Source organism: Anopheles marshallii, chromosome 2 (genome assembly GCF_943734725.1).
Source record: "Anopheles marshallii chromosome 2, idAnoMarsDA_429_01, whole genome shotgun sequence".
NCBI classification, from domain to species: Eukaryota; Metazoa; Arthropoda; class Insecta; order Diptera; family Culicidae; genus Anopheles; species Anopheles marshallii.
In genome coordinates this window covers 49,469,151-49,609,950 of record NC_071326.1, presented here as the reverse complement: position 1 = coordinate 49,609,950, position 140,800 = coordinate 49,469,151, and the positions used below count along the sequence as shown (strand labels likewise).

The window sequence follows — 140,800 nt, the reverse complement described above, 5'->3', positions numbered from 1 at the left end:
AATTGAAATTTGAAATGTTGAACAACTCTCATAATAATAAATAACCCAAAGTTTCTGAGTAAGATTAATGTTGCTGTTATTACAACAATTCGGTGTCGTTCAGTGAACCAAGGATTTATTTTAGCTCTAACTTATTGGATTCTAATAAAAACAAATCCAGCTGTGCATTGCAAACAAACAGCGAGAGTTTCTTGGTAATAAACTTTATTGTGCAGAGGGCTTCCGAAATCTGGAACCTTGCAGGCACGAGCATTCGTGAATTTTTATACCTGAAATTGTGGAAAAAAAGTTATCCGCAGTCAAAATGAAACAAAAATGGTTTAATTTCATAAGTTTCTTGCTATTTTCCAGGCAGCTTGACGTCACGTCTCGCAGGTTAAATTCAATTGTTGACAGACCGTGAATGTTTTCAATTAAAATAGACAAGAGTACAAGACCTGGGACAACAACGTTTGTATTCAAACTTTAGCTTTACTTTGAACTTTATATTTCGGCTCGCCACTCACGAGTAAAAGGGTACTACGAGAAGGATGCTTCAAGAGCGATGCCCTACATATGTCCCCTGGAAACCCCTGGGAACAAAATCATTCGCAGTGCAATAAACGTAAGCGAGGAAAAAGGAAGCATCAAAAGTTCCGGTAGCGTGGCGACTAAGTTGGGATGGTTTTTCGTTGCCATCCATGCAGGGGCTCGAATAAACGAGTAGCGAAAAATACGAAAAACAAGCTCAACAACAGCTTAGCGACGCGTCCACTGGCCCAGCGGGCAGCTGCTTGGTATAACAATAAAATCCGCTTAAATACCGTTAAACCCCAAGATGGGCTTATTGTTTTAGTGCCTATCACAGTCCACCAGTTGGTGGTTTGAATTTGCAAAAAAAAAAAAAACCCTAGACAATCCGGGTTGCTTTGGCCATTGACAGGGCCGTGCTAAGTGATGCCGTCGAATGTTTCCCCGACGCAGTATGCCACTTCACCGGACAGCAATTAAGCACAAGCCAAAAAGAAGATTTGGCTCGTCGTAGTGACGGAAGACGGAAGTGCGGGTATTGAGCGCATCATACCTTCGTATAGAAATGGAAACATATCTACGGTTGGAAACTGTGGAACTGTGGCAGCCAGCAGCACTAAATGCTGATATGGAACAGTAGGACAAGTGGTATAAATTCATATGTGGGAAATTGTGTTGTTCCTTCGCAGTCCCCACAGTATGTGGATTTTGATGAGGCGGAAGGGTTGATTTGATTTTGTGTTTTTTTTTTCATTTTGATTAAGTTTCTTTCCAAACAGTGAGACTGGTAAACTAGGTCGTTGTGTTGCGTTGGTCATCCAACATTTCCAATGGGCATGCTGGGCGATACAGGATTTTAAGAATTTACTCGAATTGACGACAGCGGAGAATTTCCCTGAGTAGATTCAAACAGAACTAGCAGCATTTACTAGCAGCAGCAACCAGCTAAAATAGAAGCTGACTCTTTTCCCACAATGCTGACTGTCGCTTTTGCAACTCTTCAGCATGGCAAGCGTTTCGCGATGGTTTTGTTCGCATTTGGAACGCTTTTCTTGAAGCGTTGCCAAAGTGTCAATCAGCTTTGCGGGCAAAGAGTCAGCTTCTATTTGAGCTGGATGATTCAGGTTGTATGTGGTCCCTTGCTAGTTCCGTTTGAATCTATTCAGTGATAAGCTCCGCCGTCAGCAAGTAATCTCGCAAACCCTGCAAGTGTCACCATAATGTTTTAATGTTTTTATTTTTTGCTTTGCCTTTGAACAACCTTGTGCCAAGTAGTGCGTTTAACCGAGGTCGTTATTTTGCTTTCGTTTGAGGCAAGCAAATATCTGTCAAAATGGATGGTACGGTGGTTCTAGTGTTCAGAGACAACACCATTGAACACCGATCGATTCGCATATGGACCAGTCTTCCATTACAAAGGCTAAATATCTGGTTGAATGGTAGATATAAGTTGAGTGAGCCTATATACACAGCTAGGGCTTCTATTATTTCAGTAGGTTATTATGATACAAATAAAAAAGCAAAAACCAGTGTCTGCTTACATTTTTTCAATCCATCACACTGAAATGTGCGATGACCATATGCTGTATCTTAATGTGATCATACTCATCGAGTGTGAAATGGCTTGCGGAACGGAACTAGCGAAGGTTTGTATTTCCCTGATTTACCACGGTCACACACTTCACACCGGTCACGTGTCTAACGTGGATGGTTACGAGGTTGCACACATAGCGTCATACTCTCACCACTACCTCCCAAATATGTTGGGCGTGAGTCGCAACGCTTACGCACGGAAAACCCCGAAGGCGTTTCGGTGACGCCTGTGAGAGCATCCGCTTGGACTTTGTGCCCTTCCGCAGGGGGAAAGAAGCCGTCCGGTTCGCAATGGTTCGTTTGAACCGGATCCGGATCCATCGTTTGCTGCACGGTGAATGTGCATTTCGATTTCTACGATGTGTACTTCACGCGAGATGGAGGCAAAAATATCACAACAGCAATGCCCTTGGTTCCCAGCGCACCAAAAGATCATGATCTTCTGTATGAATGAATCCGACCTTACGAAACGCGCAAACGGGATCCCGGAGGCAGTGGATGTTGTCAGTTGGTGCTGAACGTTGGGTCACTAATGGTAACGAAAAGGGCACGTTTAAAAGCAATAAAAAAAACCAAATGCAGTAACGAGCTAAATCCGTTTTCTTCCACTCGTTGCGTTCTGATTTTTTGCTAAAGGACAAACAGCAAGCGCACTAATGCGTGGCACAGTACAGCGTGAAGAAGGTTACCGTGGTAACGCAAACAAAGCAGAAAAAAAAAGATCTGCACATCACCGAGTGACCAACTTCCGAAATGGCTTCGTTACCGCTTTCCGGTGTAGTGTACATTCTGCTCTACCTTGTCGGTAGCAACGCTTTCATGGGTCGCGAGCGTGAACGGGAACGCGCTAAATGGTGTATTTACAGGGTTTTACACTTTAGTTTTGACTGGCAGCACACATTTTTTAACGCGTCCCACTTGATTTCTTGTTACCGGCATCTTGTCACAATGTTTAATTGCAAGCACCGGATTGTTGATCAAAAGCATTTAATTTCATCAGCACCAGATTCTAGCAGCTTGTAAGCAGCGAGTTTATAGCCTCTAAGTTGAAAGAGTGATTTAAAATACTGTTTACTGGTTGTTAGCGATATTTATTATTATTGGAATTATTATTGGAAACCCTTTTTTGCAGAATGTAATTTATAAATTAAATTCTCCATATGGTATGCGAAGATTTTGTTAAAATTTGTACGCAATAGTAAAACCACTGAGCTGAACGTGAAGCGTGACACGTTTTTCAAACTTCTACTAAATATTTTAGCTAACGTGTGCTTTTAAAAATGAACTGGTTTTTGAGGAGCAATTTCAACAAAAAAATAATAACGATAAAGTATCAAACCATAAAATAATGGTCAAAATCTATAACCTTTGGAATACGTTCTATATAGACAGTGGTGTTTGAGTTTCTGTTTGATGAAATAGTATTTATTTAATAAAATCCATTGTGGTTCCAATGACAATGATAATGAAAAAAATATCACTAACAAACCATTAACAGTTAATTTAAAACAATCTATCATCTCGAGGGTTATGAACTCTCGGATTATAAGCTTAAAAATTAAAAAAAAAAACACCGCAAAAAATCGATTGCTTTCGTGTCAAAAAATGTGGACTGGCAGTCAAAACTTAATTGTAAAACGCTGTGTTATTTATGTTCTTTCCTGGCCGTCACGCGGAGACTGCGAAAGCTCCAGTACTTAAGTTTATGCCACATTTAGTGTGATTTTTTTTTTCAGATATCTCAAAATGACTACCTTCAGATTTATGAGCCCGTCGTGTGATTTTCTCTTTAGGAGAAAACTTTACAATTCATAATTAATAAACGGAATTGCAAACATTAATTTGCAAATAAGGTAATGCTTGGAATGCTCCGTTAAAAGACAAAAAATGTAAAGAAGGCAGCAGCATTGCTAGGAAATACAAATGTATGAGCTGATATTGTTAAGCTGAGAAATTTTTATCCATAATAAACCCATTTTGGTAGGTGATGATTTTTTTTCCGTTAGAACGGCCTGGCCGTATCGACTTATTTTACCATATAGCCGGATAGTCAGTCCTTGCTACGGGGGATTGGCCCGGATGAGATTTTGGTCCGGTCCGTTCGTGTGAAGACCGGCGCCGCTACCATCATGCCACCGGACCGCCCGAGGTTGGTGATGACTGTATTACATAATTTCCATAATGAACTCAATAAATGAGGAAAAAAAACGAATCATACTTTTATTAAAGATGTGTCATCGCATGAAATTTGAAATGGCAAATGAGAGCAACTGCTGCTGCTCAATGAACTCCCGGAAGTAGTCGAATAAGCTGGAACACTACGGGGATAAAACTTTCCCCAGTTCCTGACACCTGGTGACACACTCGCAGCCTATTTATAAATTTACGATCGAGACGAAAGTTTGTCGTACGTCTACGTAGCATCGTTGATGTTTTTCTTGTCCATTTTGTGAGTTGCTTTCCGAAAGTTCCATAAAACAGGATGCTGTTGATCCTGATTGAACAGTTTTTTTGGTGTTGAGTTTTATCTTCAAGAGTCCTTGTCATCGTGTGCTGATTAGGTTTACATCCGTTTATCTGCTGTTTGGCGTTGAGTGAAAGTTTCAAGCATGTCTCGTACGTTTAGGAATTTGAGAAAATTCCGAACAACGATAACGGACTGATTAACTGTTGCGTTATGACCATCGATACAGAATCTGGTTCGGTTATGATTTCTTGGTAGTGGACCCCTTCCCAGTATCGGGGCACTGAGAGATGCTGAATTTGCATCTTATCCTGGAGAAGACTTATATTCAAAATAAACTTGGTAAGGAAAATATTAACTTTCGCTCACATTCAGAGAAGTGTAATTTATTCCGCAAATTAAACGGGACCCAATTTAATAGAGGTCGAACCCTTGAAGAACTTTGAGGTTCTGTTAGATAGAAAAAACGTAATTGATGTTTTGAAATTTAATTGCTTAAAATTAAGCTGTATATTTGACTCATTTCTGATAAGTAAAACAAAGAACGAATCATTAAGGTTTTTATTTTCGTTTAAAATTTTGGTATAACATTGGCATAACCATTTGTATCTCAAGCAGAAGTACAAATTGATCAGCTGAGCGTAACGTACCTTGCAATCGATACCGAGTCAAAACGAAGCAAGGAAGTAAAAAATAATCCCAGTATCGCGTCAAACTGCACCTACCAGCACGACACGCAAATACGCTTATTCCTGTTCATGCTTATCCCGAGTAAAAGTACGTATTTCGCCCTTGTAGGGTCTCACTCGCAAGCAGTCAATCGTGAAAAAGGTGAAAATATATTGACGGCCGTTTACTTTCTCCTGACCTTGATCAACGCTAATACTCGCCAAGGTATGCAAAGTCACGAACGATTTCATGTTGGCCGAACCGGAAATGACTCGGGGCTGCTAACTGGAGGAAATCAGGAAAGGAAGGTGCAGAGAATAAGGATTTCGTTTTCGGCTGTATCTACAACCAATCTGACCCGAATTTGGTTCCTTTCCGCCACTGAACGTGATGGCGGGTGGAAAATTGCTTCGATTTATTTTATTTCAAACACCATCGCATCAGTAACGCTTCCTCGAAGGGTCATCATTAGTGTACGTGTGAAAGGAACAACAACTGCTCACAATGGTACACCGTACACTGGTACTAACGTTGAAACAACCCTTAACGCATTCGTAAGGAACGGGGAAAAGAAGAAAAAAATCTAAAATCGACATTCGACAGTAATGATGGGTAACGAGTTTGGAAAAAGGAAACATGGTAACCTTAAACCGGTCCGAGGTAGGAAAAAAGGATTTCGTTCGTTCGTGATGCTTTCTCTGCTTTCTTCTCTCGCGCGACTGATAACCAAAGTTGAAATGTAACTCGACGCACTGATAGCAGGTCGGAGCATTTTCAAGGGTGCCTGAGAGCATTGGGTCATCGATAGCGCCATTCTTTGTCTCAGAGATAGTATGTTTTTTGTTTTTGTTTTTGCAACCCTTACAAACAAAAATCACACATGCTCTTTGGTATACATCCCAAGGAACAATTTTGTATTCGCTACTACCAGTTTCACTGCGTTATACACCGGCTGACTCCACATACTGAGCGGCTCTTGGTAAGATAGGTATAATACCTATCTTTTTCGTACATTGTACTGCTTCTTGTACCTTGTCGCTCTTCTGGGACTGTTTTTTCCGCTTTGATGAACACTTTATTCTAGGATTATTCTAGATTAACCTAGGATATCGTTTAAAAATGGTAAGTAAATCAAATATAATCGATCAAGGAATGTTTAATATACTGTCCATTCAAAAGTTCACAGGAAACTCATCGCAACAGCTCATCGCACAACCGTTGTCACCGCTGTCGCGGGAGAATGAGAGCCAGGCACCCGCACGGCCCCTCCTCGTTCCTTCCTCCTTCCTTTCACACCCCCTGCTCCAATGGGCCGAACAATCCTGCTATTCGGTCCACTATTTGGCCCAAAATTGGGCAATCTTTCGCTTCGTGCCAACTTCGGAACTGCTTCCTGGGATGAACGACACGAGTGCAGTTCGTACTGGTACCGAAAGATTTTCTCACTCACAATGGGATTGAATGGAACAAAACAAAAACGTTTTTCGTCATATGTTGTTTTGTACATAAGTACGTAGCTAACGCATACAATATAATAAAATTAGTTACTTTTTATACAACACAATGCCGTTTTATGTCTTGATTGTAGAAATTTCTTTTGCATACGAACTTTGGTCGTGAGACATGAGCTTATGACGAGCAAAATGATATCGTTGTGAGTTAGGTATAGTGAGTGAAGCATAGTGTCTGTTGTGTCTCAATGTATCCACTGTGATAGTGGCAGTGCAAAAAATGAAGCGCCATACAGGGTTGCTTAAGATGTTTTGTCTGTTAATCAGGATTCATTTTAGAAAACAAATTCTAAAAGCGTAGTGTTTTATATCCTGCTTTGTTCTCTATCCATACTTAAAAATTAATAATGCAATCACCATTAAAGCTAAAAGACGAGACTAACTTCCACCCATATGCTTTCTATGGTTTTTGCGTATTGTATTCGACTCGCTCGAAATAGTCCTTCTTGGTACAGCACTGTTATACAAATCACTTGAATCAGTTACATTTTTAAAGTTGGTTACAAGTTTACACCCTCTTTGTTATGTATTTTGTTTTGTAATTTGTTTTAGTTTAATATTAACATAAATTACCCTTATCCAACGTTACACCGTTTTGATGAAATTTGGTCTTCACCGACACAGGGGTTTCTTACACAATTAAGACGGTTCATTGTCAGGTCATTGCGTTCTATTTATAAGTACAAATAATGGAAATAGTACAAAGGACGATATTATTTACGAGTAGGCTTCTTAGTAAAATTTATTCCCTTTTTTAAATTGTATATTTTCAGTATTCAGGGAACGAATACTTCTTTGCACATTACGAGGCACAGTCATAATTGATAATTATTCGTTGTATTCAACACTTAGAATTAAATTTAGCCAATTTTCTTTTTTCAAGTAAAGTAAAATGCTGCACTACATTTGGAAAAATTCACAGAAAAAGTCGTTAAATAAAAAAAAAAATTCACATACAAAATTACACGAACTGTCCAAAATTTTGAGATACGTGTATCTCGAATTAGCGTAATTCGAGTTTTGCGTAACTCGGGAAATGATTGTACTCGCCAGATTAGTGTTAATTTTTGAACAAACGAGACTTGAACAAATCGAAACAAAACAAACAAACATGAACAAAACTTGTACTTTTACCACAACCACACTGTGAAAGAAGTTCAAACAAATTTCAGAGAAGAGGTTTTAGAACATATCGACGCACCCTGTAACGCAGTTGAGGTGCGCGAAGAAACAGCTCACCACGGTATGAGAATGAGCTTCTCACTACAGTCTCTCACATCGCAACGACGAAGTTTCACGTTATCCAAGTAGCTGAACGAGAGAGCAAACTCGGTTATTTATTTTTGAACCGCGTAGTCGAACGCACGCACGTGCGAGCGTCAGTTTGAAATCGAAGCCGGGAGTTTCGCCGAAACAGTAGTTACGAAGAAATCTTAAACGTAAGTGCAACACAAAACAGCATAAGACACGTACTGGGATCGTTTATTTTTTTTAAATTTGATTGCTTTAAATACGTTGTTGAATACGTGAGTGAGTGTAAGCTTAAGCCCAGTGCCGGAAATGTTGACGATGTTTTGTACGGTGCGAAAACATTTTCCAGTATGAAAGTGCACCGAAAGTTAAGGATCACCAGAGAAATAGTTACTTGCAGTTACATACGGTTTTCGGTGCAACAGCGCTGAAAAATGGTCCAAAAATAACGGCGTAACGTTCAGTGCTACGGTGTGCATGGGTATTGTGTGATTGTGTTGATCCGAGCAGCGCACGATGCAATTGGTGGATATAAAAGATGGTGGAAAGCGCATTTCGGTGAATGCGTCCGTTGTTGCGTGCATCTGCAATGGAACGGTGATTTTGTGTGGGTTTTTTTTCTTTTGTTGTTGTTGTTTTCTTGTGGCATGACGTTGTGGGGACGGGATTTTCGATGGTGAACCAAGCGACACGCTTGATCAGTGGCTGATGGCCAATCATACATATTTGAGCGTGTGTGTGTGTGTGTGTGTGTGTATGGCGGCGTGTGAGTGTATATATTGTTTGATAGAGAAACAGACGCCGCAGGGTGAAATGAAACGAAAAACAGGTTTCCAACAAGAGAGAAAGTTGCGAAAGCAACCGCAGAAATCAAACAAGCGAACCGTCGCGAACGTTGGCCTACTCGAATTGTCGCTATGTGTTTGGTGCGTTTGCTGTTTCCCTTCAAGGTGACTACGACAGTTGGCCAAAAAAAAGAAAACAGAAATACAAGTTCAAAAATTTCATTGAAGTTTCAAAAGTTACTTACTCATCCTAGCTTCATGTACTATGCGATGTGAAAGGCAAGTTTCCTTGCCAGTAAACCAAATAACAGTTAAATAACCGAAAGCATGTGGGCGACCGACTGTTTGGTCTTGCCGTTGCCAGGAGCAAGTTATGCGTTAAGTTCTATGAATGGAGCACGTTAAGTGGCGTTAGGATGAAATTCGTTCATCCGCAACGTGCCTTCGGTGAAAGGCCCGAATTCACGTTCGATGTTGTATAGCGAATTTTCTAACCAAAAAATCCACCCGTCAGCAAACGACCAACGATAGTCGTTCTTGCAATGGGGGTCTTCATCTCATGTACGATGGGCATCCTATTCGGTGGGGAGTGTCTGTTTTACCCGGAACGACCGAAAAGGTCCGTAATCATTGGGTAGAGTGTTTGGTTGTGCGCCTTCCCGGACCGGGCAAGCTGGCAACTGTTTCCAGCCTTTCCGAAATGATGCTGCTGAAAAAGGTTTAAGTAACAAAGGGAACCGAAAAGTCGGTGAAGCTGTGGTTTGTGATATCTTGTGTCGACGTAGCTTGTGTTCGTTGCATGGCTGCGTAGTATGCAATTTATGTTGCAGTTTTTTCGTTGTCTTTTTGCTGCCACAGATTGCGGCAAACTGTAAATTCATGCATTCATTTTATCAGTGCAGAATAATTGACTTCTGATATTGGTGGTCATTCAATACGGTTGTGGTTACAGTACAAATTGCAATGTTACATTTCAAATGCTGACAATGGTTATTTCAAACATGTTACATGCTTTGGTAGGGCGCTGCAATTAAAATAGACATTTCATCTTCATCAAAGCTCAATGGATCAAAAGGCTTGATGAATTGCTATCGATTTGTTTCTGCTTGCATCAGCATTGTAATGCGCTTTATCGCATATCGATACAAATGTTGCTTTTCCACTGCGTAAGCTCAGCATCAGTTTTGATCGCTTACCAACACTTTTACCAATGCCCATTAGATGCGCCAACACGGCGCGGACCGGTGCCACACCAGGCGGACGACTCTTTCACTTTCTTTTACGCTTGATTGGCTGCAATTTCTTCACAACATACAGGCTGCTCATTTGCTTTCAAATCATAACCTCCCGTCGAACGCCCCATCGGTTTTCGCAGTTGATGGTGACTACGAAGCTTAAAAACAGTGAGATGAATCGTGGCTTGGTTTGAGGTTTTTGATGGGTTTTTTTTCTTAATCAGCAAAGTGTAATCATCATTATGGTACCGGTGTCCTATCGGCAACCATCGGCCAACGCCATGCAGCGCCATGAAGCCCTCGAATGGAAACTTCCCACCCCGCCCATACCAACGCACGCGGCCTCGTTAAAGGTTGATCATCATCGAACCGTCTCCGCCGTCATTATCGGTGCTCATCTTCTGCTCCCGGTATCATGGGTGAGGCCATATTCCGTGCTTTTTTGTTTCACACCGTTTGCCGTATCTTTCTAAACCATCGGCATTTCGTTATGCAAAGTTAAGAGTGCGCGGCCTGTTTGCCTATCGCTCCCTCCCCTCCCCCCTCCATACCCATTTGCCTGCAGATTGAATATTGATCAGTTTGGAAAAGCCAAAATTTAAAACCGAAACACCAACCACGGGGGAAAAAAAACAAACGTTCGTACTGATCGCGGAAAAAGGCGGAAAATCTTGCACACAAAAAAAAAGCAAATAAACCCACGAAAGGCTCTGTGCACTGTAAAACGATGATGCATAAATAAACTGTGAGAAGCAAAACGAGGTTGTGATGTATCAGCGGCGTGCGATTTTGCTGAAATTGCAGAAATAATGAAATCGAAAACCCAATCGCGAAGGCAACCGAAAACATGAAATGAAAATTTACAACGAAAGAGAAAGGGCTTCGAAGAGCATGATGCCACAGTGATGGATTGAGATGCTGGGAGTTCCATCTTGATAGAAAGAAGCTGTGCGTGTGCGTGTGTGTGTGCAGAAGACAAAAAAGGTTCCAGATTCCTGCAAACGAATTACCGTGGAAGGGCGCATTGAACCACAGGCAAAAAGAAAATAAGGCAAACTTAGCTTACTGAAGCTGAAATGCAAAAAGAAGAACGCATCTCAGACATCGCGGAGCCTTGAAAATCGATGAATTGATTATTGATTATGATTAAAAAGTGAATTTCATAGTTTCACTGTTCCATGGTGAGCAACTTTTTTATTGTGGTGTAATCGTTAATCGTTCCGGATCGACGAATAAATTTTCCGATGAAGTTAAAATAACCGCGTAAAATAAACCATGCTGCCAATAATAACGCGAGGGTTTAAATTAAAATATTCCACACGGCTGGAGATCACCCGCACCAAACGTTGCCCGACTAAAAACAAACTTGTTTCCATCTCATTTAATCACGAGCGAACGCTTATCAATCGGTTCCGGATTCAATGGGTGTGTACGTGTGTGTGTGTGTGGCTGTGCAACCTCGTTTGGTTCCACTTTTCGTGTTTATGTTTCGTTTGCATGTTTTTCTGCTTCCATATTGAAACGTCGAAGTGAGAGTTTCCAGCGTGTTTGTTCCTACCCATGTGAGCCCATCGCGACATGATTTGTGTTCCTTTTCCCCCGTTTATTTTCCCTTCCAGTTAGTGTTGCGTGTGAACTAGTGCTGCAGATAAGAAAGTTGTGAATTGGTAGTGTAAAGAGGTGAGAAAAGCAGAATAAAATTCATGAAATAGCAAAAAGAAAGCACAAACCGTACCGGAACGCAAACGGTGCAAATACAAAAAAGCACAAGGAAAAAAGACGCAAATCAAACAACCGAGCGGCTTATTAGCAGGGAGACTACAAAGCAACGAACGAACGAACCATCGTGTCGATTCCGGAACTACGCGGGCAATCCGGAACCAGCGGAACCAGCTCCCTCTTCTGTATCACAAGCGAAAGGAATAAAATCCAATCAATACGACAGATATTAGCGGTGTGGCTTTGTCCCAAGCAAAACAGTGCGCCGTCCCGCCAGCACACAGCAGAGAAAGGTAAGTGTTGCATTGAATATTCGTTCGGAAGGTTGACTCGTTGGGGTATGGTGATTAAATTTTGTCCTTTGTCTCTCAATTTCCTCCGCATTAACCACAAAATGGCTTACATTCTTCGACACGATATCAGTGTGACATCGTTTTGTAGACCAGGAAAGTGGGTCGATCCGGTCACTTTTCCGCTTTTTCCGCAGCCGACATAATCAGAGACATCACAATATGCGAAGGAGCAAACAGAAAGGAATGCAAGAGCTTCTAGCGTTCATTAAGTCAGGAGAGTATTTTTTACCCAACAATTTAACGGACCATACCAAAGGTTAGTGGGTTACTAAGTTTATGTCTAGCACACAGTCAGTCCATTACTGGAAGGAGGAGCAGATGACATACGAACCATCAATGGCCGGAATCATACTCTAAGCCAGTTTTTTTGTATGCGTTTTGACGTTTCCAGGCTTAACCGCTTACAGCTCGCCATACAAATGACAAGCCAAGTTAAGCCTATGAAAAATAGGATAAGATTGGTTTCCTAATGAAAGCAGCTGATCAAGGCTCGACAAATGTCAAAATAAAGAATTTTGCCAGCTGGTCTGAACAAGGTAAGGTCATGTTTCCCTTGTGCGAAAATGTAAACTCAATTTTTGAACTAAACAACTGAAAAAAGGATAATTTTTAGTAATCATACTTATATATATTTTTTTTAAATGAATTGAATTGAAAATAACATTTCTTTAATCGATCGATTGAAGGAAGTCAAAATCTAGGCACGCCATTTTTGGTTTTCTTTGACTTCATTTACACGTGGCGCGATAGTCAGTATTGCGTGCGGGGAATTGGTCCGGATGGGATTTTGGCACGGTCCTGTCTTGTGAAGACTTATACACCACAGATCCGGCCCGAACAATGGTTTTAACCCTCCAAAATATTCTCTCCATTCTATAGAGTATCTAATGAATTGAATTTAATTCGATCTGATTGGTTAGCATTCACAGGAATACAGACGCGATAATTTTTACATTGTAAAGCTGTGCTACATTATCCTTTTGCTATTCGTATGGCATGGCGTACCAACACGTATCGGTCCGGCCACCTGGATACGGTCGATGGAAAATCAGTTTGAATGGGAGCTCGGAAAAATTCGATTATCGTTCACCACGGGTAAAAATGTCGCCTTCATAAAAAAGGGTCGCCTATTGCGATTGTAGCATCCGCAAACTGATCCACTTAGATTCACTATTTGTACAACGTTACCTCTCACCCCGATCCTTGGCATGCACGATTCTGGAACACCTTTTGTTATGCGCAACCCTCCCGATAAGCTTCGAAGTTCGAACCTTCACCCTGAGCGCAACGAAGAGCATCCGATAGCAGATCGTCTTGAGAATGGAGTCGCATTTCTTTCACTTTTGTAAGATGAAATAAGAAGAAACAGGCAATCTTGCACCAAATTCGGCCTCTTCGCAGTGTAGTTCCTGTGGCGGAAAAATACAGTCATTCTGACGCTGGCATTTTCTTTTGCTACAATCTTTTCTCAAAAAAAAAAATGCCCCGATGGACCCATCCGGTTTGGATTGTGAAGCAGCTCCGGTTGACTGGTTTGGAATTGGCATCTCGGCAAAAAAAAAACCCCCGTACTCCGGATGCCGTCGATGCGAGAAGGCTGTAAGAACAAACAAATTCCTGCTCTTCTTTGCTACCATCACGAACGCATTTGCGCCATTCCGTTATCAGATGCTGACGGGGTCGCGTTTCCCTTTTGCCGTGAACAAAACATCCTGGGACCACTTTAGACTTTTCTTGCTTGTTCCGTTTATTTATTTTTTGTCGTTGTGCTGAGTACACACTCGGCTTCCGTGCCGCTGCTGCTGATAACGGTTGGTTCTGGTTAGAGCGCGTCGACCAGAGCGGAAAAATCGCCCCCCGAAGGGCGACTGTCTTCCGGAGCGCCAGTCCAGCGGAAAAGCTGCAGTAATTTTGACGTTACAAGTCCCGCGAGGCCATTTTCATTTCACAAACTGCTCCAGTAGGAAACGCACAAATGATGAACAAATCAGGGAAGTGGCAAGTTGAGAGAGAGCTAATGTGGAAAAGTGTGGAGAGCATTATGCTGAAATAACTGCCGAATGGTACCGAAAAGGTCTGGAGGAATATTTATGCTCATTGAAGTTTGTTAAGTTACGAATTGTTCTCTAATAAGGGATTGTGAAGGAAGTCAATATAGTGACTACCATTTTGTTTATAAGAATTAGAATATGAAATTTGTTCAATTAAAGTTTTTTTTTTCGATTTCGATATAAATATAATTACAAACTGCATGTGTTCGAATATGTTTCGGATGACACCAGTTAGTAAGACGGCGTTTTACCCTTTTTTTGGCCTGACCGATGACTACAAGGTTCAATTAATTCAATAAAGAAACTGCCAGGGACGATCAAATTTATCAAATCAACGAAATATATTTTTTTCCTCTGCTTGCTCCTGGCTTGGGTTGACTCACCCAAACAAAGACTCCCAATCCCAGCAAATAATGGTGGTCCTTCGCAATGTTTGAGTTTTGGAATGGACACACAAAATGACTGTCCCCACGATCGTTCCAAAGGGCAATGAATGACTTTTGGGGCCAGCTCGTAAGTCACCTATTATTACAAACTCTACCATTAGTCAGGGCACGGTATGCGGACAAAGTAGAACAAGGCAAGTCAGGAAATGAAATACGGAAACCGTTTGGGAGAGTGTTTTGTTTTCGAAACAATAACAAATCCGCTAAGGAAACAAAACGAAATAATGAAAAATAGCGGAAAGACGGCAGTTGCCGTATGGCAGGCGTAGCGCATTGTACACTTGGACTTCTGTGTATATTGATGAGGAGATGTGCTATATTAAAAACAATAACAAAAAATCAGCTTGATGTCCCAAGCCTGAGTTGGATGCCGCAGCAAGGACCTTTTTGTTGCTGTAGGAGTTGTTTACCTGCGTAGTATTTTCCCAACCTAATGAAGCATTCAGTTGACCATTTATTATCACCCAAGGCTTACCCGACTTGGGGTACCCTTTTCCCTCAATAACGCGTGAGCACAATTCCCATCATCAAATTCTACACTCCCAGCACCGGTTTCCGAGCAGGGGGTTTCAACAAATTGCCATTACCTTTGGCAGCAGCATGTCCTCTTGAGTGTGTTGAAATTGCGTCCCACTTGAGTTTGCAGTTAATTTGATCAACGATGTTCAAACGAAAATGCTTTCAAAGGTTCTAAAAATACGGTCACAAAACGGAAACGAACCTACGTAACGTGGCAAAATTCGTGGACGGAAGAATGGTAATCATATTTTAGAAATTAATGTGATAATTTTAATGAAATAATTTACCTCCGCCCCGGCAGCAGGCTGGATTTGCTTCGTTCTTTTTCCAAGCCGCACTTTCAGCAACATTTGCGTCATTTCGTTTCAGAGAAACGAGAGCTCGCCCGCATCGTCTTTATTTGGAGGAGCCAAATGTGTCGGGATCTGGCATTTGCCAGAAGTTTCTTATCCCCTGACCGAACCGGTGATTAACGGACCGGCCATATTTACGCGAGGTCATCAATTTCGGTCTACCGTCCGGGTTGGCGGAGCCCGGGACGTAGTTGGCCGGTGGTTTTCTCCCGCAACACCCGTAAATGCGTGTTGTTTGCCCAGGCTCTTAGGCGCAATAAACACTGATAAGTAGAGATCGCGCTCGGATATCAATTTTCCTCCCATTTTCAGTCCGCACCGTTGCTGCCTGCTGGCCGAGAGCACATGTGCGCCGGAGGCACATTGTACGATAGCTTTCTAACGTAACCGAACCTTCCGCAACATTTTGGGTAATTTTTGTCATGGTGGGAGATTCAGTTTTCTTTTCGGGGGGGAGGGGGGTGGGAGGCGTACTTTGTCCCCCCCATGTCGTGTGTACATAATATTTTTTTATTGGAGCGTATCGCATCGCCAAGACGAATTTCGCGAACAGCCCAACCATGGACCATGGATTTGCTGGTGCTGGCAAGCGAACGAGCTGTGGCGTGGTACATTCAGTTGATGATGGTTTATGGTACATACGTTGCCGGAAATCCTGCGTACACAAAGAGACGATTTTTATAGAACCCCATTGCACGGTGCGGAGAGGTCGCAAACAATCTTGGGACGTAGCGGAAAACGGCGCACGAGGTGGCAGAATGCCGCCGGAAGCTTATCTTTCCCGCTGGTTGGATTCACTGGTAATGGAATGGAACGTGTCTGCAGGCAAGGCAAACAGCGTCATGTCGGAGTCATCTCGTAAAGTGCACGAGATAGCCATGGTAACGCATCACACACTGTGGGTTACATACGGTTGGTGCGAAAAGGAAAAAAAATCGGTTTTTCGAGCTAAGAGAGAAAAAAGCGATCCGGAGCACATATTTATTGCAGTGCGAAAGTGTTTGTCCCCAAATAGACGTTGTTTAAAATTGCATTTTCTGCGAAGACGTATCATTTCCTATGCCGAGCGCTTGTGGAAAATACACGCCGTGAATAGGATGTACCTTCCACCGATTTCACGCTCCGCGTGTGTGCCGTGCTTCACGAGTAAAAGCTCACGTGTGTCGATGATGCAGCAGTTTTCTGCTGGACGTACCTGTGAAACATCGCAGCAATATTCGCCATCATCGTTTCATTCCATTCAATCGTTTCCCTCAAGTGTTGGGCGTCGAGTTGCAAACTCACGCGCTCTATTCAATGCCCTTTGGAAGATAGTGGCTTTGGATGATTTTTTGTTGTTGTTGGAGAATGTCAATTAAATTGCTAGCGCGAGTTCGATCCACACGAGAAATTGAACATGTCACTGAAGAATTAAAAAAAAACCGTACAAGTTCTGTCATAACCATGAATCCTTTCGACGGTAACAGTGTTAAGCAGTCCGGGAGGATTACATTTCATCGCCGTTCAGACGATGAAAATTGTCATCACCATTGGAAAAGTTCCACAACCGCTCCAATTCTACACTGACACCTCGTTTGTTGCTGGTTGCCCTCGTTCGAGTAAAGTTTTTCAATAATTTCCCCATCCAAGCAAGCCCCGATATACCGAACCCCCCATATACGTATGGGCAAAGTGAACCCGTATTTATTTATGGGTTTCCAAATAGGTCAAGAAAAACAGCCGACAGTTGATATTGAAGAGCAGCGTTTCCACGGCGAACGCGCGAGAGCGACACATTCTATGCTGCCAGCTGGACATTTGTCTTGTTCGGTCACCATCAAACGGGAGACAACTCTGGCGTCCGGGTGTCCTATGGTGCTTTTGTTACATTCATTCATTCAGCCACACGCACACAATCGCAGTATATGCGAATAGCAATATGAACCCTTTTTTCAAGTGGGGCTGGCGCCTAGTTGCTTGTGAAAGGATGATCCGATGCCGTATTTCCGTGCGTGGTCCTTGTGCGATGGCAAAATAATGAAGCGTTTGTAGCGGTGTGGTGCTGGCCGGGTATGGAGCGGCAAGGATTCGAGATAAGCCACGCTTACTGTGCTAGCCCTGCGGTATGATAAAACCATTATGATGGACGCTTACAATAGTATACCAGCTAGGAGTACTGCATGTGTTCACATGTGGCAGTAGCAAATTTAGACGTTAAAACATTGAATACACCATTGAGCATACCAGGGGCAGTATAATTTTATGATTTTCACTGTTTTTACACTTCATTAGAATACATATTCTGATTTTTTTTATTCGGAGAATACTAAAAATATATTTCGAACATGATATTTTTCGAACTGCATACTATATTTAAATTAATTTGATAAAGCTTTTGTAGAATAGAAAAAAACTAGTTTTCTCAAATGGTTATCATGGTTATAACGACTACAACTATCTTCTTATCTTTATTTCTATCATTATAAACACATTGGTACGCAACTGTTTACGCTCGCTGGTCGACGAGTACGCTACCGTTTATACCAGTTCCATAGTTCACTAAATGCTGTAATGGGAAAACATGTAATAAGCGAAACGTATACTGAGCGCCAGATCACATTTCCACTAAATTTACAGCATACATGCAGATGATATCATGTTCAAAGAATCATGCTACATGATGTATGATTTTAAAGCATGTTTCCGTCGTTATTAAACCCTATTATTGAATGTACCACGTCCTGTCGCATACCTTTTCTGCCAAGGGTGCGGTTTAGAATGGTCAGAGACATGCACATCGTGTTCAATGAAAGGCAGTATTAATGGTCGAATTTCCCATTAAGCTGTTGGCTGTAGGGGAAATGTGTCGAGGGACACATAAAAATTTATGTTTCATAAAACTCCATCCTGTCGAACGATTCTGGTTGTGGAGTTGGAAGCAGTATGCGATGTTGCATACGCAATGTAATCGTTCGTGGAATGTACGATGGCCATGTACTGGTTTGTATGCAAAAAAAAAGTAGCTAAGTCAACATTTCTTTCGAGGATGTTCCATGCGCCTGTCAAGTATGTAGCGAGCGCTATTACTAGCATGCCGGACAGGTTTTAATTAAGGAAGAATCGGATAAATTCAAATTGGTTTTTCGACAATGCTATGCAATGGCATCGAACAGGAGGTCCTGTATTCGAGTCCGAGATTTGCATTTGCTAGCCAGGATAATGGTTTTTAGTTGGAACAATACGAGTCGATGGGTGCTTCCGTTGTTCATGGTGTATAGCAAATCCTAATACTTCATAACACATTTGTGTGTTAACATATTTATATCTAACATTTTAGGAACGTTCGAGTTCCCCGCTGCTGCACAATGGTATGAGGTCAACTAGACATCCCAAAGGGATGTGGCGAAACAATAGCCTAGACTGCTCCATTATCAGACGTTGGCCATTTTGCAACGTTGTACGAGAATATTGACATCCGAATACGACGCCACGCATAGCTGATTCTTCAGCCGGTCATTTGACTGTCGCAGTTGGTTTGCTGTAACGCACCGACATCACGAAGACCACCGTCGGAAAACCGAACAACGAAAAAGGGCACGAGTTTCTGCTCCATCAATTCGACGCGCTTGACGTATCCTGCCAGTCGATGCCGGTTTGCTATTCTCGTTTCGGGTGATAACGAGCGCACGAAACGTCACCGGTAAGCCTTTGAGAAAGTTGTTGGACTGCTGGCCCATGGTTGGGATACTTCATTAACGTAACCGGTAGCACTCTTTGCCTTTGGGAGCCCCGGGTTGATCCCTAATAACCGTTTTTCTGCCGGATCGCACTCAGCCCACACGACGCGTCTTCCGCGGTGCGGTAATATGAATTATTCATGGAGCCAAGGATAAGATTGCCCAAACAGTGGTGGTGGTTTTGCTCTCTGCTGCTCCGACCCTGGTGTGGCCACCAGAACCACAGTCCTCGTGGGGTTCTCGACCTTGGCAAAAGTCCTCTCACGAAGAACTTCTTCGACGAGCGCTTCGATCGGTTTCGAGTGGCCGGGGGATCCTTTCGAGTGTGTGCCTTTTGCGTCGAGAAGTACTTCTTGAGAAGAACGGAACGGCTAGCTTGGTATGGAAAGAGCTTGAGGCGGGCTGCTGGCGAAGAAGATACTAATGCTTAAGCTGCTCGCAGGACAGTTATGAAAAGTTTTTCTTCAAAGTTGGAAGAAAATTTGTGTTAGAAATAAATGTATTCATGAACAGACACTGCACCAAAGTTTGTGAATATGTAGCAAATTTGTTTACTTGTTTATCAAAAAGTTGCACTGTGATGCTCGCTGAACATTCATGAATATACTTTTTATCTTTATTCTCGAACATTCGTGTTTCATACGCTAAAAATCACTGCATTGTATTCCGATCACTTGTTTTTCTTATAAAAATTGAAAAGTAATCAGTTATGAATGTTCATGCAAATAACATAAAAATTGGTTAGTTTTTTGTTTTCCGTTTCATATATCTCGTATACTTTTTTTCGTGGGTTTCATACGTATCGTTGACCCGATTTCCGCACATTGGATTTAACATTTCTTTTTTTCCATTTTAAAAACCGTTGCATTGGAGCATACAAATTGTGGCAGCATTATGGCTGCGTTTATTTTTTCGTGTTCCGCTGGCGGGGTTTTATTTTTCCCGTTTTGCTCTCAGGTTTGTAACATTGTTTGCGCCGAGAAAATGATATTCAATGGATATGCAATATTTGTCATTTTTGTCAACAAACTTTGGGGTTTTTTTTTAGTACATTGTAGCTCGAATGTAAAATGTTTAAACTTTCAAAATATGATGTCACACATTTCTTTGCAAATCGTTGCAGTCTTATCGATTGATAAACTGATGAAAGAAACAATCAGAAAATGACAATTTATTAGCCGGAAATTTTATTCCTACCAATTTAAATAACGCACATTTTGAACGGCAATTGCGAACACATTCCACCACAAACCAAGAATTTTAATGGAAACATTATTTATTACCATGCTAACAATTGCATACTTCACGCTGTTTTGCTTCTAATTTACTTCAACCCATGTTTTTGTCCGTATTTTGTCGTGAATGATTTTATGCTCCCGACAACGAGATGCCATTTTCCCTGCCACCAGTTGTGGTTTTCCGCGTCGTCTGTTTCCTTTCCAGGGTCGGAAGCAATAATGGCTGAGTGAAATTAGTTTCCCCCCTGGAGCTGTTCATAAAGTATCAATCAACGTTCTCGTTGATGGAAAGCTACGGGGAAGCAGAGCGAGATTCGTCTTGCGCTTGCTTCTTGGAGGTACGCGAATCAAAAGCACTTTTCCTGAATTTGTCGTTAGTAATTGGTTTAGTGGAAGGAGTGCGAGTTTTAACTCATCTTATTCCGATTGATTCCACCGCTTTCCATCTGTGCCAAACGAATGAAACCCCCGGAACATGAGGTGTAGCAAAAAATTGGCTGAAAAAGTCTAAAAAAATGCATTAAAGTACTTTTAGACTTTTCCTTCGTTATGTTATTGAACGATTTTTTTTTTATAAAAGAACTTAATTTTTTAACAGATTGTTGTTTTTCTATGCTATTTAAAAAAACTACATCTCTTCCTGTGTCAAATTGATTTATGTTTATGACTATGAAACATGTTTTCATACAACGAAGCACATAAACTACGGTTTATGTTGTGTTTATTATCTAAACTGTACAAGTGATGTAGATACAACCAGCAGTCCTTCCATGATAGCCAGTTTTTTTTCTTTTTCGTTTCATTTCATATCCTTTCCACTCACATCCGGCTTTATTTCATTTTAACCTATCGTTCATGCCTGGGAACGTTTGAGTAAGGAAGGATCTCCAAACGGCAGCTCTCGTGCAGAGTGCCTGAAGAGTGCTTTGTCAGAGCTGGAATTGGATGAAAAAGATGAAAGCAAATCGTTAAGCAGGTGAGTCAAGTGCACTCACCCGCCGGTCCCTCCAAACCGGCTCGGTAGAAGGTGTTCGGATGGAGCGAAAGCAATTCACTGCAAGGCACCAAGTCAGAAATAACAAGCACTTTTTCGTACGGTTGCCGGTTTCGGTTCGGGATACGCAGTACAGTAAGCATCGGGAAATACCACCATGGCAGCGATCGGTGTACTTTAGGATGCTGCTTCATTTGAAAAGAGATATTATTATGCTACTATTACGTACCTCATTCAATTTAAAACCCCCTGCTCATTCGCTCTCTCCTTGACGCTGATATCCGCTGGTACCGAGCGACGAGATTCACCCGGAAACCTTTAATATGGGGCTCCACTGTACAGATCCTGGCGGGTTGTTCCGGAAGCTCGGCTTGACGGTTGCCGAGTACGTAAATATGGGAAAATGCGATAAACCCATGTTCAGTTTTGCTTTCCGTTGAGTCGATACGGGCATAAATCTCGCATAAAATTGGTAAACCATAATTCAGGTGTAGATGTTGCCACAGCACCAAAAACCAAAGCTCCAAAATCCGGCCATCCCTTGCGCCATGCGTATGGAAGATACACAGCATCCGTTTAAAATTAGTGACGCATGGTTGCGGCTCTGCTGATTGACCTTGAATACATAATAAGGGATGTTGCCTTATAGCGACTTTACGTTGTCACACTGATTTCGGTTATTTTTTGAACGATCAAAACGCATGAAGCCTGTAAACGTACAGCTGAACGTTTCGCTCGACATGGTTCAATTGTGGTGGCGATCGGAGGACTGGGCAAATCTCGACCGAATCCATTTCCGGGAAAACATTACATCAGCTTTCCCAATGTTTACAACTGTTACAAATCATTTGCAGCGCTCAATCAAGCCGTTAGAACGGTTAAATTGTTCCCGTTCTGTAAATAGAAGAAACGTTACACTGTTCGCAACTGGTCCGTGCCGTGCCTTGCTAACGATTGAGTTTTCTCTTACCCAAAGATTCGTTCACCAATCACAGTCACGTACTGAAAGTGGGACGAAACTTAATTACACTCATTGCATTAAATACGTGTCGGCAGTAGTGACTGAGATGGGTTTTCAATCTGCCTGCTTACAAGCACTTAACTAACGAGCAGTTGCATGCGAATCGTTCGTTGTGGAGTTGTGGACTGTAATCCCAGACGTATGTTGCACTTGGTTCCTTTTCACTGTTGGCACTGCAAAATGGATGGTAGAGAACACTCTTGTAAAGTTCAACTGCCAAGGAAGATGGCATTCTTTCCCTCATTCTACGAGATGCAATGGTGGTGAGTAGGATCAGTGGATGTTACATTGATTTGTTACGTTGGTAGATTTATTTCTTCTCCCAATGTCGATATGATTTAAGCTCGATAAAACCAAGCTGCAACTTACAGCAAGAACAGTGGATCTTTTAAGTGGAATTGGGGTTACGTACGGTCTCATAAATTCTGGACAAGCAATTACAAATTTCTCTTCTCTGGAAGTTCTTCTCTGGAACTGTTTTGATTGTCGAGTTGCTTATAGTATCGTCTTAGCAGTACACGTTGTTGAATTCCGAATCTACTATCTATAGCTACGTACCAGTAGCAAAAGTAGCTGTTCTATTTGCGGTGTTGTCAAAATCACGATTAATGTAACATCAAACGTCATCCAATTTGAATATTTTTCTCACTTCTTTCCATATACGTTCTTATGCACTTAAAGTAAAGAATAAGTAGCTGTAAGGTGCTAGGGCTGCCCGGTGACATGATGGTAGCTCATTCTCATGACGTGACCAGCCCAGCCTGGCGAGTCTAATAGAGCTCGTCATTTTAGCGGTTTTCCGATTGTCCTTCCACACATACAGGGCCAAAAATTCTTCTGAGCGTTCGAACGCGACTAAGAGGTTTTCGTCAGTTTTGCTCAATCCTTTGGTATGCATCCGCTACGTAGAGGAGCCGTAAACCAATGATGTCTATGTCATCAGCGTATGCCAAGATCAGGATTGACTTATAGAAGATGGTTCCCGAAGTTTCCACCCCTGAGTCGCGGATGGCCCTCTCTAGCGCTAGGTTGAAGAGTAGACAAGCTAGCCCATCTCCTTGGCGCACACCCTTGGTGATAGCAAAGGGTTCTGAGAGTTTTCCATCCACCATCACCTGGCGTGTGGCGTGGGTCATTGTCATTCGTATTAGTTTTTCAGGGATTCCAAAAGAGCTCATTGCGTCGTAAATTTTTACCTTGGCTATGTTGTCGTATGCGGCCTTGAAATCGATGAAGAGATGGAAGGAGTGTAGCTGCTGCTCCACCATCGTCTTAAATATCTGGCATAGTTGATAATATTCGTTTTTAGAGCGATCCACCGGACTGACTATCCAGCTACGTGTAAATAAAGTCACAGAAAACCGGAAATGCAGACCTCTGGACTTCTTGAGGTTGTTGTGTGCCGATAAAGAAGAAGTAAGGTGCTTACGACACTACATATTGATTTTATTCAAGAAACGATTATTCATGGCAGCATCATCTGTTACGTACCAGGCATTATTAAAGCATCAGCGAACAATTCTCTACCTTTGGAACATTGTTTTATGTTTACGATGCGACAAACAGCAATCTCTTTATTGCCACCCATTAACAATGATCATTATCGTTTCACCTGCGTCTGCGACGTTCAGAACATTATCATCCTGTTCATTGTCATTTTATTGTGGCATTATGACTTTCGCGCTTTTCTTACTTCTTCGCTCCGAACGTAATGTGTGCGAAATTGAGGTTAGAGCGTTGGGAGCAACCTGAAGCTTTCTTTGCCTTCACCGCCAAACCTTGCTAATTGGTGTGTTTGGTAGCGTTTCCGCTGGGCTGATAAAACCAGCCGGTAATCATCGTATCGTACCTTTGGTAAACCACAAATCTGTCTTCATTTCGTTCGTAATTCGCCGAACCCCACGTTTGTTGGTTCACGTGTCGCGCGCGCTCACCATTGCTCGTCGCTCAATCGCAGATGGGCGACAACATTGATGTTAATCCAGCGCAAATCGGAACATAATCCATACCCGTGGGAGTGTGAAAGCTTTATACTAGGATGAGCACGTACCCGAAGGACCGCTTTGTGTCAGCTAATGTGAACGGAACACGAATGATTGAAAATGTTCGCATTTTATTACGCATCCGCTAATGGTCGGAGGCTGAAGAAACGGGCAGCGACACTCAGCAAGATTAGGCTCATCGCGTGAAAATTGAACTAGCGTGTGCGTGGTGCTGTTCGCACTTTGCGTACAACTCATCAAAAGCGCATTATCGGTATTGGATTGCCCCGGGCGGCTGTCGCGTTTAATTAAATGTCACGGTGCCGCCACTTTGCTGTTGCGAGCAGAAGGCAGGAGGATGACGTACAGAGAAAGCGATGCTTTATTATGCGAGAAGCGTGCCAGAATACTAGAGAACGATTGGTTAGATGAAAGCGATTCTATTGATATGGGCCATTGATTGACAGGGCTACAAGGGACACACATAAGTTGGCATATTTATCAGTATAAAGCAGTCATCTCATTTTCCAAGGAGAGCATTTTCCTGTTGCAGTTGGTATGTAGGAGCAGCAGAATGGTTTTGGGAAATATACCAATTTTACTCTCGTTTTCTATTACCATTGCAATCAAATCATTTCGTTCTATGACGTAATGCAATTATAGTAATGCAATAGGAAACGTCGCTATTTGCCTAAAGTTTGGCACGAATATTAATATTGATAAGTAAAGGTTCGTTTAATTATATTTTTTTGGATAACGTAATTAGTGTAGTAAAGTAATTGTTGAATTTATGTTGTACTGATACACATACTCACCTCATTTACGGCAGCATGCTTAAGAACAAGTTCATTGCTGTCCCGCATAATATTTAGATTTTCTCCGGTCATAGAAGCTCCCATGCTCCATGCAGCATGGCCTCGTTATCGCAGTTTCCCTGTTTTTCCCCATCTTTCGTTCGCAAGCACCGGCTTTGTTACGTGAATACATTACCCGTATGCCTAGATTTAAAGCTCGCGATACCCGTTAGTTCCCGGCCGACTACTTTCGTTTTCTTTCCGCCAAGCTTCGCGCCTACTTGTCGACGATGTGCCGCGCATTCCTGTTGGTGGTCCGTCTTGGTGGTGTCAGCCCCGATGGCTTCCGACACCCCGACCAACAATGAATGAAACGCCTAGCGCGATGTAAAGTGTGGGCAGCAGCTATCCTACGCTACACAAAGGGAGTTTAATCTTATACGATTTCATCCGTTCCTTCCCTTCTTGCGAGCGACGTCGGCCAAAGGCACCAATAAAGTGGATGTAAGCGAGAAGAATTAATGGTAGCTTCTTTTTGGACGGTCGTTTTCTTTCCTCGTGCTCCATAGAAACCCTCTTCAGTTTCACAGTTCAAAGGTTATGATGCTCCATCCGAGGGCTTGCATGCACCGAACCGTACCGTGACCCCGACTGACACACTCAACCTATCCGACAGCGTTTGTGTTGGAAACGCCATCCTCTGGCTGCCATCTGTATGTTACGCGCTACTCCCGTCCTAAGACTTTGTCGGCCATGTCTAGCGGGAGCAATAAATTGATACCGTAGAATTACAATGAAACGCAGACAGTGTCCGTGTACGTTTGGCCGGGGTGTGATGGTCTATCTCATTGAGATTCCTGACAGCATAAGATCCCGGAACGCTTAAGAGTGGCCACATTACTAATTGGTAGGATTCTCGAATGGCTTCTTGCGGTGTTCACTTCGGGGACACTTTCTTTCGGTTTGAGCGGGAACCTTTCTAAGAATGCGGGACCCGGAGCCCGTTTTCCATGTTGGAGCGGACACCTCTGCAAGATGGGACCGTGTGTAAAGAACCATTTTTATAGCCCATACGAAACGAGCTACCAGGAACGGGAATAGTTGTCCACGGCGTGCCATAGCGTGTGACATGTAGGGAAGGGCCTTTTGCTGCAAGTAATGCGGAACAACCAGTTCGACTGATCCGACACGATGGGTTCACGGGAACGTGTTTCGCTTATTAATGGCCGTGTCTTATGAGTGGTTTGGGCTTCCGTCGTTACCACCGGACGCTTAAGCTGTGAAATCTTTCCATCCATCCGTGATCAGTGCTCCCGTTCGGCAGGACAAACCCGGTAAGCGAAAGCACGTGGAAACACAAACATCATCGAGCCGTTGTATCGTTAGCATAACAATTTGATGAAATCCCTTCGTTACAACGACGTGCGGTGGTTTATTGAAACAGAAGCCAAGCATAAGCGAGGGCGTACACGCATCCTTTACTGCTGGTTTTTCATTTATTTTTGGTTGTTTAAGGAAGCACAAATAGCTCTCGAACCACGACGGTATGAGCTTACCCGGGTGATAATTTGTGTAACTCTACATCACCAGTGCCATCTTTACCGCCAGCATCAACCTCCGGAACAACAGCAGCAACCAGTGATATGCTATTGAGCGATTGAGTGTGCGGCTGGTGCGTTGGGGACTTTGTTTTCCTCTTAGAAAGAGCTTTGCGTAAGCACCAGATTTGCTGTACTTGGGACGCCCGGAGTGATCTCATAATTACATCCCTTGGAAATGTGCATAAATTGCGAATGGTTTTAAGCACATCTTTGCAACGGGGGAGCAAGTTGATTAGAAGCCTTGCCGTTCATGTTGATTCAGCATCGAGAGATCCTGCTTTGCTCTGGCGCGATCCGATTCGCAAGAGGAGCTGCTTATGCATCCGGGCGACTGCGATGTCTCGCTTTCCATTTGCATTAGATTATAAAGTTTGTATATGGAGTGGGTTAATGTGGATGCGCGTCAAGCATCTACCGTTTTCTGTCAGCCCATTAGCGCAACTCTCACGGTAAATGCCTATCGTTAGAAATGATAAATCAACACTTACTCTACGTGTACGAGGTCACGTTCCCATGCAGGGCGATTAGGAACGCTCTCTGGAGAGTTCCTTGCTTGTGTGAAATAAATTCTCCACTCAGTCAGAGGTGAACCTTGGCACTAGCTGCTGCGTGCCGGTTGTGCAGCATCAGTCTCATACCAATCGGACATAAGCGATGCCAACACATCCTGAACGGCATTTTTGCCCACGCCATTTCCCGGGGGGGCTACCCATAAATCACAACATTTCTGCATAAATTATTCCTATCCCGAAAGCTCCCTCATTGCCATCACCTTTACACGCACTGTGTGTAATGCCGCTGGATCGCTCACAGCACGCTCCATCTCGCGTCCCGAGGACAGACGGCCGGAAATTGAATTGTTCAGTTCGATTCGATGTAATTGGATTCCTGATGCTGAACATTCGGCACCGCTCGCCTGTCACCTTTTCTGCACGATGGCACAGCTTCGGGCTTTGTTTCCGATTTCGTTGGTGTTTTCTTTTCCGAACACGCCAAACATCTCGGTGAACCTTACGCAATGGTGCCAAATCTACCCACGCGGTTAACGACACAGACAATGTGACAAATCAAAACTCGGAACGAGGCTCGCTACTCATTGAGTGTCGTACGGCGCACCACGACAAGGAGCTGGAATGGGGCCAAGTTGTGCGAAATGGGAAATAAATTCCCAGCGCGTATCGCAAAACAAGCGGCACCTTTGCCGCGGTCGGTCGTGATGGCAGCTTCATTTTGCGGTGACAGTTGAAATTGTTTCCGTCGGTTTGTTGGTTTTTCCCCCGTTGGCCAGAAGCTTCCGCCTCACCGAGTTGCTGTCGATAAACCGAAGCACAAATCACCAAACCAGCCTGTTGCTGCGGTGGGCAATAAAGTTATCCCGCGCACGGTACAACACGATACGCGTATGATGGGATGGTTTGCAAACGTTTGGCAACGGTTGGGGGGTTCGATTAAAATGTCAATACAGGCTGACCGTTGCCGTGGATGAGGACGCAACGTATCGCCAACATGGTGTGTAACTATTTGCGCAGTTGTCGCCGTATGCACAATAGTTAACGGAGTTAAAGAAGGCAGAGACAGCGGGTACGCACGCTATGGTTTGTCCGTACCAAGTGATCATTGAAGTTGTTGACGTTGACCTAAGGGCGTTGGTGGTTACTACACCGCGAATCTGACACGTACGTCTAGAACCTGTCGCTGCGGACCTGTGTGCTGCGAGCACGGTACTCGTCCGGAAACTATCAGGATATCTAAACATTGTCAAAGAAAAGTTCTCGGAGCTGTGTGTTCTTTGGTTCGAACCGATCAGGAAATGAGATACGGAATAGAATGGTTACTATCGGTACTAGCGCTAGCATCCCTGGTGTTACCGCGAGTGACAGGTGTCAAACACGTTGACATATTTCAGGTTAGAAAATGAGACGCTTTGCTCGGAGGAGTTTTCACGAAAAGTATAAGGTATGACCTTTGCAGCAATTTAGCGATGGGAGCTATCAGGAAAACCAAAAATCAAGCCGTGAAGCGCTGGACGACTCGGACGAGGATGACATCCGAACTGAGCAACCGATGAGCTGCGTCGAGGATGTACTGCCCACCAATCCTATAGAGTTGCACGAAAAGCTAGAAAACGAGACGGATCGTCCGCATGTGCCAGTGCAAAACATTTCACAACCAAATCTGAGCGAGCTGTTCGGTAAGCTGAAGTCGGGTTTCTTCAGCGCCAACCTCTTTCAGATCGGACAACACGTACGCGGTGTGCTAGTTGGCATAAAGGAACGCATGCAGGCATACGTCGCTGACACCACTGCCAAATTTGAGCACCGTCGCCATCAGACGATGAATGCCGTGAAGCGCAAAGTGGATGAGATAAACGAGCAGATCCGCAACTACTTCCAGAACGAGTTTGTGGAGTACCGGGATGTTTGTCTGCCGGACGAGAACCATTGCATGCAGCTACTGCACACCCAGGTCGACCAGTACGAGCACAGGCTGCGCACGAACGGGGACGAATGCCACGACAAACTAGCGGAACATTTGGCCAAACAACGGCGCGAGATAGACGAAGCGCAACAGCTGCTGAACGGACCTTACAGCAGGATGGACAACTGTCTCAACCGGGATGCCGGCTTCGGTCGTAGTTTTCTCGCCTGTTCGGGTGGTGCCGTTGCGAACCTAGCCAAACTGACCACGGAAACGATGCAATCGTTCGCAAACAGGATGACCCACCTGTCCGGCGTGTTCACACAGCGCGTGAACAAGTTCGAAAAGTGCGTCGTCCAACGACGCCAGCTGATGAAGCAGAACGAACGAGAGGTGTCACAAAAGATGAAGAATTGCTTCAGGAAGCAACAGTCGCAACCGGAAGCCTTCTTCTGACCGTCGGGTTGAACAAGCTACGCTGATCCAATAAAATTATGGCACATGGATAGGTACCGATTCCGAAAGCAATCCACTTCTTAAAAGGAAATGTTCCACTTTCAGCAGGAAGCTTATCTTTACGTGGCTTCCGTGCAGAGTCTACCTTGCTCGTTACCGTCTTTATCAGTAGGCATCCATCGTGTCAAGTACATAAATCTCACCATCCTTGCAAGTTGTGTAAACATGTGCCATGGAACAGTCAGCTAGCTGACATGTGCATCGCGTGGAAAACTGGAAGCTAAAAAAGGTGAACGCTTTGACGCCTGCGATCTTCATCATGGCATCTTGTGATGTATGGTAGTTCTCATTTTTCCACCTGAAACTCCACAACATGACACGAGATATCTGATGTTGGTAACTCGATTTGCATCATGTCGACAGATGAACCTCACGAAATGTGTCGGAACAGGTAACTGGAGTTAATCATCCCTTATCCCATGCTGGCACAAAATTGGTATTTAAGGTATCTGCCATCCTGAATTTCGTTATATTCGAACAGTATGTATAGGTAGTCAGATGGGAAATAAGCTTAATCGTTATGTGAACAACAGCTTCTAAGCGTATTGACAAGCTGGCAAGTCTTGACAGCGGAGGAGGGACAGGAGGAAGTTCGAGAGAACCCCTTTATCTCCTTTAAGCCAAAGGAGATAAAGCCTTGCAGTGGAATTAATGTTTACTTTAGCAGTGTAATAAAACATTGCTCATTCAACGGGATTTTAAATATTCATCACCAATCTTCCCATTATTCGTGGCAACTCAGCAATTCGTAGTAGTGGACCGCCAAAAATCGGCTCCCTGTTCACAGAGCGCAAACAAACCAATACAACGAAGTTCTATTGACACAGTGCTAACAGCACCGAGAGCTTTGCACAAACGATACGCGTGTTTTGCACATTTCATGCACTTGCCACTGTAATCACGTGTGCAATGGTAAATAAACCACGCCTGTACCTTAAGCTACAGACTGCGCTACCGCCTACACAAGCCCACCTGCATATATCTGAAGTGCCATCATGCAGGGGAAGTGGTGTAGTTTGTAAGATTGAAATTAAAGTTTAATTCTCGACATTTCCGCACAAACCCGTCTTGAGATACCTTCAGCTATGGCTTTCTTTGCTACGAATCTTCGTTCTATTTACTTCTACGAATGGACAGTCAGACACAAAAAAAAAACGTCTAAAGCAGTACGCGCCACACCATTAAGGATGGTGCAAGGCTCGGTAACTGTATAGTAGAAGAAAGGAAAGTAAAAGTTTCCTTCTGCCCTGCCGGTGGCCAAATTAAGTGCAGGAAGTGAGTAGATTGCTTTCTGGCCCGTTTACTCTGTTCTCCTTGTTTTCGTATGCAATTGTGGGGATTTTTTTGTGCCGCTGTTGTAGCCATGTTGAACGGCATTTATGCAGAGTTTTAAGCTCCGGACATCAGCTCCACTCTGCATCTTTCCCTGCTGCATCAAAGCGTACCCTTAGGCTACGTGCTCATTTTAAAAAGCATCGTGTTCTTATTTAAAACTTCGTACAGAACACTTCTTGCTAGTCGCGAACGCTCTCAGCCATATGCTGAATCCTGTCAAGGGCTACAGAGCAATTCGCCTACCGCCGGAGCTTTTCACCCCATGACCTTACGGTTCATTACGGTTACGGTAAGGCGCAGCGCGCAAGCTGAGAGCCATCGTGAACAAGCCCACGGAATGTGAAGCATTTTGTGCGCTTAAAGTATGTTTATTTGCAAACATGCCGGCTCCATATTCTCGAATTACCATGCCAAGATTCCTCAAGAGAGACTCTAGAAATGATTCGAGAACTCGCGGGTAATTGTGAAAGAAAGGACTGGTGGAAAGCGTCAGTGTGAGATGATGGATGAGCAGCAATTTCTCATGGGGCTCATGTTTTTTCCACACCTTTGGTGCTTACCTTCTTCCTTTTTGCTACCACTTTCAATGAACAAACGTCCACCGACTGATACGAGAAGGATATTATAATGGATAAATATAGTCTTGTTTCGTTTCTTGCACAACAGCAAGCGAAAGCGTCCACGGATTGGAGTTTTCCGAAAGTAGCAGAGGTAAATGGAAGAATAGTATTAGAGCTGTTATAGTAGTACAACGTATCAAAGACGGTTGCATCAACGTGCTTTAGGCAAATATTTTACAAGCGCGCAAATAAATCAGTCATGGGAATTTCACTCTGTTTTGATGTTGACATTCCGTTCTAAACGGTGGGAAACCGGTTTGAAAATGTACGCACCACCCAGAACTATACGGCTTCCTTTAACCTTAACCCTGATCGTTTCTTATCCCAACACATCTTATCCGGACGCTCCATTACACTTCAGTAAAAGTTGTGAAGGTGTCTGAAGGATCTCGGTCCAACCATCGCAGTTGTTTTATGTAGGTGGAAGGACACCACATTTGCATTCATAATGCTGCCCGTGAAATCTACGGACAACACCGGCACCAACAAGACCGGTTTGGAGCAATCAAACAAGAAGCAATTTAGAACACGCTTCTTCAATTCTGTCGGGGCGTATGTGTTTTTCGGTACAATATCGGAGCAAAACTTTCTCCGACAGCTTGTAAATATTTGATGATAATCCTTCATCAGGTTGTTCTTGTGAGAGTTAATCTTTTACTCACTGGAAGTTTGATAATCATTGTTGAGTAGCGTAAAAAAGGTTGTAAAGCTTGGAAAGTTTTCTCCCAGGCGAGAATAAGTTTAAAATAAGCCGTATTGATGTTGGCAGCATGAAGTTGGGAGAGTTTCCTTGAGTATCTTTCAAGTACATTTACATACTTTGAATATTTCGATTTAAGTAAGGATGGATAAAGCTATCAGTAGGAGGTGAATATATAGTTCTTGCAACATAAAATTTACGTAAAGTAACGAACTGTAAAAATTTCAGCAAGAAAGTAAAGTTCTTCTTGGCTAGTGCCAACTTGAAAAGGGAAATCAACTCATGTCCGCATTCTCGATGCTGGCGAAATCCCTAATGCACTACCGTCCCCAGTTGGAACAAGCACGAACTAAAGTATGCTCTCAAATGCTACTCGGGAAGGGCTAAGGGATTTCTACCTTCTGGTAATTAACCACAGACCGTCCACAGGGCGTCCGGATACTGCCGTCATATCGAATGAGCTAGCCCACCGACATAACTGATTGTGACAACTAAATTGGAGTTCTCGCTCTTCGTTAGAGCAAACTAACAATCAATTCCCTGGACCACACCGTAGAACTTCGATAAAGAGAACCTCACTTCCAGCCTCCACAACTTCTCGGTACTCGGGCCGGCCGGTGCAAACGATCAAAGTCCTAGCGTTCCTTATCCTTCCTGTTCCGCTTCCGATTGCGAACGTCTCGCCGCGAAGCTCCGCTAGCTAAACTAATATTCTTGCTATTGAAAGAACCGTTCTCTCGTACCGCAGGGGCGGGCAACTTTTAATAATGTTGTCTTTTGTGTGTATGTGTGTGTTTATGTGTGTGCGCACATTTTCTGCCTTCCTTTATTCTTTTCCGCTCCTTGACGCAGTTTGCTCCACTTTCCCCCACGGCTCTCGTTCTTGTGTGTTTGGTGCGCTTTTTTCCCTCCAACTCCATCCATCTTAAGACGGGTCATTCCGGAAGCCCGCAATCAACGTTGTTGCTGGGTTGGTTTTCTCTTTCTTGTCCTATTAATTTTTTTCACATTTGCGGTTTTGCCTTTGGCTGGTGGCGGTTGTGAACTTTTACCAAAGTCATAAAATGGAGTACAATCAGTAGGGATCAAGCCGAGAACTGTGATTGTGCGCTCATATCCGATGTCACTTTTTATTGGCGATTTTCGTTCTGCTCTGCTTTGTGTAGTTTATCGTGACGAGGAAGGAAGTTTTCAACATCATAAACTACCGACACGAACACACCAAGTTGTAGCTTTAAACAGCATTTAAATGGTGGAATAGGATATCTTGTTGGCAAATAAGATATGCGCAAATACCCATTTGGTTCATGGTGGAATTAATCCATCCAGCAATTCAGCAACAAAGTAATATGAATTTTTGAAGTTATTTTAATAAACGATATTATATAACAATAAAACAGCATAATTAAATAATTAATTACATAATTTACATAGATATCCGGCACTACAACCGCTTCGTGGTCTTGGTCCGCTGCAAGAGTACTCTGATCCGCTCACGGTCCAGCGCCTTCATCTGCCAATCTATCGTCTGCCAATAAGAGGGTTTCGTCAGTTTAAGACAAAGTCCCTGTCTCAGAGACGTATGTGAGTACTGGAACAATATAGGTTCTATATAGTCCCCGCTTCGTTCGTCTCGGCAGGTGTTTTGAGCTGCACTTTTGGCCCAAGATAGGTGAAATTTTGGACGACTTGGAAAGAGCGTTCGCCTTTTTGTACGTCACTCCTGCGTAAGTTAGGGATGTGTCTGAAGTATCTGAAGGGTGGTGCCACCAAAAAATCATAATTTAGTATCTTTTTATTTTGATTCCATTATTTGTCGGACAACAGCATTACAACTGTGACACATTGATACATCGCAACAAAGCTTTTGTGTTACTTTCTTGACCGATCATCCTCTTACCAATCTGGGACAATCTAATTTAATTACAGCTAATTACATATCCAAACGTCGCTATTGCTAACGTGACACCCGGTTCCCTAAGGCGACCAACCGTGCAGCTTCTGTGAAGTTTTTAACGCGAGAGTGTACAAACTCTCCGAATGTCTCTGTCAAATGTTCGAATTTTTGATACACTAAACCGAACTGTCGCTGGCGGTCGGTGAGAATTCCACACCCATTGAAGAAAAACGACACTGCGCAGTCAAAAGTAAAAGTGTTCCTTCCATTGCCGAGTGCGTGTCGTCTGTCTACACACCAAACAAAAACATCCATTTTCGTACCATGCGCTGCGTATCGTGCACCGATCGTTGGAAAGAGTGCTTTGACCGGTGTCTTACGGACGAACTCGCATCCCCTCGTCGTAACGGTCGGCCGGATTTTCCATAATCCGATTACGGAAAGCCTAGCGGGAAAATGGATGCACGGGCAAGTGCTGTGGGTCCCTTCCCCCGGTGTATCGCCGAGCTGCCGAGCGCTGATGATCGATGATTAACGCAATGGCATAGCCATGTGTGAACCGTAACCGGTGCCTTACCGTTTGGCCGACGGTGGAACTGTACGCTTGGATAACCCATCGTCTGCGATGGCCACAAAAGGCTTACGTACGTGCATCCAAAGCCCAGGGCCACGGTGCACAGCCACGGGACTTAATGAGCGTGCAGTGTGTGGATTCCTTTGTTTGGCGGACGCATCCTCGCGGTTGCCGGTGCAACGCGGGGGTATCGTTTTGTGGGGCATTGTGTGCTTCATGACTCAACGTGATTTCCAACCCAGTGCACCATGATGGGATGGCCGTTGTCTATCAACTGCAGCGTTTGTCGATGCTGTTCTGATTTTCCCCAAACTTTTACCCTTACCCGAACGAAGACATACCACTTGGAGAGAATGGGCACGGCACTAGCTGAATGCAGCCTCTGTACTGACATTATGGTTTTTCTTTCTATCCCCCTGTCCTGCAGCAGTTACCTGACCCAAGACCGGAGCGAACGAGAGCTCGATGTGCAGAGAAGGATGAAGTTGATCGATCGACTGCTGGACAAATGCTTCCAACGCCACGGGGCACTCGTGCTTATCGTCGCTGGACTGCTGTGTCTCCAGATTACCACTAGTGATAGTACACCGTTAGACGATAGCAATAGTAATAGTGGCAGTATTAGTAGTAGTGGTAAGTAAAATCCTTCTAATTCAAGCACAATCCACATGTTGTTGTCACCGCCAATAAGATGATACTACTGTTTCCCAAAAAGACCCAAAAAGACACGACAGCTTATTTTCATCGCGTAAGAAAAGTATATCACCGTCGTGCTCATTAATCCTTTGCAAAGGAAAAGAACAAACCCAGTTCCAAAACAGCTGCCCCCGCGGTGTGGCACTTAACAATCAGCATCCATCGATTCACCTTAAGGCAATAGGCAAACACCACTGGCTGTCGGGTAACAATGTGGAAGCAAATTGAATTGAAGTTTATCTGATTTGTTCGACGCTTTGTTCTGCTGTGTTCGCTCCGTTGCTCTTCTGCAAAATTTGAGCAAAACAATGCCGATGCTGTAACTTTCCCGCGTGCGTCAGGCCACATCAAGGAGCCGCCAGCGTCGTTACGCGTGCCACTCACCGGCAATGATAAGGCGCCACCATTACGCGGTAACGGTGCGCCAGTTTTACAGGAAATGGCGTGCAAAACGCGCCCAACGGAAGCAACCGCCCCAAGAGTGTGCCGAGGACTTTTTGGAGCTCGCGAACGTTATCTGCTCCACGGCTTTGAGTTCAATGGAGGGCATTTTTGAGGCTTTTGTGGTAGAGAATGTAATTGACGATACGCACCGTTTGGTTTGCGATAAACGGAAATGCCACCGACAACATCGTCGGTACCACCGCTACCACCTCGACTCACACGAATTTCGCACCGAATGCCGCTAAATACTGGAAAAAGTTTTTTTATGTCGGTTGTTTCGGTTGTATTTTTCTTTTGTCTTTCTACAAAGCCAAAAGTACACTAATGAGTTCTGGAAAGTCACAAACCGAATTTTCCATCGTTTTCCCTGTTTTCATATCGGACCCCGACACTACCAGTGTGCTGGCTACCGATCTAATGGGGCTTTTCGTACAAAAGTTTGGCCCTGCTTTAGGCGGCTAAGTAAAGGGGGGGTCGGGGCATCTATGAGGGTATCGCGGCGAATAACAATTTATCAGATCATAAACAAAAACTTTTGGCCCACTCTCGGCCGTTTGGTCGCCCAACCGATGGTTTGAGAATGGTTCGTTCGCAAACTTGGTTCCGTTCGTGAGGAGTTTTCTTTTTACAAGTTCCTCTAAACCATAACGTTATTAGAATTTTGCAGCTTATTGTCGTCGGTGACACGGATCGATGAAAAGCAATCACAAAAAGTTGCCACCGCTGTTGCATTGTTTGTTTCTGCTCACTCGGTACATTTTTATTTAGAAGAATTGAATCAGTGGCATTGTTTTAACAGAAATGTTGAGTTATTACTTCTATCAGTTGGCCAACAAATTCCTGACAGTTTCAAGTGGAATAGTTAGGATCTACAACTATTCCATTTGAAACTGTCAGGAATGTGTTGGCCGACTGATAGAATTTATTTTGATGTTCTAGAAAGTATATTTTAAAGTATTGTTATTATAACAACTCAATGTGATTTAAAATTTTAATTGACAATTGCCGAATTTTTAGAGAATTGTGTCAATAATTGTCAGACCTTTCAGAGGATTTCTGCATATTAGAGGATTTAATTAAGTTTTTAATGTAACTATGTTACGGTTTCTGCTCAACTTAAAACGCCCACATACACGAACTACGGCTCCAATCACTTAAAAAGTCGTAAACATCAACAATTCCCGGCAAACCGTGCAGTCCGTAGTTCTTCTTTATTCAACCATGACTGCCTTGGCATGCTTTTGAACCCAACCGTAAGGAGGTGAATGCCGGTGGAAGTCATATAAATCGACTATACTTCATTGCACCTTTCGGTGTCTTCTTCAACTCCTGCCCTTCGGCCAGTCGAACCTTGATCGGTTTTCTCGATCGAATATCCTGATGTGCAATCAACCGCAGATGTGGATAAAAATTTGCCCAAATAACAACCGCAAGGCAAAGAGCTGAACCGGAGTCATGCGTTCAAAAAGCACTCTCGCCGAAAAAACCCCAACATCCAGCTAGCAAGAAATCAAAAACACATCGGAAATCCGGAAGTGCGCGGTCCACTGTCTGTCGGTGGAGGAAACAAAATAAAACCCGTTTCGGCACTACGTCCAGGTCCGGTTTTGAGCGATGAGATTCGATTTCACGATGATGCCGTTCGAGGGTGAAAGTGAACCCCGTGAGCACACCACCGGGAGAAAGTTCGATGTGTGTCCCGTTGGGATCCGTTTCTTCTTCAATCGCTGTTGCTTTCTTCCGTTCGTCGGAAGCTTTTAATGTGCAGAGTCGGTGGAAGGGGGCGAAGAGTAGTGGAGTAACAAAAAAACAGCGTTCAATCGGGATTATTCACAGCACGCGTGATGATGCGTGGATGTGCAAAGGGTGAAGTACACGCTTCACTACATGCCGTACATATCGGTGCAGTCCTGGTGTTTGGTGCCGCTACCAATGATATTGTTCCAACTCCGCCTGTGCCATGTGACTTCCTCCATGGGGGGTTTCTTGCTTTCCGTAGGCAAATACTTTCGTACACATTCGGTTTCTGTACTACATACGTTCGTTTCTATTTGTGCTGTTCCACCGCGCAGCGGACAAGAAAAGCGGCACTTTCTCCTTACATTTGCCGTACTCGTGTACACGTTTTGACCTCGATCGATTGTATGCTAATATGACACCTCAATGGCACCTTACACTTTTGCTGGCTGGGGGGGGTAGGCTGTCCAGGTGGGCGCAAAAGGGAGTTTCCCCGTCGCCTTTGTATGGAGATAACAGCTGGACAGTGGCCCTGTGGGCCATTAATAAGCGCCACCGGGTCTGCCATAAATCTTACCAAACACGGGGTGCCCTATTAGGGCAAGAGTGCTGGGCGCCAAGTGTTTTCCCCTCGAATGAGAACGACGACTCGAGCGAATGACGTAGGCTCGCTAGCTGAAGGTAGCAACTTTCGCGAACAATTCGCAACAATAATGGCACGCAATGGAACTCGGTCACTTGGGCGCACGGCATGCGACGGCCGGACCCAAAACCGAAATGAAACGATTGCGGTTGGCAATGGGCAAAACCAAGAAGTAAGTTACTTTATTCTTTTCCGCTGGTCGTTTTTGTTTTCTCCTGTTGCGATTATTGTTAAAAAAACGCCACCATTAACCGAACCATCTCTTGCACCCGCAGAGGGATGGAAAGAAAATAGACGTATTAAAGTGAGCTTTTTGTTGGCATTGTGATACCGGTTCAAACTACCTGCTAAGCTGCTGCGCTGCAGGTTTATGGGGGGTTCGTCGCTTGTTCCCGTTTTTCCACCGTATACGTAAAGTCACTCGGGTGTAAAAAATAACCCCACAGCCGTCAGGGGGGGAAAAGGAAAAATGAGAAAATATGGCACAATGTCGACAATCAACTGAACTATTGTTTAATGGCCATGTGTATCTATGTGTGTGATTTTTTTTTAAACGCAGCGTTATTTACAATCGGTTTTACCAGACCGGCTCTATCGACATTGAAACGGCCTCGTTCCCATCGGCCCACACAACCTTCGCGTCTGCTCCTCGCTTAAGTTTTCCTAATTGTGCCACTCGGACACTCAAGAATCCTCGCCTGGTCCAAAACAGCAATCAAGGTCAGCCGGGAAAACGAAGTCACCACACAGCGTGGAAAGCGAACCACAAAACCACACAGCGAAGCGTTATGACACTCGGGGGGATGGACACGAGCGCCATTTCACTAATCAATCGACGATACGAAGCGGGACGGATTTTATACAGATAGCGCACTTTTTTACTTGGATTTAGTGGCTGATGTACCATTTTAAGCTCGCCAGTCGACAGCAACCCCACACAACCGTACGGGGGAATGGAATGAGCGATTACAGAAGCATACGGAAGCGTATGGTTCGGTCCGAAATGATAGGTTTTGGGATATGTCGTGCCGTTCCACCTCTAAGAGTGATTGATTATTGGTGATTGACATGATTCCGGAGCCGGTAGCATGGCGGACTAAGACGAAATGGCACTAGGCTTTCGTCTGGTGAGTGCAACCGAGCGCAAAGAAACATCAAATCGCTTTTCTCCGATGGGCACGGAACGAAAAGGCGATCCAACGAGGGGGGGATATTATTGTATACGGCTTGCGTTGGGACATTGTTGTGATATTTTATAATACTCTTAGTGGTGCTTATTTTCCACTCCACGTGGCGCCGACCTACTTTCGGTAAAACGTTCGATTGCTTTAGGAATTAACGATTTGCTATCAGTTCGCGATTGATTGACAATCTCGTGGCTGTTAGATTTCATATGGTGGTCCATTGCGGCACTGCTCAGGCTAATGGGAGGACTTTGCATACATTCGTCCATTTTTTTTTTTAAATAAAATTTTAGAATTTCATTTTGTCTTGGATTAAACACTAATGTGCCATTTGAAAACACTCACTCCTTTGACATATTAATTAATATCCAGATGGCGAATGTGCATGCAACGGTGATATTAGTAAAGTATCGGTATTACCATGGGCATCACAAACACACCTAGTACTGTCTGGTAATATTCGCAGAACATTCCAGCCACTGTGTTATGACTAGCTGTCCTTGAGATGCACATCATAAAGGTTTCGCGCATAATAAAAGCTGATGATGATGACTGATGCAGAATTTCTCTCGGCAAGAGATTGCTGCTACCATCTTTCACTTACTCGTTTTACATACAAACTTATTGTAGGTTTTTCGGGCGATTTTTGCACTCGTTCAAATGTTTTGCCGCTTAATCTGAGCAGTCCGAATAAAAAGAGACCTTCCGGCTCGAAATTGCTTTTGTATATAGAAGATAAAAAAACGTTTAATTTAATTAGCAAGTGCAGAAGTTCTCAGGGAAAAACGAGAAAATCCGAGCACAAAATACAGAATGTTTTTGAGACTTCTTGTAAACAAATTTGTAGTAAATCTCGCAATGTCGATAATAAAGGGTTTTGTTTTACATTTCAAGAGAGTAGAATGAAATTGTTGCCGATGGGGTATTGTGTTTTGTTAGCATTTCTAGCATAACCGATAACCGATTGTCAATACTGTGTAAGTTTTCAATTCAGGTGGAGATATCGTTGAAGAAGTTAATGGATAAAATGAGTGCAACATTTTGGATTGAATTATGTTCTTTTCATTATAAACACATGGTTTAAAGCTATGTGTATTGAATATTGTACCCAACGTCCGTTTCTGGACCACAGCACCTTCCTTCCATAAACGAATTTCACAGAACGTTATAAAATACAAGCCAAGCTCATTACCTTGTTTCCTAATATTAGGTTCATAAAATTAGGTATTGATTAATAAAATTGATAAAATGTACCAGAGACTCTTCTTCATTCACTTCAAATCTTATAACTTCGCTACAAAAGGTTACCGACACGCTTCATTTGGCATGCAACTGAATTTCCCTGGATTTGTTTTCCGATAGTATCCGAATCTTCCGGATTGTGAAAAGAAAACAGCACACGCTTCGAAACAAAAATTTCGAAATTACCAATTTCGTAAATTGCCCGGTGATCGTGGAAAAACGAGAGTTGCTTCAGAGAAGAAAAAAAATATATCTCCAATCAACCGTCTATTATTAACGTCGGCTGTAATCGTGCGAGCAGCTTCCGCTTTGATGAGTTCCGTTCACCTTGCGCTAGTGGGCAGACTTTCAGTTTCAGTCAAATTAAACATACGTTTACAGTTCGAACGGTTCCGTACTGACGACGCGTGAGACCATCGATGTGTTGAAAGGGAAACTGGCTACCGGACAGCCGCACCGATCGAATGTGATCGGGAACGGCACCCACCCTTGAGACGTTGCACACTCCTTTTCTGATCGAAAACGGCACGTGCGGGTGAATACTAATGGCGGGAAAATCCATCCATAAATGCAGCACGCTATGCTAAACCGTCAAACGTGAAGCGACCTTGGCTTGTGTTCCGTCGTTGTAAATTCATTCTTTCGGGCACGGTTAAGATGGCAAACAATTGCGTGTCAAGTTAACAGTGTTTTGTTTTGTTTCGTTTTTTGCTACCATTCCATTCAGTGCGCTGTAGTGTTTCGCTATTTTGCGTTCATAATTAACACTCCCGCTTCCACGGGCGGGTCGGGAATCACGGGTAGCACATCAGCAATTGCCTGCAACACGCACTGTCGACCCTCTACCGGGTGCTGGGGGGGTCGTAGAAACTGAAAGGACCAGAAGCATAAGTTATGACACGGTGGCATGAACACCACATGAAACGTTTCGCCCAAGGACCCCTGCAGTAATGAGTGAAAATTAAAAACACTTCCAAAAGCATGAACACCTACCCGGCAAACGAACCATCGTCCGTTCGGTTGAACGCTTTTGAGATGGTGCATACTTTGTATGCTGCATTTTTGCCATTCCACTGCACAAATAGCTCATCGCGTGGAATGAAAATGGATGAGTGCATTTGGCTGCCGTTGCATGCATTGCACCGGAGAAGAGGAGAAGGTTGGTTGTCTGATTTGTTTTAACAAATTCCATTACAGTGATGCAGTGACTTCAGTTTTCAGGGAAGGAGACTTCATGGTTTCTTGATAATAACTAATTCATACAATCATCAACCATATCAGAAATAAAACATACAACGTTGTTACATTCTGCGATACGAATCCTTTCGAAACCCTTTTTACGAAGAATTCATCCCCGTCCAACAGTTTCCAACATCACAGGGTAGTTATTAAAATCCCATTCACTTCATCAACTATCTGAATTGGTTTTTCATACGTTTAAATTGCAGTGTGAGTGTGTGTTTAAATTGCCACTCGAAATTAATGTTCCATTCCAAGAACCTGGCCGCGTACGGCACGGTACGCAATAAACAATCGCTGTAAAAATGTCACCCTTCGAGATCCTTCCAATGTTAAAGTAGGGGGGGGGATGCCTGGGTGGGGTGGTATTTTTAATTATCACACCACATTCCGATCCGTAATCATAGTTCACCACCGTAACGCACCATAGTAACGGCCCGACCCAAGGGCTTAGTGATGCAGGGTGTGGTTTCTATTTTTTCTACTGTAAAGCGCATCTCACCCTTCAGCATACAGTTGCACAGATACGTACAGGATGCCAAATATGGCTATCAGTAGCAGGGGTGGTGTTTTGTAATGTTTGAAGGACAAGCCTATTCCCCCGGTAATGACTGTTCACACGAAACGGTGTGCCAAAATTAAAATGCATACCCGATTGTGGGACACAAATTAGCCTTTTGGTGTCTTGAAATGGTGGTGCACGTTTTTCTACACCCCATCGATCACCGAATGCAGCGATGCGCGACGGATGACATCAACCTGACTACGTCGAATTCCTTAACAAATGGTCACCCCCCCCTCCCACCGTGGGGGTTACGTTTCTGCGCGTTATGAAATCATCGGCAGCGAGAGCTTTTTCTATTTCTTGCCTTTCGCTTCCAACGCCCATTCCCGCCCGCTGGAGCTTTTTATTTTGTTTTTCGTCCGGCGTTTGTTCGGTGGTGTTCCCGCAACCCCCAAACGTGTTGTCCAGCCGAAACGGGGGTGGGGTTGTCGCGTCAATCAACGGCATTACGTAACGACGCGAGGCCATTTCGCGAGATTGCCATCGAAGCAAAACGCGTGTTGGTTGTTGGTCGGTTCGTTGGTGCATCATCCGCCTTTCAGGAGCCGAGCAGTGTGAGTCGGTATTACTCAAACTGGAGAAACGATACGCTTTGGTCGCTATAATAATATGCAGATTGGTCCCATGTTTTATGTCTCCTAACGAGATGGATCCTTTTATACTTCTACTTGGAATTGTTACTCTGTGTTGACTTTTGTTAGTGGATGGAGACGCACTATTGCTTTGTGATTTGATGTGACGCTTCGAACACTTTATTATCCTCTATTCATAAGTGCGCATTTTCCACTGGTACAATGAGGTGTTTGAATGGGACACACGAATGGGACAGGAAAGCATCACCGGCATCCGTCCGGGAAAGTTTTCCCATCCTGCACCCTGGGATGAACTTTTCCGTCAACCCTGCTTGCCAGCCAAACTATTCCGTACGAATTGCTTGATCGTTCCGGCCGGAGTAAATCGCGCCGAGGCAGGGACAAATATGTAATTGAATTTCTTCAAGGTAAAGGACAACTTTTCGCCCATTTGTGTTCACCGGTTTTGCCGATTGTAAGCTCCCGATACCATATTGCTTCGGTTAAAAGTTTGCCCTGCTGCAGTGCAGCACGTTGGTAGCAAGCACTGCGAGAAGATACACAGCCGAGATTTTCCGACAGCACAATGCCAAAACTTTGGAACAATACAAGTTCTCGAAGTGAGCAGTAAAGGGACGTGCCGTCCATGTTGTCCATGGTGCTACGAGTTCAGTGCTCGATCGAAAAGTGCGCGGTGCGGGTCCATCGAAAAGATAAACAAACATGTTATCCTTTTCACAAGCGGAGTATACATATTTATTTCCGGTGAAATCACTTTCGTTTTAAAAATGCGGTCCATACCGGCGCATCCGACGTGTACAGCCAGTTCCAGTGGCACAGCTTTTGTTCGACAGGATCGTAAAATAGTGATAACATTTACATCACATCCCGTAACCATAAAAAAATGTCGTCAAAAGCTTGGGTGCAGAACCCTTCGCCGAACGCCGTGCTTGAGCTGAGTTTCATGTAAAGTGAGTCACCCAAAACCCTGGGATGTGGAAAATTGACGTGCACGTTTAGAAGACAAAGCCCCATTCTCGTTGCTCAGAGCTTATTACTTTTCATCGTGCCATTTTCTTCTTTTCACTTCGCTTTTTCCGACGTGTGTTCCCATAACTGGAGTCTGCTTGTCATTGCTGTCGAAGTCTCGTTCTCGAAACCTTTCACGCGTTGTGAGGGCGTAAGGATGGCCCCTTTAGGTCGGCCCATCAGAAAATGATGTGGATCTTTTTTTTTGTCTCATTTTCATTTTTTCCGGACACACTCCGGCAGACGAACTTTCAATAGAAGTTCGTATATCATTTAAGCTCATTATAGAACCATTTTAGAAAATTCTGCAAAACTGCGCTGTGCTTAGATTGTGTTGTCCGACCGTGGAGAGGGAGGGGGGGATGCTTTTTCCACGCTGCATAAAAAAATGGCTCCAAGATAAAGAGTTTCCCTAAGTTTGCTATTGTCGATTTAGCAAGAATAAAAAAAAAGTTTCCACCCTGACTCGAGACGATACTGCAACTTTAACAACCATCATTTTCCGAACGAAAGTTAAACACACACCCCGCATACCGACTGAGCAGGAAGTGAAGAGCACGCAATTGACGACACAAACGTTCATCATGGCGCTTCAACGTAAACTTCACTTTGCTTGGCAATTTTGGATTTTCACAACAAAATTATCGCTCACCCCGCTTGGAGTTCGCTCGGCGCATAAACGTTCGTGGCCCATAGGGTTGGCTTTGGTTTTTGCCGGTCGTCGACATCCACTTTTCCCACCCCATCTGGCTCAATCCGACAAGGGCCGTCGTTATGCTCTAGGATAATAGTAGCTTAATCGTTGCACTTTCGCTAGCATCATTCACGGTGCCGCTGGGGGTTGGGGTAACACCCATCTGTACGGGCACTGAATGGTAGTAGGGTGCGGGGTCAACATTGACCACCGGCCACAAAGTGGACTTTCCATTTTTAGAGACCGAGCTTGCTGGAACCAGTTCGAAACGGGCGATCGTAAACCTAGCGGTGGTGGTTGTTGATCACGTTGGGCACCAGGCACCCTGTTTCTATCTCTTACTCGTGCGCGCTTTTTTTTTGTCGCTGTTATAATGCAGGAAAGAAAGTAATCACATTATCTGTGCACCCTGTGAAAGGCGTGCAGCTCGTCGTTGTGCAACGTAAAAGTACCGGCTATGCATACCGGTAGCTTCTTTTTTGTGCCATTAATTGTAACGCTGAGGCTTGAAATTTTTGTTTCATAAGATACTTTATTTTGAGCTGCCAAAACCGGTACGGTTCCATTCCAAAGCCATGCCCCAGTTGGTTGTTGGTTGAAATGTTTGCCTCAGTTCGGTGCACTTAGCCGGCGAACACAATTCGCCTCAAAATCATTCAACGTCAAGCTAATTCTATTAATTCCACTTCATTGTCCAGGCTTAAATCAATGAAAAGCAATACTGAAACATTGCAAACGTGCTGTATTGCATACTTTTTGTAGTAATTTTGCATTCAATAATGGTTTTCAATTAAATTATTCGCTTGCGTTCGTCGTTTCTGTGTAATGCTTTCAAGCGCAACTAGTCATAATATGCCTGGGCCGCTTCCGCAGACTGACCGATTTAAGAACTCATTTGCTTCAATCTCATCCATCGCCAGCAGATGGAATTTGTTTCCCACTAACGACGGCAAATTTGACGAACCAGAATCCGTATTCCCGTACTTGCCGGGGTACGGTGTAGTGATGGGAAATAAGGAACGAACCTGGTGGAACGATTCCGCTTTTTACCTGGAGTGAACGACATTAGATTAAAAAATTCACTCTTTAGGTCCAATCTGAAACCGTTTCAAAATCGCTCTTTCGAACGACGGTCCAAAAATCGCTCTTTGGAACGACGGTCCAAAAACTCTCCTTGGAACGACGGTCCGAAAATCAAAAATGAAAAAAAAAACCTGTTGGAGCGGTTCTGTTCCTTTCGAGGAGTGAACAGATTCGAATCACTCCTTCTTTCGGAACTTTTCCCATCACTAGTACGGTGGTGATGACTAAAGTTAGCACCAAGAGCATCTGCATGTTCTACGAAACGCGCACAATACCCAACAAAGGCACAACGTAACCGTTCGTTTGTAATATTTGCCGAAATTCAAGCACAAGTGTACGTTGCCGTTGGAATCCACTTGTGGCGAAAACAATCGCCGAGCACCGAAGCGTTTCATTTAGCGACGGATATTCAACATTCCTGCCTTACCGCGGGGTGACGAAGACGCAAAAGACCTTCAGCGAAGCAACTAGCAGGTTTTGTCAATCGTAGATTTATGCAAATTATCCACACCGCCCCGACACTCGCCGAACCGGGGACAGATGTCTTGGCTCCCGTGCGCTCTCAAGGCTGGCAACGGAGCGCGTCTTCGCATTGAAGCAAATGCTAGACTACGGCAGTGTGCGTTGCAAGGGCCAAGCAACGCATCCGGAGAAGTGCTTCGGGACGTTCCGGGTTCGAGTGGAAACACCTTGAATAAAGTTTGTACCGTGTCAGGTGCTAACCGGTAGCGCAAATACACTGTAGTCGCTACGGCACGGTGTGCACGGTGGTGTCAAATATGCTCACCAGCGTGCACCAACGCGCTCGGACGACCGGTCAGCCGGCCGGTTTGGGTGCAGTTTTGCAACGGTGAACGGTGAGCACCAACCTGCAGAACGGGAAACAAAACTCGAACTAAACCTGTTTCGTGCTGGAGCAACCACCGAAAAGCATCGGGGTCTTGCTCCTCCAATTAGCTGATAATAATCGGGTGTCTGCTGTGTCTGCTTCTGGGGCGCAGCTGGAACGTCAGGTCGAAATATGGATTCCTGTGCAACACGAAATTGATCACATGCTGTGCGAGTATGTAAACCACCGGGAGCATGTAGTAAGGATTGATGGTCTCACGTCTTCAGGACGATACACTAGCATTTCTAAATTGTCGCTCGCCATAGCAGTAGCAGAGAGAACGCAGAAATTCAAACCATATTTGCTATTGTTGATGTATTGAAGTAAAGTCTCCAAAGTCCATTTTTAGAAAACGCACACAGGATTAGTAAACAGTGCATATCTTCTCTGTTGTCGATATCAATGTCAGTTGCATCCGCTCATCGAACTTATCGCCTCTTTCTATTTCATTCAACAGAAACGCTAGAATTAACCGCATGTCAGCATCTGAGGCGTGCGGAGGCGCGTCGCGCCAAGTCATTAGGCGATAGTCTGCTGCAAACGGTCCGGATACCACGATGTACCGCGCTGGGTGACTTCGAGCCGGTGCAATGCTCCAACGAGCTTAACGGCACCGAGTGCTGGTGTGTGGACGAGTATGGCGTGGAGATTACGGGCAGCAGGCGTAGCCACGCGGATGACGTCAACTGTACCCGGGTGGATAACCACTGCCAGGCATCCAGTTGCCGCATGTTCTGTCCGGCCGGTTTCGCGAAGGACCTGGCGTCCGGTTGTCCCGTTTGCCGTTGTCGTGATCCGTGCGAGGACATCCAATGCCCACGGGGTCAGCAGTGTGAACCGCAGGAGGTACAGTGTAAGACCGAACCCTGTCCACCGATTCCAACGTGTAAGTATCGTGTTTCTACCGTATCGGCAGCTAGCTGGCCACGGTTGTGTAAAACGTTGTGCTATCTCGCTACAGGTCGTAAAGCGCGCAGCCTGAATGACCTCTGTCCGGCGGGACAACCGCTAGCGATCACGGGCACCGTGCGTCCCTTCCTGTGCGGAACGGACCCTGGCAAACCGAGCTGTCCACCACTGTACCGCTGTTTGGTGCAGGGTGGCAACGATTATGGCGTATGCTGTCCGGCTTCGTTACAGTTCGAGAAGCCCGGTAGCTGTCCGCGGGCGAACGAAATAGAGTCGACGGACAGTACAGGGTTCCTGTGCGGCACGCCCTGCAGTCACGATCTCGAATGCCCACAGATGCAAAAGTGTTGCCAGTCCGATGGTTGTGGCCGGAACTGTCAGCAGCCGCATAATGTCACTGTCTGCCATCAGGCACGCATGCTGTCGGAGCTACTGTCGGTGAATGAGCGCGAGGGTCGCGGTTATGTGCCACAATGTGATGGACCCGGGGGCAGCTTCTCAACGCGCCAATGCTCCCGAAACGGGCTCGTTTGCTGGTGTGTGGATCCGAAAACTGGTAACAAGGTAAAGGGAACGATGGGAGCGGCTACCACCGTGAACTGTGAAGGTGTGGAGAATATGATCGGAGGCCGTAGTGGCGGACGAAGCGTGGACGGCGCACAAACGCTTTGCGACCATAACATCTGTGCGGCGGTCTGCGAGTATGGTTTCAAGAATGACCACAACGGATGTCCAACGTGTGAGTGTTCGGAGCCGTGCGAGGGATACCTTTGCCCAAGCGGATCGCACTGCGAAGTGGCGAAGGATCCGAAATGTGAAGCGTATTCCGGTCTTTGCTCGTCCGAGCCAGTCTGCAAGCCGGATCTCGTGTACTCAAACCCGTGTGAGATCGGTACACCGCTAGCAGACAACATCACCGGTGAGCTGCTATTCTGTCATATGGGTAAGTTAGATGGACAGAATTTGTCCACAAGGGTTCTGAAGATAGTAGCGAGCTAGTTATATATTTTTTTATTCTCTTACTTAGAGCGTCTTAAGAGTCGCGAATATCAAAGTCGTACCTTCTTTGACGATGACGAACAAGACGAGGAACAAAATGGTCGGAAACGATCAATGTCGAATACGATAATGTGTCCGGTGGATACGCATGAGTGCCGTAAGCTGCATGGCGAATCCCGCAGTGTCTGCTGTCCTTTGGTGGTCGAAGGTGAAGATGAGGAGGTGACAGAAGAACGTCAACAATCGAGTAAGTAAAGAACTGGCTAATGAAACATTCTCACCCTGTGCGCAATGAAGCTCAACATTCGCTGTCTATTCTCGTTTGCGTGTCTAGTGTGTGAATATCTGCGCGACTTTTCCGACCGTATGGAAGGTACGGTGGAGGGGATGGAACTTGCACTGCCCCCACCGTCCTGTACGTTAGACGGAGGCTACCAGGCAATGCAGTGTATTACTCGTAAAACGAAGGTCAAAGTATCCGAACAGCGGAAGTACATCGAGCAGAACAGCATTCGACGTATGAGAAAACTCCTGGAAGATGCATCCGTCGCAGGGCATGCGTCCGCAACCACGACCGCTTCCTCCACATCATCAACTGCTCCCGAAGTTAGTTCTGTAAATCCACCAGTTCGTGCACGACGTGCTGCTAATCCTGGTCCTGACAGCACGCTCAAACTATTGCCCGTTAGCGATGTAGAACAGATGATTGGAGGTGATCCGACCGGGATTTACACCATGCCCGGGTATCTGGCCGTTCAAGCACGCTCGGCAAAGATCATCGATTTCAATCGTCTCGAATCGAAGAACGGTAACGCGAACCTCGACAAACCGGAAATTAAGCCGTCTACGCTGTTGAAACGTCCACTCGTCGTTCCGACGCTTCCCACGCCAATGCAAGAGCAGCTGGTAGACGTAGAGATTGAGGAGTGTTGGTGCACTGATGGTTTCGGTACGGAAATACCCAAGACTCGTGGATTCAACGCAACGACCAAGAGTTGTGAAGCGTTACGAGAATCTCTAGACTGCTTGGACCTCACGTGTCGTATGGGCTGTGATTATGGGTTTGTGTTGGATCCTGATACACAATGCCCATCGTGCGAGTGTCGCGATCCGTGCGACAGCATCAACTGCCCGGATGGCCAAGAATGTCGCTCGGTCGAGGTGTCTTGCGAGGGCGAGTATTGTCCACCGGTACCGGCCTGTTTCCCCAAGAAGCCCGGCCAGTGTCCTTTCCTGGTGCCTCCTGGATCGGAGAACTCCGAATCAGACTCGTGCGAGTACGAATGCCGTACCGATGCGCATTGTGACGGATCGAAGCGTTGCTGCTCAAATGGCTGTGGAACGCAGTGTGTTGAGCCACAGCTGAAGACTGCTTGCCAGCATCTGCAAACGATTCAACTGCATCAAGCGTCTGAGCTGGGAATTCCACCGAAACAGAAGTACATCGCGCAGTGTGACATCGATGGCAGTTTCCGAACGATACAGTGCGGCCCGGGTAACGTGTGCTGGTGTGTGGATGAGTTTGGAAACGAGAAGAGTGGAACCCGTACCAACAATGGTCAACCGAACTGTGAGCTGTTCCCAAAAACGGAATGTCCACTGCTGAAATGTCGTCCATGTGAGTACGGCTACAAGATTGATGCGAACGGTTGCAAGACCTGTGAATGCCGGGATCCGTGCGGAGAGATCTCCTGTCCGCGTGGAGAAGAGTGTCAACTTATCCAGGTGGAGTGCATTTCGGTGCCCTGTCCAAAAATGCCAATCTGCGTACCGATTCGCGAGTCCGTCTGTCCCGAGGGATTGCCTTTGCGTTCCAGCGGTCGGGAGATTGTATGTGGACCGCAAACCGATGCGGACACGTGTCCGTCGACACACATCTGCCAACTAAACCCAATCAGTAATCGAGGGGCTTGTTGCGGGAAGACAAGTAAGTGTATTAAACATACTTTTCATGAAGATATCTGGTAAATTAAGTTCATTGTGTTTGTTCCAACAGGAGACGTTTGTTTTGAGTCGATTGATCAGAGTTGCCTGCAGGTGACGGAATCGGGATCTGAAAGTAACGAGCTGGACAGCATCACACGATGGCGTTTCAGTCCACGGTTGAACAAATGTGTCCCAGTGACACTGCCACGTGGCGTATTCTGCCAGTCAAAGAACCTGTTCCACAGTGAGCAGGCCTGTAACGGTGTTTGTCCAGTACTGTCCCAGTGCGAACGTCTTCGTCTAAAGAACGCGATGGCAGCTAAGCGAGCAGGTCAACCAAACACCTGGTTCCAGCCACGTTGTGATCCGGAAACTGGTTTTTGGAGTCCTGTGCAGTGTCTCGGATCGATGGGAGCATCATCGGCCGATTCTAACGAAACGAATAGAACAGCATCAATGAACACGGATTCTCCAGCCGCAGTCGGGGTGTGCTGGTGCGCCGACAAGAAGGGTGCTCCGGTGAAAGGCTCGCTAACGAAAGGCTCCGAACCGAAGTGCAGCAGTCGACAGGCACGTCGGCGTGGTGACTCAATTGAGACGTCCTCCAGCGATCCAGGTAAGTGTGGCTAGTAACGCTCTGAAGTTCAACTGTATCAATTGTGTGGTTACTCTTCCTGTACCAGTGATGGAAGAACTGATACGACAGATCACGTTCCTGGTGGACGAAAACAACTATCTGGTGGATGAAGATCTAGAGCCTGTTCAGCCGGTCTCTGTGGCCAGCGCCAACTACGCTCCGGAACCACGCTACATCGGTTCAGTGTCATCCGCTACGGAAAAGGTCATCGAGCTGGCACGCACCGCCGAGAGCCGCAATTACATTAGTGACAACGGAGCCGAACCTATCGCCAAGCGACTTAGCGCTTCTGCAACACGATGCCAAGCCCTGCAAATGGCTGCCTCCTTTCCGGTGGCCTGTGATGAGGCCGGTTCGTTCGAGCCGATGCAATGCAATGGTGATACGTGTTGGTGTGTGGATGCGGCCGGCAACCAAATGCCACTGTCCAGCACCTTCAAGCGTGGTCAACGGTCCTGCCTATTCACACCGATCGACGTGGTTGAAATCGAGCTACGGCTGAACAACGTCCACCCACAGCGGCCATTGTTACATGTCTACGAAACCCTCCGTACCGAACTTTCCATGCTCGTGGGCAGCATTTATGACAACTATCGGGTGCAGGAGAACGTCGATGGAAGTGTTACGTTGCGGTTCGATCTGATCGAAAGCACCAAGGTGGACGATGCGTACGCGATCGAGGAAATGGTACGGGATGGATCGTTTGCACTGTACCATGGTCAGCTGGTAGCGGATATGACACAGTCTCGGTTCGCGCATCGCATCTCGGCAGGAGTTCCGCTGGCCCAACCATCGTCCGGCATCCCGGAAAATACCTTCCAGACGATCGTGTTCGTGCTGGCGACGGCATCCGCCTTCCTAGTCGCCATCTTTGTGGTGTTTGTGATGCTGAAGCGGGGCCGCAGCACCAAAACCAAACACTACTCCAACGGAGACAAAATATTCGCCATCGGTGCGGACAAGTATGTCGACTACAGTTCACCCATCTTTGTGCTCAGTGCCAACGATAGCAAATCAATCCAGCATCAACAACAGCAGGGTCGCTCCGATTAATTACCTTCTGCAAAGTAGATGAACGATTGGAAACCCGTACAGGGCGTTAGGTATTATCTGGCGATCTTGTCATCAGGATCTGCTGCACACGGTGCATCTTTTGCTCCGGCGTGCACCAGACTCTGGCCGATTGGATTTGAGGGCTGGTCTTCGAACCGATGCTGAAGGTTTCGCAACTCTTGCACGAACTCTGTAGGAAACGGAATGCACATGTTGTTGATTTTTTACTGTACATATTGTGAAAGTTCTCTGCGTCTTTCGCTGAAACTGCAGCGATGACTGCTAAAGGGAAGAAACTTTAAATGCTCTTCATCATTGCAAACGTTCGTTTAGTTGCTTCCCGTTTCGAAGCACTGTCGATTATTTTACACTGAATTTCATCACGCGTCTCACACTATCGCCACCTAAATTGTGTCCAGAGTTTTCTTTGCTACCGGTGTTAAAAATGGCTTTTTTTGTGTGTCCCCGAATGGAGCTACTCTTACGGCGAGAGAGGTTGAAGTACGTGTAAATAAGATTTTTCGCGCAAACAATCCGAGATTGTCTTTCCATTTCTTGACGATTTCAGTGTCTGCAAGTCTTTACTATACCAAGAAGTGTTTGAATTCACTACCAGGGAAAACTACGTATTAAAATAAAAACCATACACACAGGGTCTACCGGATATGGAAGTAACGAAATAGAACTATTTTTTATCTTACAAAGACACGACCGCTAGTATGTAAGCGAACATATTTCTCTACTCTTGTCGTCTCGTTGATACCCTCTGTGGAGTAAATGAGATGTAAAGTATTACGATCAATCAATTAAACGCTGGCGATCATTCGATCCACATTCGCACAGGACAGTATGATGAACGAGAAATGAGGAGGAATATGCTATTTATTTATTCTTTTCCACCTGCTGATTCCCTTTTGTCCAGCATTTCCACCTCGTTTACCTAGCGCTAGGCAAATTAGAATTTTTCAAATATCAACTTTTTGAACCGCCAGTGCATTGGTCATATTACCGCCGAGAGTTGAATCTCGCAGTAGGTGTAACTGCACACAACAGTAGCGATTCGATGTAACTGCGGAAGTCTGGTGCTCTTATTAGTATTTTCCTTAAAGTACGTGGTGTGGTATCTACAACTATCCTTCCTTATTTCGAAAATTTGTACATAAAACTCTACACTACAATCTGGTGATAAAAAATACACACACAAACACACACACACACACGCTAAACGGTACGAATGCTGGTAAAACCCCAATCGATATTCTTCCGTTTATGTGATTTGTTATTTTGTTTTGTTCGATAATGAAATAAAGAAGATCCATATAAAATAATCATGTGTCGCTCGTGCTTTTTTGAAACGCTAAAAATGATATCGTAAACAGTTTACTTTTCTGAATAAACGTAGATCCGAACCTGCACCGTCCATAAAATTTGAATGCTGCTTCAATTTCCAATAGGCAATGCACTGTCCTGGTCAAGTCCAAAGAATAACGCTGAACATTAGTATGTGCAGAACTATCTTAGCAAACTTCTGATTCTTCTGTTTTTATGTAATAACCAACAGCAAATGTACGATTACTGGCCGATAGTGGCACAAACGATAGAACTGCATAGGAGAAATGTTATTTGTTAAGTATATTTTCAATTTTTGTAGCAAAAGATAAATCTTGTAATTTTTTTTTTAAAGTGTAGCTTGAAATTCGATCCAGTGTTTCCCATTGTTCCTGAGCGTTAGCTCATAACGGTTGGCTGTCACAGTGATGCGTTACCAAACGTCAAGCAGTCATATGGGTATTTCCGAACCAAAACAACAGTGGCCACTTGTCATCTCTTTTTCTTTCGCTTCAACGATAGTCTGTGTGGATGAAATGGACGACATTGTTGTTGTGGCATAGAAAGAAGCTGTAGCATTGAAGGGGAACACACACAAAAAAATCCATCGCGAGCAAAAGCAGTAAACGTAGGGGTTTCAGTGTAGCGAAACTTAACTTTCCATTCTTCCTTTCGCTGTTGCAAACCATACGGCAGTGATCGACAAATTGCCTCGTTCGCTTCCTCCAAAGTGCTAGCTCTCATTAGAGTGCCTAGAATGAGATGTAGTTGGAAACAATCGACTGCAAACGCATACGCAATATCTTTGGTGCATCGTTCTGATCTGGGTGGTTTCATTGCCACCATTGTTGCAAAGCACGTACAGCAGTGACGTCTAGGGTGGAAGATTTCTTTTGCAAACACAACGCAATCTCTAAATCGAACGGCGAGGTGAGGTGGAATGGCCGAAATCCGTGCGATGGAACATCCTACGCTGAAGGTAACTATTTCTCCTGATTTCGGTAGGAGTATTTCTCGTGGTGTTTAATGGAGGATGTCTTGCGGATAAAGCTAAGCACTACGTTTGCGTCGCAATAGTGAGCTACAGCAATAGTTGCATCTGCCACAAAATGGGCCTATTTGATATGATCTGGCAAAGGTGTGGGGGTTGGACGAGGAAACAAAATGGTTGTTTCAGGACGATGCTCTGCACTTGTCAAATGCAATTTCAATCTTCGTTCCAATTTTTTCTGCTGACTACGTATCCATCCACCACCACCGCTACCTAACGCCAACAAACCGCACCCTTCTCGCAAAAGTCGATGTCAGCTGTTCGTTTGTTTAGATGGAACGGTTGTGTGATGAAGTACATGATTAATTGTTTCCTGCCACACTGTTCTGTGTCTGTTTCAGGTACCATATGAAATTCTGAACAAGCGCTTCCGAATTGCTCAAAAAACTTTGGACCGCGAACTAAGCCAAATACAAAATGTGGCCTCGGAACTGGAGAAAGGTCTGACGGAAGGATCTGACAGTACGGAGATATCGCGTCTATTGGGAGGAGTGGTCGAGCGACTGCAGGTTCTAAAGCGTAAAGCCGAGGAAAGCATTTCAGAGGAACTGTCGGCCGGATATGTTTGCAAGCGGCGGTTGGAACATCTGAAGCAAAACGTAAATCCGCCAGTCGATGCAACGACGCTAGAACTGCAGGCAGCTGCCACAAATCAGTGGAAGAAGATACGGCTCGATCGGATGATCGTGGAGCATTTTCTGCGTCTCGGATATTACGACACCGCAGAACGGTTGGCCGAACGTAGTGGCATCCGCGACCTGACAAACCTGGACATCTTCCAGGTGACGCGCGAGGTAGAGCGTGATCTGGTAAACCGTTGCACGCTGAAATGCATTGCCTGGTGCAACGATAACAAATCGAAGCTGAAGAAGATAAACTCCACGATCGAGTTTCAGCTACGAGTGCAAGAGTTTGTGGAACTGATCCGCGAAGACAAGCGACTGTTGGCGGTGCGTCACGCACAGAAGTATTTCCCTGCGTTCGAGCACGAACAGCTAAAGGAGATCCGCCAGTGTATGGCACTGCTCGCGTTTCCGGTGAGCACCGAAATCGAACCGTACAAAACACTTTTCGATCCACAGCGTTGGCAGGATCTAGTATTGCACTTCCGGCTGGAAAACTATCGGTTATTCCAGCTGCCAGCCCAATCGGTGCTGAGCGTTGCCGTACAGGCAGGTATTTCAGCCCTGAAAACACCGCAGTGCTATTCGTACACTTCGAAAAACATGAACTGTCCGGTATGCCAGGAGAATGTGAACGAGATAGCCGAGAATTTACCGTTCTCGCACTGTGCCCAGAGCCGTCTCATTTGCAGGTAAGTTAAAGATAGAACGCAAGACAGCGATCTTACGCATCCGTTTCGATATTGAAATGCATCCATATTTTCTATCTGTTGTTTGTAGAATCACCGGCAAACCGTTGAACGAACACAACCTCCCGATGATGCTGCCGAATGGGCAGATATTTGGCCAACAAGCAATCGAACAGATGCGTCGCGAGAACGACATGCTCGTTTGTCCCAAAACAAACGAAACGTTCCGTTCGCCAAAGATTGAGAAGGTGTTCGTGATGTAGTAGCATCACCGGTACATCCTACGACCGAACGGCTGCTTTGACATTTTGGAAGGTGGTAAACGGGGCTGGAGGACGTTACTGTACTATGTAAGCGATTTTTTTCACAGTCCATTTGGACGTTTTTTCTTCTTCTTTCAACACGAATTATTTAGCGCTAAATGCTGCGATGTGAAATATCTATAGAGTTTGTTTTTAATTTGAATTGCTTTCAATTTTAATGTAATTATATGTTATGAAATTATCGATGAATTTATTTCTTCGGAAGCATCAGAAGCGTACGAACGAAAATTAGTCGATCGGTTGATTTTTTTTCGATGTGATCGATGCACAAGAAACAAGCCAAGTCAAACCAAATGCTTTTGATACTTACCTAAAATGGGGTTTTACCGATTTCATGTTTTTTTTTAATTTCCCTACAAGATTCCCTCTTTCTATATTGGTATGTTGCATATTTGAAGTTATCATTTTGAAACACACAAAGAATTCAAAAGTGCCGCTTGACAGCACATGTGGCTTTGTGCTGCACTATGAATAGTAACTTTCAAACAAATATTCTTTTAGTAATTAGTGTTAAGTAAACAAAAAAAAAGCGTGTGATCATCTCTCAGCTACAAGTAAGACAGTTTACTTTTGACACTTGCACGAAAGTGTTCATCTGATCAATATCTCCGATATCTGATATAATGTAAGCCTCAGTGTAATACAGCCGCCTATTAATCCACCATCAGATATATATATACAGATATAAATGTAGAAAACAACGAGGTGATGTCAACCTGATATGTCGGCAACCTTTTCGGGTGAGCGATTCGTCAAGGTATCGCTTAATGTTAATAAGGTGAAGCGAACACGTGCAAATATACCATTGAGGAAAAGAAAGTACGGATAGAATTGTATCTGGGAAAAAAAAAACAAAAATATGGTGAGATAGAGATGATTAGTTCAAACGAACCCGAACCACAACTGATATCGCAACGATCGGAAGCAATATTGCTGAACCAGGGTTAACCGACACTATCTGTAGCTTGAGTTGTCAGCTACCCTCGAACGCACGACAGAACGAGCCAACGCAATAAAAATTAATTTTGCATGATAGTGTGCTATTGATAAGAAGATTTGAAGATGCCGTAAAGTGGATGATTATCGAGATTAGGAGTGACACTAATAATGGTTTGCTATATGATTTTCAATAAAAAAAAACATAAAAATTTATACACAATACTGAAGATGAGTGCAAACTATCAGAGAGAATACCGAAACAAAGAATACACCGTTTACCAGATCTTCACTAGAGCACACTGTAGCACACTCTAGAGAAAATGGCGAAGCTGTGGCTCTAATCCTACCATCTCTACAGACTTAGCATCCACTCTACAACGTTAGCATGCAATAACAGTGCCAGGTAAACCTACCAAAGATTGAGCTCTTTAAGCTGCTATATGAACAAGTTTACCGTTTTGAAGCTTAACAGGAACTAACCTATTTTGGGACAGAACAATCTATGTTTACATATATGTAGAGAAACGTGATGCGCTACCTGCCAACCGGTTTCTTTTAGCTTGTGGGAGGAAATAAGGGTCATAGAGAACCCACTTTCTTTCAGTAAGGCCAAGGAAGCCTGCTCGTATGCAGGAGGCACTACACCCAGGGCACTGCCCGATTCGCCGAAGCACCTACGGACTAACAACTCCTCAGGCCTTAGAACATATGCCGGATGGTCCGTTAAGACTTTTACGTCAACGATAGGCCTTTTGGGTACCTTTATCCTTACTAAGAACCTAACAAAACCCACACGGCGCCGAGCGATAAACATTGGTCAGATGTCAGGTGTTCGAAATGATCACGACCTCAACAAAGACAATCTGCTACCCGTGGCAACTATCAGTGCTTCAGTCCACTCTCCTCGCGTTCGGCAGGTATGATCCGCGTATAAACTAGAGATAGAAGGTTGTTAAGCCTCCCCACTTCAAAAGTCACCTTTTAACATTCCCACCACACGAGTCCGTTGCTACAGTGACGGGTTTGCCCATGTGGCGCACCCATACAGAGACGCATAGCACCACGATGTCTATGAACCGAAAACTGCCTTCAAGAAGCTGAAGACAGCCAAGCGTTGGAACTTGTGATAACTTTAGGTACTCTACAGCTGAATATTAAGCAGGAGGGTCGGGCCAGCTTCACCATGTTGCAGGACTCGTCTCCATTCAGTGTTCAGGCCCTTCGTCTCACAGGTGTTAGGTTTAAGTCATAGATACCAATGACAGCGCTCAAGGTTTCACAACAGTATTCTTCGCACTTAGCGTCATGGGGTTCAAGGTCATTGTTGTATAAGCAAGACTCCGGATAACTAGTCCATAACGAGAACTCACTGCCTCGCATGCTGGAGATACGGCGCATTGGCACACAGATGGGCACGCGCATATCCTCAATGTTGCATCGGCCTTTCGTAACTGAGGAGGCACAGAAAATCCAGGTTTCTGCTCCCGGCTGGAGCCATTATACGGCCATTCTTCTTTATCGGCACAACAACCTCAAGAACTCTAGGCCTGGTGAGGTCTGGCCTGAAAGTTTTGCCATCATCATTACCAACATACTATGACTACTTCTGAGAGGTGTTATAACTATAAGGACAGTCAACGGGCCGACCCATTATAGATGGCTTTCGCTAATCAGCAGTCACGCAAATCACGAAATATCCCAATCAAGTCCCACTCTGTGAGTTTTTTGAATGAACAGAGCAACCTTGGAAGACCCAAGTTGTATAATTGAGGTGAAGATTGTCCTCCTACGTAGGACTGAGTATCTTACTACGAGAAAATAAAACCCCCCGGGTTAAAGTACCATAAAGAAAGAGGTGGAGTTGATGCGTCCGTCAGAAATGCCAGGATAACCTTAAATTTGTCAATGAGTCCATCGTATCGGTTGAGGTTATGATTTGTACATGGTTGTTGTACACTACTTTTATTTAATAGTAATCTTTGTTCCAGTTATTTGTTATTTTTGTTTCTGACCTTAATTTCCTTAACAGCACTTGCTCTGTACTAGTTTCTTTTAATTTTGTATGCACTTGCCATTGAAGTTGTCCAGCAATGACTGTTCCTGTCGTTGTTCTTGAAATATTTTCTGGCGCGTGAAACAGAGAAAACAACAACAACTTAGCTTGATAGCCTAATCTCTAATGTAGTGATAAGTATAGTAAGTATGCGTTACTTGTTCGTATTTATTAAAATTACAACTTCTAGTTGGTGCCACGGTTAGCACGCACCAACGAAGTTTCTGTGTGCCTTTTTGAAATATCAATCAACTAGAGCGACGTTATTCTACGAGCATGACAGGGACGATCGCCCGAGTTTGTCGGTACTTCACACTATACTGGCCAGGTTGTTTGACTAGATCGAATGTTCGCGGGATTTGTGTCGATAAGCTGAACCGTATTTGACGGCAACAGTCAACTCTTGCTCCAGGTTTCTCGTCCAGCCGTGGTTGTATGTTCTCGACAATCTGTGCTTAGAAAATGTTCACAAAATTGTTCCTCCCAAACAATGCCAAGTTGTCTTCGTATTTGGAGCGTTGTTGCTGTTGTTGGAAGTGATGGTATTCCTCAAAATAGGACAGTTGTGTTGCCGTCGGAAGTGACTTGAACGTGTGATGGGCGGTTGCTGTGTTGGGGTTGGTCGGGCTGGCCGTACTGGACATTGCCGCGCCAGGGTTGGATGCAGATATGGCAGCAACCGATGCACAAGCACGGTTGTAATGATGGTTGTGATGGTGATGAAAGCTGCTCGCATTTTGGTTGTAAAAGTACTGGGCTGCAGCGGCCGTGGCCGCTGCCGAGTGCGCGACGAGATGATGGCCCGATGAAACGGACTCGGCGAGTTGCTGCTGTTGAGCGTGCTGTTGCTGTTGTTGCTGCTGGTAATGCTGGTGATGCTGGTAAGACTGGTAGGAGTGACGGTGATAGTGCGGCGGCAAAGCATGTTGGGCCAGAATGCTGTTATGACCGACGGACGATGAGGTCGAGAGCGGCGCCGTTTTTTGGTGTCAAGCAACCAGCGCTTGTCCATTATTGCCATGGACGCGCATGTGGCGGTTCAGATTACCGGACTGCGAAAATCTACCGATGTTCGATTAGAGAGAGGATAGAAAGAAACAGGGATTTGTTAATGAAATGCACAGTATCGATTCTTCATCTTTGTGGACGATTGCACTGGTTGCTTCGTTTAATCTTTTGTGGCCCTACAACCCAAACCAACCACTGGCGTTCAGTTTGGGAGTGATCTGGCGTTCAGTTTGGTCCGGCGAACGGCGCCGGTACCCTCTGCATCGCATAATTTCTTTAGTGTGTCAATGGAACGACAATTTAACCCGATCAATAATAATAAAAAAATACAATTGAAATTAATAAAAAAATACAAAAATTACGAAACGGCGCCAGTCGTCCAAAATTTCTACAACCTTGGGTTAAAAGTCAGCACCGACAATAAAATTGATGTTGAGATTCGCGCTAGGGTGCTGGCTGCCAACCGGTCATTATACAGTCTGAGGAAACATCTCCTCTCATAACACCTGTCGCGACGAACAAAGCTGTGACAATATAGAACCTATATAGTTCCAGCACTCACATACGTCTCTGAGACAGGGACTTTGTCCTAAACTGACGAAACTCTCTTAGCCGCTTTCGAGAGGAAGATGCACAGAAGGATTTTTTTTCTCAGAAGACCGCATTTGTGGAAGGACAATCGGAGAGCAGCTAAAATTATGAGCATTATGAGCTATACGGCGAACTCGCTGTCGTACAGCGGTTTATACTCGCCAGGCTTCGGTGGGCAGGTCACGTCATGGGAATGACACCGGACGACCCAGTTCGTAAAGTCCTTTTAGATCGTCCACATGGACAGAGGAGGCATGGTAGGCCAAAAACTGAGATGGAGCGATGGCGTTGATGCGTCCGCCAAAAAGGCCACGATAATGGATTGGCAGACCACGGGGCTCGACTCCTGGAGCAGGTTAAGACCGCGAAGCGGTTAGAGCGCCGGATAAAGTAATGTACGACTCGAAAGAGTGTGTGTTATCAAAGAATAGGATTATTCAACTCTGGAATAATGTTTTTTACTATTTAACTCTAGAAAATTCCACGTAATACTGCACTTGCTTCACTGTGTCTTGCAAAGTGGTGAGAAATGAAACCCAACTTTCTCAGTACTATTCGGAGGTAATATTCTTACTTGAATAACGTGCTTTATTAAAATTTCAGCAGCAACTCACAGATTCTGAATGTGAGGTGATGAATTTGCCAATGGCAACTGATTTTGTAGAAATAATTATTCTTCGAACTACTTATTTAGAAAGAAAACATCTAATAGTTATTCATTTTCTTGCACAAATAGTCTAGTGCAAGTAGTACAAATCTTGGTAAGTGCACGAGTGCAGGAATGTTATGACTGATCAAAACCTATGAAAATACCTCCGCAATTACCATGAGAATGACCAGGTCATCTTAACATCTCCTCAGCGCCTATGGAAGAATTAATGGGTTGGAGTATATTATCCATTGGTTTCGGCTCCGAATAAACTCCCAACAACTTAGTTGAAATCGGAGCTGACGTGAGTAAACAAGGAAGTAATTGTCCCAAATCTTTAGATAAAAAAAAACCCTGAAAGAGATCAAAATTTTGGAAATGTTGTCCATTCAGCATTAGACAAACGAAGATTTTCCAGCTTCCAGCGTCCGTATCCAAGGAAATCGGGATTTGCGTTTGATTTGACGCTTGAGCCACTGTTTACAGGCACTCCAAATGAAGAATCTTTGTACCGTACTTTAGTACATCTTGTAACTTAACCAAAAGGTAGTTCGGTTGTGTACTTACCTCAAGAGACATAGTTTGCACTGATACGGTTTTTCGCCACTATGTATCCGCAGATGCTTCGTCAGTGTGGAACTGTCGGAGAATGCCTTCTTGCACGCCCGGCACCGGTACGGCCGCTCGCCGGAGTGCGTTCGCATGTGCGTCGTAACACTGGAGCTTTGCGAGAAGCGCCTATCACAAATGGGACACCGGAACGGTTTTTGGCCCGTGTGCGTGCGGACGTGTGCGGTCAGGTTGGCCGCCTGCGAGAAGCTCTTGTTGCAATCCGGGCAACGATATGGCCGTTCGCCGGAGTGTGTCCGGAGGTGCGTCTTCAGCGTGCTCGGCCGAGCGTACGTCTTCCCGCACAGTCGGCAGAGATTAGGTTTGTTGTCACCGCCGGCCGCTCCATCACTGCCACTACCGCTACCATCCTCCTCTTCCTCGTCTTCGGCGCCTTCCGCAGTCCGCTGGTCGGCGGTGTCCACAAACCCAAGCCCGAGCGAACGACTTTCGGCCTTCATCTTCAGGGCGGCCGCAAACCCGACGGATGCTGCCGCAGCAGCGACGGCGGCGGCCGATGTTGTCGTGGCCGGTGGTGTCGACTGCTCAACGGCGGCGTTAAAGTCCGGCGGGGTCGTACTCTTTGGTGGTGTGCAGTCATTTGGCGACACGGCAGCCGAACTCCCCGACTGCGAGTGATGGTGGTGATGGTGGTGATGATGGTGCTGGGACGGATGATGATGGGGATGGTGTGCCTGTTGATAATACTGTTGCTGTTGGAGCTGTTGCTGCTGCTGTTGAAAATGTTGTTGCTGCTGGTGGTGCTGGTGCGGGTGCTGCTGATGCAGCTGCAGATGTTGCTGCGCTTGCGGGAGCGGTTGTTTGTGGGGCGTTAGCGTGGACGAACTGCGAGACGAGTCGTGTACTACGGGTGGAGGGGAGATGGAGCCGCTGGAGGTAGGGGGAGCCGGCGGTTGACTTTGAGGCCGAAAGTCTGCCGTAAAGGAGTAGGTCGTCCCGGGCGGATACGGCACCGGGCTGAGCAGCGGCGGGTAGAGCACATTTACCGACGAGGCCGCATTTTGAGCTCCCCACTGCATCTGCGAGCACTGTATGGGGACGGACGCTTCCGCACCGTACCCGTGCATCGTCATGTTCATGCTAACGTTGACGCTCATGCTGGGATAGATCGGTGGAGCCGAATGTTGTGCGCAGGACGAGTCATAGTAGTTGGTGCTGTACGGACCGCCCGTTTGCGACTGCATCTGGTTGTAGTGCGCATGCGATCCGTGACCATGGTGACCGGCGGGTGAGAGTAGCATTTGCGGGTGGACGGTGTACGAGAGCGACGCTTGCGGGGTGGCAAAGTTCTGCCCCTGGCCGATGGGTGGCGGGTCCGGGCTTTGCTTCAACACGGCGTGTTTCAATGACAGCAACACATCCGCAACGTCGTGCGTTGGCCGCTCGGGTCTGCTGGGGGATGCAAACAAAAAACCAATCCCGCAAACGGGAGCCTCTAAGCGAATGCCCGATTGATGAGTTGAGCTGCGCGCTCTGTTTAACTTACTTGTACGATGCACCACAAGGGGAAAACGGAAACAAACTCGGCAACGGATCGATGTCCAGTGGAGGCAGGCCAGGAAATGTGCTCATATCCTCGCTCCAGTAGCTGCCAAGATTGCTTTGTGAGCTGAGGTTCAAAACGGGGATCAGAAAACGATAGCATTAAGTGTTTTTTTTATTCTAACAATTTAAAATCAGTAGTAAAACAACAAATTTTATTTGAAACTTATGTTCAATAAATACAACGCTTACTAAACTTGTCTATAATGATATCAAACTAACTAAAGCCAAGCAAACAATCACCGAATCTTTGCTCAGCAGATAGTGGCAGAAGCTGGAATACATCATTTATACCAGTTTTTCTCGTTATGATCCACTTTCGCACTTAATTTAATCACCACTGAGTACATTCCTCCTCGTTCTAAGTCATGGGCCTGCCGGTCGTATAGACCTAACCCATTCATTGCATCGCATTCGCATGCCGATCGGTTTACAGTTGAAAATTGCAACGCCGCAACACGGTAACACGATAGCGCCTTCCGCCATCTTCGCACCGTGTTCACCGATCCTAAGCAACAACGCTCCGCTCGTTTGGGGCGGTTTGGTTTTCCGCAGGAAAACATGCTCCACCTGGCTAGATGCTGTGTGATAGTTGCACACAACCAAACAGCACAGTGGAAAGTAGAGAAAACAGTATCGGTGAAGAGATAATTAAAATGAAATGCTATTCCTTTCGTGGTGGAAGTTGAAGTATGGCAGGAAGTGTTAAGAGGCAAGGGAAGTTCGCACGGTTGTAAACCGACTACGAAAAATAGTCACCAGAAACGAATGGCCGCCGTAAAACGCTTATCGATTGAAATAATTCATCAACAAAAAGAGATAGAAACAGAGAGAGAGGGAGTAAGCGATCCAGTAAAATCGAGTGAAGGGTAAGGAATATCTGGACCGATGGACCCGACCATGATCCGTTTGACGGGAGATTCATTCACAACATAAGAGGCGTGCGGTTTACCAACAGAATGACATGTTTTATGTTGCCCATTTCTTCCCTCACCAACACATCCGCATGATAGCATACATCGAAGCAACCATTTGAAAGTACTGCAGCATCGCCGAAGGCTTTAGCAAGAGCTTCTAAAATTAGTCCCCTCCACCGCATTTCCATTCCACAGACATTGCGTTTCACAACAGAGATTCCTACCGTTACCGGGCAACCAGCTAGCATGCAAAAATCGGGGGGTCAAACTTTTTATGTGCAAAAGTATGCCTCTTTTTTTGTGGCTGTTTGGTTTCGCCCTGGTTCGCAACCTTCCGCATTTGGAGCGGTGTTTTATTTGCGTTCTTTTTCGCATGAATGTTTTACCTCAGTACACCGCTGTGGTCGAGACAGTTTCCGCAGTCGCTGAAATCCGATCCGTGCAGTCCCGCAAGGGGCAATGATGCTGCGTTCTCCTGACAGCTGGAACAGCCACTACCACCGCAGGACGATGGGCATTCCTAGAAAGACAGATGGTAACACAGATGGAGCAAGGGTGGGTGAGTGAGTATGGTGATGGTCAATATGTTGTCGCTACATACATATAAAATTGTATTTAAAAATAGAACCCCCGTGAATGTTGATTTTTTTTTCTGCTAGCAGGACTCGATATATTATGAATGGAGCGCTCTTGTTACTATCATTATGTGCATAACATATAAGGCGCTTTTTTTGAGTGCTACCGTGCAGTATACTTGTTGCTATCTTTGCTGGATATCCTTGACAGCTATACAATTGTTCAATATTTTAAATAACAATTTTTGTTTTTCAAATTAAACATCATATTTATGTCTATTTTGGATAAGAACACATATCGTTATACCGCACTAAATATGCAATGGTATGAAAATTTCAAATTTTATATCTATTGAGTGGATTCTCCGCGTTAAATTAATATCCTTGATATTTCTACTTTTTTTGCCTCTCGTTGTGCAGTAATGCCAAATAGGAATTTCAAATTTCCAAAGCGTGGGAAAAAGACTATGCGCTATTCAGCAACAAAAAAAGAAAACTGAATTGGCTGAATCGATCGGGATCTTCGTTATCTAGCGTAATCATATTCATTTTTAACAAATGGGTCGTAAACTGTTAGTTTCACCAACGTAATGCTCAGACAACGTTTATTGCGTCATTATACATTTCGTCATACGAACATTTCTATTTGAGTACAGAACAAAGCATTGATAAGATAGGTAAAAATTGTGACTACCTACAATAAAATTGCGCTAATATTTACACTAAATTTGATTTGATACATATCTGCTCCGGTTATACAATTTCCTCTATTGTATTTCTTCAATTACTGCTCTAGATTGATTCTCTTTTTCATTCATTAGGAACAGCCAGACCATATTGCTTTTTGGTTCTTTTTTATATTCAATTAACGAACATTTCGATTGTTTATGAAAATGCTGAAAATGAAAATTTTGCTGATATGATATCCGAAAGATGTAAAAAAAACAATATAAATTGCGAGAAATTGGCTATAATATGTTTTTTTAAACCATGGGTAAATTATTTTAAAAAACACTCATCACTTTTTATTTTTTGTTCACCTATGCTTATATTTCTGATCACCCATTATATTTTTATATGTTCTCTATAGTTGTGTTTCGCTTTCAGACAAAAAACAGGTTCTATTAAAGTAAAACTCTGTACTTCTAATGCAATTCAAATACTATTTTTTATATTTATAATTATGTTTGTCATATTTCAAAGCGCCAAAAAGGAGAAGTATTATTAATTAACATTATCTTGGTGCTCATTTGCACCAGATTCAAATACGAAAAGATATAGAACCCTGTGTACGGAAATACTCAGTCTATAGAGGGTTATTCTATTTGTAACTAAAGGAGGAACATATGATAAGACCCACGTCTGTCCCAACACAAGTTCAAGATAATACATCTAATACATATTTTAATATCCATATTACGGAAAACTAGTCGATAAGTGAAGACGATAAGACTATAAGACGCCACGTGAAGGAACTTTTTAGGACATTCATCAAAATCTCTTATTCCTACAATTCTACCTTCATACTCTTTTCCCACATTGCCAACCTAATGTCTTAGTTGATATATCAGGGGTACCATTTAAAAGTCTATCAGCGTTCGGGACACACTGGCGTAGCAATGCAGGGCAAAAGATTCTGTAATGAATTTGAGAACTGACCTTGCCTTGGAGTTTAACTTCCTAACATGGTGTCCCTAAACGTCTGTGTCGGTCTTGTGAGGTCTTGAATCTTTAGAAAACAGGCGAATGAATGCTCAAATATTGCTGTTTATTAGTAAAACCAACACACGCACACGCACACACTATGTTTAAAAGTTTCAATTTCAATGTTTAAAAGTTCAATTGTGTTGTCGTACTGCGTTTAAAATATTCTACTACGTTTAACACTGTTTTACTTAGGTTGAAACCCGATTAGACAGCAATATGTCCGTTAATTTTTTATACAAATATTGAAAAATATACAAATATACTTCTGATAACAAGCTCAATCAAGCTGTCACTGAGACCACACAAACACATTTTCAAGCTTATTTCGAGGATAGTAGTTTAAGCAATAGTATTGTACGAAATATTCTTTATTCCACAAAAAAAAACCCTTTGTAATAGTCACATTTGTAAAACGATTTCGTGGAAGTACCGTTTTGCATCAAATTTCGAACAATTTTAGCATATTTTACACATAATGTTACGTTAAAAATTGCAATATTATTTTGGTTCGAAGTACGGACGCTATTGAGCTATATTTCATATTACGGTCGTTTTGATTCAAATGTCGGACAGCATCGAACCTTCGTTCCATTCAGGTTCGCAAATATCGCATTTTCTATGGTTAAAGGAACACCAATCCCATTTTTAACTTATCACCGTCCACTGACGTCAAGGTTTTTTTTTGTGGAACTCAGAGAGTAAAATGATAAACCACCACATTTTTCTCATTGATGATTATCTCACGAATCGATTCTGATGTACTCCGAAGCAACTAGACCCAGAGTGAAGGGCATTAATGATGAATTTACACTGGATTTGATTTGAAGCAAAACTGCTAAGAAAGCCTACAGTGGTGAACTGTACGGTAGTGACAGATGGAAAACATTTATTTTTACCAAAATTAGAGCCCAAAAGATGCTAACAACTTTAATAATTAATTTAATATTTAAATTAATAATAATAAAATGTGATTTCAATATGTCATGACATTTACGAGACGCGGTAATAAGCATTGTGGTTATAGTTTGGGCAAAAAAATATTCAGATAAAACGTGAAAAATGTCCGGAATTTGAAGCTTTCCGTAGTTTCATGCAGCACGGTATAGAGGGTTTAAAAAAAAAACCCTAGACGAGAACAAACAATTCGCTAAAGTTAACTTAAAGTCGTTGAAGTGTAGGAAAACAACGATTTCGAAATATGCAATAGCATTCGTTATCGTCGATGATTTCATATGGACCAACATAACTTATGACCGGCGGCTTACGATGTATTGCGTAAATCTGCCACTCGCGACACGTGCGTCCAATATTCGATAACGGCAAATGAGCTTTACCTATTCAACCTGGCCAACACCGACCAGAACCGACATCGTCACCACTCCAGCTTCCCCTTCACCTTTCCAACAACCTACAGATTTATTTGTCGTCATGCTGTCGGTTATAAATGGACAAATATTCGCAAAAACCTTCGTACATTACTCCGGCGGGGCAGCTACGGACCTACGGACTATGCTTCCAGGAACAAACGCTCACCGATAGGAAATATAATCTTGTTAGAACTAGAAAAAGGACATGCCATCACGTGACGCTCTGGTTTTCGGTGACGTTGGCCCTGTTGGCGCCTAGCAATGTGTAACACTGCAAAGGGCAGGACGCAATTTTCGCATTCTGTCGAGTGTGGCTGTAGCGCTCGATTTACGAAAACTCGACGCCGATGGTGGATGTTGATGATGATAAGGTTGGAACACAAAATGGTTAGATTTACTGAAACCGCTAACGCAGCAAACATTGCCATTCCAGTGTTAAGGCTATTAGGCATGGTTGCTTCGATATGGTACAATGTATCGGCATGATGTAAGTTTCGTTTTTTTTTGTACCACCGTGGATACATTACACAATATTTCATTATACAACCATCGCGTGAGTACTCCATTTCAAAGCAACAGCTAAAAAGCTAAAACAGGCTAACAGTGGTCCATGATTATAGGTATTGGCAATTTTACCTAGCCCTAACATTGCACAGTGGGCAGTCTCGAACAAATTTACATTGTTGTACGAAAAACTTCAAGTTTTTATTGAATATTATCATTAATTGAGATAAAAAATACATTTTGTGTTTACTTGAACCACCAGGTAGCGCTTAACAAAATTTGCGTTTCTCTTTTACATAAAGTAGTTTCTCGCTGTCAATAGTATCTAAGTATCGTAAAAAATATATAAGGTGTTCTAGTTTAGTTTTTAAATGATTTATTGATATTGATATTTAAATGATTTATCGTTTGAACATAATTTGCTTTTTTATCCGTTTTGAGGGGCTGCTATTTTGGATTGTTATATATTGTTTCTAACTGCTATTTTGGATTTTGGAAGTACGAGAACTAACAGTAGTTTTCGCAGGTCTTACATACATAACTTAAATGCATACGTACACTCGTTGGATGGGGCTTTGAGCTTTTGATCTGCTACTGTATAAGGGTATATACAGGCAGACAAACAGATCGGGAACACAGATAATTTTGCAAAATGCTGTTATTTGCGTTCCGCTCTGGCTGAGTTTAGTGGGTGTGCTTTGTCCTTAAAGTCTGGTATTGTAACGATGTTAGCTGATCGTTTAGAAATGGTCACCGGTGTACTGGTGAATGAAGAATAACAGTTACCAAAAAATATTGATATCACTTAAAATATATATATATATATATTTAATTTCTAAACATCTAAACAGCCATAACTTCTCCAAGCCCTGCACTGTGCTGTGAATCAGTATCAGAACTGAGATACTGATGTTGCTGATCTTGGGATCGTGTAGACAAATTAGAGCTTATGGCACTTATTTCAATATTAAAACTAACAACTACAACACTTTCCACAACATCTAGAAAGTCAGACTCTTTCCTGATTTTTTGGTCGTTTAACCAGCTAAATTCAACAGATTAATATGATAAAATCTCTTAAGTTGAAAATATTTAAACATTTTCTATCATGCTCTATGCTGCCGCTTTTGTGAAAATTGTGATGACTTTCTGGAGTTTCTGCTCCCAACGCTCCAATTGTTTTGGTGCATCCAAGACAATTCTATTGTAACAATAGAGGGTATATTATACCGATTGTAACGATTGAAACAGAATAAGTATGTATTTTTGCACTATTAATCCTGATTCAATAAGATTAAAAGCAGTTAAAAATGTTCGATGCCTTGCAATTATCTCTTATGCACTCTCTGAAACACAGCTCAATTTGGCTGTTTGTTCTTAAATAAACCTTCTACATTTCCTAACTACTGTACTGTGCTACTAACTTCCATTCGACATGATTAACCTATCTTTATACCAAATTCTTTTCAAACCCAATTGTTTACGATTCAAATACAAGGGTTTGTTATGTTTTATAACGTTCCATCTCTTGAAATCAAGCCAATACGAATTTTGTAATAGATACTCTAAAACCCGCATCCAGCAATGCAACGGGGAAATTCTAAAGTTCAAATTTTAATGAGTTTCACAATTTTTTTTTTACTCAATAATAATTCCATAACAATCCATCTAATTTGATTTAGCTCCACATTTACTAGAAGTTTGGTAAAAATGCTACATCAAAAGCAACTCCCTATGGGGACGCCCAGTCCTACGTAACTGTTTCAAGAAAAAGTTGATTTGAAAAAATCTTTCATAATAATCGCGTTTGTAAACGCTCGCAGAAGGGTTTTTTTTTTTGTAAAATAAATAAAACACGCATCTTATACACATAACACTTCACTATCTGATTTTTTCATTCAAATTTGATACAAATCCCAAAAACACGAGTACATATAGAAAAATAATATTGTTTGTGAATCACAGCATAGCATCTAAATTTGTTAATTTTGAATAATTAATAATTTTGAATAACATTGGTTTGAAATCAAGCAAGCTCGGGAGAAAATGCCCAGAAAAGTTTCAATTCAGCAAACGGCCGTCATAATGGAAAATACAGCAAATCCTGACATTGGCAGCCTCATTTTCAGAAACCAGATAAGACCGAGATTCATTTTATATACGTTTTAAAGTTTAATTCCACAAATTATAAAAAAGGATTTATTTACCCATAACGGAAAATTGTTTTCCTTTTTTTAAATTTTATCACGACAAATGCCCAATTCTACTACTAGTCTTGAGTTTCCCCCTATCTGAGTGAATAATATACTGCGAATGATAAGCGTATCTATATTGAACAAACTGTCATGGGTAAGGGTACCATTAGTGGTGGTAGTGGAACTAAATCCCTACGACAAGCTAAACTCAATATAGATATTTCTAGTAATACGAAATATTCTCTGGTCTGGTACGAATCGTTTAAAACACAAACGGCCGCATTCTGTGTTAAAATGGTTTTAATATTCAACTTTTTCAAAAATGCTCCACTATTATGCAGTATTTCTTAAGGTTTCTTAAAGAGAATCATCTTTTTTCTTTTTCTTATGGCTACAACTGACAGCAAAATTAATAAAACCGTGTAGTCATCACGAATATACAAAAAATTAGTAAACTTTTGCAAATTCGAGGTCTTTGAGCGTAACCCGGCGGTCTACAGTAATTGAAGATTGTGTTCATCACATATATTTGCCATACGATTTCACAGTTTTTGCTCAAAGTTCTATGACTGCAGACCGCCGGGTTAAGAGACAAATTGACCGCCAAAATTAAAAAAAAATTGCACCAGGTCATCAGGAAAGTAATCTCTCAGGGATAAGTATTGGTGATAAAGTGATGAACAAATACTAGCACCACTAATAATAATAAGCAACGTTCCACACATAGTTTGACACCGCTTGTAGTTCGACACACCTGTATATCAAACAAATTAGGTTTGGCATCACTGCATCTAGGTACAAAAGGCGCTGCACAATTTCGAACTGTAGTAGCCGTTGTTGTTTATTGTTTTTATAGAGACTTTGAGCTGGGCAGCTTCATTCGCCTCTTTATCTGTAGTAGCCTTTGGACATCTTTCTAACATAAACGTTTATGAACTAAAAACATGTTGTGTCCTTTCGTGTCCGTTTAACAGAGACCACCTCAATAGGAACCACATACCACCATTATAGGTACAACAGAACATTAACAACACATTATTAAATACACTAGGTTATGTATCGTTGTTTCTGCAAGGAGAAACGTATTTTCTATCATATTCCGATGAAACAACAAAATGTACTACTTCCAAACACCTCCAACAGTGTTTAATAGTTGGCATGCTGACTAATTGCACCACTATTTGGTACGCTTACCCTTACAGAATTTAAAAGCATGCATATGTAGTTCATGCTTTAAACAGAAAAAAAAAATGCGAAATGATAAGGACACGCTATGAGGAAACTTGAGTTTCGTCATCTAGAAATGCCAGCTATCGTCTGCTTCTCCGATCAACATTAAATCAGCATTAAAATTACTAATGGAAAAACGTTTTGTGGGGAATAGTGGGGAATAGGATTCTTACACAAAAACACGACACATAATTTACATAGAAAAAAAATTCACAGCGTACTGTAAAACGCTACAACGCTACCAACATAACCAACCCAGCGTAGTATAAAAACCACACACTTGTTTGATCTTCATATAGAGAGCACCACTCGTAATATTGATACGGAATAGTAATGTTATGTTTGAGGCAATCACACACTTTACACCGTTACTCCAGTTTCAGCTTTGGTAACAATATGTTCTATTGGCCACATTCAGCTGCACCAACAATATTCCTTTCCGGTGGACAAGCGACAAACCCGCTCAACGATGCGTAACGGTGAACCACTTCCGAATGACTAAAACCGTAGATGTTTCGGCCCTAAAAAGGGATGCTGCTATTCATAAAAATAATGGTGAAATTTCAGTTATTACGATTCGGGTGAATTATGCAAACGGGTGGAACAATTCTTGCTTCCCTCCCCGTGGGACGCTGTGCGTAAAGGAGAAGGAACGCATTTCGTTGTGCATGAATGTTACGGTATATCGGCACGAGCATCGCAATTCGTTCCCGCGTGTCCTGCGCGATTCTTGCCGGATGCTGCCAATGCTGCTGGGACGTAAAACCGCGTGGAAGCGGAGTGGAAAGTGGGAAACATTTCAACACATAACCCCGGACTCACCTGTGGACTGTCGAGTGGCATCCCGAAGAGGGGATTGTTCGGCACATAGCCCGTTTCCGGCTCCATGGGAGTGCTATCCGTACTCCCGCATGATATGTACATGGCTCCACCTTCGTGTATTTGATTGAACTCTGCAAATGGACAAAAGGATGCAAGCGAATCCCATTAGACTGCAGCACATTCCGCTCGATGAAGCAATTCCGACCGTAGGCCCCCATTCCACGGGAACAAGCAATTTCATTTTCTCCCGACCACACAGGTACCACGGACATCTTGTTGATGCTTCCCATCGGGCCATGATGGTGGAACTAGGCAGAATAATGCATCGCGACGCATGCGCTCCAACATCAACGCGGCTTTTAGTGACTATGCTTCTAAAGATGGATGCCATTGTGACATTCCGAACATAAAACAAATATTACGTACACATTTACACATTTGTTATAAAGTAGCAGCAAACAGTTCTTTTTATTTTGCTATCAAAACACAACCAAAACACAACAATGAATGAACATTGTTCAACATTTGGTACATAAAGTTTTTATGCTGTTGCATCGGTTTAATAATAAAAATGTAATAAAAACAGTTTTTGGCCACATGCAGTATATAAATTACACTACCAACAACACGTAAACACACAACTCCTGGCTGCGTTAAGGGTTTATTTTTGCAGTGTAAGCCCTTCACCGAACACGCCCCTTTCATCGGAAAAAGAGGGCGTAGCTTGTACAATTTTTGCAATTGCAATTGCAACGCGTCGCGTTATCAAATTTTCAACTTTTCGCTGCAACAAACTTGAATTTAATGCCTTTTTTGTAACTACTTTAACATTTGTTCGACATTTACTCAAGCAATTCAGTGGAATGTGATTATATCGTGCGGTAATCAGACTCACGAGACCTTCCGTTCCGTTGCTTGAAAGGCACAATTGGCTGTGCTATTGCGGAGTGTAGTCAGAAAGGTTATAATAATCTTTTTATTGCCGATAAAATTAAGCCTCTTTTGTGAATTCAAGTGAGTGAGCAAGTAAAATGGAAAAAAAAAACATGAGAAAAACTTACAGTAAAATTAATTTAAAACCACATTAGTTACTATAACAGAAAATCGAATCGAAAATATTAAAATAATAAATCTTTTGAAATAAATAAATAAGTAATTTCTGTTCTGAATTTCTGTTTGGAAATGTGTAACAATCACATTTTGGATAATTATGAGGCTATTTTAAAAGATGAGTGAACAATTGCACTCCGTACGCAGGACTGGCTATTCGGCTACGGGAAAATAAAGTCTAAGAAATTGAAATTTTACACGGAATCATTAGCGTGGATTCAACGGACAATACACCAGTAGGAACTGAACTTTATAAGTTTGTTTTACAACCTATCTAAAGCAGAATAGTAATCCCATATAATTAAGCTCAAATCTATATAACAAACGGAACTGTTGTACGATAACGGTAGGAATAAAACAAGTCCTAGCTGCAGATGCATTTGTATTTGACCGGACCAAAATCCCATCCGGACCAATCCGCCGTACGCAGCACGGACTATCCAGCTACGGGTAAATAAAGTCAAAGAAAACCAAAAAGACATCTTGAGGTTGTTGTGTCGCTAAACAATTAAAAAGGCTCACTAAATGTCTGTCTATCTAAATGGGAAGTCCCATGGTGGCATGATAGTAGCGGCGCCGGTCTTCACACGAACGGACCGGACCAAAATCCCATCGGAAGCAATTCTTCGTAGCAAAGACTGACTATCCGGCTAACGTGGTCGATACGGTGAAGGCCGTTCTAAGGAAAATAAAAACAAGTCTGTTTACATTGCAGCTCAAACCTACTTTCAAACAATTTTTTTTTGCATCTTTTAGAAGAAAATAAAAGGAAAACATTTTTAATTTCTTGATGTTGATCATTTTCACCTGTTGGAATTTCTAGCTTACACTCCCTCGGTCCAAATACTCCCTTCCGAACAACCGAAAATACTAACCCAGAGTGAACGCGTTACTATGTCCGTCCGAGTGTACCATCCAAAACGCCCGCGCACTGCAGAACCACAGCCAAAACACACAGGAGTAAAATAATTCCCACCAAGAAGCAAACACAAAAAACACGGATTGTACTCAGTCACAATCCCCAACATTAACAGCCCACCGTTGGCGGGTAAATCATCGTGCGGAAATCAACTGAATCCGGGGGTATAGCACCGCAAACCGTACGTCGGAAGTCAACCGAACAGTAAGTATCATAATTCACACGCTTTCACTTGCATCCACCGGTCGGCGGGCCGCATCCTGTGCAGCGTCGATGCTGCAGCTGCCCTGTCTGAAGGTGGCCGAGGTTCTGCAATCACTGGCGGATGATCACTGCTAGCGATGTGGCTGCCCGTTTGCACCGATTGCACTTGCACCTGCACTTTTCTATGCTGCTTTCCGTCGTAGACCGCGCGGGTAGTACACTCATGCAACATGCCGTTTTGGGCGTTGTGCATTTGGATCGTTGGCATCGCGTCAGAGGCTGCTGGGGAAAATTCCTCTTATTCCGGCCTGCGCTTTGCCCTTGAACATCATTGAACTTTCGCAAACCGTGTATTGTGCACTTGTACAGGGAGATTTGCAACACTATGTTTAGCGGTAACTTTAAATGCGGTAACACAAAAGGCAATGGAAAACGGTGCAGGTGGTAGAGAAATGTACGGTCAACCGTTGAGGTGCCTTGAATGACAACAGCGGCGACTTCGAGAGCCGTACGTCGATACGCTCGGAAGGACGGTATGGTAAGGACTGAAGGATGAGTTTCGTTTCGATGAGCCGCTGGAAAACTTTCCGAAAACTATCCCTTACAACCGGACGGACACGCTCGTTCCCATCTATGCCACCCTCTCTACACTCCTGAAGCCAAATCGCTTCGATCGGATAGGCTCGCTCGCTGGCTGGCTGGCGCGGTTGTTGACGGGCCACGGGTGTGTTTTCAATGTTTCCCTCTTTTCCTTCTGTTCACCAACGGCGCAACAAACAGGAACCGGGCGTAAAACAAGGAAGGAAACAGTGTGCGGTTCCCTTCCATACGACCGAACCGCATTAGCCAACCAACGGCCGATGGTTCACTCGCTGCTTTGCACACCGTGCAGAATTCCCATAACATAACATGTGACGACAAAGTGTAGCAAAGAGCAACAGAAAAACCAGAAAAGGCAAAATGAACCGAGTGCTACGCACTGAAACACACCAACATAGGCCATCTCCATCTTAGTTCCAGCCCTAACCTCGTGGGGCAGCTACAGCAGCCTCGATGCACCGAGCGAAGGCGCGATCCAACACCCCGCGAGGCCGGACCAGAAAGGAGGTGTACGCCGTCTGTGTTACACGATATGCAAAACGTTGACAGTGGAGAGTGGAGTTTGTCCGGCGACTGGCAGTTAGTTTGCACACGGTCCTTCGGAGGGGTTTTTTTTTTGGGTTCAATCTTTACTCAGCAATACAGTAGGTGGTTCATTTTACGCTTCACTTTTGGATTTAAAGCGACAATTTTGTTTCTGTTTTGACTTATTTTTAAAGAACTGCTTTCGCTAGTAAAGGGAGGTCCAGAAAGTATACAGCAGGACAAAAAAATATAACATGTTCGAGAAAGAAATAGTGTATTTCATTAATCATTTCTGTAACGTTTTTTTAGTTATTTTAATAAAAAAAGTAATAATTGAAAAAAGTAATAATACGCCAATGATCGCACTTTTGCCCTAACGCTTCTCATCAGGTTCAGCACAAACTTCTCCACAACGACATTGGACATTTTCTTTCAGTCTTCCGCAAAATTTATCGATTGCTGCTTTTGAAGTGTTTTCTTAAGTGTGCCTTGTGCGAGGGCCTAAAGTTTTTCGACCTCATTTCGGTACCATTATTTTCATCATTCCATTCGATCGTGTTTTTTGCATAATGTACAGATGCCAAATCTGGCCCAAAACAACACTGGACCGCCATGTTTTCGGATCATTGGTAACAAACGGCGATTTAAACACTCCCGAATGCACTATCGATCTTCATTGTTTCTGTTGTCTCAAATGTCCATGACGATGCATCCGGATTTGCCAAAACGCATACAGCTTCCGTGCCCGCGGTTTAACGCATGCGGCCTGCTTTTCACTCCGTTTTGGCTTTTCTACTTTTTGAAGGTCTTTAGATTAAATCCTGCCTTGGCAAGTTGGACGTTGCTCTTTGAAGTACCCAGCCTCGAATAGAACTTTTGTGTTTTATTTTTGAAAGCCATTCTGATTTTCCGGTCTCATTTGTGGCCCACAGGTCCTGGCTTTTGACCACTTTTCTGCGCATCCTCAAAGCTTGATTCCTCACGAAACATTCGGATGGCGGTTCGTACGGGTCCGATACTCACACCTTCCGATTTTGCTAATTGACTCAACGAGATGTAGGGAATAGAGCACCATTTGTGCCACAATGCTTTTTCGCTTTTCGGGTGGAATGCGTCGTATTTTGATGGAAGCGTCGAAAAAAAACTTAATTCCGACGCACAAGCTAGTAGTTAAGAGTGTAAACAACAAGGCAAACTAAAAGTCTGCTGTTTTACGTCATCCGTTTTCAAGTAACGTCATATAAAAATCGTTCTGTTTATACTTTCCAGTCCACCCATTAATCTACTATGCCCTAATAGATGTTGTTTTCAGTAAATGGTGTTTTAAAATATGTTAATATTGTTTTTAATAACTAACAGATCAATGCTCAACTCCGGTGAAGTTACTAACTGGAGCAACTAATAGGGTGTTTTGTAATAGTTTTGCATACCTTCAGGGGGATTATCCCGTCAACAGAATTGGTTGTTACAACTATTACAATTTTGACTGTTGCATAAAGTTGAACTGCTAAAGAGCGAAAGTTTTAATCGAGAAGCAAACCAATATATTTTTCAAATTAGAATTTAAATTGCAACCATTTATTTCTGATATTTTAACTATATTTGTTTAGAATAAGATCACTCACCGATTATCATCGCAGTAGCACATCGTGTTACATTTTACAGCCTCTACTGTATTTTTTACTTTCATCGGCTGTTTCCTTTTCACTGTTTTAAAAGTACGTTTCTCTTTGACAGCGTTCAACTAACAGAAGTTACCATGCAGCTATATCCTTCGGCTGCGTAGCGCCCAAGGATCGATAGCTCACTCGATCTTTTCTGCTTCCCTTCCAATACTCCCTCCACCCTCCCTGCTTATCTGACGAGTACCTGATACCCGATGACCGAACGATCATCGCTAATTTGATACTTCTAGCCACCTTGCTCCTTGCTCCTTTTCTACCACCTACTGGTAAAGTTTGTCCAGACGAGACAAGTCCAGCGCAAAAGGAAAAGTTTGACAGATAGAATCAAGGAAAGTATTGCATCCGTAGGAAGCGCCTACATTGTAACAGGAACTCTTCCTGCGACATTTCTATCCGGTTTGTAATGCAATGGAAATCAACGTGGGATTGATTTGTAACATGTCAATCGGCGCTACTAGCGCAACACAAGGGCAATGAGATATCAGTTCTTAAGGGAAACAAAACTATCAGTTACATGTTGAACCTTTCCCATGCTTGTTTTGTTTCGACTTGATGCATCTTAATCCTTTGTTCGTTCTCGATAAGCGGACTGATGGAGTAGCTGCTTGGAAGTCTTGAACATTTGTAAACAAGTGACATCACCTAACAAACATGTTTGAATAATCAATGAAGAGACAACAACTTGGCCATAATGATCGCAAAATTTCAGATCGCCCAGTATTGCACTTTGGTCGTGTCCCCGTTCCACAACGTACGATCTATGCTCATCCTTTGCTGTAGTTCCCGTTATGTTACTGTGCTGGCCGATCGATATCGAATGGCAGGAAAACGCCCCTCCGGCAGTTCGAAGCGAAACAGGATACTTGCATCAATGTCTGAACTGGTCACGAAGTTGCTGACATTCGGAAGAACACGGACACTTTCCTTGACGTCAGGTTGCTTCTTGAAGTAGCAAGCCGGACACACTCACACACGTTGATCGTGACGTTCCTAAAGTCCGGACAGTTTCGTTCCCCCATCCATCCGCAACCTGCGGCCCTTCCGGATCGATACCTGCCCCCCCGCCTGAACCATCGATCGGCAAAAAGTCAGGCACAGGATCAACGTACAACGTAATGTTCAATCGAGCGTCACGAAACTGGAATGAGAGAACGCAATTGTCCGTGATCCACCCTTCCCAGCACACCCCATGGCCGTTGATCCTGTCGCGTTTTAGGGGGTGCTGTTGTTGTAAGACGAGACGCGAGAGAAAATCTGTATCGTGCGGGATTACCTTCTAAAGGGAAAGGGGTTATTCAGCCGATCCAGTGACCGACCTGCGGACATAGGAAAGAATCGGGATCTTGGAAATGACCTGCCCTCGAACTATAGCTCACAGCAGGTTCACTTTTCCCGCCGAATATACTCCTTAAGGGCAGTTGGTTCAAATTGTCTGTCTTTCGGATGCTGCCTTCTGTTTTGCATCCGACCGGGTGGTCTGGCACGTCAAAATGTGTCTCCTTCCCTGCTTCCGTCAGCCTGCCCGATCTGATCAACGGACTGGTTTGGCTCTCTCTTCTCTCTTTGTTCCATTCCACACCTTACCATATTGGAATTGCTTGTTGAGATCAAGTAGGCTTTGGAGCAATGAAAGATGACTGTAAATGGATCGTAGTAACAGAAACACAAACAAAAACAGGCCATTTCATTGATGAATTTGCGATCCTACGATGCGATCATTCGATCCAATTGTCCATTCAAGGGAAAAGCGAGGGTTCGTTAGGGTTGCTCGTTCGAAATCCGCTCAAGAAGAGACCGGGAAGAAGGTTTCGGGCACACAACGCAGCGCTGCTTGGGGCAGATCGATGGATGGCCAATGAAGTGTGTGCTAATTTGTTCATAAGCTCCACACTGCCGGACAACAGTCCTTTTTTTGTCGATATTCGTTTGGTTCAGGGTCACTAACTTCAGGGAAATATAAATTGAATCCCGTTGATGATCGATATTGTCCAACAAATGTGTTACCTGTAAACTTTTATTACAACAAACAAGACTTCATAGTTAAGCATAATTTTAAGCTTATATTATCCCATACTTATATTATAGTTATTTAACCACAAAAAAAAATAAAATAAAACTACTTTTCTCTAGTATTTTCTGTTTTTTTTTAACGAATCTGAAACATCTATTTTCAATTCTGCATCGCAAACAAAATGGCGTGTGAGAAAAACGCGACAAAAGAAATTGATTATATTCCACTCCCTTTTCCGCTCCATTTCCCCCCCTGGGTGCCCTTCCCCTTCAACACTCATTCACCCCTAAGCGAAGACTAACGCACTCACTCCAGGTACTAGTGTTATGCTGCCTCCCGCCCAGGATCACATCATAGACGCCATTGTGCTTTTCTTTTTTTCTGTTCCTTCATCGCTTCTTTTGGTTTTCCCGCAGAAATAAATGAGGGTGTAATGAAGTAGAGTGCGTGGCGAGCGTGTGAGAGGGGCGGGGGAGAGGGGGTGTAAATTGAAATGAAAATGAAGCCCCACAAAGGGCAACGCCAACGACTACGCAGCTCCGTTACGTCGAGATGGGTTGTTTGTGCGACCGGCCGGGACAGCAGTTTCCGTTCTGTTCTGTTCTTTGCATTACGTGTGCGTCGCCGGTAGGTGTTGGGCGGTTCGCTGCCATGCCGAATTATGAAATGCTCTTATTTAAGAGACTGTTTAACATTTATTTTGACTATTCATTTTACCGTGAGCGTTAATTACGATAGCAATCTCACGTTAGATTGCTATTTTTACGTAAAGGTAGTTCTATATGTGTTCTTGAGTTGATTGAAGCGAACTGTTTAAACATTCCATATAGTAGGCGATTCGCACCGGTTGCGCATCACAATGCTTGTAATCATTCCCATCAAAGTAACCGCGACTATCTTTTTCTACAGTACCTCGTGGTAACAAATCTTACTTCAGGGAAACGTCCCGGGCTCCCATAGTTCCTCAATTTTCCGGTGAATGTTCAAGCAAGCTCTCAATCGGCAGCGTCTGTTTCCAGAATGAATGAAATCGTGTAAAACTTGACCGGAACCGGGTGCTGTACCGGCAGTATCGATTGGTGAAGCCTTAAAAACATCCACATGAGTCAATAACGGCGACAGCAACAACAGTTCCACTTTTATTTCCAACACGGTATGTAGCAAACGACACATTCAAATAGTTTTAATTGCAGCCAATAATTGTGTCCTTTAAACCGGGGGCAGATTTTTCTTCACAAACGAAGCTAACATTCATTGGTTTGTTGGAGAATTAACCGTCCTTTAAGCTCAATTGGCAATCATTTCAATATTTCAGTACAATTGAGAGTTTTTCTTCAGTTTATTTAAATATAAATTAGCTATGTGATGTTCATATTCACATTTCTTTACTTTTAAGCTATTGTTTTTCATAAAAAAAAATAATAAAACCTTAAGTTATCTACTTAGTTGCAGTTCACAAACGTTATAGCACATTACAACTAACATTTAAACATTCAAAGTAGCAACACTAGAACGATGACTTCAAGCGGAAATGGAGTTTCCTCCCTTTTACACTTCCTTCCATTTTTTTTTTTCACTCCCTCCACCCACTCCCGTGTCCGTGGTTATGTTTCTTTTATTAAAATATCGTCTCACTCCAATAATAACATTTCCGTCCCGGTACTGACATCCTAACCCGCTCCCACTTGCCCTCAACCCTGGCCGCATCTTCGCCCACAGGATACCGCCATTGCTGAAAACGGTTAGGAAAAAGGGAACCGACCCCCGGTCGGACCACTGTCAATCCGTCGATCATGCGATCATAACAAGTGACTGCTGGCCGGCGGAGTAATGCAAGGTGATATCGATACTTTCAACGCGCCTGGCGGTGTAGCAAGCGTTTCGTTTTATTATTTCAACTGCTGCCTACGGTGCCCCGGTCGGTTCCTTGCGGAGAGGATTTATTTTGCTTCTTCCGTCGGTAGAATCCACCTTCAATCGGAACGGGAAAATGGTTTAAACGGTCAGCGTACGCGTACAATTCGATCCTTTCCTTTTGGTTTCCCATTCCGGCCTGTTTCGGTCCTGTTCGTTAGGAGCATCTCGTAATCGATACTTTAGCGTTCGATTGGATACCAACAATAGGGGAGCTGAGGTCGCTGTGTATTTTTAGGATTAATTTCGACAACTGTTAATAAGATGCTCAAGTAAAGGGGTTATAGCATTAAAAGTAGATTATTTTTTACAATTTAATTATTTGTTGATGATTTTATTATTTTTTTTTTTTTGAGTGAATATCATGAAAAATGTTTGAACATCACCCAGAAGAGCAAATAAACATCAAACATCACACTAGGACGCCTCCTTTGATGATCAAACTAAACACTTGGTTTTTTGTTTGCCTGCCTGCTATTACGCAAAACGCCCACTTTTCACACACACTCACCCAGTTCACAGCCGGAAGGAACTCCCGAAACGCTTCCCGAACCACACCACAAACACCCTGGCTGATTTGTTTCCTTGATGTACTTCCGCCTAATCATTTGTTTACTCAGTGCGCGAAGCGTATAATAACCGGTGCCTTCCTAATCCACCCCGGACATATTGTTCCGGTCGGTGTAAAAACCACCCGGGGGATCGGGTTTGTGGTTTTTTCTCCCGCGTTGGATGTTGAGCCGGTCGTCAAGGGAGTCGAGCGGCAAAGCCTAACTCGAGAGGGTGATGAAAAGTGATTTAATCAATCAAACGCAACGATGACGTACGGTGGGCAATCGAACAAAGGGGTACGAAGGGGCGATACGTGGACAAGATAGTGTCACTTTGCGCTTCCGTTACGAAGGGTAAATTGTTTCTATCCACGGAAGTAGTAGGGTTTTCTTGTTTAACGTACCGCATTGTTTCCCGTAGTGTACCTGCAATAGGATGTTATCATGAGGCGAGAGTCCGCGTGGCCAATTTTCTTCACTCTCGTTCGTTCTACACCGTGGTCGTGTGCACGTGCTGCCGAGAAGTTATAATGATAGCGATTAGCTCGTTGAACGTGGCCAGAACGAACACGCACTGTCGATGAGATGAAAGATTTCATAAAGACCGATAAAATAGATGAAGTCACCCAATTGTTCCTGGTGGCTGGTGTGGTTTGGTAAATTGATAGGTGTAGATGCGAGCTACACACACAGCCCGGACGACACTTTCGCAGGGCTCTGTGGCGTCTTGTACTCAAGTGGCTCCCTTGGATGGGAAATGTAAATAATATGGCCATGCCGACTGACTGGCTGGTCGGTAACGTAAAGGAGCTATGGTTCGGTAATGCTGATGATGAGCATGATAAGTTAATTTGATTCAAATCACTGTCATCTGATATGCACGTGGTTCTAGCCGCGATAAATGGTGGGAACAATTTGTTTTTTTTCTGTCCGTACAGCACCACTCGATGTGTGTGTGCATGCAGATATTCAATAACTTAAAAAAATATCCACTATAAGACTTGACTACGAATGAATGTGGTGCGATTGGTTAGCTTACAATTCATGTCTCTCAGACGAACTCTGGGGAACAGTTGTCTCCCTGGGTATCGTGAACCTTAGGATATGACCCGGGAACAACAATTTAATTTGGCTACAAAGTCGGATAGATGGTGTTTCCTAAGATTCGGATGGGATTTCTTACCGCCTATCGCCTCCAGTATTCTTTTAACATGGTGATCAGGAAGGACCACACGACCACAGTAACTCCCGGAAGACACTTTCAGACCTTATCTCGAATCAACGCCAGTTCTGAAGGAAATATCATTTGCTTTACGCTGATTGTCAGGGAACAGGGAACGCCTAACGCTTAATTTTTTATGGAGGACGTAAAGTACTCGGACACCACAAAAGTCTTTGCTAACCATTGTCAAGTAGGTCTTGTCATGCATTAAAACCCGGATTGTCAGAAAAAAAATCTCTAAGGGTAACTTCAACCGTACCTTCTGGTTGGCATTTACTGATCTGATGTCTGTGAATTACTTTTGTTGCCTTTATCGGTCACTTCTGAAGGAATGAAATCCATAATTGTCGGAACGCAAGATTCTAGTTTAGTACGTCAGCATGGCCCTCCCGATCGGCGGATCGGTACGGTTTGGCAACGTTACACCTTTCATAAATAATAAACATCGCAATGGTCACATGCGCGGCTAAGACCGGTCGGTATGTTGACAACATTGTAATTTAGCAATCAGAAGTTTTAATCACGAAAGCAATGAGTTTTCTTCAACCAGTTGTTCCAGAGTTTTCTCCGTGTGCGACAAGAATGGAAAACAAAATAAAACAAAATCTTTTCAGATGCATAGCTATTGCTACTAACGATGGAAAACTTAATTTTTTTTAAGAATTTAAATCCGAGTTGAAGAGTTAGAATGAAGATTTTACTCTTAAACTCCCTTTGAACATTAATAATTTCAAATAAGCGATAGGGGGGTGGGAGGTGGCGTGTGTCCTTCATCTTATGATTTAAATCGTTAGTTAACTCGCGATTTAAATCGTGCGTTAAAGGTAGCCGTGGAGAAACTCTTGTGAGAGTTTATTCGCGAATTAAATCGTGAGTGCAAGATCGCCGTGAAGAATTCAATCGCGTTTCAACTCCCACAAAAGTTAACTCACGGCTTAAATCGTTAGTTCAAGGTCTCTGAGTTAAATCGGATCGGTGGATGAGTTAAATCGCAAAGAGTTATAAATACTCTTCTTGGAGATTTTAATTAATTCACTCCCTAGAAAGATTTAAATCATTCATTCATTCAGAATCATTGTGCGCATCACCAATTCTTACTATATTTTATTTTAAAACGTTTTTAGTGACAATGGAATATTACTAGCACCTGTTTCTGCGCACCTATTCGGTGCGTTACCTAGATGACAAGGGTGTGTTATTTATTTAGACGTTGCAGTCTACTGCCAATTATTGTTTTTTTCATGTCCACCAAAACACCAAAGCATGTTGCACGAGAATGCACCTTAGTGTTTACCACCTTCCATTCTAAATGTTGCGTTAAGCCATTGTGCAAACACAGGTGCACAAGTTCTTTCCCCTTACGCAGAGAACAACAATCTGCTTGCTGATGGTAAAAGATGGTATGTGTATTTGGAGAAAAAATAATTTACCATAGTATTAGCCTAGGTGTTCATCGTGACCCGTTGCGTACGTTGTGTTCGCTCAGTACACGTGCACCATACCGTACAAGAACGTCCAGAACAGTACGTAGGTGCACAGACCGCTTAGGAACCCATGCGTAAGAAGGCTTTTCCTGCTGATGAAATACTTCTGCCAATTGGATCCCGATTTCAATAGCAGCATCTGCCACAGGCCAAGAACGGCCAGCACGTAGAAGAGAAATCCTAGCACACCGGTTAGTCCCAAAACACCTGTGAATGATTCGAAAGAAAAAAACAATGTTATCCAAAAAGAGTTTCGATACGATCCCACCTATTGTTGCCAGTACCTGCAGTACTTCCCGATAATGCTGCCATGGAAGTTCGGCAATATTCCACTGCGGATGCATTGTTTCGTATGGCAGTATCACTGTACGCAATAATTTCTCCCGTTTTGGTTTCTCTCGTTTTAACGCGTGTCGTCGACATGATTGGAAATGGCAAAAGTATTCACGAAATTGTAATTCACGCCACCATCCGTGTTTTGATTTGGAAAATACAATTGACAGCAATAATCTAATCTGACAGACTGCACAACCAGGTCCTTGTTGACAACGACCTACCGGCAGGAATTTGTTATCATATTTTGAAACATTGTATAAAAGGATAAAATGAAAAGTAAACTGAAAAACTTAGTTTTTTTCTGTTGCTTCGTGAGCCAAGTTGCAGAATTACAGTGGCAAACAGTACGATCGAAATATGTGGTGAACACAGTTTTCCAGCATGGTTGGCCCATAGTGTTTTGATGGCTGTCATTACGCTGTCAAATGCACACCTCCGGTAGCAGATCTCTGTACCTTGACCATAATCAACATCAACAAACAACAATCATTGAGGAAATCGTTCTTGACGATCATTTCAATTGTACGTGTAAATTCAACAATGGCTCACATCCAGTACATCGATGGCCTAATCCGTGAATATATTTTATTCCGTGGGTTTTCCAACACGCTGAAAGTGTTCGACAACGAGTTAAAGAGTGACAAAGACAAAAGCTTTCGTGTGGATAAAGTGATCGAACAGATACTGTTGCTGATACACAATCACGATTTGGGAGGGTTGCGTGAGCTGTGGGCACATTTAAATAATCATTTGTTTCGTAATTTGGAGCACCATTTCGCCACCGGTAAGTGAAACGGTAAAGCACTGTTAGCCTACACGCATGATGCGTTTGTGTGTCGTAATGCTTCTTCTTCCGAGCGCGATGTGATGGCACTAATATATTTTCGTTTGCAGCGGTTAATAAACTGGAGCAATCGGTATTGAAATTCTACCTCATCGTCGCATATACCTCGAGCAAGACGGACAAAATAACGGAATTTTTCACTAAACTTTCACCCGAACTTGTTAATCAGAGTGAATGGAAGGAATGGTTTTGTAAGTAGCAGTGCACAGCGCTCAGAACATGTCATCCGCGATATGTATGTAATTTTTCATGGATGCATCTGTTTAGTTTTTCCTTTTTGCAAGAATCCCGAGGAACATGCAGCTTTTGCAGTTTGCTTCACCAAACAATGGCAAGATACGTTGCTTATATCACTGCATAATTTCCTGTCCACCATCTACCAATGCATGCCACAGCCCATCATTGCAAAGGCCGAATCCGAGGGATGTCTTATAAAAAAGCTGCAGGAAGAGAATGGGTTGTTGCGGAGTAAACTGGCCAGCATCCAGCAGCAGCAGCAGCACCTTCAGTCCACAGGTTCCGGCAGTCATCATTCACGATTGAGTGGTGCTATGTCCAGTGGCGACCAGCGGCTTACAGCTGACGGCAGAATTAAGTATTCAACGCGACCATCCTCAAGCATGCTTTCGTTGAATGATTTGCAACCGTTTGGCATTCCACCACCAACGCACATCGTGGACGATTTTTACATAATCGCTCAGGAGTCGAACAGCATTGGCGGGGCGGCCGAAAACCAAGCCAGAGGATTGAAGTCACTGATAAGAAATATCGGTTCTGGTGGGAGTCCAGTTCTCGGTCGCCGTGATGCAGCGCATGAGCGTAATAAAAAGCGCTCTGGTAGTGTCGGAAGCCGTGGCAATTGGATCTATAGCTAAATGATAGCAAGATTTGGTCATGCTGGACATTCAAATGAGAGGAATGTATAAATCATAAGCTACTTAATAGTAATGTAATTGATACTTATAACAATATAAATCCACGAGAAACCCATACACATCCATTGATTTACGGTTACAATAAATGCTTTATTTCCGATTGTTGTGCATAAAAATACTGTTATGATTCTAGCGCAACGCTGCATAAGGCAAACCGAACAAGGCTACAACATTGAGTAAGCGCTTCGCTAAAAAGGCCATTATCGAACAAAGTTCCAGGAACTTTTTCTAAATTGAACAAAAACGTCGCGTCCAAACTTTTGCCTTGCAAACGTTTACTAGAGTGCGTTGATTAAATATTGTTGGCTCTCGGTGTAGTGGTGTAGGGTACAAATTATTCATGAACTTAATCGAGCATCTATTACATGCTTAGGCACCGCCGATTAGGGCGCAAAGAGCTCGCTTGTAGTCTCCGGAGCACTCGTTCTGAAAAAAATTAAAACAATTCCGTTAAACAAACTTCTATTCGGCCCAACTATCGCATATGCACCATTTGTTAGCGAGGAAAGTTATTGGAGGAGATAATGCAGATATAGATATATTACTGCAAGATATAGCTTAGGAGGATATCTATAGCACCTGGAACGTATCTGCATCACTAATGTATTCAAATTTACAAAATTACAACTCTTTTTCGAAAATGAGTTGCCAGTAATGATGCAGAAACGGTTTTAAGTGCGGACTAGCATGTCTATGATTACCTCCTATTGATGCATCATTCGGGTTAAACCGTATCCATAGAGCCGGATACCATAGTCAGAGGTAAACATAATGAAAAGAACAAAACATACAGGACAATGTCAATACAACACAAACATGGTCGGCAGCGTTACAATAATGCTACAAGCTAAGATGCCATTCGGACAGGGTTGTTTTACAAACTACGGGGTACATTGCAAGACTCATGCCATCCACTTACCCGTACAGCGCTCAACAGCGTCTTGTTGTACATCTGCTCGAACTCATCCTTCACGTTTTGGAGATCTATCTCCGATCGTGACACGATGATACGAATCAACTTCTCATCGTCCGTGCCGGCCCCATCCATAGCTTTATGCAGTCGTTTGGCAAAGAAATGAGGTGCCATTTGGACACATTCCACGATCGCACTCAGTGCATCGTAAAGCTCACCACTCAATTCGCTCTTCATGGCTTGCTCGATCGTTTGACCAGAAAGTTTCTTGTACTCTTCGAACACAATCTCCAGCTGATCGAAGGATGCATGGGCAAGGATCTTGTAGAACACTTCCTCATCCGTACCGAGCTTACCCTCACCGGCGTCATACAATTGTTTCGCCTGCTCCACAGCAAGATCCGCATCGACTGTACCTTGTGCATCACGAGCACCGACGATAATCATGGTAAGCAGTCGCCGGAAGCTACCATCGGTTTCACTGCACAAATGCTCTGCCAACGGTCGGCTGTACATCTCCTCGTAGCAGTCGACGATCTTCTTCACCTCTTCGTTTGTTTGCGGTGCAAGGACCTCGATGAGCGTGTCCTCATCCGTTCCCATACCATCCATCGCTTTATGCAGCTGCTTGCACAGATACTTTTCCGGTGGCATCATCAAACCGACGATGACGTCCTCAAATTTGCCTCCCAGTTCGGATTTCAGGTCCTCAATTAAATCCTACAATCCAACATACGTAATCAGTTAGTAATTTAATCACTCTCGGCACGATGAGTCATCGCTGCTACTCACCCGACCCAACTCGCTGCTGTACTGCTCCATAATTTGCTGACGCTGGGCGTTGCTACGAGCGCAAAGAATGTCGATGATGGCTGGTTCGTCCGTTCCAAAGCCCTTCATTGCACCGCGCAGTGCATTGGCATCCGCGGAAGCATCAAACCCCTCCACCGGAACCACCGTAGGGACAGGCTGAACAAAACAAATATGTATTGAGCCCAAGCTCCGGAATGTGAGGGGAAAAATCGATGCCAAAAGCGAACACACAACGGCACACCTTTAACACGGTCGCATTCATGCATGGTTTTTGGACGGGAATTCTACTTACCGTATAGTACCAGGACATTATTGGTGCAGTGTTATGCTAGACCAGCACTGAACAGAATCCTGAATCGGCGGATGAAAATGAGCAGAGTTTGGGCGCAAAAATAGCTTCGCAGCCAACACCTTGCAGCAGCGTCGAATGAATGAGAATGAGTGAGAAATCATAACGGCGATTGGAGATCGTACGTAGTAAACGGTTCTGCCACCAACACTTGTTTGTGTTTCTTTTTTATTGGAGTTCACTCGACCATAGCTTAAGGTATGTTTCAACGTATCAAACCTGGACAGCCGAATGTATGCTTATCGGAAACTATTGATTGGTGGTTTGGACAGCAAATCATGTTCGACTGATAAGATACGATACAGTTCTTTAGCATTCCCCGTCACTATCTGTGCCATTGGTTCGAGCTTGAGAGTATTTATGCGAGGGCGTGGAAGGGGTTGAAGCATTCATTAATACGGAGATAAACACAAAGTGTTCAGAGCACCAATCTGCACCGTTAACATAGCTTCACATGAACTGCTTTTTGTGATTGTTCAAAACATCTAAAGAGCAGTTTCCACACATTAATTTGTCGACATACAAAAGGCTAAGGTCGTAGTTTAACGCGTCATTATTCCACATTTCCCAGTTTTCAGGTTTACAAACCCGTCTGTAAAGACCACAAAACAAATGAGCAAAATGGGAAAACATGCTTATGCATTTGAATGAGAGTCGTTCATTCTCAACTTGTGTAAAGCACGTGTACACTGCGCTGTATACACATACACACAAAATACGACGTACCCGAAACGCGTAGTCTTTCCGTCTCGCTCTTTTGTACGCATTCCAGCATTTTACTTTTCTGTCAAGTGCAGTCGTGTATATTGCGTCGTGGAATTGCATTTATTACCCACGAAAGATTGGCCGTTTTGGGCCGAATAATTGTCCGGATAGCAGGATTGTCCGGCCAATCGAGGGGGTGTGAAACAAACAAAGAAGGGTGAAGAAAGCGCCTTTTTTAACCGATATCATAGTAAATCTTGAATAATCCTACAATAATCCACATGTGCACTTTTCTTAAACACCGCCTCCAACAACTGCGAATGTGTTCATACAGTCTCAGAAGAGCGAAAAGGTACAAGTAGCAGTGCAGGCAGTCCCCGAGATACGCGGTTTTTGGAAATTTGACAACTGAGTTAGTTTTTAAAAATCTAAAAATCTAAGCAAAAAAGGTGTTAAATTGGTCTAAAATAGCTTTCTTTGTCAGATTTTTTTTTCTTTAGAACAGCCTGGCCGTATCGACTTATTTTACCACGTAGCCGGATAGCAAACCATGCAGTCCTTGCTACAGGGGATTGGCCCTGGGGATTTTGGTCCGGTCCGTTCGTGTGAAAACCGGCGCCGATACCATCATGCCACCGGGGCGCCCCGTATAAAACATTTCTTTGTCATATAAAACATTTGTTTTTTAGTTTATTTTAATGTATTCTATCAAAAAAGTAGCCTGGTTTGCTGAGTAAATGAAGTGCAGAGAAGGAAGTCAACTATCTAACTTTGAAGTATAAACGATTTTACTCCCGCATTCGACTTATGCGGAAATTAGAGATAGGCGGATTTTTCCCGGGTTATAGTGGTCCGCTATAATAGCGTATCGCGGGGACTGCCTGTACAATGTACGAAAGGTATAATTTATTACCAAGAGCCGCTCAGTACGTGGAGTCAACCGGTGTAAAACGCATCTGGTAGTTGCGGACACGTACAAAAAAATTTGTAAAAATAAGTAAGTAATATATAAAAAAATAATAAAGTAAAAAATGTTCCTTGGGTTATTCTTACTTCAACTGTTTTCATCTTCCCTCGCTCGCCACAAACTGGTTTCCAGTAAAAACACCGGTCGCGCTGCTTCCTCTGTTCTGTGCCAGATTCCTTTCAACCGCGCGTCGTTGTAGCGTCGTTACTTCAAATAGTAAATTGTGTTAAATTGTTTGTTTGCTCTAAACAATACTGCCATGTCTTGGTATTACACGGTATGTATGGGGTAACAACTGTATTTGCTACAATTGTAGCAAACAAAGCATGAGCAGTGCCACAGTTCATTTTGTTTTCACTAAAAGATTGTTGCGTTCTTTTCACAGCCCCACCCCACCGTTGTGCCGGTAGAGGATTTTGATGCATCTGCCGATGCAAATGCGCTCCGGAAAGCGATGAAAGGTTTCGGCACAGACGAACAGGCGATCATTGATATTCTGTGTGCGCGATCCAATGCCCAGCGTCAGGAGATCTCGGAAGCGTTCAAGCGTGAACTGGGAAGAGTAAGTTGTAACTCCGCTGGCAACAAGCGCAGTTCCATTAATAAATCTTTCGTTTTTTACATTGCAGGATTTGATCGATGATCTGAAGTCGGAATTGGGTGGCAAGTTTGAAGATGTCGTTCTTGGGCTGATGCTGCGTCCGGAAGCGTATCTGTGCAAGCAGCTGCACAAGGCGATGGACGGTATCGGTACGGATGAAAAGACATTGATCGAAATCATTTCTCCTCAGACGAACGATCAAATCAAGGAGATCGTCGACTGCTACGAGGAGATGTACAGCCGTCCGTTGGCAGAGCATTTGTGCAGCGAAACATCCGGTAGCTTCCGGCGACTTCTGACAATGATCATCGTTGGATCTCGCGATCCTCAGGGCACGGTTGACCCGGACCTTGCAGTCGAGCAAGCGAAACAATTGTACGATGCCGGTGAGGGCAAGCTTGGTACGGATGAGGATGTGTTTTACAAGATCCTTGCCCATGCATCCTTCGATCAGCTGGAGATTGTGTTCGAAGAGTACAAAAGTTTGTCCGGTCGTACGATCGAGCAGGCCCTTAAGTCGGAACTTAGCGGAGAGCTTTACGATGCACTGAGCGCGATCGTGGAATGTGTCCAGATGGCACCTCATTTCTTTGCCAAACGACTGCATAAAGCTATGGATGGGGTCGGAACGGACGATGCGACGCTGATTCGCATCATTGTGTCGCGGTCCGAGATCGATCTGCAGAACATCAAGGATGAGTTTGAGCAGATGTACAACAAGACGCTCGTTAGCGCCGTGCGAGTAAGTACAGCTAGTCTTGCTACAGTTAATGAAAGCTCGTTTGTAAACGTAATCTCCATCTCTTTCCCAGAGTGAAACATCCGGTGACTACAAACGGGCCCTTTGTGCATTGATCGGAAACGCATAAAGCGTACACACAGCACCACGACAGGAATCTCTAGCCGCTTCTAATTGTATTACTATTCCATAAGCTGACACAAAGCATGCCTAATGGTCACGGGTTTCGTATGCGTCTGTGTTTCGGTGTCGAATCTCTTGTTCAACAATAAACATTTTATCATACTCTATCGCAAAATATGGCTTTTAAGGTAGCTTTAATCATATACTCGTAAATTATGATAATAGACAGGCTTTATAAAGCCTCATTTGGCCCATGAGCCTGATACACTTTGGGTGCGGTATCATCGGCTCATTACGTCTGAAGCCGATGGACAACAACGGCGCCGCCTTGTCTATCTTCTCCGTCGCTCCTCTGTTGCAATCGGTCTATGATGTTTTCACTTACACGTGTTGTAGGAGACGCCGGTCCCTTAACAAATTAATGGAAAAATCGATAAAATGTCGCCCGTAGTAAGACATCACGCTGATTCGTCCCAACAAATCCCACTAGCTACCCGGAAAAATTGAGTAATCATCAACAGCAAACGTGGTACAGAACTGGCCAAAAACATTCTCCTGCTCAACCAAGTACTGTTGCAGAATATAATACAAAACCAGAAATGTTTACGAATGTGGAATGCAAATTGATTTTTAATGACAAAATAATGAATTTAGAAGGGTTAATGGCCACAAGAAAGGGCCAAAATTCGCATAAACTGAGAGAATTTTAGATTCAACCCAACAATGTTTATCCAAAGGAATGGGTACTATTTTGGCTGAAGTGCGTTATTTTAAGTTTCTTTTTACAATAATATGCGTGATTAGACTCACAAACAATATTATTATTTATTTTTCGCATGACTCATCTCGTCATTTTAAATAAGAACCATCCGATTCTACCGGTTGGCACAGTGCCAGCTTCATGCTCGTTCGCTCCGCAACGATCGTGAAAGTGAGCCACTCTCAGCTGTATCTCGAAATGCTCGTGCAACGTGAATCGTGATTCCAAGTAAACAAGAGAGTTTGTGGCCGGCTTGAGAGAAACGGCCACTGCGTAGCGTGAAAAGAAATATAAACCCACCACCACCAGTTCGAGGGCAACAATTGTACCGCATACTCCATAAGCAGCGAACCGGCTGGTTAACGTGTCTGTCGTTTGTAGTCAGACAAGTGATTTCGGTGCATCAGCAAACAGCACGCAATAGAAGCGATCATCTGACGTGTCCTCGAGTCGATCGAGTAAAACACTTTGTAAGCACAAGTGATTCACGTCGTAGTTCCCGCTTGGTGTTATTCCTGATTGCATCCAACCGGTGGTAACATTAGTTTTCCTATCAGCAATGTCGTGGTATTATGTGGTGAGTGTGAATTCTATTTTTAAAAAGTGGCGGAACATAATCAGTTACCCAAAATTGTCATACATACGAGAGGTGTAGTGATACGGTTTACAAAATGCTGTTCAATGTGCTTTTTGTTTATTGCATGATTGTAGAGTAGCATACGATAGAGTACAGATCGAAAATGAGGCTGAATCGATGTTTCAGCCGATCATATGACACCGATAGGTGCAATTGCTTGCTCTTGTTGCATTACCTGTTCGACCTTCTGTATGCCATCACAAACACATGTGGAGAATGTTTGCATCTTGTTACTCTGTGTATTCGATGTGTTCTTTTTGACGATTCGCTTTGTAACGATAACTTTAACTGATTTACAGCCTGTACCTACCGTACGTCCGGTGGAAAATTTCAACCCATCGCAGGACGCGGCCGCACTTCGTAAAGCGATGAAAGGTTTCGGCACCGACGAACAGGCGATTATCGACATACTTTGCGCGCGGAGCAACTATCAACGCCTGCAGATTGTAGACGCGTTCAAACGGGACCTGAACCGTGATCTCTTGAAGGACCTGAAGTCAGAACTAAGCGGTAAATTTGAGGATGTGATCGTCGGTTTGATGATGCCCCCGTTGAACTATCTCTGCAAGCAGCTGTACAAGGCGATGGATGGTATCGGCACGGATGAGAGTACACTCATCGAGATACTGTGTTCGCAAGATAACGAAACGATGCACGCAATTTCGCGTAGGTACGAAGAGATGTACGATCGACCGCTGGCCGAACACGTCTGCTCGGAAACGTCCGGCAACTTCAGGAAACTGTTGACGCTTATAATTACCGGTACGCGGGATCAAAAGGATGTTACTAATCCGGAGCTAGCCGTTGAACAAGCCAAGAGCCTTTATAACGCTGGAGAAGGAAAGTGGGGGACAGATGAGTCGGTGTTTTATAAGATTCTGGCCCATGCCTCCTTTAGCCAGTTGTCCATTGTGTTCGATGAGTACAAGAAGCTTACCGGCCGAACCATCGAACAGGCATTGAAGGCGGAGGTGTCTGGCGATTTCTACGAAGCCTTGAGCGCGATCGTCGAGTGTGTCCAGATGGCGCCACATTTCTTCGCCAAAAAACTATTCTTGGCTATGGAAGGTCTCGGCACGGACGATAAAACGCTGATCCGAATCATCATCAGCCGAGCAGAAATTGATTTGCAGAACATCAAGGATGAGTTTGAACAAATGTACAACAAAACTCTTCTCAGCATGGTGAAGGTAAGTTTAGCGAAATGACCCATCTTAAGTTGATGGCCACAGTAACCGAAATACCTTACTCTTTGCCATTGCAGAACGAAACTTCCGGGGACTACAGGCGTGTTCTTTGTGCGTTGATTGGCGATGCATGATCAATTCATTAATATGCAGAACTATAAGCTAAACCCAACAAAACCATGCATTTTAAACAAAATGTGAACTCTTTTTACCATTTCGCATGCAATTAGCTGGAGCAGGTTGGAAACGTAATTTTACAATTTTACTTTTAGGGTTTAGATCCTATAAGTGCCAATGTATGTATCAACGGAAGTCTACCATTCACATTCTTTCTAGCATGACAATGAAAAATGTATTATTTACATGTAGAACTGTTTCTGATATATGTTAATAAAATAAGATTCTGTCCACGATAGAATATACTGTGCACTTGCGTATTCGTTTGTGAATTGTCCCGCTCAATATCCCAGATCCATGTAGAGCATGTTTGGCACTCTTACGAAAATCGGGTAGCGTCATGTAGATGTATATGTTCAAATTTCATTCAATAAAAGGAAAACTCATAATTTTTACATTTCCAAACAACAGCTGTTGCAATAAACACTTGCAATAGACACATACAAGAAAAATACACAAGCTGTCATTTAGCATGTCCGAAAGGTAACACTTTGTTTAGCCGGCTGGTAGGTGAAGGGGATTTCGTGTGTACGTTTATTTTCCAAAACGATTCGAAACAGGGAAGTTACGTCTGCTTGCGTCCGTCTATTGGCTTAATTGTTGAGTGAAAGTGGTTTATGTTAGCGGTATGCAGTCGTTACTGAAGAAATGTTTTTCCAGTGGGACAACCACACATGGTACGTGAGATGAAAGTATTAAACGTTACTCGATTGGTAAATGTTAGCATATTTTTTATTTGCTTCATTTTCCTTTTGCTGACCATTAGGCTTCCATCAATTTCGCAACGTTGCCACCAAACCACGTACAGCTGTGGTTATGCTCAACATGGGTGGACCACAAAACACGGACCAGGTACATGATTACCTGTACCGCATCATGACCGATCGTGATATGATCCAGCTACCGGTACAAAGGTAAGCTGGTGTTTTCGCGAACGTTTGGAACGAACGCGCGGAAAGTTCTCGACCAAGTATGACAACTTATGCACTGTTTCTAGCAAACTTGGTCCATGGATAGCGAAGCGCCGTACCCCTGAAGTACAGAAAAAATATTCCGAAATTGGCGGCGGTTCACCGATTCTAAAGTGGACAAATGTGCAGGGTGAACTGATGTGTAAGCAGCTTGATAAACTTTCACCGGAAACCGCACCGCACAAGCATTATGTCGCCTTCCGATATGTTAACCCACTGACGGAGGACACATTTCGCGAAGTGGAGCGTGACCAGCCCGAGCGAGTGGTTCTGTTTTCTCAGTATCCACAATACAGCTGTGCCACATCCGGATCTAGCTTTAATGCCATCTTCACACACTTCAAGGGAAATTCTTTAAATGGTCTCGAGAAGGCGCGTTGGAGCGTTATCGATCGGTGGGGCACGCATCCCCTACTGGCCAGAACATTTGCCGACAACATTCGCAAAGAGTTGGAGAAGTTTCCTGTTGATAAGCGTAAGGATGTAGTATTGCTTTTCTCTGCACATTCACTACCTCTTCGAGCGGTTAACCGAGGCGATGCATATCCTTCCGAAGTTGGCGCTACAGTTCAGAACGTAATGCATGAGCTTGGTTGGTCACAACCATACTGTCTAGTGTGGCAATCGAAGGTAGGACCATTGCCCTGGCTGGAGCCGTTTACCGAAGATGCCATCAAGGGCTATGTGAAGCAGGGCAAGAAAAATTTTATCCTTGTACCGATCGCATTCGTTAACGAGCACATCGAAACGCTGCATGAACTGGACATTGAGTACTGCCAGGAGCTGGCACATGAAGTGGGTGCGGAAAAGATTGGTCGAGCGGCCGCTCCGAACGATCACCCACTGTTCATAGACGCCCTGGCGGACGTAGTACGGCACCATTTATCAAACGGTTCTACCGTTGGCCCAAAGTTCCTGCTACGTTGTCCGGCATGCGTTAATCAGAAGTGTTCGGTGAGCAAGCAGTGGTACAAAGAATTGTGCAATTAAGTTAGCAAACATTTCGGTGGCTGATAATAGGTGCGGAGGGTTTAAAAAATAAAACGTAAGCAATAACAACAAAACATTCGTGCTACAGAACGAAAGAATTTGTTGTGCGTTATCGCACGAAAGCTTTCGAAAGAAGAGTGTATTATATCACGTAGCATTGCATGAAAATAATAGCCAGCTATTACGAAACGGGGTGATAAAGTCAATTGCAATAGATTAGAGATTTAATTTTATGGTTGCATTGGCGGGTACTGTGGTAGGTTGCATGCAGGGTGATAAATACGATCGCGAAGTGGTCCAGAACCACTTGTATGAAGCAATGTATAGCAGCAGAAATACATTGTTAAAATCATAAGGCGGCAGAAAAAATATTGTTTATATATCATATGCCTGCCTTATACTTCGCTTGATCCCTAATGCAACTGACCGGAGGTGTTTACAAACTAAATGTGCAGTATCGAAATATTTTAAATGCTTCCGTTTTTATTTAACCAATTTAGTTAACCAATTACAAGTGTTCAGTTTCGCTGGCCTGGTGCAGAGAGCTAAAATCGAAACGTGTTGCTATCAGCAATCGAGCACGCTTTTTTCGCTCGCAATCCAGGATGTTGGGGTATGTGCTCGGTAGTATCCTATTTGGTAGTAACCTATCAGGTAATCTCGCTCTCTTTGCATCTCCCCGGAAAATGCCATCACGCTCACGGATGGTGGAAAATTCCGCTCAAATATAGGCGGAAAATCACATTTATTTCCACGACGTTCACATACACGCACACGCGCGTGGGTCCATGTCCTTGTCCATTGCCATTCGTGTAGGGAGAGATGTGAAAATTGCCATTTTCATTTTTGCACTCCACCAAGTAAGTGCGGCTCCATCGTAGGCTGGATGTGTTTTCACTGGCAGATAATGTTTCGTGTAGAACGATAGAATAAAAATGGGTTGCCATGCTGATGTAGCGTTCGGCTGGCCATCGTTTACGCGGAACTGACCCGCACGTTCTAGGTTTGTGTTGAGGGAGGTGTGCCACACATATACTCAACCGTGTCACAGCACAGCGGGAATACGCAGGTAAAACGCAAACAAGAAAAGGTGCAACCGTGATCCAGGACCAAGGCAGTTTGCAAAAGTTGGGTGTGGAGTGTCCGTTTGAGTGAGTGAATAATTGCATTTTACGTTGTATCTTGTATCGACTATTTGCGTCTTAACTACGGAATGCTGTTTTTCGCCCACCCCCCCCTTTGACTCAGCTGATAGGAAAAATCAAACGAGTTCTGTAAAAAGAACGGAAGATCCAAATTGTTGAGCCTGCACCCAAACCCATTATCGAAGCATCCCAACGCCACAGTACCATTACCACCCAGGATAATATTGCAAACAATTTTGATAGCTATCGTAGCGAAGGATGGTTACGAAGAAAAGCGTTGACATAGAAAAGGAAAAACTTGCGAAAAACATGTACTCCGGCTCCAACAGTGGCGCCACGGGTCTTCCGTCAAAGTCGTCCAGTGCGGGAGGAACCAGCGGTGGGCCGTGTAACGCGGTAGTAAGCTTTAGCGCCACCACCATGGCCAACAGTAGCCATATGGTGCAACAGATTCTACCGCACGGTCAGGATGCGCCCAACATTCTGGTGTACAAAAAGATGGAGGCTATCGTGGAACGGATGCAAACCGAAGGAACTGGCGTGTCAGTGCGTACGGTGAAGGCCTTTATGAGCAAAGTTCCGTCAGTGTTTACCGGGGCGGATCTCATCCAATGGATCATGTCCAACCTAACAGTGGACGACATCAGTGAGGCGCTGCACCTGGCGCATCTGCTCGCCTCACACGGATATCTTTTCCCGATCGATGACCATCAGTTGACGGTGCGGAACGATGGTACGTTCTATCGTTTCCAGACGCCGTACTTCTGGCCGTCTAACTTTTGGGAACCGGAAAATACCGACTACGCCATCTATCTCTGTAAGCGCACGATGCAGAACAAGACACGGCTCGAGCTGGCCGACTATGAGGCAGAGAATCTGGCCAAGCTGCAGAAGATGTTCTCGCGCAAATGGGAGTTTATTTTTATGCAGGCGGAAGCGCAAAGCAAGGTCGACAAGAAGCGGGACAAGCTCGAGCGTAAAGTGTTGGACTCGCAGGAACGGGCGTTCTGGGACGTTCACCGACCGATGCCGGGTTGCGTCAACACGACCGAGATGGACATCAAGAAAGCGTACCGAAAGGGGGCTTCATCGCTCGGGTCTGGATCGGCCGGTACTGCGGCGCACAGCAACCCGGCAGAAACGATGGCAAAAACGATCACCCTGCTCAAGCAAAAGCTCGATAGGCGCACGATCAAAGTTTCGAAAGTGGCCGAATCGTAAGTAGTGCTTCTGTTAAGAGAGAATATTATTTCATGAAAAATTTCTCATCATTCCAGATACATCTCGTACTATGAACAGTATAGCGAGTTTGACTATTTTCTATCGGCACCGGATCATCCCAACCCATGGCAAACGGATAACACCGAATTTTGGGATGCGGAAAAACTCGGGTACACATGATCCGGTTGGAAACAAGATGTTTGACAATACTAATATCTATTCCTTCATTCGTATCACTATCAACAGGAAGGACATTCCGATGAAACGCGTCAAACGATGGGGCTTTAGCTTACGAGAATTACTGAATGATCCGATTGGTCGCGAGCAGTTTACCAAGTTTCTCGATAAAGAATTCAGCGGTGAAAACTTAAAGTAACTGACTGACGATTGCTGCCTCACTTGTATGGTTCATGGGTTTAATGGATATGCATATGCTTTTGTTTTTGCTTGCTCGCATTTCATTTAACAGATTCTGGGAAGCGATACAGGACATGAAAGCTTTACCGCAGTCTCAGATAAAGGATGCCGCCCAGGCAATCTGGAACGAATATCTCGCACCGGATGCTGCCTGCCCGGTAAATATCGACTCCAAGTCGCTGGAGCTGGCACGGGAGGTGGTGAAGGAAGGGGCCGCACAGCCGAGCCGCTGGTGCTTTGATGTCGCAGCCGATCACGTGTTTTATCTGATGAAGAGTGACTCCTATTCGCGCTTCCTTCGTTCCGATATGTACAAAGACTGTCTGAACGGCTCAAAGAAGAAGGTAAAGTCAATTCCTAACCTCTTTGGCGTAAAGTTAAACTACTAGATAGCTTAGAACATTAGCGAACGAGCGTGGCAAGGGGCCGTCTTTGAATCGCTGCCAGTAGAGTCAATGGCTGGAAATCTGTACTGATTTACCATGCTTCAAATGACAGTGGCCCATACTCTTGCCGTTCTATTTTTATAGAAAAAAAACAATACGCTCGATTTATAGATTTCTGTTTTTTTGTGTTAAATACTGCTTTTAGCTAGATTACAAGCTGTGTATGCCATTATATTGCAGTTTATAGTTAAAAATCTTTGATCATGCATATATTATTAGTTTTCAACCAAGTGACTTACATTGATTGATGTGTTCATTTTTGATCAATTCGTTATTTATCCGTGTAATTCTCAGTCCTCTCTTCAATTGTCGAATATTTGTTTCAAATGTGAACGTTATACATATTTTTTTAAATATGTTATATATATACATATATTTTAAATAAATTTCATTAAGCTTGAATGCTACGTAGACTCTACTGAAATACTGTAAAAAAAAACTGGAGCAAAGTAACATGTGTAACTGTGTTTTGGGTGTACCAGTAAACATTTAACTAATACATCCTCGATACCAGCAGCACGACTGCTTTCCGTTAGAATATGGCAAAACTTCTAGAGCTTTTCTACATTGTTCACAAAATAAAACGGAAAAAAATGATTAAAAATTAATTGGCCCAAACCATTTGTAATTAAAAACCGTAATGAAACGTTCCTTGAAAATGCAAGAAAAAAGGCCATGTAACCCAACATACCGAGAGTCATATAATATCGTGGCAAAAATGTTGTACAGCATGCTGTTCCTGGTTGGACCTCAACGAAGGAAAACTGTTCCTTGAAACTGAAGAAAAGCTCTTAGCAGTTGATAGTGTAGAAAATGTATCGTTCCTTAAATAAATGCATCGCTTTATTTTGTTTATATGTACGTTAAAGTTGGATGGTGATAACTGTAGCAAAGTAATGTGTATATTATTTCATCATTCCATAGCTAGTATTGCGTCGGCGAAGACATTTCGCGGTGTGAAAAAATTAGCCATGAATTAGAACCATTTCTCGCTTGGGCATGATGTAAGAGACGCATGTGGCTCGATAGCAGAATGTTATACATTTCTTGTTAGTATGTTAACGCACGTTACGAACTACCCTTGTTTGCTTACTACAACAGTGCCTATTTTTCTTACTGATCCCCGTAACTTTTCAGACATCCGTCAAAGGACTTCGAATATTTTCTGGAAGAAAAGATACGCCTGTGATAAATTAACTTTTGCCTGTTATCGCTTAATTCTTCTTTGCGATGCGCGTTAAAACGTTTTAGCATTATTCATAAAGCAGGTACCACCAGCATTCTGTTGATAAAACAAAAACAAAAACATTGTTTTAAGGCGGATTCGATGCATTCATCCGATCGATGCCGATGCTTACACTCTTGAACAATATAATTAACCACATAAATCGTTGTTCCAGCATAAAATGCGTTAAGTTTTAAGTAGACAAACTGTATTTTTGCTATGATAAAATTAAGCAATCCAGTTAGTTTTTGTTTCTAGGACCTTATAATCACTATTCGGAATTTACAGTACAACCCAAAAAGATGCTGAATGATTAAATAACCGTTTAAATTTGTTCTCGGTTCTGTCACGTAATGTAATCATTGCTGCAACGCTTTTTTTTGTTAATTATCGTGCTTCGGTTAAGTTTATCGTAGTAAGAACAATGTCTATCGGGTATTTTACAGAATGTGATGTGTAAATAGCGTTTAGTCGTAATAATTAATTAAAAAATCACCAGACAAGACCCAACAATGCTAAGATGATTCAGAAACAACTCATGTCTATCAGCCTGTGTAATGTTACTACTAAGACAATCTAATTTCACTAGAAGAAAGCGAAAAGCTGCGAAAAGTCCGAGTGCAGCTCTTTTGCTCTGTGTATTGGTAATTGAGTTACCTTGTGGCTACTATTGCTATAGTTACACGTACTAACCTAATGCTACTCTCTACTTTAAAGTGTTGTTAAATATCAACGTTTTAAAAACGACATTACCCACCACCGTTCGTAAACAAGAAAGACAAACAAAAACTAGTGAGAAATGTTTTAAAACATACGATTACAGAGACTAGACTAGTTGATTATGATTAGCGTACGTGAGCAGCATTTTAAAAGACTCAAAACATCGGTAGAAACATGTGCTTAGTTTAGGAAAATGTTTAAATTACAAAAAAAAAGAAAACATAAAGAAGAAAAAAAAAGATCCATAAACAATAGCCAAAACACATGTCCATGCTCTGATGCTTACACGATGTAAAATCTTACTATTTGCCAAAGGTGAATGTTATCGCTCTTAGGAAACCGTTTAGACAGAAACCAGAAACTGTTTAGAAATATTACTAAACAAAATGTTTATGTAATGTACTGTTAACAATCAATCCTATATACTATACTTTTTATCATATTTGGTCGATACTGATTGTAATTGGTGTGTATGGCAGAAAAGATCTCACCGATCCGCAACCAATCGCTCATACTAAATAGGTATTTGGCTCGAGTGAGGCACGCGACTCTATCTTTATGAACAATAATAAATCTGTGGACTACTGCAGGTGTGTAAACAGCGCAATGTTTCTTACTTACATGTTTGGTATACGGCTGCCTCTAACGAGCATCAACCGGGCCCGACTCGTTGATTTCGTAGTATCCTAGTTTCGGTGGCAAAGAAGGTCCAAACACAACGCAACAACGGCGTTCGTTCGAGTTCATTTTTCGGAAAAGCTGCAACCGTGTGTGCACCAATGTGCTCCAGGCCAGTCCAAGCGCCGGGACGATTCGTTGATCGTCGAGCGTAGCAGAATTAATCACCGCCCGGACCTGATTTGTGACAAATGTGGCAAAGTTGTGATGCTCTTGAAGGTGCTGCAAGCGGTACACTATCGAACGGAACGTTTCGGCACGTAATATGTAATTTTTCTCCTCTACGAATGGACTTGTGATTGAATCGATGATAAGCACACTGATCTTTGTTTTTTCTAAAAGTTTAGGTAACCGGTCGAATAGACACGCTATTAAAGTAGGCTGAAATTGAGAACGATTTAATTTTAAATTGAGATGAAGCAAGGGAAACGATCTACCAGTTTACATACCACACATCGAACATGTTCCACTAGTATATGATCCGCAAAGTTATGAGCTTGTACTGTGTCGTCGTAGGGATATTGGCGTTTAAATTCTGCTTCCATCTGCAAAAGCCTGCTGGAGGGAAACATATGCTCCGTACATATGTACACCACGGAGGAATCCGGAACCTCGCTTTGGGCTGTTAACGCCAGTTTCAAAGCAATCTGTGTTTTACCGGAACCAGGATCTCCAGCCAATTCAAAAATTCCTCTGCAGGAAATGCCACCACCCGTGAGGCGATCGAACACAGGAACACCGAAGCTTATTTTACGCCAACGATCTGCATGTTTCGTCAATATTTCGCCACCTGTAAACGTATAACTGGTTTAACTTTCAATGGTTAGATTGTTAGCTGTACTGCATCACTTACCAGTGCAAAAACCCTCGAATAACGATGATTCCATTTTCCAAGCGACGATGAAACTAAAAACATAGCTCTACAGTTTGCGCGCCATTTTTTGGCAACTGGATGTATTTCTTCTGACAACTACATTTCTCAATATTAGCAGTTTGTTTATTTGCATTCTTGTGTTCTTTCAAGGTCACCGTTTTGTACAATCAAAACATTCGAAGAAGCACATACGCGCACACACCAGGTTGCCACGGAAACGATCACGCACTCAATATGGATTTGAAACTGCAATTGTTCACAATTAAACTACTCATGCAGGAGAAATGTGTTTTTCATTTAAAACTACAACCACCGTGATTTATTTTTTGAAAAATATAATGTTTTATTCAGTTCGATCGTTATTGAAAGGTTTTAGATTGAATAGTTTGAGCTGGCATAAGAAAACGATAATATAGTTAGGTAAGGTAAAGCACATCTTACAACTCAAAATGTAGCCATTCTACGTACAGTTTTTTCAATACCTTTGCGCACATGCGTTAACTGTAAATCGGCTCATGGAGCTCAAACTAAAACAGGCAATTTTAACCAGATGTCCTGTAATTGTTGGTTGAACATTTAACGACACATGCCCGTATTTGTCGTGATTATCGGTGATTCTTAGCGCTGTTGGTCGAAAAATATCGTCCACTTCATATAATTTCTTTTCGATTTCGAGAGATGTTTCGTTTTCGCATAATTCCCTTCCCAAAAAGATGGTACTTTGATTCCCTAACAAGGGGGAAATGTATAATACTTTTGATGCTGTACACGGGTTTTGACTACATTGTTTGCAAGTATTGTATTGTTCTTTTGATTGATAATGGGTGTGTTCCGCCTAATGTGGATATATAGCCGTCAATGTTACGTGATCGTTGTTCATTGCACTGTGGATCTACGTAAAATGGGTTCAATAAGTTATGTTCTACACAAACAGACAAAAATACATAATAGTGTATTGCTACAATGCGATGCAAAAAAAAAAATGCGATGAAAGGTGGGTGCGTCGGCAGGAGATCTAGCTAGCAGCGTGGTGTTGCGCATTAATTGTGACCCCTATCCTTGCTCGGTTAGCCTCGATTTTTACTCGACGGCCTGTGGTTTCGTCAGTCTTTTAGCACCGCGGCTTGGTGGACCCTTCGGCTTCGAAAACTGCGGCCTTAGGTTAAGCTTGCGCGGATGAAGCTCCTCATGGAGAAATTCTTCCGTCAGTTCTGCACCGTTGTCAATCTCAAGTTTTTTCGCCACCTGTATGCCATGTTTTTCGATGGTCGCAGAAAACGGGCCCTTGCAGCTTGAATACATCATGCGCTCTCGAATGGAACAGCTGTAGCCGGGCATCGAGTACACAAATACAACACTTTCCAGATAGTTTTCTTCGTGATGGTGCTTGAATATGTATAGATGATAGCGTGCATGATCGGTCGGTATTTGCATTGGCAGCATAGTCAGTTCAATGTTATCCGCTTTGACCAAATGTATCTTCTCTTCCTCGAGATCGATACGAAACTGCAGATAGTTGTAGCCGCCACGGCGCATATCATGCAGCGCTTGAGCAACCGCGTCCGAAATTGGGCAGTTGATGCCACCGAGCGTCTGTTGTTTGGTGTCTATACCGAAATCTGCCTTTACCTCTGTTTTGCGCAGTTCTGCTAGTTCTTCCTCGCGACTGGTCAGTGGGGCCGGTGTGCTGAAGTCGACCTTATGCTTATGATAACCCTGCAGCGTCGTTTCCTCCTTGGACGTTGCATTAAGCTCTTCTTTTATGTGACCTGAACCGAATTCGAGCTTCAGCGTTGCTTTAGTCGAAGCGTAAAGCATTTTCTGTCTCACTGTTGCCGATTCCGGAACCCAGCTCATCAGTAGCCATGCGTACCCGGTGGGAATTTTGTAGTCCAATCTGTAAGGTAGTCACAAATGATGAATTTGGAACCCTTTTCTTTGTCCACCGTGTGAGAGCTATTCACCTATAGAGGATGTAACATGGTGTGCTTTCTTCTATCAGTGGTCTTACCAATGAATCGTAATCTTTTTCCCAGTCGCGTTTGACGTCACTGTGGCTAACCAGTCGAAGCTCCTCTGAAATGTATTAGCGAAAATTAACAATTTGCAATGCTGTGTCTTAGGTCTGTTGCATAGTTTACCATTCTCGATAGAAACTTTCAACACTCTAGTCTTCCCATCTTTGCTTTTGCCAAAAAATTTCAAAAGCTCGGCGTTTGCTGGAGAAAAAAGGTAGGGGCGGAAAAAGCAATTAGATTCGTCATACCCCGTCATAGGGTAGTTTTATTCGTTTTGTTAATGGGTTGGTGTAAAAAGAGATTATGCTCTTCATAACGGCGGTGGTGTTTGATGGTTGAATCATCCGGTCCACAAGAAACCTACCCTTGATGCCAGTTTGGTGGGACATGCTACGAAAAGGTTGCGAATTTCTTGCACTAGAAGGGAAGCGATAAAAGCAGTGCTCTGTGCAATTTGGCGATGGAATATCGGGCTGGTCAGGCTGGAAACAAAACAAACACAAACCAGGCAAGTATCTGGCGAGATCACAAAATTTCTTTTTTACGAACAATGAATTTCACTTGTGGCGATTATGGTTACATCAAAATCAGCTGTCAAATTGCGGCCCTTTCCGACAATTGTCAAAGCGATCGTTCCAAGGTGCAACAGATGCAAAAGTAGATGATTATCAATGAAAAGCATAAAGACGCAAGATAGCATTGATTAGAATCATGCAAAAACAATTCAAAGGATCGAACGGTTTCCAGTAAGATTTATAATTTTCGCAACTTATTTGCGGTAAACCGAATTGGAGTACTCGGCCCCCGCTTACAAACGTCGTTTGTTGACAGCGTGGTGAAAATGGTATTTGACATTGCGTACCACTACCAACGAAAGAGACCGAAATACAATACAAGCGCAAGAGGGTGACTTTTCGTGGCTCTCGACGTCGTTGTGCATTGTCGGGAAGAAAGAAGCAAGAATCCCGTTCGTTCTATGAAAGGGGGTGTCTCGCGATTAGCATCTACCCAGTGGACATAGTGGACGCAGAAGAAAAAAAACGCAACGGAATTAGCAAAGGGTTATCGAGGGCACAGGCGCTGATAAAAATACGGCCGAACAAGATCGCGTAGTGTGGTTGAACGAGCGGACAAGATGAGTGATTTCTTGAAATCGGCCATAAACTACTTCAATGCGACACCTTCTAATGGATTGGACAACGATTTCGTGGGCCAGACGGTGGAAGTGGCTAATGTAAAGCTGCGTATCAAACGTGTTATAGCGGAAGGTTAGTGTCGCTTTGTAGGCCTTAAGCCTATCGGCCGCAATTTTATCGTTATCGCAATGGATAACACGACGACGGTTATGACGATAGGTGGGGATGTCTTTCTCAACCAGCTGTTACTCACCCGGAATCATCTTTCGTATCGAATTACCGACCGTAGCCATCCTTTGTCCAGAGAGTAACAAATGTCAAATGCATTTAAAGGACACTCGACGACGGCTTGAGTGGGTGGATAAAAAGTGTTTTCAGTCCTGCCTGCTCCCTGGCTGGCAGCAAGACAAAATGGGCAAAGGTCACTGTGCCACTATAAGAAATTGGACATTAGAATTGCCCCGGCAAGGGTAGCATTCCCATTATCTAATTTCTATGGTTTTTTTCCTTACGCAGGTGGATTTGCGTACGTATACGTGGCACAGGATGTGCAATCTAACACGGAGTACGCACTGAAGCGTCTGCTCGGCACGGATAAAGAGGAGTGCAATAATATTATACGTGAGATCAACATTCACAAGCAGGTGTCTGGCCATCCGAATGTGGTAAAGTTCATTGCGGCTACCTTCATCGATCGAACACAGAGTTCCAATTCGCAGCGGCGAGCAGAATATCTGCTCGTGTCGGAACTCTGTAAAGGAGGCTCGTTGTATGATTGTCTGGAGCAAGACCTCGCCCCGGAAACAGTACTGCGGGTGTTCTACCAGGCTACGAAAGCCGTGGCTCATCTACACAGTCAGCCGAAGCCGATCAACCATCGAGATATAAAGGTATTTCTTCTATTATTCTTTTGAATTTGAGCGCACGTTTACCTATGTTGATAATAACTATTGTTGATAATTTACAGATAGAGAATTTCCTTATCGGAAGCGATGGGTTGCTGAAGTTGTGCGATTTTGGATCGGCATCTACGGATAGCTTTGCTCCGGACGTAACGTGGAATGCCCAGCAGCGGGATACGCTTGAAGACGCTTTAACACGATGCACGACTCCAATGTACCGAGCACCGGAGCAGCTCGATACGTGGGCAAATTATCCGATCGGCATCAAGATGGACGTCTGGGCACTCGGTTGCATTTTGTATTGCCTCTGCTACCGCAAGCATCCTTTCGAGGATTCGGCAAAACTGCGCATTATAAACGCAAACTATACTATTCCCCCGAATGATGCGCGTTACGCATGCTTCAGTGAAGTAATCCGTGGATGTTTACAAATAGATCCGAATCAGCGTTTCGACACTGCTACGATTCTGGAACGGTTGGCCGCAATCGCGGAGACGAAAGGATGGCCTTTGAAGGCAGCACTAGGACTTCTGGGGAAACCACTAAACTCCCCTCCTACAGGCATGACCCCAGCGCCTAGCCCAAGCCACAATCGACCGAACGGTGGTGTAGTACCGGAACGTCCAGCACCACCAAGACCTGTTTGTCCGCCGGGCGGTCCAGTGCCGGTGTCCAGTGATGGTTCGCTTAGAAACAAATACCCTCAGCGTCCTCCGGATCCAGTACGTACGGTACACGCAAATGCTCCTCCACTTCATTCCGGACCTTCGCCATATTCTGCACCTCACGCTCAACAGTTTAGTCAACCGGTTCCACCAGCAATGGGAGGTGGTGGAGGACTTTTTTCCTCGATAAAAGGAGGCGCAGGAAGCTTTTTGAAGAATCTTAAAGATACCTCTTCGAAAGTGATGCAAACGGTTCAGCAAAGTATTGCCCGTACGGATCTGGACATAAGCTACGTTACGCAGCGGATCATAGTGATGCCTTGTCCGTCCGAGGGCATTGAATCGACGTATCGGACGAATAACATCGAGGATGTAAAGCTATTCTTGGACAGCCGCTACCAACCCACGAAGCTGAGCGTTTATAATCTGGTCGGTCGGAATAGTTGTCCACGATTACCGCCTCCGGTTCGAACGGTAGACGCAGGTTTTATTTATGCACCCGTTCCGCCGCAGGGTGGCAAAGCACCTTTACTGACTGGACTTTACTCGCTGGTAGAGGATATTTATGGATTTCTGAGTGCTGATCCGAAAACGATCGTTATTATCCAGAGCCCCGACGGTGGACGTGCGCTTGCAGCGACGGTCGTGTGTGCGTTGTTGATATACGCCTCACTGGTAACGGAACCGGAAGATGCAATGCAAATGTTTGCTATCAAGCGAACACCACCAAGTATGCGACCCTCCGAGCTTCGCTACCTCTATTACTTGGGCGACATTGTCCGGTCGGTACCGCACCTGCCACACTATAAGCCGGTAACGCTAGTGTCACTTGCTGTGACACCAGTGCCGCGCATGACAAAGGCCCGCGATGGTTGCCGAATGTTTGTGGAGGTGGCGACTGCCGATCGAACGGTATTCTGTACGCTGCAAGATTACGAACGAATGCGTATGTATCATACATCGGAGGGAAAAATTGCACTCGCGATGAATGTAACGGTTTGCGGTGATGTTACGATCAGTTTATACCATGCCCGCAATGCTCTTGGCGGTATGGGACGACCGCAGGGCCTTAAGATATGTCAGCTTCAGTTCCACACTGGCTTTATACCGGAGGAGGAAACATTAATAAACTACGATCGATCCGAGTTGGATGAAGTTCCGGATGTGGAGCATGTGCCGCAAAAGTTCAGCGTGGCTTTAAGTGTGTTCGTGGGAGATTCTGAGCGTCCACCGTCTGCAAACCCTCCATGGAGTGCACCGAAAGCAGCACGTGATCCACACACCCTGTTCGCTTCTCAGGTGGAATATGAAGAGAACGTGGATAACTTCGTCACAAAACCAAGCAGTAAGGGAAAGGGAGGGGTCGAATCGTCTCTACCACATAAACCCCCACCACCCCGGCCGGCACCACCATCGCCACAACCGACGCATCGAGTGCTGGGCGAAGAAGTCCCTCGGGTTGGATCCTCCGGAATTTCATCCAGCGTTGGCATGGAACAACAAGAGGCCGATCTTTTAAGCCTTAACAAATCTAGTCAAGGAAGACAGGCACAGGAAGATTCGCCGTCGGTTCCAAAGATCGAAGAAACCTACGATCTACTTGGTGGACTGTCACCACCGGTGGTTTCAGGACAGACTGCCACTGAACCTCACATTTCTTCCAGCGGCCGAGGTACGGCAACTTCAACTGCCGTGTTGGATGATATATTTGGAACTCTTGACGATGCATCAGTTCCAAGTGGAGCCACATTGCCTAGCACCAAATCGAGCAGCGATCTAAATGGATTAAATCTGAACTTCGATCATTTTGGTGGAGTTGCGCAACCAGCAAGTGGGGCTCCTTTTACGAACGGAGGAGGACAATCGGACGCAACGGCGGGTAATGCAAATAACAGCTTTGGCTTTGACGCATTCGCTGGAGTCGCCCCACAATCAATCTATAATAGTGCTGCTCAGGTAAAATCTACACCAACTGTTCCGCAACAGCAGCCAGCATCGACTAGCGCTGGATCGAAGGATCCTTTCGCAGACATTGGCAATTTGGCAGCGGGTCTCGGCGGTGCCAGCGGTAACGTTGGTGGTGCTTCTGGTGTTTCCAGCGGTTGGGGCGGTAAACCTGGAACTACCCCAAGTCCTCGTTCAACACAGTTCTCCAGCCCAACACATCAGTTTAGTGGAGCCAGCACAGCAAATCCGTCACCGAGGGCTCCTTCGACGCCGAACCATCAGATGCGCAGTCCGAATGATCCGAGCCAACCACAGGCTCGTCCCGACTACAGTAGATCGCATTTCGAACCACCGAAGAATGGGAGCAATGGAAATGCGAAAGATACACCGAGTGGTGTCCGATCAGGTGACATTTTTGGCGATATTCTTGGTCAACAAGGTTACTTATTTGGTAGCACGAAAAACCAGGGACCACGAACAATGAACGATATGCGCAAGGAGGAGTTGGTGAAGGAGATGGACCCCGAAAGGGTGAAACTGATGGAATGGGTACGAACAAAATCAAACAGTCGATACAAACACCTGTTGAGTGTTGTCTAATTATGACTAACTTTTGACTCCGCTTTTCAGACTGAAGGTAAAAAGAACAATATCCGTGCGTTACTCTGCACGGTGCATACCGTGCTGTGGCCCGGTGCTAAGTGGACAAAGTGTGAAATGCATCAGCTTGTATCGGCGGCTGATGTGAAGAAAATTTATCGCAAAGCATGTCTCGCCGTACATCCCGACAAGGTATGCGCTTGAATAGATTTATGTACACAACACTGGTCTATATTTGAATTTTCTCTTGTTTAGCATACCGGCACGGAAAATGAAAGTATGGCTAAAATGATATTCATGGAGCTGAACAACGCATGGACCGAGTTCGAAAGTGATGCCAGCCAACAGAATCTATTCTCTAACTAAGATCACTCTGCATCGCATCGCGATGCTGGTCTGAATATTGGGTAGGTAATAATTTGTTAGTCTGTTACAGTGGTTTAATTATCTCCAGGCGAACCCAGAATCGAACCTATGAAGTCGAATAATTCCTCTATCGGGATGCGTAAGTGTTTTCGAAACATCACGCTACTCTCTTGTTTTATGTTAAACATTCGGAGTTTTTAATGCATCGAACTGTGCAAGTGTTCCTTTCGTATTAGAAACATGGTTCGTTTCTTCCAGCGTATCATTGCTATGTCTTTACGAGCAAAGACATTTTAAAATTATGTCAGAAAAACGCAATGTATGGACCGGCTGGAAGGGGACAAAGAACTGAATGGCAATGCTTGATGGAAGCTAATGTGATAATTTGTCCGTTCTGTTTTTTGTTTTACTTTTAACAAAAGTGCACTTTTAACATCACGCCGTTTGATCGTTTAATCCACTATTTATGAACGTTGATAAGTTTCCGCAACCTGGTGCTGATTAGCGATCTTAAAGTATGAAACGCATTAGTGGAGTAGCTTAGTAGCAAAACATACAGAATGAAGCATTATTTTGCGGCGCATCGTTCTTGTGACGATGCGCATTGAAAGAGTATTAAAATGTTAATATGTTGTAACATCTTTAGTCACCAATCGAAAGTAAATGAAAACATCGCTTTGACATTGTAATTCCTTAAAAAAAGGAACCTAAGTTAAGGTACCGGTTTCGCAATGTTTTAAAATTGTGTGCGAGTAATAAACTTGAATGATTTGGCTATAGTACATGAAGTTGGCGGCACTGCTTAGAATCGCGTGAAAAAGGAACGAGATTAATGCAGTAAAATACACGTTAAATAGAATGATAGAAGGTATATATCACAAGAGTTCAATTAAAATAATAAAACTGTCAGACAGAAGCGCCATGTGCATTATCATGTATGGGGTTTGCGAGGAATATTTTATGCTTAAGAGGGGCAGTGAAATAAAATATGAAAATTCATTGCAGTTACAGGATGTGGATGGTTGTTACGTATATGGCGTCAAAAAATATGCAAGTAACCAGATTAAAATGAATGTTAATCCATAAAAACTTAACAAACGGGGCTTAACAAAGTCCCAGAGTGTAGGAGAGATAGCAATGAATTGTAATTTAAATGAAATATTTTAGCAATCTGCATGCTGCTTGCCCACGTTGTTGATTGTTCATAACTATGTGTAATGTGTACAAGCCAGTAACTTATTCCCCTACGCTAGATAACGTGAAATGTAATACAAGCTTCATTCGTTCAGATAAATATGTACATTGTGTAGGATATGGGATGGGCGTGCCGATATTGTTCACGTGGTGGGAAACACGGATATGTGCATTGTGTGGCACACAATGACATATTGCACTGCGAGTGTCGAAGATAGAAGATGCTTAACAGACGAGTATCAGTAAGTAGCTGCAAGTGAAAACATAGATTTATTTTTTAAGGGAGATTGTATAATGTTTGAGTTCCATAAAACCACACGCTCCAAACTGATGATTTCAAATTCAAATGTTACACAAATGTTAAGTTAGGTTAGATGTACTGCCTTTCGGCTCGGAACCTTTGTTCGCACAGGGATAATGCAGTATGAGACACTGACGTAAGCATGAATGTGAATATTTGAGCAAAGTTCAACAGTAATCACATTACGGATAAAAGGAACGATGTTTAAGGGGTATCGGTTTGGAAAAGGGTTCGACTGAACAGTGATTTTACTATTGGGCGACAAACGTTATACCATCCGTTGCCGAGCCGAGTGAGTGAGTTGAGGAGTGTTAGATGATTGAATCCTTATAAGCGAAGCGTTTCGCTTCACGTGGGATGAAGATTATTCCAATGTAAACGAGAGATAGAGAGAGAAAATGCTGTTGGGTTTATACATTATTTGGATTCACTAATTCCGGTGATAAGGGGAACAACCGCTATATGTGAGGAAAGGGGCAACATGTGTGTGTGAAGCAGCATGTTACTACAGCTACCTTGCGTATCAAGAAAGCAGCAGTTTACTTCAGGCGAGCTACAAAGCAATAATGAAACAACGGTTGATAATGGTAATGGTAATGTAGAAAGATAGTGAAGCGAGAAAACTGTTTAGGGCGATCGTGCAATGGAAGCTCCGTTTGCTTGTCGATCAATGCGTTCCCCCCGCTCAGTGATGACTATGTTTTATTTCTACAACCACAAGAAAATTATTTATTTGCATAAAGGCGTACGTGTTAGCGAGCGAGTGTGGTACATTCTTATGTAAAAAATATAACGTTCCATAGGTTTACGAATACTGTTTACTTTCAGTTAACTTTAAAGGAAAGGCAATACTGCAAAACCAGTAGCAAGGCAGAGCAATGGAAGGCAAAACAATTTTCCAGATATACAATTTATTGTTACTCAAATAGGATGCGAATGCATGAAAAATTATTTCACCTTCCACTTGTACTCGTATACACAACCTATCAACCCCTTATATATTACGTAAATACATAGCGTTGAATGATAAATATGATTTGTATGTGTGTGATTGATTTATGGGTTCGTTAAATTCTCCTCGGTGAAGAGGGCACCCTACCGGTGCTGATGAAAGCGGCGATGGTCTTTGATGGCCCTATGCACAGAACAAACTATCCAGCATTAGCAGCAAGAACAACGGAGGAGCTCTAAAATGACGAACTCAATGAGCTTTACGATTTACTCATTATCGTACAAGTGAATTAGATCCGTCCAGTTCCGGTGGGCTGGTCATGTCATCAAAATCACCGAACGACCTGGCCCGCAAAGTCCTTTTAGGTCGTCCACATGGCCAAAGGAGGCGTGGCAGGTCCATATTGAGATGAATTGATGGAGTTGATGCGTCTGCCACAATGGCCGGGATAATAGATTGGCTAACAACAGCGCTCGACCGCGAACGGTTTAGAGGACTCCTGCAGCAGACCTAAGTAAGTATTTTAAAGTTTTTTACATTATGTTTCGATAACTTGTCACTTGCTAGAATTGTGATAATAGTGCTACGGCGTTTTCTATGGACGCTTCTTTAAGTTATTTGTAAGTGTTGCAAACATATGCTTGAAAATGACATTCAAACGATCTCGGACATCACTTACCTTTTCGCTCAAATGTCACCATGTGATTCAATTTAAAACAATATATACTTTTAATATTTTATATGATATACATTTTTCAATAAAATTTTATATTATGTTGTGGAATAAATAAATAGTCATACGATGATAATGTAAGGTATGCAGTAAAGTCATGTAGTCATGGAAATGCATTGGAAATTGCAACAAACTTAGCCAAATGTTCCTTCAGTCCGGATCGGCAATCGGTTTTGGCAACTCGCTGAGCGAAATTGTATCACTCTTTAGCAGTGGCACTGTTACCGGCGGTTTTCGATGTTTGGATGGTTTGGAATGGTACATTACCCAATTGTCCGGTCTGGGGAGAAGAATTAAACACGAAACATGATATGGTTCTGATATGTTTCGCCGAGTTGCATAATGAATGGTTTACCTGTCGATGCTGGTTAGTAGTACAAACGGTACCAAAGAAATAGCACTCGGTTTTTTGGTGGACGTCTTCGGTCTATTGTTGATCGGTCGCTTGTTTTTGAGTTTGGTTACCGATGTTCTGTCTTTGCTTATGTCATCTCGGATAGAACGTTGTTCAGTTAAGTAGCGCGCGTCTTTATGCGTCTTGTCGGAGTCAATCATTCTCGATCTATTGCTGTTCCGTAAGGTCACTGTCGGTTGATCGTTTTTGTCTCGAGTCGTATCGTCGCGTTTTTCGCCGTTTAGTAATAGTCCAACGAACTTGTCCGAGTAGTCATCTAGTAGTAGCTGTTTGTCATGTCCAGGTGCGTATCTGTGATCTTGTCTTAGGTCCTGGTGCAGAGGTCGCAAACTTCCTGCAGTCAAGTAGTCCGTATAGTGTCTAGTGTTCGTTCCTTCCTTCGTCCAATAGTCTCGATAGGTCTGATCCGCACTGATTACGGATTGGCGTACAAGTGGTTCATAATGTGTTTGTTCCGGTCGCAGGTAGCCGTCGTGTTCGTCTAGCGGAAGTACCTGCAGTCGGTCACCCTCTGTGTCCGCGTTCGTTACTGTATGTCGACTAGGATGCGGCACGGTATCGTCGTAGTCATTGCCGTAGTCGTAGACAGAGAAAGACTCCGAAAGTTTCATAGGAAGATCCCCGGAAGTAGGAAAAGCAGACCGAGTAGCTGTCAGAGCGACAGACGATTCATTGGAGACGGAAGTAGTGTTACTAGTAGTAGTTGTAGCAGAGATAATAGGAAGCAAAGTTCTATTACTGTTAGTGGATAGGCTACGACTTCCAGCGGGAAGGTTTTTGAAGTCTACAGAGAAGACAGAAGTTTGTGCGAGAGAAGGTTGTTTGAATGGTTTATTGGAAGGTGTCTTGTGAAAGTTAGTGTCGGTCGGTGGTCTAAACGTCGATGTCCGCGGTCGCTGCGTCGCGTGTTGTGACGGTAGGTCGGCGTTCAGGGTAAGTTTGTCCGAGAGTCTACGTCGTGGTGTCGTTGTACGTATCGGTCTTCGGGTGTCGAAGTATGGGTTTGGTGGAGGAGGAGGAGGTGGTGGCGTCGGTTGGGGGGTGTAATATCCTCCCCCATATGGAGGATAATACCCGTACGGTGGTGATTGCGTTGTAGTCGTTGTAGCAGTTGGTCGATGATAGCCATAGGCAAAGTACGGAGGAGGTGGATCATAGTCCGTATTATAATCCTCGTCGTAGTCATTGTAATCAGGCGGTGGGGAAGATGTTTGGTAGTACCCGTAACGTGCGTCCCGATCCCTGGCTTTGCTCGATGCCCGTCTCGTGCGTACAAGTTTCTGTCGGTCGGTTGAGTCTTCGTTCGAGGTAACTGTGCCGTTTGCGGTACGTGATGCGGAGAAGTCCAAGTTATTGCTTACTAGTGGTCTGGTAGCTGACGGTGTAGGTCGTTTCTTGGTGGTAGTTTTGCGGGTAGGTTTGCGTTTCTGAGTAGGTTTTGTAGTCACCTTAAGGTCCAGTTTGTGATCTATAATCGTCGCGGTCGCAGATTGCCCACTGGGCAGCGGTCTGCTAGACGTCGGTGTCAAGTCTACTTTGTTGCTGATAATAACTGTTGGTCCAACGGTCAATGTCGACGACTGTGGTCTCTGTCGGTTCGGTTGCACACCAGTGTTGCCGTTCGTTATGAGGTCCACTTTGTTGATGACGTTACTTGAAGTCTCTAGTACCAAGGAGGGACGTCGCGTAGTGCTTGTTGTTGAAGAAAATGTCGAAGATTGTGCTGTGTCTCGGTCGGCTGTAGGTATAGTGCCGTTAGCTGGCACCGCTTCGTCATCGTCATCGTCATCTACGTCGCCTTCCTCGTCCTCGTCTTCGTCTCCGGTGTCGTTGTTGAATGGGTCCCGTTCTTTCCACGGCGTCAAGTCGACGGGTGCCATAAGTCTCGATTCACACGGAAGTCTTTCGTTCTGGCCAAAGTCCGATGGAAGAAACACGAACGGTTGCAGTGTTCCGCCACCACCCAGTGCACGACAAAGTACTTGCGAGAAAGCTACCTGCCGAATCGATTCCAGCTGGGCAGGCGTAAATGATGATTCGAAACCCGGATTTTCGTACCAAAACCGATCACCTTTTCGCAAATTGCTGAACTGTTGAGCAATGATGCACGAGAACGTAGGCCCCACGATTCCACCCACCACCGGACGTTCAGCTAGACCACCGACAAACAAGTCAATGTCATCAACGGTACGATAGGCTTTCTGTAAACGATTCGCTGATGCTGGACCCATGATGCGCTCCACATCGGACCAATCTTTCACTGACGACAGACCACACGGACCACGCCAGTTGACGTACGCTGGAAGTCCATGATCACGACCACGCTGAATGTTGATCGCAGCCAAATCGAGCCCGAACGGAAAACCTGTGTTGGCAAAAGAGATGGATTTTTCGTTAGCCAAACATCGTCTGAAGGGAACTTTAAAAGAAATTAATTCCGTGACACACTTACTTTTCGTTTGGAACAGATGATTTGTCAGCTCTGCCGTGATGAACTCGTCGCGCTTCAGTGCTCGCTGGTTGACCATACCACGCAGCAACCGGTGCAACGAGCCCGGACCTCCGAAATCACCTTCAGACGTGTCCTCGTGCAGGCTGACATTGTTTGCGATGAAACGGTGATGCCGGTCCGCTCGCATGTACGTGTTCTGAATGAGCGAATGTCCGAAACGGAATGCAGCGGCCGAGAACTCGTTGGCTATGGTAGGGTTAACGTTAGCGTCATAGTTCCGGTAGTAGCCGCTCGTTTCTAGCTCCAAGTCGAACAGTCGGCACACCTCCTTGCCCAGCACCAGCGGCAAAAACTCTCGGTACGTAATGTGTTGGAAAAGTGCGCCTACGATGCGTCGCGTTTCCTGGTACACCTTCTCATCGCTCCAGTGGGGGTTTATGTCTGAGAGGCGCGTTGCGATCTGGTTGTGTTCGTTCACCCATATCATATGCATCATAAGCAGTCCCGGTTGCTCACCACTGCGACTGTCACCGGGCCGAATGCACTGGTTCGCTAGGGCCGCCCGAAAGCAGACGTCCTCGTGTGGTGGACCACGTCCAAACAGCAGCATGCCGTTGCGAAAGATCCGCGCATTGTCCGACGATCGCGGGTTGCTCGAGTAGATCGGTGATGCGTCCAGGAAGGAGGTGGCCTGGTTTGTTTGTTCCCGCCACGAGAGCAGACAGTCGCGTCGTTGCGCCGGTGCTGACCGGAGAAACTCCAAACAGCGCACCCCGAGATGAGACAGCCAAGGGTCGTCGTGTGGAACTTTGATCGGCAAACAGGAGGGATGGGTGCTTTCTTCGCCTCCGTTGCAGCAGCGGGGCGTTGAACCGTTGATGCTGCGCGGCTGGGCCGTGGCTGTGATGTCGTGGTCAATTAGCTGTCCCCACAGGGCCAACATCATCGTCACCGGTGCTTCTTCGTTGCGGGAACCGTGCACCACGAGGCTGACGAATCTGGCCGATGGTAATGTTGCACCAGTAACGGATCGACTGCAAGAGAAGGAGTTTGTTTTCAAATGAGTGATCTAGACATTTTATACGGGAAATTTGGGGCTTAAATTTATACACAAAACTAACTGTGGGCAATGTAATTGGAGAATTTCCTCTTCTATTGAACCGAGGATTGCGAAAGCATAACTAATTTATTTTATTTTGTTGATCTATTTAATGGTTGGTTGTATGGTATACGTTTTAATTTTTAAAGGAAAACTGTAACAAACATTTTGTTTAATTTTGCCAACACCTTTTAAAAAAATGTTTGGAAAACTTTTTATTCACTGACACACCTTTGGAGAGAATTGGTAAATATTGAAGAAGATATTGATTTTTGAAAGGAAATTTGTACTTTGCAGTTTCCCATCACGAACTTCTCACGAATATAAACATTAACACGTCTAACGCATTCTCAGCATTCAAAAGCCGTCACTTACCGTATTCCTTCAACACCATCTTGATACTCGGGAGCCAGGAACCGATGAAAGGGCATCTGTGCCGATCCCCAGCGTGGCCTGCGGGCGTTATTGCACGTTCCATCGTGCGTTCTATAGCGCAGGCTGGCTGGCACACAGCGTGGCGATTCCCGCGAGGGACACAACTTCTCGAGCGGTGTTTTCTTCAGTGAAATTTTCGGCGGCGCTTGTCGACCGATGGCAACGTACTCGACGTTGGTGCTGGTGTATATCGCATGGAGAAATGCACAAGAGATCACATCATTAGCGGAACACCTCAATTCACATTGCTCAGCTCGGTTCTTTTCGTCGGCGCGAAACCACTTCAACCCGTATCGTCAAAGCCCGGGTCGTACGAGTTTCGAGCACGGTGCGTCACTTTCACTTTCACCCGCGAACGCTGCCACTTGCATTGCATTTCGAACGCCTGCAGTATGTCCTGCTATCCGCCGTTTCTAGGTTACGTTTGCCCCACTCTTTTGTATCACACTTCGCGTTTGGCTTGCGGCCGAACCACACTGCAGCGAACCGTGAGCCACACTGACATAGCCTGCCATCGTGACGATCGTATTTATAAAGTTTTCCACCACGGTGGATGCGCCCGAACGGACGATCGCTTCCGATTTAGTACCCCGCCTTTTCACCTCGCGATGGCTCCGCGCAACATTGGCCACTTTCCACCGGGACCGCGATGAAAGGTAGGGGTTCAATGGCGGTTCTGTTTTTCTTTACTCAACCAACCGCTGTGTGAAATTGTTTGTTGATCTTTTTGCTCCCTGCAACTTGTGGTGGGTATTTACTACAGGGAGGATCCATGAACGATCGTGTGAGCTGTTTTACAGTTCCCGTGTCTAGAGATGGGGAAGTGGAAACTAGCATCATACTAGCAAGAAAATACGCGAAAGGTGAAGCTGACACGAACGGCAATCGTCCATCAACAGATGACATCTTGCTAAATGGCCGATTTTTTTTCTACGTTCTGTTCCACATATCTTGTGTTGGTTCACTGAACGAAATTATCATCCCTTATGTGTGGCTGTTCAGGACAGGTGTTTTATTAAGGGAAGGAAAAAATACCCCTGAAGCAATTTTCCCTCGAAGCTTTCCATTCGTGAAATTATTTGCTATTTACTTCCACGAAGCATCATTTCTCCCGCGTGCTTTCATCAAAGTGTTGCCGTTTTCGTACGTGAGTGTCACTGGTTTGGTGTGCGGGGCTTACGGAAACTGTTGGCGAACCGGAATTAAAACTATACGACCCATTCCTCGGTTTAGCTTCAGATAGGCAGCCATCGTACCATCATCAGCCGCCCCGATGGGGAAAGTGAACGATCACGTCTGCTTTACGATCGTGATCGTGAACCGCGACACTGACGACCTATTCGCGTCGCAGTTTCTCTTTTTGAACAGTTTGGTTTTTTTGGTTTAACACTCTAATCTTCATCTCTTCGTACCGGAGTGGTTTTTAAAAAGTTTCCTTCTGTTTTTTTTATGTTTTTATGTTTCAGAGTTGCAAAGTGCCGTTTTATGATGGTTTTTGTTTTATTGTCCGACATTTTCTCATTGGACTGCACCATTATCTAGAAATTTGTTAAGTCACAAAATGATGAAAATTAAATCACCCTGATTTGGTGACTAAGGTGGATTAAACGTATCTGGTTGGAATGACTTGGTTTTTGGGGGGAAACGTTATTTCTCATTAGGCTACCCGGTTCGGTTTCGTCACAGACTGCTCCGGTTTCTTTGCTAATTTAAACCTTTCTTTAGCCTGTCTGTGATCGGGTGATTGATCGGCGTTGAACATTCCATGGGAAACGGAAGGAAGTATTGCTTATTTTCAATTTTCCATTCCTTTGTTCCTTACAGCTTGTTACGCTGTATTTTATTTTTTGTTATTTATTTTTTTAGTTAGTTAACTGTATGAACAAGATTATTAGATATCTCTCGAAACGAAAAAAGCGGTAATGGACCTTGTATATATTACAGTGCATGTCACTTCTAAATAAATACGAGGTTATTCTTCCCGCGACGTAGAATGTACCAGCCCACAACATTATCGAACGATCTGTCCACATTATCTGACCATTCCGCCCTTCATACACTGACAATGAGGTCAATATAAACAAACAGTAACTTGTTAGCAGACTGGCCTCGACAATTTTTGGTGTGCACTATTTGCGACGAGTGAAAATTGAAATTCCCCTGATAGTGCCAAGTAAATCCGCAAGCAGGCGATAGACAGGTCTCGTTTCACTGAACTTGACGCCGGTGATCCCGAAACCAAACTGTCGCTATTTCGGTGAACAGCACCCCCCTTCCCCCCCAATGAAGCGCACGGGTGTTGGCTGCACGCGAGTCGAGATCAGGGTTGAGATTCGGTTCGATCCGATTGACGATGCAACAACACGATGTAGCCGGCCGTGCATGGTGGAGGTCGAACTGTTTGTTATTCGCCCCAGGCAATCTGGCACACGTGGTGTACGTGGTTCGGGGAGGGTTTTTTTGGGAAATTTCTCTTACATTTGCCTGAGGGATGTGCTTTACAAGGGCGATATCTGCTCAGTCGTTATACTTGTTGTTTTCTCTCATCAACACGAGGTAGCATAATTATGTTCCAGCAAATGTCTCATCGTAAAAGCGGTGGTCCGCATATGCGAGTTTACATTGGAAGAGAAATGTATTTTAAAACTCACATTACTTGTATCTTGGATATGGTGATTTGTTTCGAGACTAAGTGCTATTGTTTTGGTCATAATTAATTGCTATAATTACTATACTGTTAAACGTACTTATCGTTGAATTAGGATCAAAAATGAATGATGGTGTATACGCAAATAATGCACCTCAGTTAATGCATTGTTATCGAATGTAAATAACGCTTTCATCGACTCTATCTATCACTTGCGATATTCGTTAGTACCGCCCTTCCAAATGGCAGCGTATTCGACCATGTCTCAGCATATGACAGGTAGCTTGACACAACATCCATCAAGCTGGCTCGTTTGCATCGTTTGTAGCAAACCTCCACCAACTCCGCGTCTTGAAATCGACAAACAAACGATCACATTCAATTAAATCAATCCCGCCCATCCGACCGGGTGAGAAACGTTTAGACAGCCCTTGGGGTCAGACCCCTACATCACCGTTTGCTTCGATGACTTTTTTGGGTCACTGGCCGCGTGGGTTTTCGTGCGCAGTCCAACGAACGGTGACGGCGTCTCCCCTTTTCGCTGCAAATGCAGGAGAAAAGAAAGTCCAAGACCTTTCCAGGCCGCACAAGAGATCGTGAACTTTGAGCAAGAAAAATCGAGAAAGTATCCAAGGCAGGCAGAGTGCAGCACATTTGCTCCTATGTGCTGGGGCAATTGTTTGCGGTCGTCTCTCTTTTACCTCGCCGTCTTCGCACCGCACTCTGTTCGCGGTACAATGAGATGAGTATCGGATCGCAAAGTGAAACCCAACGCAGCGCCAGTTCCAGTTTGCCGCGAAAGCCCGCTTCCCTGATGAAGGCTCGGTCGCTTGGAAAGTGCTTGCAAGGTAAACCGAATGGCCAAGTGTGCAGCCTTGGTACGGATGCTGCGGTCATCGAAGGAAACGTGGAGCAAACTACTTTCTACCCGCAGCACATCCGCAAAGGTACCACGGTTCGCGATCGGAACCGGAGCCGGCCGGAAATAGAAAGTGTCTTGAGCCTTGAGCGGAATGGAGGCACTCGCTTTGCGGAAGGGAACCGCGGAGGAAAAGAAAGACCAAATCAGGTCGTACGATCGAATCACGGTGCGATTCGGGAGTGGGACATAATCGGTGGAAAACACATCGAATGCATCAATTAGGTTACCTTCGCGAGTGGGTGAAAAGTGTGTACTATAGCTTGTTGCTTTTCTTTTTGGGCTGCAAATCGGAGCACAGCTAATGCAATTATGCAGATGAGATGCGATCTTCCGATCTTAACGATAGGTTCCGCAAGCGACCTCGTATGTTTGGGAGGTTTCTACTGTTTTTTTTTTTACTACACAACGTAGGATTTCGTGGATGAATCGAAATTACTACCCAGCTTACAAGCGAGGAGAGTTTTGATATTTTTCGAAAACATTTTATAGAAGGAGAGAAACTCTTTTAAACATACTTAGTTGCATGGAACAAAGTTGCACGTTTAATTATAACATCCTTACCTTTTATGACATATCTAAGGTTATAACAGATTTTCTCGGTTTTAATACGTAATGTACCATTTTTTTAGTTTTATCTGGCATTGCTACTCGTTAACCAATCCTTCAGCTAATATTGATTTATCACAAGCAAGCGTGAACATTGTTTATTGATTATTCGACTGTCATCCTAACCCGCTTACCATTGGTTTTCATAGAGCTTTTCAATGTTCCAAGCGAAAGCTTTACCGGTGATCTATTTATTACATCAAACCGTACGCTAGTATGACACAACCGACTAGCAGGAGGAGAAAAATGAAGATCCTCTAAAAAACTTCAAGAGAATAAAGCCTTTAACAGCGAATGATTTGCATGTCTTGACGAATCGATGCCCAAAAAATAAAAGACCAGCTTGTCTATTGCATGGTGTTTCGTAGGTTACGGCTATGGTTCGATAAAATTTGGTGGTGAGTCTACCGGCTGAGTGAAGTTCACTCCAACTCGCTCTCACAATCGAGGAAATGAAGCAGTAAAAGCCACCTGACCTGTTGGGGGGAAAGAGTTACACAGTCTGCAACACGATACTTCCGTAAAACATAACGTAACGTAGGATTCCCTCCCAACACTGGCGAAGATCTTTCCTGATGGGAAAATAAAAAAAAGGGTTATGGAAAGATTCAGGTCCATCCATAACCTGTATTTTTTTCGTCTGTTTCAAGCAGACTCCGGTGCGGTTATCATCGAACTCATCGGTACAGCTCATCACGTTGGGGGTCTGCGGGTGCAGGAAAGCTCAAAACCGTTCCTCCGCAAACCGTGTGCCGTGTGGGAGAGAAAGTGCTCGCGCATACGCTTACATAAGGTGAGAATTAATTCAACGAACACGAGCTGCGCAGATGATGCCGGCATTTTTGGCTTTGGCGTCCGTAACACATGCTTGTCGCTGGATGGGGCTCGCTTATGGCATGTAGGTTTTTTTTCCACCCATCCGTACGGTGTCTCATCAAAATCGAGGAGTTCAAACGGTACTCCAGTCGAATGGGTATGCTCCGCAACGTCAATATACGGCGGAATGGTGTGAAGATGTTCGCCATTTGCATCATTGAGTCACACACTGGCTCAACTCGTTTTTCGAGTGCTATTATTGGAAAGCATAGGACTGTAGGAAGTAGCGTCCATTGGCGATCGGTTATTCAAGGCTCTGCTAGGAGTAGTCTGTTACAGCAGCCACAGTGTGTGGATTTGTATCACCTAGCCAACAAATTTCACACACTAGCTTTCCAAGCGTATGTCTTGGACGATAAAACGATTTAGTTACAGATTGAGTATTGTAAATACTTGTACGCAATGGTTCATGAAAGATTTTTGGGATGATCCACTTTCGCAGAAAAAGTATTCGTAAAATGCGTTAAGCTTTGTTCATATGAATATTATAACCATCCTTCAAGCTACCATAACGAATCAATCATCCTCAGAATTGATCCTAAATTAATAATACTTGTTACAAATATGTTATTTTTTTCTGGACACAAAATCATTCTTTCGGAAATTAACATTTAGTTAAATATGTTAAATTTCATTATTTAGATGCTGAATAAAGCTCGTAAAGGCTCAAACAAAAGACCAATATTGTTAGACCTTCAGCTTGTATGGTGCGTTGTCCAAACACATCATTAATTGGGAGCTCACTCTAACCACCCGGAAATGCAAATATCTACATTAAACGTCGCGACCAGATGTTGGTATCGGACGGCAATCGTTAATCATCTTCGACATAACACTAATCATATAATGCATGGTTTCCTGCTCCTACTAGTGGAAGGACCAATCAACCGTTTCCTCAAAACCTGCCACAGAATTACCGGGTGGTGAGGTTTTGGATTTGTTTTACGATCGGTCGACTAATTCCACCGGATGGCTTCGGACGGCGATCGATCCCCAGCTGGGTTTCGTATATATATATTTTTTCTGCTACCGGTTGCAGGCACCAATCAATCGTAGAAATGGTACCAATCAAAAGTAAATTGCACGCCGGTCGCCCAATCGCCCGGGTCGTTTTGAGCCGCGATACTAACTGAGAGCTGTCACAGTAGCTGGAGGCAGTTGGGCTAAGTTTGCAAGTGAGCTAAAACGACCAAATCAGCAGTAGACAGTCGGTAGTGCCAGTTGCTGAAAGGTGTAAATTATATTTTTTGCTGCTTGAAATCAAAGACAAAATGAAACATTATAAATGTATCAAGAGCTTGCAGGAATCACGCTGACTGGAATGGGAGGGAAAGAAAGTGTTATTAGGGTGACACAACATAACGCGGAAACTGTTGGTGTGCTACTAGCACGGAAAGCTCGACCGGGGGCTGAAGTTTGGGGTAAGGGTGGTGAATTGATTTTCGTTTTCCATGCTTTCATCGTCGATGTTTCTTTATATTATGGGAACTTAAGATTACGATAGTGAAACATTCTGGGACTGATCAATTAGATCCCAATGGTTCACATGAGCTTCTTGTCAGTTCCATTCTGCACATACAGATGCCTAGGGTTGATGGGATTAAGCTTGCGTCACTTATTTACCAAGGCTTACTAATGACAACAACCCCTAACTTTACCGCCAGTTGTTGCTTGCCTAATAATTGAATCATCTTGCTGAGCCCCACCGTTTCAATACCATAAGGTACAAACCGTAATCAACTAACGTTTCCCTTAGGTTTTCTCTTTCCATGATCCCTTCACGATTGTTCTCATAAAAAACGCCCAACCATGTAAGCATCGCCAAACGAGCGGCACCCTCCATGATCAGGCCAAACCACCCAGTCCCGGACTGTCATAATTTTTCATTTTGTTATGTGTTGTTTTTCCCTCCATTTGCACTTCTGCATCATTCGAAGATTAAGCCACCCACAGACGCAGACAATGTTGGGTGTGAAAAGTCCCGCTGTCTTTTGCTGTTTAACGATGATGCTTTGTAAGATATTTGCGTGACGGATTTTTTTTTCCGTGTTGTGTTTTGCTATCGTGCGTCTTTTTATTTGTTTTATTCCATTCGCGGCTACGGGCATATGCGAAAGTTGGGTTCCCATCGTTTGTGTACGTTTTTTGTTTTATTTGTTTGCCATGTTCGATGGGCTTTTTGGTTTGTGCATTGTGTAACGTGGAAGGTGTTCCACCATTTCGACTCGCGCGCGTTGCATTGCTAGCGATGCCCGAAAGGGGGATTACACAGACGGAGGGAGTGGACAAAGGCACGAACGCCAAAAATGAAAATCAAAACAATAACAAAACAGTTTGGTTCGTGTGGGGTTTGTGCTGGTGCATTGTTATTATAGGTGGAGAAGGTTAGTTATCAAAGCACTTTTAAGTATAAGTGTTTTCTCTTCATCCCCTGTGGTCTCTCGTTTGAGGATAGAGATGCATACAGTGTACGATCTGAATTGTTTTACCAGACACGGGTTTGTTGTTTGCTCACGCTCCGAACCATAATGCTGAAGAGCGTGGGAGTTATGATTTGATTAGATGTGCCTGCATCGAAACTCATTGGGGAAGAGTATTATTTTGTGGGCAATGGTAAATTGCAACAGTTCGTGGGAAACTAGCATAGCAAAAAGAAAGTGTTTAAGTTTTCCATGAACCAACAATATGGTAGTTGAACGGTTTGGAAGTTTTAGGTGCTCTTCATTTATCTCATGCTCGCCGTTCCCATACATCACTTTTTTTTCGCCACTAACGAAACATTGTGATATTTTGTTGCATACCTACAATCCATATCTAAGTCAGTGAAGATGTAGGGCTTAACTGAAGAATGAAGAAAAAGTGAAGATTTAAGGTAGCAAAGGAGTGTATTAGATCCTTTTTCTCGAATCATAAAGTTCAGAACTAAAAATCAAGAACAGTCGTGATCTTGCCTTACACTCCGATAGAACATTACACGATTTTAAACTTCAGTCTATCATTAATGATCATTATATATAACAATTAGCAAGCATTCGTATAGATTTCATATAGAGTTTAACAGAAGTTTGAATGTAGTTTTTAACGTAACATATCTATTTATTCATAGTGGTAAAGGATAATCGCGAAATTGATTAGTTTCACAGGATGGCAGCGAAGAATTGAAACAATTATTTGTTCTGTTTGGAGGCACCTTTGAATAAGCAGAACGATCGTGTTTATGGAGCATCTATGCGAGATACACCAGCCGATAAAAGAGCAGTCGAGTGGTATTAAAATGCGTCGGCTGTGATGGTGTGCGTAGCTATCTTTGACAATAGGGAAGTTGCCTTTATTATTTAACGACAAACGTGGGAAGCTCAACAAAGAGAACTATTTAGTACACGTTCTGCAAGGCCATACGCTAGGAAGGCCATACGCTGCTTGAAACCATACGCTAGGAAGCTTTTTTGACAACGCTTCCAACAGAATTTAGCTCCAGCCCTTCTTCGGCTTCGGTCGTTCAGGAGTGGTGTAAGGAGCATTTGCCATGTTTCATCGGAATGGCTTGCTACGTCTCCGGATTTGAATCCGTTGGACTTCCGCATGCGGGTATACGTGCTACCCAAAGTTGGGTGACGTCTAACATTTAACTTTGGACGAATTCAAGGGACGATTATTTAAGATATGGGACGAAAAGCCAGACAAAGCACCTACGGGAGGTTATCAAATGCAAAGGTGAAAGATTTGAGATAACTGAAGTCAAATGCTAGTTTAGTAATAAAAGATGTTATTGAAATCAATTCCGAAGATAAATCAAACCAATTTCAATGGTTTCAAATTTATTTCATAAACAAAGTGTATAGCTTCCACGATGCCACCCTGTATATTATTCGCTTCAGTTAGTTTTCGAACAATTTCGGCAACATTTCTGCTTTTCATTTACCATTGGCTGCTTATTTAATCTTGTGTATGGAAAAAAGCGTTGAAGTGTATTTTGGTACTGGTCCTGTCGTGTGAAGACTGAAATTGAGCACAACATTTAAATAGTAGCATTGGAAGGCATTTTAACGAATGAAGTATAGTTATACAATCGAAACAAAATAATATCGATTGTAATTAATGCATTATGGTGCATTATGGCGTTATAACACATAATGGTGGATGTGGCGTTAAATGTAGTATTTGATGTTACGCTGTATTTGCTACATTTAAAATCATTCATACGCAACATCTGATCTGCGCGAACCCTCGTAGAAATAGTTGAAATGTTTTCTTCCAGCAAACCCCTGCTGGTTATCAGCTTCAGCGCTGCCTAAGGAGTAGCCTATTGTGTAGGGCCAGTTTTCCCGCGCGCGAGAAATTCCATGTCGATGAGCGTGCCGGTGGTTGACTGCGTCTCGCGGTATGCGACCAGCAGTAATCGCATAATAAAAAGAAACCCCTGTTACTCAATAACTTCGAAGATGGTCCACAACGAAGACGGACGGGTAGCTTCTTTTCGCTCTCGTTTGACATCGTAGGTAAGTTACGAAATCGGTCGTCGGGAAAAACTCGCGCGAATAGCTCACACTGTAGGGCTGTACGCGAGGTACTGATGGGTACGTGTTGAAAAGAAATTTTCCAACAGCGTGTGCTCGGTTGACATTGCACGCAAAACTGTCCGCCAACCAGTCGTAGCTGTCCATCTCAATTTGTCGTGGCAAAGGCAGGACAAAAACAAGCGTTGATGTGCCCTTTGGCCAAGCGGCTCGGTTTGAAACAGTTGCAGAAAAAGCAGTAAGATCGTGTAATTGCGTTGCGGGAAAGTTATCCATTGTGGCCGGGTCGGGGATTATCCATCGTGCATTGGAAATTCAAAAGGCTTTCTTGCGGTCGTGCTGGAGATGAGCCATGGTAAACGCATGGTTGTGAGAGAAAGATTGTTGCTATCATCATGCCGATTTTGTGTGGCCATGGCGTACTGCAGCACTGTCTGAACTTTCGCACAACTAATAAGTGCTTTGCGGTATGTCAGTATTTCATATCGCTCAATTAGTTTTTTAATAACAGCAGCCTGTGAACCACACAAATGACGTACATACATAGTGGGACGCGAAGAGGTAGGGATGAGCTGGACATAACAGCATTGTAATGCTTTGTCTTGAAATACAAATACTTTGTCTTCAAAAGATGTAGCAAAGAGTCCCAAGCGTTTCATGTTTAAGTTTTGTTTTTGTTAAATGTTTCATATAGTGCATCCGTGGGCATCCTTCTATGTTCTTCACGTTATTGCTTTGTTTATTTTTATTTCTTGGAAAATGCAAAGTAAAGGTCCGTTCTGCTGATGTTTGCCCAGCGTCAAATTGTTCAGCTATTGAGACCGCATAGCAACTGGAGCAACACAATTGTGCGTAATTAAATAACCATGACGGCGTTCCGGCCATCGCTATCGGTCTCCCAACACGAGCACCGACTGCAGCTATGCCAAAGGTTGTGCAGATATTTGAATACTAATACACCATGCTTACTAATTGTGCAAACAAAAGCAGCCCCCACCCAGGCTCGGCCCGTCCCAGCACAGCCACACAATTAATTATGAAACAAATGAGTGTTGGCCCCAAAACAAACACCGAAATGTTGAACTCCTTAGCGAAACGATCATTCATTATTTAGCGTTCGGCTTTGGGCGAGCGTGGTGCTTCGCCCAGTAATCAATATGCGGCACACAGTTGCACGGGCACTTGCGCCGATATGCATTGTTGCGTAGACGATGCCCGCGTACATTAAAGTGTGCCCTTCTATTGCGCCAGTGCGTAGCGGTTCTGTTTCGAAGCTCCCGTGCAACAAATCGTGCTGAACGAGGCAGACGCTATCGGCTTATGCTTTAATGATATCAATATGGGTGTGCGGCTTTCTAGCCATTTGGTTGGTGTATTGGTTTTTTGGTTTAAACCGGGCTATGCTTTTTTGGGTCAAACGTGCATGCGTAGTTGGGCGACCGAAGTGCGCACAGGGTCGCACATTTAATCAACATGATCCCGTGTAATATTTCAATAGGAATACAAGCGAGAAATGTTTCGCATACAAAATGTAGAACGTTTTTACTGGTGCCTGTTCGCGTACGTGAGGATTAGCAAAGCACTCAAGTGACTTATTCGTGATTGGACCTCGCTAGTGTTCAAGATTATCACAATTGTTATTATCTTAAGCACAAAACGTTGTGCTGTTACGTGAAATTGTGCCTCGAATTGTCACGTATAGGATAAATGCTACCGTGATGGTTTTTAAGTGCCACAGACGAGTTTCCGAGTGTGTAAGATTGATTTTTAACTAAAATATAAACCTGGTAATAATGATGAGCTAAACAAATATGAAAGCAAATAAGTAATTTTGTGTTCGTTTAATATTAACCCATTATGTACCAGCGTATGAAATTTCATACGCAAAAAGAGATCCAATGATTTCATAATGTTGTTGCGATGCATGTTTTCATAATTTGACACTTGATAATATACTACTCAGCAACATCGATCTCGAACAACTCGATCTTGGTAAAAACCTCAACTGGAGCAAACCTTTCAGATGATAAATTATTCACGACGTGGTTATATAAGCTTAATGGTTTTGTTCTTTGTTTTGCGGTATAACGTCGTTGCTCACAGAAATCAGAATATGCTCAGAACAGCGCTTTATCATCACCCAGACAAATACGCCAAACATGGCACTGTCCGAAGGGTGGTCTCGATCGCACGTGGGGTCCTGCCTAAGGAAGTTGGCACAACCAGACAAATTCGCCAAACATGGCACTGTCCGTAGGGTGTTCTATAAACGATCGCACGTGGGGTCCTGCCTAAGGGAGTTGGAATCGCTTCATCGTTTAAGGTAAATTTCTTTTTGGTAATTTAGGTAAATATGATAAATAAGTTGATGAATCATGAGATTGCGACGGATGTAGACAAAAATGGAAGCGACGGAATAATCGGAAAAATGTTGTACATACCCAAGCTTTTATACACACTTAACTTCTAATTCAATGCTTTCTTCTGCGCGTTGTATAAGTGTCGACTGTGTCATTTTAGAAATTTATCAGTGCCACCAACCGCTATGCTAGATTTCATTCTATAGTTAATTACAGCTTTTGGTGGGCGCATCAACGCCATCAACGCTGCACCTGAATGTGAGATTCTGGCGTCTACTCTGTTCATGTGAATCACCATGGAACAGGATAAGGCCTTTATTGTAATTATATTGCGGTGGCCCGACGGCATAAGGGTAGCGGGGCCGGTCTTTGGCCGGTCGGACCGGCCCAAAATCTCATCCGGACCTGTCCCACGCACGCAGGATACGCACGCGCTATCCAGCTACGGGTAAATAAAGTCACAGAAAGCCAGAAATGGTAGGCCTAGACCTCTTAAGGTTCTAGTGTCGACAAAGAGGAAGAAGAAGAAAAAGATATGACCGTAGCTCATAAACTAGATAAACCTAGTTCGCTGTAGAGCACTCATAATGCGCATAAAGGCACTTATAAACATAAAGCTTTTAAACGAAACGATAAAAAAAATCAATTTAATCTAAACGCAAAATAGATTTGAATCCATTGTCTACCAAATTGTGACAGCCATAACAACTGCATCTTTTAATTGAAGGTTAGTTTTACCAGGAGGTCCTTGCTTGCTGTGTTTTACCAGGGAAGGCCTGGTTCGGAGAATTCTCACTTATATCGCCATAATTGTGTTAGAACGTAACATTGTTGATTGAGTTTGTAATGCACTAACAACTGTGAAATTAGAATTTCAACAAAAGAGCAAACGCATAGCAGCGTGTGAAATACCTTTCCTTGAATGTTTTTGCAGCGACAAGTGTTGCATACGCAGCTTTGGCATCCATTTCCGTTTGGTTGGAAGCACTGAACTGTGCCAACAATGCTCCCGGATCATTCGTATCCAAAATGGCTCCTAAAATTGTACAAAAAAAATACACGTGTTAGAAGGAGTAGTTTTGCCACGTTTTCGTTACGACGTGGTACCTCGTTTCAGCAGATTTGGTTCAGCACGATCGTACAGCTCGATCATCGCTTCCAGTCCTTTCCGGGCGGCTACCTGCAATGCCATCTGCATGACATTTTTTCGTTTTTTCGGCTTGCTCCGATGCGAATTGCTTGCAGACGTGGTACCTTTTCGGCGTGTTTTATGTCGTCGCGGTGATATCATGAAGGCATCGGGCTCGGTTACATTATGATCCGGTAGAACTGTGCTGATCGGACGTGGAAGATCCAGATTCTCGGTGCTTTCCGTATTCGTTATTGACTTTTGTTGTTCCACTTGATTGAAATTCGCTTCTGCGGAGATTTCCACGGCCATACAGTAAGAAAAGCATAGGAAAACCAGTGTACCACACACAAACGTCCAACAGCTCCTGTACATAAAAAGGGAAATAAAATAAATGAAATATGTTATGTTATTATGTTAATACCTATACATAGTAGTACAATTGAAAAACTATCCTTGTCGGTTCGTGTTGCGGTTCAATAAAATAGATTAAACAATTTTGTTAGTCTCACGTACATCGTATACTCAGAATTTTATAAGTAGCATGGCGGAAGTTACGAAAGCTGCTCGGTTAAGCTGAGCGAATGAAAGAAACTTTTACTTTCATTCCTCGCTTTTAGTTCGTGCCTGCTTGCATAGCAAGACGTGCAGGCCGATAGATGGAAGCACGTGCCTTCAAAACCACTGCGTTCACCGGGCAACTAATCTACACCCGACAGAGTACCATAACGAAAGCTGCGAGGAATCACGTAAAGAGTCATAAAATCTAACAAAACAAAAGCCGCAGACTTAATTGATACAGCGAGGCGTCGTGCTGTACCATTTCACCAACCCGGCGGGCACCCGGTACCGGTGGGTGTGAGGTAACTGTTGTTTTGGTTTGAAAATTGTTTGCGGTAATCATTCACACGCCTTCCGACAGACATGCTTGACCCTTCGCAGTGTTTAAATTTTGAGCTTTGCTTGTTGCTTATGTTAAAGAGTTTGTTTGTTGGGGCATTTACAAACAGTGGTTCTTAATTATGCAAAACGAAACACATTGCGTTTGATTGCACTGTAATGCACTAATCTTGTTTTGATGTTTATGGACTAATATTTTGTAAATCATGCTGTACTTCTTGAAATTTATACTGTGTAACGTAACAAATTGATTTCATTATTTTTTAAACTCAAAAACTGCTCGTGCTTATTGAAAAATACATACAGAAAAAAAACAACTCCAAGTGCAAAAAAAAAAGGAAACTGTTCAAAGTATGTGTATTGTGGAGAAAGTCATAAAATATGACACGTTTCGTCCCATCAACCTATTAGTTTTAATGTGCAATTTATACTTACCCCTTGACAGTCGATGTCGGGTGCTTTGTCGTGGTCATATGAAGTCGTCGCCGCGAAGTGTACAGCTCATTTTGATTTATTGCCTTCATTTGTTGATCATTTGTAGCCATGCTTGCTGAGCAATGGTCCGATTTATGGGAGTTTTTAATATATTTAATCAACGTTGAATCGTGGTTGATGGACAGCCATTGGGAAGACTGTCCGGCGTGAACTGTTGTACAATGATAATGAAACGGTCGTTAAAACGATTGGTTGGATTCTAAAATATCTTTATCTTGCAGAGTAAAGAACATTGTGTTTTCTTTGAACCGATGATTTGTGTAAATAGTTGTAACTAGAATACGCTTTTTGTCTACATACATACATTGCCTTTGTAATACACCTTTTATATATTTAACGAAAAAAAAAATACCAATTTCTCTTCCCAGCTCGTTGTACAGAAAAAGAGCTACAGCATAATTTCTTTGAGAAAATTGTATGAATTGATTACACCTTCAACCGTGGATTGACTGATTGACTTCTGGATTGTTCTTTGCACATTTGTTTAAATTTTCATTCACTTCACTGCTTACACTTTTTGTATGCTTGCTTCAAAAACCATACTGCGACTCTCTCTTCTTGAAATCACACATTACACTTTGCTGGGCGTCTAAAAACCTGTAAAGAACACCAAAGATATACCGAGTAGGATGCGCGCGGTGTCCCACAACTCCGAAGGCAAACGACGCAAATCCGGCACTGAGGTTGCGTTTGAACTTGACTTAGTCTGGAGAATGACTGACCCATAAATCGGGCCAACATCTCCAGGAGCGGATGTCTCCTTCCTTTGGTGATCATCCTCGACACCGTCTTTCCTATCATTATTTTCTCCATCATCATCAGAAACATCATCATCGTCGTCGTCATCTTCGTGACGGCCGGGCCGACGAACAGTACAAACCAATTGAATTCCTGTTTGGGTGTGTTCCGGTAAGAAGGGTAACACATCTTAACGTGGTCGTTTGATGCCATCTCGTCCTCCATCCTGAGGTGATCCCTGCATGCCGCGCATGGTGAAACGGCATAATTTCACCTCATTCCCCGTACTGGCGCTGGCGCTCGCATAGAAATATGATGTGCGGGCTAAAGCTTGCTTTGTGGAATGCTTCACTGTGGTTGGGTGATGATCATAAAGCCGATCGTCACCTCCCGTTGCGGAGTGTCGCAAATTATTCAGATGAGTCTTTTAAAAACCCATCAGCCCTATACCTGGTGGCTGGTGGCAGTTGGGTGAATGTTCAAACTCGCCAAGGAAGCTGACTGATTTCAATCTGCAGCGTGCAGAACCGTAAACCGAGCTCAGCAAAAAGCAAAAACAGAAAAAAATAAACGCCACGAGATCGTTCCGGAACAAGGGCGCGACGATACATACGAAGAAAGTGATATAAGCAACCGTGAAACTGGTTGTCGTGTCGTTTCGATTTAATGTTGCTCTACCCACTAGGCACACAACTGTTAAAAACTAGTAAACGGAAGCAGCAGAAATCTTTTTTGAAATATTATTGCCGGTAAAATGGCTTAAACCACAAACGGAGAATAGTTTAGCACATAATAACATAATTTTCTTTACAATTTAGAGCTTATGTTGAAATGTGTTATATTAAAACGTTTGTTGCGAATTGTGCAGAATATATTGTACGCAAATCTTTGCATAATTATACATAATATTATGTGATAGAATTGAAACAATTAAAGTAGAACGTCCATTATTATTAACTCCCCATTAACAGGCTCTTATGTTCGTGCAATAATTGAAGAAGATGACAGTTCAACGTTAAAAGATATGTTTTTAATATTAGAAGATATTGTCTATTACCAATATGAAACATTTTCCACGGATTTTAACTAGATAAACTTTTTACAGACTCAACTCTCAAGTTCCCTTTGGGCTAACCGGTTAAAAATATAAAACTATTCTATTAGCTGTCATTTTTAACTCACGGTTAATCTGCCCGCCGGTTTATCAGGTGCCTGATAATTGACGTTCTACAATATAACACAAAACTAAATCAATAAAAATGTATCTTTCAATAAAAGTGAAATGAAAGCGTAACGATATTAGAAACAGTTCGAAAACAATGTTAACCGTCATTTTATGATAGATTAGAGATAAATGATAAATGATACTAGCAAAATAATTATAAATAAAAAATAATAAATAAGCAAATAAATAATGATTATATCGGTATACATATTGCATTAGCTAACCAGGCACGTTTGGAAATCTTGCAAGTGCATATCTTATTAAACATGGTGTTCTTTACACATTTTTATCACTCAGTCGATAATAATGATATTTGTATGAAAAGTTTTTTTAAGTGAAATATGAAATTGAATGTTTTTCATCAGTAGCTTTAATGTCTTGTATGATTTGATTTGTAGAAGTTTGTGTGGTATTTCCAAGTGAGAAACATTATGCACTTTGAAATTCAATTCAAAAAACAATGGCCACATATTCCCCATACAACACAATCATTCCCGTTGTATAAACTTTTGATCTAGTCAATTTTGAATAATTGGTTTAATCAAATTTAATTCAACCTTTTCTGTTTAACGAACTCTTCATAATAACGATTATTTAGTTTGATGTGTGGAAAAATGCTGTCAACATTTTCCAAGCACCATTGACCTACATTTAAACACACACAAGACGTTCTCATCTTCTCCACTGAACACTGAACCCCCCGTTAAGCGCTCGATGTGGTACGATGTGTTGAGGCAAGTAGAGCAAGTAGAAGAAAGGTATCGGACGGTGAATAAACTCACCTATGGGAATGACGGCCTGCGATACTCGCGATGATTTTTCTCTACATGTTCGGCGTCGGTCACCTGCACGATCAGTTCTCGTTCCACTAAGTAACAGCGCATACAATGTCTGTGTACTTGAACGTCTTGTTTTGTATATCTAATACACGTATCCAATATATCACACTTAGCAGATGGAATTATAGTTCAACTAATTCCAGAGAGCAATCGAAGGAAGCAGTTTGTTTATATTGTAAAATTAGCTATTCACAGCACGACGTGATGGAGCCAGAAGCAATCAGGATGTGAAGATTCAGATCATACGAGCTGAATGTGCTTAATGGACGGTGGTGTTCAAGGAAACATAAGAAAAGGGAGATGAAACAATTGCGTACACACTGTCAGGGAGAAGCCTTTTGGTGTATACCAAACAGGACTCGCTCACTGTCGACGTCCCGCGGCGCGAGCACCGAGTTGTCGTTCGTTTTGCTCCTGTTCACGGAGCTCCTTGATGGCACTGACATTGCCCCATATGACTTTAGCCGTCACTTGTGATCCCCCTCCGTTACACCCCGTACTGGCTGCCGTGTCTTTGTCGCCGCGCGGACTGCCACCGGATTGCTGCTGCTGGTGCTGCTGGTTGTGGTACTGTTGCTGCGTTCTTGCTCCCCGAAACATTTGCTGATGGAGAGCATCTCTGGCCGATCGGGACGCAATACGACGGGCCCGCGCCTCTCGATCTATTCCCGCTCCACCGTGGGCGGTGGCGTTAACGAAATTATTATTCTGATCCTTCTCTCGGTCGCCATGCTTGCACGGGTTCGAAGACATCTTTTGCGATATTCCGCGTAAAAACAACACTTTATTCAATTGCAGCCCACTCGGTACACTTGCTAACTACATTGGCAGGACGCGAGACTCTTCACAGACACATAGTGTTACTGGCGTGTTTCACAAACCCTTGTACGGCAAGTTAGAAGCACGAACGCGATTGGAAGCGAATCTTTTGACCGGAAACCTGCAACCGAACCGGCTGAGGCTGGAAAGTCTTATGCAATCCGCGACCAGCACGATCCCGGTTCCGTTCACTATACACAACCTGTACACGCGGCCCGCACGCGATGAATTTTCGAACCGAGTTTCCGAGCGACGAGAAGTTCCCGGGGCTGCGCCGTTCGGTTTGGCACCCGTTGACGAATATTTACGAATAAACAACGGCCGCATGATCGAGTGGAACCCAGCGGCATTAACAGAAAACCCACAGCTGATGGAGACGAAGAAGAGATAAAAGAGACGGAAGAATACGAAAACGAAAAATCAGAACGAATGAAGAACAACGCATAGAAATAACTGAATAAATGGTTAAATGCGCGTATGCGCGCGCCCTACTCATACACTCATACACCGTGCCGGAGCATTCGAAAGATCGACCTTTCACGAGAAGATCGAGCCCCGCATGTGCGCATTCTTCGCGTTTGTTGCTGGGGCCAGTGGCAGCACAAATACTAGCGGTACATGTTGGGTGCGCGAAGCTGCAGGTGAGTCCCGGTGCAGATCACGAAGAGAAGGGCTTAGAAAAGCATTTGCCCGATTCTCAGCGCCTTCATCTCAGCGGATGGAGGCTGGTACGACCCAGCTCACCAACACAAAGCAAAACCTAACTGTGAAGCCGCGCGCCAAAGAGATTTTGCATAGCGATTAGCAGACAAAATGCTGCGTAGCGAAGGAATCTGTTCGGAAATTCCGATCGGGTTCGTCGCTTACTTTCGACAAGAAGAATTGAAGTCTTTTAATTTCACACCGCAAATCTAATTCCACAGCTTCTCTTGCACTGTTTGATTGTATGTGTTCGTGTGTGTGTGTGTGTGTGTGCGTGTTACTTTCGTTGCCTGTGTAGTGATGAATCGAGACAACAAAAATCACCTGTTCTACTCGATGGCCATTCACTTGCAAAAAAAAAAAGCTGGCTTGACCCTACAACGGAGAGCATTCAACTGGTTTTGGCGCAGCACTTGAGGGGTGCACCGATCCGGTCGATGCGCTATTTGGGAATCTCGTTGCAATTTGGGAGATTGCTGTTGCTGGGCAACCTCCGATGCCCTTGAGGGACGAGTTTTACTATATTTGAAAGATGGTAAAAGTGGACCCAAACCACAGCGCTCTAGCACGACATTGGTTGCCATTAATTGAAATGAACAGATCAACTCACAATGAACCATATCCTTCAAAACGCAGATGAATGGCGAGAGAGTAACGTGTGTTGTGAGAATGCTTGTGCTATTCAACCATGGCTTCAGAAGTAAAAGCTGTGTCAGGTTACTAACAGTACGTTCCGCAACCTATTTCATATGTCTTGAGCAATAAACAGTGTAGCAGGAATATTCGTTATTTAAATGATTTTTAGATATATTTTTTATCTTCTTTCTAAATCTACGGTAAGACTCATATAATATTTCTTTTGCTAGATTTATTTTTAGATGCGTTAAACAAAAAAAACAAATCAAGTATACAATAGACATCGCTAACACTTGGTCAATTCTGTGCATGACTGTACTCACCTGCTAAAAAGAGAATTGGCAGTACAAGCCTTAGTGATCTTGGGGTCAATGCACGTCAGCTATAGCTGGCCCGAATGAAAACCTGGACATGGATTGGTTTTCGGAATGCTCCGGAGAAGATTCCTTCGCGCTTTCTTCGTATTTGTGCGAGACCCCGTAAGAGCTACTCCGATCAACATTCTCTTTTGTACGCGCCCGTTTACCACCTTGCCCTTTAATTGGTGCCACCTTGAAAATGTGGGTCATTGCAAATCGCATGCTGGAAGAGGCTGGAAAGTTTGTACGCGTATGCTGTCCAACGGTGTTTGACTGATGGTGCATACAAATGTGTTTGTGATGGCAGAAGGAGCCTATCGCTTGTTTTGGTTTTTTGTTATTTGTTATGCTATCTGGGTTATTCGCTGTCCATTGCATGCAAAATAAACGGAAAAGTTGTTCGGGATTGTTGCATGGGAGGTCAACGAAACTAAAAAATTGGGTTGGTTTGTGTGTTCCATTTCAAACCCAATCGTGATGACGAATTAAAACCACGTAAGTTGAATGAAGATTGAAATCGATTGAAAAAATATGCTCTCGTACTGATAATATTTGTTCTCATTTTTTGTAACCATTTAAAATACTTTAACACACAGAATACCTTACATCAAATAAATACTTAAAAAAAATACTCACACAATCTGTGGTAGCTCTGTTCAACAATGCTAGAAAGGAACCAAAATTGAGCTATTACTCTGTACCGTTCTGTACTGTACAGGAGTAACGACAGAAGGCGGAGTTAGCATTATGGTGTGTAGACTGCAAAAAGTAGATTGGTGTACCGAGAGCAGCTAAGCGAGTACACCATGCAGTGTAGCCCACGCATTAAATGGCAACACGAACAAGTGCGTCTTACGTACGTCACAAATTTCAATCAACTCCCATACCATCCCCAAAATCAACGAGACCCAGCAAGAGCGCTGTATCGTTTTGCTCACCCATCGCCCCACCGGGAGCTTTCATTCGTTTGCCTTCCTGGAAGCAGACGAAGCTTTACGAAAGCTTTCACTGCTCGAATGACGTCATTCTGTGGTGCGGAGGTGATTAATGTCGACCTGCATTTCGCGTTGTCTTGGCTCGATGAAGAACTGGTGAAGTGCAAAGCGAGCTCTTTCGTGGCTTCATTTTTCCAACCGGAAACAAAGCAGCACAATGCTTGACAGCAACGTAGCTACTGTGCGCCATGTTGACCGTAGTACGCATAATGATATGGTGCTTCCCATGCCGTTGGCGGTGCGATTGAAAGGGTGTTGCCGACTTATCATCGTTCAGTTTATGGGTATTATCGCTTTGATTTCGATTAAGCTTCCTCCCACCGTTTACGTGGCCGTTCTGTAATAATGGGTTATGCTGGCTGGCATATGTGTGTCGTGCGTTCACAAGCAGGAATGGGAAATCGAAATGGAGAAATTCAATTGTCACCTTAGCTGTATATTATCACCATATCGAGCAATGCTTTTATTAGCGTTGCCCGGTTTATTGGCTTTCGCGTTATGCGCAACGTCACAGTGAATGTGGTGAAATGAAATTTCGCTTTCTTCCGTGCTGGTACTATCACCAACCGCCAGCTTATCGCACTGGTTTACCTTATTTTATCTTCCTTTTACTACCCGTTTTGCATTTGGTTGTGATTGTTTTGCAAAACCCATGGTCCCGGGGCGGAGTGT

The 140,800-nt window shown here is 43.8% G+C and overlaps 16 protein-coding genes across 16 annotated transcripts; 9 read left to right on the top strand and 7 right to left on the bottom strand.

Annotated features, from left to right (window-relative positions):
• Positions 1-28,615: 28,615 nt before the first annotated feature.
• Positions 28,616-29,686, top strand: LOC128708348 (uncharacterized). Its single transcript, XM_053803323.1, has 2 exons — positions 28,616-28,711; positions 28,777-29,686. The coding sequence occupies exons 1-2, from the start codon at positions 28,616-28,618 to the stop codon at positions 29,677-29,679; spliced, it is 999 nt and encodes a 332-aa protein (XP_053659298.1). The 3' UTR covers positions 29,680-29,686.
• Positions 29,687-35,344: 5,658 nt separating this feature from the next.
• On the top strand, positions 35,345-52,406 carry LOC128719735 (uncharacterized). The gene is made up of 7 exons (XM_053813365.1): positions 35,345-35,498; positions 47,340-47,768; positions 47,844-48,734; positions 48,819-49,037; positions 49,125-50,717; positions 50,787-51,332; positions 51,400-52,406. The coding sequence occupies exons 1-7, from the start codon at positions 35,345-35,347 to the stop codon at positions 52,404-52,406; spliced, it is 4,839 nt and encodes a 1,612-aa protein (XP_053669340.1).
• Positions 52,407-54,675: 2,269 nt separating this feature from the next.
• On the top strand, positions 54,676-56,361 carry LOC128706903 (E3 ubiquitin-protein transferase MAEA). The gene is made up of 3 exons (XM_053801845.1): positions 54,676-54,714; positions 55,128-56,101; positions 56,190-56,361. Exons 1-3 carry the CDS (start codon positions 54,676-54,678, stop codon positions 56,359-56,361), a joined length of 1,185 nt encoding a protein of 394 aa, XP_053657820.1.
• A 4,041-nt stretch (positions 56,362-60,402) lies between these two features.
• Positions 60,403-75,175, bottom strand: LOC128719047 (protein glass-like). Its single transcript, XM_053812667.1, has 6 exons — positions 75,136-75,175; positions 73,151-73,281; positions 65,137-65,270; positions 63,778-63,900; positions 62,229-63,683; positions 60,403-60,475 (listed from the first exon to the last, which is right to left on the bottom strand). Exons 1-6 carry the CDS (start codon positions 75,173-75,175, stop codon positions 60,403-60,405), a joined length of 1,956 nt encoding a protein of 651 aa, XP_053668642.1.
• Positions 75,176-85,373: 10,198 nt separating this feature from the next.
• Positions 85,374-85,798, bottom strand: LOC128707814 (ER membrane protein complex subunit 6). The gene is made up of 2 exons (XM_053802772.1): positions 85,660-85,798; positions 85,374-85,582 (listed from the first exon to the last, which is right to left on the bottom strand). The coding sequence occupies exons 1-2, from the start codon at positions 85,796-85,798 to the stop codon at positions 85,374-85,376; spliced, it is 348 nt and encodes a 115-aa protein (XP_053658747.1).
• A 453-nt stretch (positions 85,799-86,251) lies between these two features.
• Positions 86,252-87,430, top strand: LOC128708060 (WD repeat-containing protein 91). Its single transcript, XM_053803018.1, has 3 exons — positions 86,252-86,495; positions 86,606-86,746; positions 86,823-87,430. The coding sequence occupies exons 1-3, from the start codon at positions 86,252-86,254 to the stop codon at positions 87,428-87,430; spliced, it is 993 nt and encodes a 330-aa protein (XP_053658993.1).
• A 429-nt stretch (positions 87,431-87,859) lies between these two features.
• LOC128709572 (annexin B10-like) lies at positions 87,860-89,526 on the bottom strand. Its single transcript, XM_053804579.1, has 4 exons — positions 89,509-89,526; positions 89,196-89,372; positions 88,410-89,123; positions 87,860-87,916 (listed from the first exon to the last, which is right to left on the bottom strand). Exons 1-4 carry the CDS (start codon positions 89,524-89,526, stop codon positions 87,860-87,862), a joined length of 966 nt encoding a protein of 321 aa, XP_053660554.1.
• A 1,970-nt stretch (positions 89,527-91,496) lies between these two features.
• LOC128709387 (annexin B10-like) lies at positions 91,497-92,707 on the top strand. Its single transcript, XM_053804384.1, has 4 exons — positions 91,497-91,514; positions 91,623-91,799; positions 91,867-92,580; positions 92,651-92,707. Exons 1-4 carry the CDS (start codon positions 91,497-91,499, stop codon positions 92,705-92,707), a joined length of 966 nt encoding a protein of 321 aa, XP_053660359.1.
• A 1,312-nt stretch (positions 92,708-94,019) lies between these two features.
• Positions 94,020-95,418, top strand: LOC128709792 (annexin B10-like). Its single transcript, XM_053804810.1, has 3 exons — positions 94,020-94,037; positions 94,397-95,287; positions 95,362-95,418. Exons 1-3 carry the CDS (start codon positions 94,020-94,022, stop codon positions 95,416-95,418), a joined length of 966 nt encoding a protein of 321 aa, XP_053660785.1.
• A 671-nt stretch (positions 95,419-96,089) lies between these two features.
• LOC128719469 (ferrochelatase, mitochondrial) lies at positions 96,090-97,422 on the top strand. The gene is made up of 3 exons (XM_053813093.1): positions 96,090-96,138; positions 96,228-96,375; positions 96,459-97,422. Exons 1-3 carry the CDS (start codon positions 96,090-96,092, stop codon positions 97,420-97,422), a joined length of 1,161 nt encoding a protein of 386 aa, XP_053669068.1.
• Positions 97,423-98,825: 1,403 nt separating this feature from the next.
• On the top strand, positions 98,826-101,848 carry LOC128706750 (regulator of G-protein signaling 7-like). The gene is made up of 5 exons (XM_053801692.1): positions 98,826-99,784; positions 99,845-99,958; positions 100,035-100,160; positions 100,258-100,549; positions 101,789-101,848. The coding sequence occupies exons 1-5, from the start codon at positions 98,826-98,828 to the stop codon at positions 101,846-101,848; spliced, it is 1,551 nt and encodes a 516-aa protein (XP_053657667.1).
• A 1,390-nt stretch (positions 101,849-103,238) lies between these two features.
• Positions 103,239-104,161, bottom strand: LOC128718089 (DNA repair protein XRCC3). The gene is made up of 3 exons (XM_053811763.1): positions 104,128-104,161; positions 103,724-104,064; positions 103,239-103,655 (listed from the first exon to the last, which is right to left on the bottom strand). The coding sequence occupies exons 1-3, from the start codon at positions 104,159-104,161 to the stop codon at positions 103,239-103,241; spliced, it is 792 nt and encodes a 263-aa protein (XP_053667738.1).
• Positions 104,162-105,228: 1,067 nt separating this feature from the next.
• LOC128707643 (twinfilin) lies at positions 105,229-106,555 on the bottom strand. The gene is made up of 4 exons (XM_053802601.1): positions 106,531-106,555; positions 106,290-106,367; positions 106,113-106,224; positions 105,229-106,045 (listed from the first exon to the last, which is right to left on the bottom strand). The coding sequence occupies exons 1-4, from the start codon at positions 106,553-106,555 to the stop codon at positions 105,229-105,231; spliced, it is 1,032 nt and encodes a 343-aa protein (XP_053658576.1).
• Positions 106,556-107,301: 746 nt separating this feature from the next.
• Positions 107,302-111,782, top strand: LOC128709891 (cyclin-G-associated kinase). Its single transcript, XM_053804927.1, has 5 exons — positions 107,302-107,434; positions 107,819-108,192; positions 108,270-111,365; positions 111,447-111,608; positions 111,672-111,782. Exons 1-5 carry the CDS (start codon positions 107,302-107,304, stop codon positions 111,780-111,782), a joined length of 3,876 nt encoding a protein of 1,291 aa, XP_053660902.1.
• Positions 111,783-115,112: 3,330 nt separating this feature from the next.
• Positions 115,113-132,732, bottom strand: LOC128718088 (uncharacterized). The gene is made up of 7 exons (XM_053811762.1): positions 132,399-132,732; positions 132,204-132,327; positions 119,304-119,543; positions 117,830-118,863; positions 117,176-117,742; positions 115,318-117,115; positions 115,113-115,242 (listed from the first exon to the last, which is right to left on the bottom strand). The coding sequence occupies exons 1-7, from the start codon at positions 132,730-132,732 to the stop codon at positions 115,113-115,115; spliced, it is 4,227 nt and encodes a 1,408-aa protein (XP_053667737.1).
• A 4,248-nt stretch (positions 132,733-136,980) lies between these two features.
• LOC128708868 (uncharacterized) lies at positions 136,981-137,370 on the bottom strand. The gene has a single exon (XM_053803848.1). The coding sequence runs from the start codon at positions 137,368-137,370 to the stop codon at positions 136,981-136,983; it is 390 nt and encodes a 129-aa protein (XP_053659823.1).
• Positions 137,371-140,800: the final 3,430 nt, after the last annotated feature.

Excerpts from the sequence above, each read along its gene's own strand:
- LOC128706903 (XM_053801845.1), top strand. The coding sequence starts at position 54,676 with ATGGCCGAAATCCGTGCGATGGAACATCCTACGCTGAAG. Across the intron at positions 54,715-55,127 it reads TGGAACATCCTACGCTGAAG|GTACCATATGAAATTCTGAA; the intron begins GTAACTATTTCT and ends TGTCTGTTTCAG. Across the intron at positions 56,102-56,189 it reads CAGAGCCGTCTCATTTGCAG|AATCACCGGCAAACCGTTGA; the intron begins GTAAGTTAAAGA and ends TGTTGTTTGTAG.
- LOC128707814 (XM_053802772.1), bottom strand. The coding sequence starts at position 85,798 with ATGTCGACGACACGCGTTAAAACGAGAGAAACCAAAACGGGAGAAATT. Across the intron at positions 85,583-85,659 it reads ATTATCGGGAAGTACTGCAG|GTGTTTTGGGACTAACCGGT; the intron begins GTACTGGCAACA and ends AATCATTCACAG.
- LOC128718089 (XM_053811763.1), bottom strand. The coding sequence starts at position 104,161 with ATGGAATCATCGTTATTCGAGGGTTTTTGCACTG. Across the intron at positions 104,065-104,127 it reads ATTCGAGGGTTTTTGCACTG|GTGGCGAAATATTGACGAAA; the intron begins GTAAGTGATGCA and ends ATACGTTTACAG. Across the intron at positions 103,656-103,723 it reads TGGAACATGTTCGATGTGTG|CCTACTTTAATAGCGTGTCT; the intron begins GTATGTAAACTG and ends TCTCAATTTCAG.
- LOC128707643 (XM_053802601.1), bottom strand. The coding sequence starts at position 106,555 with ATGTCCCACCAAACTGGCATCAAGG. Across the intron at positions 106,368-106,530 it reads CCACCAAACTGGCATCAAGG|CAAACGCCGAGCTTTTGAAA; the intron begins GTAGGTTTCTTG and ends TTTTTTCTCCAG. Across the intron at positions 106,225-106,289 it reads GAAAGTTTCTATCGAGAATG|AGGAGCTTCGACTGGTTAGC; the intron begins GTAAACTATGCA and ends AATACATTTCAG.
- LOC128706750 (XM_053801692.1), top strand. The coding sequence starts at position 98,826 with ATGGTTACGAAGAAAAGCGTTGACATAGAAAAGGAAAAACTTGCGAAA. Across the intron at positions 99,785-99,844 it reads GTTTCGAAAGTGGCCGAATC|ATACATCTCGTACTATGAAC; the intron begins GTAAGTAGTGCT and ends TCATCATTCCAG. Across the intron at positions 100,161-100,257 it reads TTCAGCGGTGAAAACTTAAA|ATTCTGGGAAGCGATACAGG; the intron begins GTAACTGACTGA and ends TTCATTTAACAG.
- LOC128718088 (XM_053811762.1), bottom strand. The coding sequence starts at position 132,732 with ATGGCCGTGGAAATCTCCGCAGAAGCGAATTTCAATCAAGTGGAACAA. Across the intron at positions 118,864-119,303 it reads GATGGTGTTGAAGGAATACG|TCGATCCGTTACTGGTGCAA; the intron begins GTAAGTGACGGC and ends CTTCTCTTGCAG. Across the intron at positions 117,743-117,829 it reads TCATCTGTTCCAAACGAAAA|GTTTTCCGTTCGGGCTCGAT; the intron begins GTAAGTGTGTCA and ends TTGCCAACACAG.
- LOC128708348 (XM_053803323.1), top strand. The coding sequence starts at position 28,616 with ATGAGATACGGAATAGAATGGTTACTATCGGTACTAGCGCTAGCATCC. Across the intron at positions 28,712-28,776 it reads AACACGTTGACATATTTCAG|CAATTTAGCGATGGGAGCTA; the intron begins GTTAGAAAATGA and ends TGACCTTTGCAG.
- LOC128719469 (XM_053813093.1), top strand. The coding sequence starts at position 96,090 with ATGCAGTCGTTACTGAAGAAATGTTTTTCCAGTGGGACAACCACACAT. Across the intron at positions 96,139-96,227 it reads CAGTGGGACAACCACACATG|GCTTCCATCAATTTCGCAAC; the intron begins GTACGTGAGATG and ends GCTGACCATTAG. Across the intron at positions 96,376-96,458 it reads ATCCAGCTACCGGTACAAAG|CAAACTTGGTCCATGGATAG; the intron begins GTAAGCTGGTGT and ends CACTGTTTCTAG.
- LOC128719735 (XM_053813365.1), top strand. The coding sequence starts at position 35,345 with ATGAAGTTGATCGATCGACTGCTGGACAAATGCTTCCAACGCCACGGG. Across the intron at positions 50,718-50,786 it reads GGCTTGTTGCGGGAAGACAA|GAGACGTTTGTTTTGAGTCG; the intron begins GTAAGTGTATTA and ends TTGTTCCAACAG. Across the intron at positions 51,333-51,399 it reads GACGTCCTCCAGCGATCCAG|TGATGGAAGAACTGATACGA; the intron begins GTAAGTGTGGCT and ends TTCCTGTACCAG.
- LOC128709792 (XM_053804810.1), top strand. Across the intron at positions 95,288-95,361 it reads CTCTTCTCAGCATGGTGAAG|AACGAAACTTCCGGGGACTA; the intron begins GTAAGTTTAGCG and ends TTGCCATTGCAG.
- LOC128708868 (XM_053803848.1), bottom strand. The coding sequence starts at position 137,370 with ATGTCTTCGAACCCGTGCAAGCATGGCGACCGAGAGAAGGATCAGAAT.
- LOC128719047 (XM_053812667.1), bottom strand. The coding sequence starts at position 75,175 with ATGGTACACTCGGACGGACATAGTAACGCGTTCACTCTGG. Across the intron at positions 65,271-73,150 it reads TGCCACTCGACAGTCCACAG|GAATGCCCATCGTCCTGCGG; the intron begins GTGAGTCCGGGG and ends CTGTCTTTCTAG. Across the intron at positions 63,684-63,777 it reads CCTTGTGGTGCATCGTACAA|CAGACCCGAGCGGCCAACGC; the intron begins GTAAGTTAAACA and ends TGCATCCCCCAG.
- LOC128709572 (XM_053804579.1), bottom strand. Across the intron at positions 89,124-89,195 it reads ACAGCAGCGAGTTGGGTCGG|GATTTAATTGAGGACCTGAA; the intron begins GTGAGTAGCAGC and ends GTTGGATTGTAG. Across the intron at positions 87,917-88,409 it reads CGCTGTTGAGCGCTGTACGG|AACGAGTGCTCCGGAGACTA; the intron begins GTAAGTGGATGG and ends AATTTTTTTCAG.
- LOC128709891 (XM_053804927.1), top strand. The coding sequence starts at position 107,302 with ATGAGTGATTTCTTGAAATCGGCCATAAACTACTTCAATGCGACACCT. Across the intron at positions 107,435-107,818 it reads CAAACGTGTTATAGCGGAAG|GTGGATTTGCGTACGTATAC; the intron begins GTTAGTGTCGCT and ends TTCCTTACGCAG. Across the intron at positions 111,609-111,671 it reads TCGCCGTACATCCCGACAAG|CATACCGGCACGGAAAATGA; the intron begins GTATGCGCTTGA and ends TCTCTTGTTTAG.
- LOC128708060 (XM_053803018.1), top strand. The coding sequence starts at position 86,252 with ATGGCTCACATCCAGTACATCGATGGCCTAATCCGTGAATATATTTTA. Across the intron at positions 86,496-86,605 it reads GGAGCACCATTTCGCCACCG|CGGTTAATAAACTGGAGCAA; the intron begins GTAAGTGAAACG and ends TTTCGTTTGCAG. Across the intron at positions 86,747-86,822 it reads TGAATGGAAGGAATGGTTTT|TTTTTCCTTTTTGCAAGAAT; the intron begins GTAAGTAGCAGT and ends GCATCTGTTTAG.
- LOC128709387 (XM_053804384.1), top strand. Across the intron at positions 91,800-91,866 it reads TCAAGCGTGAACTGGGAAGA|GATTTGATCGATGATCTGAA; the intron begins GTAAGTTGTAAC and ends TTTACATTGCAG. Across the intron at positions 92,581-92,650 it reads CGCTCGTTAGCGCCGTGCGA|AGTGAAACATCCGGTGACTA; the intron begins GTAAGTACAGCT and ends TCTCTTTCCCAG.